At 42.0% G+C, this 144,179-nt stretch overlaps 3 protein-coding genes and 1 long non-coding RNA gene across 11 annotated transcripts in view; 3 read left to right on the forward strand and 1 right to left on the reverse strand.

Moving 5' to 3' along the window:
* The first annotated feature begins 1,530 nt into the window (after window positions 1-1,530).
* On the forward strand, window positions 1,531-87,455 carry PTPN5 (protein tyrosine phosphatase non-receptor type 5). 7 transcript variants are annotated; one of them, XM_049820927.1, is made up of 16 exons: window positions 1,531-1,762; window positions 4,844-4,990; window positions 5,975-6,135; window positions 25,079-25,190; window positions 49,390-49,571; window positions 50,510-50,629; window positions 52,441-52,524; window positions 57,618-57,856; window positions 60,794-60,983; window positions 64,031-64,115; window positions 68,654-68,733; window positions 69,234-69,371; window positions 72,635-72,745; window positions 77,601-77,761; window positions 81,547-81,660; window positions 85,418-87,455. In XM_049820927.1, exons 4-16 carry the CDS (start codon window positions 25,181-25,183, stop codon window positions 85,509-85,511), a joined length of 1,608 nt encoding a protein of 535 aa, XP_049676884.1. In that variant the 5' UTR covers window positions 1,531-1,762; window positions 4,844-4,990; window positions 5,975-6,135; window positions 25,079-25,180; the 3' UTR covers window positions 85,512-87,455. The 7 variants fall into 7 exon arrangements, with proteins under 7 accessions (XP_049676884.1, XP_049676883.1, XP_049676887.1 ...); XM_049820926.1 differs by lacking the exon at window positions 1,531-1,762 and adding an exon at window positions 1,814-3,066; XM_049820930.1 differs by lacking the exon at window positions 1,531-1,762 and adding an exon at window positions 1,814-3,066 and having other exon boundaries at window positions 49,405-49,571.
* Window positions 87,456-100,275: 12,820 nt separating this feature from the next.
* IGSF22 (immunoglobulin superfamily member 22) lies at window positions 100,276-110,729 on the forward strand. Its single transcript, XM_049820799.1, is given in 14 exon segments — window positions 100,276-100,395; window positions 102,171-102,359; window positions 102,989-103,130; window positions 104,367-104,550; window positions 104,552-104,661; window positions 104,878-104,944; window positions 104,946-105,027; window positions 105,029-105,202; window positions 106,173-106,344; window positions 107,449-107,539; window positions 107,541-107,560; window positions 109,256-109,454; window positions 109,456-109,541; window positions 110,031-110,729. Coding segments are annotated over 14 exon segments (1,746 nt in total). The 3' UTR covers window positions 110,141-110,729.
* A 10,278-nt stretch (window positions 110,730-121,007) lies between these two features.
* TMEM86A (transmembrane protein 86A) overlaps window positions 121,008-144,179 on the reverse strand; it is a 29,797-nt gene continuing 6,625 nt past the window's right edge. The window contains exons 2-3 of the mRNA XM_049820026.1: window positions 131,987-132,251; window positions 121,008-127,961 (exon numbers count right to left, since the gene is read on the reverse strand). Coding sequence (XP_049675983.1) covers window positions 127,534-127,961; window positions 131,987-132,251 — 693 coding nt within the window. The 3' untranslated portion in view covers window positions 121,008-127,533. The remainder of the gene's footprint in view (window positions 127,962-131,986; window positions 132,252-144,179) is intronic.
* Window positions 133,224-138,568, forward strand: LOC126046951 (uncharacterized). Of its 2 annotated transcripts, none has more exons than XR_007508486.1 (3): window positions 133,224-134,025; window positions 134,512-134,702; window positions 135,294-138,568. It is a non-coding gene; the product is annotated as an uncharacterized LOC126046951 (long non-coding RNA). The 2 variants fall into 2 exon arrangements; XR_007508487.1 differs by having other exon boundaries at window positions 135,319-138,568.

The raw sequence follows: 144,179 nt of genomic DNA on the forward strand, positions 1-144,179 counted from the left end.
AGAAACCAAGTGGCTTAAAGAAACCTTTGCGATCCTTTCCTCCCTCCAATTACTTCCGGACAAGAGTCCTAGTTCAGGTATTAGGTGCTGGCTTTTTATCAGTATGAAATCGGTTGCCATTGGTGGAGCAAAGTAGGTTTATAAAAGATGAGGAATCAGCCACGCTGCCTACATATAAGACCACGGTCATGGCTCTGGTTTGAAAAGGCACCAACCTTTCACATTCTGCCCCAAGTTTTTTTACCCAAACATGAGCTGACGAGAGGCACGCTCTTCATCCACTTCAGCACAAAGTCAACCACGCTAGCTAAAGCATTTGCACTGAACCTCAGGGACCCATGTGCTCTAGCCACCTTTCAGATGCGACTAGGGAGTGTGGGGGCTGAATGGCAGGAACAAGCCCCTGAGGCGGAGTAGCTGCGTCTTAAAATGGCCTCTCGGCCCCCTCTGGGAAGAGAGACTGGGGGAGACCGTTGGCAGCCAGCGGCCGCCAGCTCCCAGAAGAGGCTGGGGGCACGGACGCCCCGCCGTAGAGCTGCCCACGGCACGCCTTCCTACCCACCTGGGCCTACCGGCGGAGCCGCGCCGCCCCCCGGCTCCTCACTGCGACAGCGGCGGCTCCGGCTCTCCCGGGGGCTGGGGCCGGCTTCTCTCCGCTCGCTGCCTGGCTGTTTCATTCATGCTTTCTCCTTCGCCATCTCCCTCTCCGACTGAGGGGAAACGGGAGCGCGCGTGGGCGGCCGCTGGAAGGCTCCCTGTCAGTCAAGCGGCCGAGCTGAAAAGAAGGCGAGCGAGGGAGAAGGATGGAGAACAGCTTTCCCGGGGGAGGGGGCGGCTGTTGTCGCTGCCAGCCTCGCAGCCCTTCCCGGGGGCATCTGCAGAGACGGGGTGGGGGGAAGGCGGGAGCAGTTTTGCACCACAGACCTTCCCGCCTCAGGGGGGAAGCGGCTGGGGAGGGGAGGGGGGGGGCGGCTCCTCTCCTGCCCGCTCATCACCTGTCCCCCGCTACACACACGGACACACACACACACACACACTCAGCGGCGACGGCGGGAGCTCGGCGGCCGCTCTGTCTGGCGAGACCGCCGAGCCAAGGGGTCCGTGCCTCCGGCGGAGGGGAGGCAGGGCGCTGTGGCGGTCTGCGTCTACGTGTCTGCCGGGGGCTGCGGGGGCGGCGCGGCTGGTGGAGGGGGACTGCCTGCCTCTGCCGCTCGCCGGAGGGCGAGCCCGGTGTGTGTCAGTGGCGGGGGCGGGGTATGTGGGGCGGCGGGTCCCCCCTCAGGTCTCCCCGGGGCTGGGGAACTTCCCGGGGCTGAGAGGCGCTTTGTAGTCCCGACACCAACCGCACCACGGGGGGTGGGGGGGGGGCGAGGGGGGTTTGAGGAGAGACGCGGGGCAAGTTGTAACGGTTTTAACAGTCGTAACGGTTTCGGGCGGGGGAATGATGGGACCGGCCGGCGCGCGCGCCCCGCAGCGGGCTGAGGCGAGCAGGGCGCTCGGTAGCGGGAGGGGGGGGGGGGGGGGCGCGGGCGGCTGCCGGCGGACGGGAGCGGGGGCGCCGGTGCAGTGCGCAGCCGGGCTGGGGGCTCGGCAGCGGCGGGGAGGTGCGGCGTGCGAAGGCCCGCTGCCCCTCGCCGCGCCGCGGCGGGCGGCTCTGCCTTTGTGCTCCCTCCGCACCTGAGCGCCAGGCTGGGAGGGACGGCGCAGGTGGGGGCGGGCGCGGTAGGCAGCGGCGGCGGATCCGCGGAGCCAGGGAGGGGAGGTAAGGCTACGCCGTGCTGCGGCGGCCGCTCCCGGGGCTGCGGGTGGCGGCTGCACGCCGGGGGCTGCGCCTTGGGCCGGCGGCGGGGGCGGCGGGTAGGGCAGGTCCCTTGCTTGGCTTTTCCTGCAGGCGCTTCCTATCTCGTCCTGCTGCACAGAGATGCAGCAGCCCGGTGCCCCGGGGAAGGACGGTGCTCGGAGGTGGGCAAGCCGCGTCAGCCCGGCCGATGCGCGTAGGGCCTGCCGGGCGAGGGGCTGGGGAGGCGGCGCGGGGGGAGCAGCCGGCGGTGCGTGCGAGCTCCCGCCGTCTCTACGCAGCCGGCCGTGAAGCAGCGAGGAGCGCTGAGGGCGGCCGGCAGCCCGTCTCCTCCGGCTCCGCTGGCACCGCCGAGGTGCCCGCTGCCCACCGCCAGCCGGTGGCAGGGCCCGGGGCGTGGTGGCGGCGTGCAGAAGGTTGGGTCCTCGCAAAACGAATTTTCCCTGTTTTCCCCAGCCGAAGAACACGCCGAGATAGGCGAAGCAGACGCTGGTGGATGCGCTCAGCGGATCTCGGTTGGGAAGGATGTGGGGGAAGCTGCTTTCAAACCGCTGGTCGGTAGTTAACTACTGGCTGCAGTTAAAATTTTAGCAGCAGCAACAGCTTTGCGATGCTTTCCGGGAATACTGCTGCCTTTGAGCTGATGTGACAGGCAGCCCGTGGTGCGCTGCCACTTTCTACTAGATGGCAGTGCTGAGAGCAGGATAGTTGGCGTTGTAGGTAATAAAGTGTTAGGAAGCTGGAGACTTATGTGCAGCTGGATTTTGGTGGAGTTACCGGTGGAACAGAAGAGGCTTCACAATGTGCCCTGTGAGCTTCTTGGCAATCCAGAGGATTTTTTCAAACTCTGCATATGGTTATCTTGTTATCCAATTGTGTTTCACTGAGACTGTGATTCTTACATTATATTTGGAAAGGAAAAACAAATTTAGTAGGTTAAGCCTTGGTATTGCAGCGTTATTTACAAAGTTTCTGAGGTTTGGATCCAGCTCCACTGGCTGCACCTGATAGGCAAAGATTTACAGCTGAGCATCAGATTCTGTGCTTGTGTTAGAGCAATAAATTACTTATTCAAAAGAAGTGTGGCTGCTTTACCCTCTTTATTTCATGAGTGTTGTATGTGCTGAGAAAGCAATTTTTTGGTTTGATCACAGTGTTTTGTTAGGCAGTTTGAGATAGCTCTTTTGCTGTATAAATTACAGTTATCAGATCAAGTTCAAATCTTGGATGGACCCAGAGCTCACTTTGATTTCAGCAGAAGTTGTGTGGTGCGTGAAAGAATTTTACTGTGTGGAATATCTGAAGTAAAAAATTTACTCTCTGCTTGCCCTACACTTGTTTTCCAATTTGTTCCTTCGGAGTAGCAGAATGTAGTGCTTTTGCCAATGTTTTCATTGATATATTTGAATTAGCATTGTGTATCTGAAGCCAAGGATTGTTCAGGGGCTGAATATGTGCCCATTGAGAGAGAGGAAATTTAGCCTGTTGACTTGAATGTGAATAAAATGGAACTCTTATTTGACATTTGCATAAAATGAGTCCCAGTGTTTTCAGTAGGTATGTGCAGGAAGGTAGCACATCATGTTCACTTGTTTAATTCATTTTGTTATAACTGAATAGGCACTATTCTTTCTAGTATTTTGTTGTTGGTTTGGGGGGGTTACTTCTCATTTAGCATTATCATTGTGGTTTAAGGGCTAAGCTTTAAAATGTTTGTCACTACACTGCAGAGAGAGTTGCCAACTGGATGTCATGCATATAAAACTAGAACAAGAGCCTTTAAATAGCAAGACAATCAATTTAGTAACAATTTAGTATGATAAACGGTAGAATACACAACAAGAATGCAAACCTGAATGGTTATAGCATGCATCTTTTTATATTAATATTGATAAGGTACAAAGCAGAAAAGCAAATAAGCACATTCAGCTTTTAAGTACCTAAACTGGTTTGAAATGGAATTGCTGTTTTCTGTTACACAGTTTATGTCTTAAAAGGGGGGGTAGAAAAGTTATTTATGAGCATTTATTTTGTTTTCTGGATCTCAAAATTCCATTACGTAGCAGGATGCTTTCCAGTATCTGCTTTCTCAGTATCTGGAAATGTGGATGTTGTTGCAGCAGGAGGAATTACACTGATTTGCAGCACAGGAGGGAGGAAAAAAAAAAAATGTGTTCTGACTTTCTGCCTCGAATGATCAGCCATTTAGCTCTGGTTTGGGCTTGTCAACAGAAGAGATGAGATAGGGAAGTTAAGTTTGTTCAACAAAGGGAGTAAAATTAATGTACAAATTAGGAAATTTCTGTTTCTAGAATAAAATGAGTAAATTTGGCTAATGGACTACATTAGAGAATTCCACTTCCTGGGCTTTACCTCACAATTGTCCACAAACAAACCCTTGCCAAAAGTCAGGGAGTTTTCCTAAGTTTTGTTGGTTGTTAGTTGCTTAACCAGATCACTCTGTCCTGTGGGATGTTGAGTCAAAAGGCAGAAGAGGTTCTGGAGACTAGAGCCCTGTAGGCTTTTGTAGAAGAGGCTTTCCAAATTGTAGCTTTTTAAAAGGTGCACGACAGAATCCCATGTTTATTAAAATCACTGAGAATTTTGCTATCACAGTTCTCTTTCAGTTTGCTTCATATTCTAAGTAAACCACGGCAAAGTGTGACTGATGGGACCCAAGATTCAACCTATGCTAGGGCATGGGTTCTTGATTTAAGCTGATGCTTTAAAGAGTTTATTTTTAGTTTTCAGATATAAAGTGTTTCTACTTTAGAGGATATTTGAGACTCCCTGCAAACAAAACATGCAAGTGAAAGTTAAGAACTGAAGAGCTGATCTGTACTAAAACATCTTTAGCAGAATAAGGCCACAAGAGATGCAGATGTGTATAGATGTGTATGCTATATGTGTGTGTGCTACCGCAGAGTGAGCAAGCCATGATATTCAAGAAGGGCAAGGGTTTTGAATTTCTCTGGAAGGTGACAGGATATTTTTTTATCTCACTATGGAGCTCAGGCACAGTAATCCTTTATTGGCTCTTTTCAGACTCCTCCCTTAATGGTACAGAACCAACTTGACCTGTGATTTTGAGCAACATTTTAAAGAGCTAGTATGGTTATAATTTGCATGTTAGAAGTCAGATTCAAGCTCCTGCGTTGTAAGACTCCTGATTTGTGACCAGCTAGAATTACAGTAAGTGGTTCTCTATGTTCTTGGTTTGTGTCTTTTTTCATCTCAGTCCTTCCTTGCTTGGTGATCTGCTTGCTGCATGTAACTTGACTGCTAACCTGTTTGGGGCAGGAGCAGCCTTTCATAACTTGTTTCAATGGTGCTCAAATCCTGTTCACAGCTCTAAGAGACTGGTATAGTAGAAAGTAACAGTCTGACCCTGGTTTAAGGTCAAGAGTAGCTGCCCAAAATATTTAGTATTTTTAAGAGGTGGACCTCTAGCATAAACCCCACCCTGTTTCTTGTTTTCTTTGTGATTCCATATAATAACTAGTTTCATTCTGTGTTTTACTACTGTGCTTATGGGTGTAGCAGCTAGCTAGTGCAACCTGCTGCATTTTTATAGCAATGCTGACCTGTGGACACAACGGCATGTGTTATCGGGAGCTCTTGGTTTTGACACAAACTCACCCTTCAGGTGTAAACAACTCAAGTTACAGGTAGATTCTGATCTCCCTCATCTATCATCAGATAAACACCTTCAGACTAGCCTTGTCAATCACTGCAGTATAATAAAGTCATTTCGACCATCTTTTCTGAAAGAATTGAATATATGATGCTGGGTTCAAGTAGCAATGTGTGCTATAGAGAGTGACAACTGCATGTAATGTCTTTTATGTGCATGAATTTTAGGATGATACCTATCTTCATAACCCTGTGTGTGCAAGCTTAGTACTTCTGATGTACCAGAGGTTCAGACAGGTTTTGAAAGCTTCAATGAAAAGTTACTTGTAGCTGCAGTGTGCAGAGCCTACTTGCTAGTTTTGCCTGCTGTCACACACACAGCTAACCTGTCACTATCCAAACTGATGTCTGTGTGCGTACACCACTTCATCAAACTGCATAAGCTATGACACAGCAAGTCTTAATTACACTGCTTTTTTTAAATCATTCAAATGTTGTAATTCATATATCACTAGAATTGTTCTACTGCTCGTTTGTCCACAGATCGTGTTTCATTAAAAGTGCTGGTGAGTACCCAGGACTCTGAAGACAGCAGTTTTGTGCAAGATAAGAATGTTCCTTAAAGAAGCTGATGGAGGATAGAGCTCCAGAGTTCCTGGCAGACACTGACAGCATAAGATGGCACCGTAGTCTAGTCTGAAATTGTAAGTCTTAAGGAGAACTGGATGTCCTTGACTTTACAAGAAGTTATTGCTCTGAAGAAAATTAAATAGTAGCCTAGAGTCTGCTTTCAGGACCTGTATAGATGTGTTTGTTTCTGTTCAGTTACACTAATATGGCTATGGAGCAACTAGGTTTTCTCTACATGTGAGTGTGAATTGAATGCTTCTACATTAGGAGGAAGTAATTTTATTTACCCTGGTGAACCTGAGATCTGCACCCATCATTTCTGAACTACTTTGTTTCTAGAACTGCTAGGAAATAGAGGAAGTGGATGGTGTAAGCTTTCCAGCATGACTGAAACTACTGGTTCCAAAGGACTCTCCATTTTGAAAGCTGTGTGTTCCAAAGATGTTAGTTCATTAGCAGAACGCTATTTGAAACCTGCAGTTGACAAGGGTCATGAAATCATTGATGTCATGAAATATGCAAAATGTTTCATATGAATGATGTCCATAGCCTTGCAAAGTCTTTTTTCATCACTGAGGCTTTTTGCAGTTTAGAGTCCTGTTAGTAGGGAACAGGTTACAAGTCTGTAAAAAGGGCTCTGCAGGGGGCTAGGACATTAACACTGTGTATTATGCCTTGAAATACCTTACACAGTTGGAACTCCAATATTAAATACAAAAATAACACTATACTTGGCAGATATAAGATTGATAACTGCTCCAATATTAGTGGATGTTTTAGTGGACAAATCCAGTGGACTTGCTCCAATATTAGTGGATGTTTTAGTGGACAAATCCAGTGGACTTAGATTTTTCCATTTCAAAAAGTTGAAGACTCTTATCTCCAGCTATTACACAGTTCTTGTAAGAAACACTAAAAGCAGAAAGCAATCTTTCAAAGTATCTTTCTGTTTGTAAGTATGCAGTGATCAAATCCTGTCTTTCATTCCTATGTGACCCTGAGAGATGCCGTAGATGGATGTATTTCATTGGGAAATGGAGTGCTAATTTACACATGGAAACTTGCTAACATTAGTCTGCCAAGCTTATTTTCTACATGTGCACACCTCTTACAGAATTAGACTGTGAACATGGGAATGTGTATACCTAAATATTCAGGATGGCTATTCTAGTAGGTAGCCATGTGTAGACAGACTCTTAGATGTAAATTACTGTTGCAGAAGTTGGTGAAATCGCATCTAAACCTGAAAGAGAATAAAGCAACAAAAGGAGCCCAATAACAATGCAAGTTGAAGTGTAACAAAAGCACAAAGATCTTCAAAGTACATGTGCTTTGGTAAAGATAAGTATTTTCATCTGTAAACACGATATGAGAAGTAAAAGTTAAATGTCCTCTTAGATATCCACTCCTTTGTTCTGTATCTGTATGGTGAACATAATACTTTCTGTTTAGAAGAATACTTTCTATTTAGAGTTGTAGCTGTTTATTCAGGTAATGATGGATCGTGTATTACTAGTGCAGCAGAGAAGTGACTTTGCTTCTTGAAATGCATGTTTACTGAAATCACAGTTATACCTAGAAATCACAATCTCCCTAGATCCTGTGAGTTCTTTACTCAAATGCAAGGGGTACAGGTAAAGATAACTTGCATTATGTGTCATTAAGAATTAGATGTTGAAAAATGGTCTAAGAATACCACTGGTCTGTAAACTTAAGTCAGTAAAGTATAAAATTGTTTGAAATAAGTGGCAAAGGAGCAGGCATGGGACAGTGAGGGCTGCTGATGCATGCAAAGCAGCAAACACTATGCTTGAAGGAAATTATCCTTTCAGAAAAAAAGTTGTAAATTAATTGGAGGAATTTTGGTAAAAATCAGTAAGTATTTTAGATTTTCTTTGTAATACATGAGTTGTAAGTTATGTTTTTCATGTCAAGTTCCTAAGTATTTGACAGTGTAGTATTTGCACTGTGGGACCATATCAGCCTATGAAATCATTGCAAATGAGAGTCAAAAGAAGTATTCCAACAAATTCAGTGTTGGCCTGTGAGTTAAAACATACTCTAAAATATTGTGATTGAAGTTGAATTTAAATTGAAAATCTTTTGGAAAAGAATATTTTTATTGAGGAGATATAATTTGGAATGTTGTGATTACCTTCAGTCATGTCATCTATACTTCCTTTTGGGTCTCTCTCTCTCTCTTTCAACCTGCCTATATTGTTTCTGACATTCTTAGAAGCAGAAACTTGAAACTTTCACATCCTTAAAGATTCAATCAAAGCTTACAGGACCATTTGTATTTACTAATATTAATTTTGTGCATAACTTCTTTTACTATCGAAACTACAGCATTCTATTGTTACTGTTTAATGTATAGTTTAATTCTCTGCTGATTTCACCTCTTAGCAGAGGCAGCTTAGATGAATTTAGATGATGCATTCATTTGGATGAATGCATACCTCACTTCCAAAATGAAGTTGTATCTCATTTTTTCCCCTAATTCCACACCCTAGAAAGTAGCAATCCTTGTGGTTTCTACCCTGAGACACAAACATTTCCCTTTTCCTTGCTTATAGTTGCTACTCCCCTTCAGTGGGAGAGCATACTCTGTAACACCAGTGGTATCATAAGCCGCTAATGGTATCTTAGCGTTTGTTAGGAAATACAAATGCTGGCATTTTGTAAAGACACAGAGAGCTTTTTCAGATATCATTGAATAACCAAAACTATTGAAAAAAGCTCAGAATTTTGCATGGTGAGGGTATTTGTTCTGAACTGTGTCTCTCAGGTGCTATAAATAATAAACTATTTTCATAATAGATGACTTGCAGTCTGTAAAAGCAGGTCATTCCAATTACTACCTTCTTTGTCTTCCTGCTGCTTCAATGGCAGGAGATTTTTAGCAACTAACAGCATTGCAGACTTTTTTTTAGATGGAGGTGAATACTTTATGAAGGTGAGGTAAGGGGAAGGCTCCATTGGACTATAACAAGCTTTGGATCCTTTTGGAAGGCAGGATTCAAAAAGCTGAGGTGGGCTAAACCAACAGTAATTAGCTTCTTTGCTTTTTTCTTTTTTTTTCTTTTTTTCTTTTTTTTTTTTTTTTTTTTTTTTGGCAGACAGATATTTACCTCATTTCAGTCTTAAAGAAGGGTTGGTTTTTGTGGCCCCATTCCTGCCTCCCACGAGCTTGGCAGGACCACAGCTTTACTTCACATGTGTAGAATGACAGTTGTAAGTGAATGGTAAGGAGACGGGGAGAGGAGGAGTTGAGAAAAGCATGGGGGAGCAGAACAATTTATTGAACCTGCTCACTGATCCCAGCTGGTCTTTGAAAATTGGGTTGTCACAAGCAGTCTGTGGGTTGTAGGTTTACAGTTGTCATGTGCAGCTGTGGTGACAACATACCAACACCAGGAGCTTTTTCACACAGCCACTCTGGAGACCTATTCTTACAATTCTGCTATTGAGTAGCTACCTACTCAAAAGGCAGGCAGCTGGATCTCCCTGGATGCGTTCCATGTGTTTCTCAATCACTAATGAAATTTTGCATCTCCTAGCGGTGCCTTGGACTTGACCAAAATTTGGGCTATGTAAAATACAGGCATATACTCCCATAAGATAATGAGGCAGGCAGACTATTGCAGGCCTGCTAATGGCAGTGAGAATCCTTATGGGCTTGAGGTTTCATTTTTCTCCACTCTTGCAAGATTTAGGTCATCCTCTTTAGGTCAGGACACTTAGAAGCAAGCTAGGCATCTCGATTTAGCTTCTGTAAGAGAGTACTTGTTTTGCCAGAGATGTTATTTGAAGTATTCCCTTGGATATATGATACCACTTTGGAATTTACTGTCAGTTGACTGAATTACTCTTGCCTCTTGGTTTGGGGGGGGGTTTGTTTGTTTGTTTTTAATAAAGGTAAATAAAATATGCTTAATATTTTTTTCCTAGCATCATCCAGAGATTCTGCAAGAGGGAATCCATTTTATTCATCACACTATACTTTTTTCTGATGGTTCTGCAGAGCTGTTTTTACTTTTAGGAGCAGAGACTTGCTGCTTCCTTCTTGTATCTTGACTTATTGAGTATGGCTAAATTTGTTTATTTTCTTTTCCATAACATCTTCCATTTGGTACTCCAACAGCATCTGTTCCCTCATTTTCAGTCTCTGTGTGTATTACCAGCCTGGGGCTTGGCTGTAGCTGTCTCCTTTAGGAGCAGAGCCTCCCTTGCCAGTACAGATCATTGCCACTATTCCATTACACTGACCAAAGCATTTGCTCCTTAAGTTTGCGAATAGTAAGCCAGAGAGGTGGAATAATTTAAGTAGTTAGCTTGTTTCGGTCCTCTTCTAAACAAGAACATCAGAGCCTGCAAACATTCATAAGATGAAACATTGGCACAGGCATGATCATTTCTGTGAAACTGCAGATGTGACTACTTTGTTGTGAAACTGCTGGGAGCTTCGTGAATTATTGTAACAAATCCTGTGACTAAAAAGCATGTAATGGCTATTTTTTTCTGCTGGTAATTGCTTCTGCACTTCAGAGCCCGTTTAGAACGGCCACGTAATTAAAATGGTGAACATTCATTTTTTAAATTAGAGGGGGACTTCTCACATACTTACATGATGCCTGACTTGCACTGACATACAGAAGGAATTGGGAGCACAAATGCTGTGTGTATTTTAGCCCATTATTTATTGTCTTAATCCATGTTTTCAGACCCTTACGTGCTCTGTTCTTTGTGGTAAATTACCGCAAGCATGTGTAACATTCTCCGTGCTATGTACATTTTATAACATCTCTAGTTTCTTAATTATGTATTTTTTGCCTGAAGTAGACACTGCCATTTGTTCTTCACTTTTATCCATTTTGAACTTTAAGCATCACGTACAACAGTGTATCTTCTGAATTTTTTAGGAAAAAACATTGTACTTTCGAATTACCTATGCACTCTCTGGCATTGTAAGCCCTCAAACTCCTGATGGGAAAAACTGTAGATCTTGCTACTGAATATGGTTTTGGCCATTTGCTGCAGTTCTGCATGTTGCCAGTGGGCAGCAGATCACAAATGGGCATTCAGTGCTCTAAAGTTCTGTAGTGATGCTAGATAATGAGAGAACCAGCAATCAAGCAACAGTATGTTTTATCTGCAGTGTATTCTGTCCAGCTCAGAACATCAGTTTTCAGTCTGTTATCCCTGAGTGGATTAGATTACACTATATGAGCTTGCATTAGATTAAATTGAGAACTATTGCTTTGTGTTGGTCCTGGGCATGACTTCAATGTTACATAAAAATATTTTTAACCCAAAAAATTGTGCCAGTGATAAGATATTCAGGCATGGTGCTGGTTCCTATGTTTGGACAGAGGAGACCATTACCTGTGTACCCAGGATTTAGAAAAAGATTATCTTGTGCTTGGCAAGCTTGCTTAAAAGTCAGGTCCTGCTAACACTGTCTGTGGCTTTACTGGGTTCTGTCACAGTCTGCTGGAATTTATCTCGTGGCCTGGGATTTGTAAAGCTGTGCCTATGAGATTGCTGATTACATGGGGAAGAGAAGGCAGTCCAAAGCTAGCTGGAATAGTGTCTGCTGTCATTTGGGAATTTGCTTGATAAAAGCATCCCACTTACTCCCTTAGTTATTGATATGAACAGAAGTAGAAGTTGAGAGCATATCTCTAAGCTGATTTACTGTCCTTGAAACCGGATGTTTATTCCAATTTGGAATACAAAGTTTCCTATCTGTATCTAAAAGCTTTTCTTCCTTCCTTTTTTCAGCCCATACCAATCTCTGCTGCTCTGTGCATGGCTCTCATCCTTTCCATCTGTGTCTGTCACCTCTCCAGCCCAAGTGTCATCTCCTCTAGCTATGTATTTTTCTCTCTCTTGCTAAGAGCTGAGTAACCACCTGCCTCAAAGGCTCCCAACCAAGGAAGTGCAAACTGCCCTCTTTGTCCACTACATCCTCTCAGATTAGCAGCTTCTGTTTGATGTTGTCCAAGTATGAAAGAAACAGCTTTTCCCCAGAAGATATAGAGTCCCTTGTTTCTAAGGGACTTTATCATGGATTGAAATGAGCTGATGGCCACTACTACAGGATACGTAAAGGAATCATTTGCTTCTGAGTTTTGTTCCTCTTTTGCAACTGACATTTTGCTATGTACATCATGCTCTCTGATTCTGAGAACTCAGCAGGTATTTGGAAATATCATCTTGAAACCAGTATTGGTCCTGGAAAATGCCACATTAATCCATCTAGCCATTTCTAGGCCATTTCCTGAAATACTGAACTTAAGCACTGCATCTACCTGCTTGTGACTGCCAACTTTCATCTTTAGTTGCTGCATGATTTTAGGAGCTGATGCTTCATAAGTTACCAGAGGTAGAGATGAGCAGAAATCTGAGATCCTGCTAACATGTCAGGCTAGATAAAGCTTTGCTTGCTAGTTACTGTGATTTACATGATAGTGGTCATTTGTCCTAGAGAAGCTTTTTTTTTTTTCCTGTTGTTCAATAACTGGTCTCAGACCTTAGATCAGTGTAAATTTTAAAGCTCCTCTACTGTGCTAATCTCTTATTACATCATTTTGGAGCTGTTAATTGATGATAATTCTGAATACTTAACCTATTTTGTTTGAGGATTTCTAAACCTTTTTCTGGCAGGCTCTTTCTCAGTGACACTGATGTGGGGAGTGTTTTGGGGGAAGCAAAGGGATTGAAACGCAAAAGAAGCTGTTTCACTTCTGTGTCTTTTGTGTGCAGTGATGTAATGAAAAGCAAAGTCTGGAAAGGGTGAGAGTGTGATGGTTCCTATCCTCCTCTGCACCCGCCAGGCATTCACATTTGAAGAAAATGATACAGAAGCAGAGTCCCATCTGCTGATGTTTCCCTTTGCGTGAGATAATCCCGTAAAGGAGGGGCCTTACATAAATGACTTTGCTGACCTGAGTTTCTGTGTATATGCCATATCATATCTGTGGGTGTGTTGTTAACTGCTGCACAGAAAAGGAAAAGCGAGAAATCAAGTCAGTGCTAGAGCTGGAGAAACCAAGCACCCCCTTTAGCTGTATGCAGATCATTATTTCTAAGCAAGGTTTAATATCTTCACAAAACTTGGACCAAAATAACTTCAGAAGTTACCCCAAAATGAAGCTTAATTTCTCTTCATGTTGAACTTGATGGCAGAAATCCCTGATGATGGAGGGAACAAGATCAGACTACATGGTGATGACTTGCAGGTTGTGAAATTTCAAGGCCTGTCCACACAAGCATAGGTATTTTTTCTGTCTGAAAGTATCCTGATACTCTTCTGGGGGGCAAAAGCTACTATTCTGTTTTGACTTGAAGTGGTGTCTAGGCAGAGGAAAACGGTATTGGCAGCAGCTCTTTTGCTTTGAGCATTATGTCTGTATACTCCCTAGAGAACTCATTAATTTTTAAGGCTGTGGCAGCAATAGGCTAAATGGATACAGTATGATACACTGATGGTTTGAGGTGCTGCATTCATCCTTTTGGGATAACCAGGTCTGGTCCCTTCAGTGATGTGTGGTCTGCTCCCTTCAGTGATCTGTGACACCCCAAGATCAATGGGGCAATTTAACCTGAGAAGGCAGCTATTTAGCAAACAGGAAGATGCCATTTGGTACAATGGTGGAAACAAGAAAACTGTTCTCTTTCTAGAGCATTGTCTGCTTTCTGATCAGATCCTTGTTAAGATCGACTTACAATCCTAATAAACTCAGCCTGTTTGTAGAAAGGGACGAATTATGCAAGAAGGTCAGGCTTGCCATGGTTTATGCTGGGGAGACAGCAATGTGTGAAAGGCAAGGTTCTGAGTTACAGTACAATTTCTAATCGGTAATTGCTAGTCAGGATGAGTGTCTCAATTGTTGTCTTACAGGGTCTTAATGTTGTAAATAGATAAGCTTTTCAAACTTGGGTACGTTGAGGGTGGTCATATTTCATGTGCGTGTATATATGGCCCTCATGTAGCTTGTAGTGTCCAAATAATTAAGTAAATTTAAGGCAATACTGCCTTAATGTGGGAAGTCTTATATCAGACAGGATAGAGAGCTCCTGAGTCCTGACCTAGGACTTGAGTTGTTATACCCAGCTTCCTCTCTAAGAAAAGTCATAGCAGACTGCCACTGCCTTTTGAAGTACAGCCCTGGACTCTAGAAGAAACATACTGGTTTCTCCATGGGTAGGTGCTCCAAAGGGGTAGTAATGAATGCTGAGCCAGCAAAGCCCAAGCAGGGGAGGCTGTGGTATGGCCCTGGGGCCCCGATACCATTTTGCTGTCACCTGAACACACAGCCACAATGCATGGGGCAGGATAAAAGGAGGATCCTCCCATGACCCACTGCCAGTTGGCTGGGGTTCACAAGTAGGGCAGACCTGGCAGCAGCCAAGGCCTGAGGCACTCTGAAGGCTGTTCTTGGGCACATGTGCACCTCTGAAGGTAACAGAAATATTGAAGGATACAGAGTGGGGTATCCCAGGACATTTAGATGCACTGGTGCCTGGACCTCAGGACAGCGAAGGATGGAAGTGGTCAGCAGATGGGCCTCCTTTTAGTACTGAAACCACTTACTGGCTTTACTTTGACCTTACCATCCTTACTTTTAACATTACTGGCCTTACTTTAGTACTGAGACCACTTAGTGCAGACTTGGATGGTCATGAAGTGCCTCTGTCTGCTCTGTCCACTTTCTTAACACTGTCCAGTGCTGCTTCTCCTCCCCACTACTGCAATCCATTCCCAGGAATTAGAAGTCAGAGGCATGCACTCCACTCCAGCTGATGGGGTTGGAAGCTGTAGGAGCTCCAGATTTGATATTACATATTTTCTAATTAAAGAAACAATGCCAAGATACTGTGAAATACACCACATATAAACATCAAGGGGAGAGTAATGCTCCATCTAAAGCAAAGTATACTCTGTGCATAAAGTTCTTGTATATACACTGTATATTTCATCATGTTTGGAAGTTTACAGTGCTTATCTTCCTGACCCTGGACTGTAGACATCATCAGCCCTGTGATGGAAGCAGGATCAAGCTCTTTAAACCAAGAATAATAGAGCAAGTACAGATGGACTGTGATCCAGACCCCAGAAACAGCTACATGCTTTAATGCCCATTGATAAAAATGAGTACTTGGACACTGTTAATCCCTTGTTCTTTGGGGGGGATGCTAACCACCCATAATGTCCCACTGAGATTAGAGTCAAGGGCATTTACCACTTCCAGGATTTGGCCTTAAATGCCTACCAAAACATTCTCTGCTTTTGGAGCTTGAAATGGTTCCAGGCTTTTTTTCTTTCTTTCTTTTTTTCCTCTTTTTTTCCCCTTTGTATTTCCCAATTAAAACATGAAATCCAATCTACCCTGATACTAAGACTTTCTACCCACCTCCCTCCCAGAGTCTGTCTTCCTGGACTGGAACCCTGTATATCATGTTTCAGTAAGTTTCAGGATTGCTTTGCTCACATATAATTAGGGATTTATAATGTAAATGCTGACACAACCTTAACTAGCCCATTGCAAATGTGACACTATTCATTAAGGACTCTCTAGGGTGCAGTATGCTCCTTGGTGGATTAGCTTCCTGGAAATTTAATGGCAATTTGCAAATTGGCATCAAATTTTGTTTTTAGTCTATCTCTTGCTACTATACAAAGCAATTTTGATTCTGATAATGTGAGAGATTCTGTTTTACTTTGTTTTACTTTCATGCTGTACTTTTAGGCAAGGGGATGAGTCAGCTGGGGAGATCCCAGAGAAACGGTACAAAGACAAATATTGCTTTGTGTCCAGTTAGTCTTCTAGAAATTAAGCAGGATATTCCTGCCCAGCCCTCAGTAACCAGTTGAATTCCTCTGTCACCTGTTGGTGAAGATCAGTTAAGTTCAGAAAAGGCACCTGAGATTTGTGGGTAATTCTAACTTTATTTCTGCCCAGTAATTTTACGGAGGTTGAGATAAGCATTATAGGGTGCTGTGGGATTTACTTGGTACATCTGGACACTAGATTATTTTTGCTTCATCTCAGAAAAATGTTGAATTGTTTTTATTTGTGGGATGCTACAATATTCTGTACTACTTACAGGTTATCCATATAACATCACTGTGCAGTAATTTCAATAACTTTCTAAACAACTTCATGTACAGACATACTCATTCTGGAGTGGCTATTCTTAAAATACTCAACCTACTATACTGTGATATAACTTGTATCTGTAGACAAGTTCACAAAAGTTTAATATGGGGAGGTTTAATTATAAGAATGAAACTGGCCTATGGAGAAGAAATTCTTTTGTGTAGAATTGCTTAGCTAAAATGTCATCTTTATAAAAGATAAGCATTTATTTAGCTGTTATATACTACCTTTCAAAGTGTACCACCCTAAAAATTACTGGTTTGTTTTCAAGTTGTTCATTGCCAAATACTTTCCGGCTACTTCATTTAAATAGTTAAGTGAGAACTAATGTTTCTTGTAAAAACCTGGCTGTTTATCTTTTTTTTTTTTTTTTTTTTTTTTAAAGTAAGTAAATGAATTACTGGGTCCTTTAAAATGCTTCACTCTAAAATGACTGTCCCTTTTCAAGCAATATTATAGATTAAAAATATGCACCTCCCCAGTCTAGCATTAACCATGAAAATAGCTTAATATTTTGAAATTTTAGAATACTACCGAAGACAAAAGCTTATTTAGTGATGACTCTTCTGTGTATTCTACTGTGGGTTGACTGACTTGTGGATATACTTGACTTATGCTGTTTGAACTCTACAAATGCTGGGAACCCATGAAAATTTTGGCTACCTTTACTCATGCCATATGCTTTGCTAGTATGATGCTTGCTCATAAGCTGATCAGGCTGTTTTGATGGAGTCTCAGTGCTGAGAGAACATGAATCCACACTAGTATTTAATGACAAAACAGTCTTCAGAGTGATATTGTACATGAGAGCAGGAAAAAAAAATTCCAAAATGAAATACAGCTCTGAAACATCCTTATGAATGCACGAAGACTGTGCTCTGAGCTTGCTGGATCATTTTGAGTAACCCTATCAACGCCACTTATGGCAGGAAACAAAGGAATAGCAAGCAGATTCTGGGTTCCTTCAGACAGCCAGTTCCTGCAAAGGACAAAAACAGGTGAGACAGTTAGGATCTGCAGTGCGAACATAATTGTCAGTGGAATGGGGGTAGGACTGTGTCCAATTCTTTCAAAGTTAGGCTGGTATGGGGAGATTTATAGTTTGCTTAAAAAAATCCCCATGTGAATGAGTTTGAGGCAAGTTCTTAAGGTGAACTTAAACCACCTAGCAAAAGTGGCTCTAAGTATCTCTCCATAATGTTTCCACAAACCATTTGACAAGCTCTCTGGACGTACATTGAATTTAGAATTACAGCACTTGTATTTGTATGTTGCCTGTGATCTGTTTCTGCTCTTTGTTACTTATGACTTGTACTCTGGCTCACCCAGAAGAATACAAACGTTTTCTTACTTCAATCAACTTAGAATTTCATAAGCAGTGCTGCACTACTTGGATTGAGATTCATGTGGCTGGAAAGGGGCATTATATCATTTTAAATCCAGTGGTTAGCTTAAAGGGGTAAAGAAAGGGAGAAGTTACGGCTGTGCAGAAATGGGGATGCAGAGCTGAGTAGAGTTGGTAGAAGGGCCAAGGGCTGTGTGGCAGGACAATAACTCCTTTTTCATAACAGATTTCTTGGACGCAGCTGCAGTGGATATCACATGGGGCAGTGCTAATGGCCAGAAGGTGTTTACCCCCTCTTTACCCTCTTAGAAAGATGACCTTGAAATACTCTATGTGGATTTTGGTAGGACTGTGATACTGGACTCAAAACTGTACTCTCTGTGGATCCGATATTCTTAATATGCGTAATACGCAGAAGAATGTAGTAATTTTGATGCTTGCTGTTGTGCTTCATGAAATCAAGGGAGAGGGAATTATCCTTACTGCCTGAAGACTGAGAGCTGAGGAGGATATTGTGACCACTTGTAGTGGCTGGCTCTGTAGCAGGGTTTTTGTCTGTTATGTGGGAGGCTTAGGTTTCATCAGAGCGGAGAATTTAATTTCCCCATTTCACTGAGGTTGGATTTTTACAGTAAAGTAACTCTGTGTACCTTGCAGAATCTGCAGGAGAGCAGAGCTGATTTGTATTGAGACAGATCTCCCACACGGCTGTGAAAACAAGTGCACAAATTCAGAGTTGCTGGGTGTAAATCTGAAGTAACTGTCATGGAGATTGATGTTCTCTCTAGGAGTTAATCTAGATTTACATCAGGGTAGCTGTGACCAGAATCTGTCAGGATTCATCTTTGCTAGACTTCAGTAGCTCACTAAATTAATTGCTAATTAACTTGAGATGGTTGATTATTGTGGATGCTTCCCACATATTTCTTCTGTCTTACCATCATAGAATTTAAAGACAGAGCTCCACTAGATCAGATCTTACCAATTCTGAACTCCTGCTTGTCAAAAGCTGTTCCCTTCAGATGCTAACACACTGAGCACAGTCAGCAGACATTACACCAAAACACTGCAGTCCTCAGGAATCCAAACTTGTGTGCATCTGGGGCAAAACCAGCAGAGACTTAGCAGCCCATGTTGCTGAAGGCACTTAAAATATGGAAGAAGTCCTACAAGGCAGTTGCAGGCTGCCCTTGAAGGCTGGCCTGGCCAGTTTCCATAGTGGAGTGGGGCAGCATGAGACTTCCCCTTGACATAAATACAGTAGTCAGTGTTAAGTGGGTTCACCACTGAGATATCTAAGAAACAGGTTGAGCTACTTCCCCTCAAAGCACTTCTTCCTTTGTGTGTCAGAAAGCAACTGAATTGGTGCTTTGTTAATGCTATACAAAGCAGGTTGTAGCATGAAGTATCTCATGGCAAAATACTAATTTGCAGCATCCAGGGCCATTGGGAGGGGAAATGGCCAGAGTCACTCCTTCAAGATCTGGCAACATTGAGGCACCTGAAAATTCTGCATCCCTCCCTTCCTCTTCGGATTTCATCGTCAACAATGCACTAAAAAGGCACACCTTTCTTGTATGTGTTTTGTATAGTTTAAATGAAACTGGGATGCCAGAAGGGTGCGATCTGTGTGATCCTGCTGTAGTCTGGGCAAGGAGGTCTTATGACAGCCTTACTTGAAAACTAAATTCAGGTTCTGCTCCAGTTTCCTCCAGAATGAAGGCAGAGAAGGACAGTTAAAAGCAAGCCAGCTGAGAACCTCTAGTGCCCTTGAAGATAGTAAAAGGATCTGTGTTGGGCTTGAAAACAAAACTAAATTAAGCTTCTATTCAACAAAAAGTCCTTATTCTTAAAATAAACTTTTTGTTAGGTCCCACCAAAAAACATGTCTAAGCAGCATGAATCTAAAAGTTGCCCTTGTCTTTACAGATGTGCTTAACAACCTTCCAGTGCTTGGGCTTCACTTTGAACTGGTCTGTCTCCTAACAGCTTGTAGTTTGAATTGGGAAGGCCTGGTCATACTGACTGATGAACATGCAATGAAGATGTAGGAATACAATAAACCAGTGATCATCTTTCTTGCCTGCATAAGAAAGTAGAGGCATTGTGCCAAGCAAATATGCGCATTAGATGACTAACAGAGCTCCCACACTGCCAGTGTAGGCAGGGAATATGCAATGTAGCCACATATGTGTCTCAGAACCATACTCAGTGCTTTTTATTCTTAATGTTTGGTTTTGTTTTTAAATAGGAGTTCAGATCCTTGAGCAGGATGTTTATCTCTATGCACAGAAAACAATATTGGTCATAGTTTTTAATATACGATCAAGTTTTTAAAACTACCAGCTGATATATCTATTGCGAATGACATCAGAATTTCAAGTAATTGCTATAAATGTTCACTAGGATAGCTGTGCAGATTGTATGTAATTATCTGAGTTCACCTTTCTTTTTAATGGCTGAAAAAACCCTTTTGTTTTTTCCAGTGGGAATGTTGATGGAAGGTTTTGTATTTAACTACCCCGATTGAGGTTTGGTCTCTCTTTCTTTGATAAAATTGGTGTGAGGTTCTTACAAAAATTAGCATGCTGTAACAAAGGACTTGAATTCCATTCAATAGTTGCTTAGCCATAGTTTTAAAATATACATGCAAATACTACTGAGCTGAGCACCCAGGGAAGTTCTGTAAATCCCTGTAAGCAAAGCGCAGTTCAAATTTGTATTTAATCTAGCAGTGAGCTTCCACTGAAGATGGTCCCCTTTTCACTCCTCCAATGATGACTAATCCACCCCCCAAATTAATTAGTTTTCCATCAGTTCTGCAACCTGAAGCAGCAGCCTTGTTGCTGCATAGATAGATAAGGTAGATGGATATGATGCAATAGAGGAGAGTGAATAGGATGAAACAAACCCCTGTCTTTCTGCAGCAGTGTAAGATTAGATCATCCTAAATGCAACATGAGGCTAACCTTAAATGTTGGTTGTTTGGATGGTAGTCTCATATAAATTCCCCAAGAAATACTAAGGGCCCACTGAACTAAGAACTCTGCAAACACAGAATGGGAGACAGTCTCTTGAGCTGAATCTTAAAAAATGGAGACACTGGAAACCAAAGACAGAATCCCAAACTGCCAAGTTACAGATCTGTGGCCTGACAACCAGATGATCAAGTATTCAATGAACAGACCTCAGTTGTTCCCATAGCTAAAATTTTTCCATGTTTATCATGCTTTTCACTGGCTTATCTCATAAGCATACAGTAGTTCAGAAAGCAGGCTTCCAGAGTACAGGTAGAGAAAGGCAGAAGTCTTTAGACTCTTTCCAGGACTCTCTCATTGACAGTGTCAGAATCTGTTAGTATCCTTTTAGCACTGAATAACTTTCTATGTGATGACAAACTATTTTCTAGGAGTTCAAGAAGCAATGAAGCTGTATTTCCCTTACAGAACTATTTAGTAGCCTGTGTAATATGAATTGGTCTCTATTTCCTCTATTTTAAACGCTTGTTTCTTTCTTGATCTCTGTGAAAGTTGGCATCTAGATCCATCATCCCGGTTACTTTTTTTTTTTTAACCAGCAAAAAATGCTATTATGTGGAGTAGCGGTTACAAGGGGTTGTGTGGAATGACTGGGGTGAGAGTTCACAGATAGTCTGCATTATATAAACTGTTCTTTCCACTCAGCTGGTTAATTAAACTTGGTTTTCAGATCCCAAGACAGAAGTCACTTATGTGCACACTTTATTTTAATAACATGTTTCTTTTCCTCTGCCCCAGGAGATTTGGCCCTGTCTTCAGGTTTGTTTGTTCTTAAGATGGAGAAAAGGGATACAAGGACAAAAGGAGAGTGTGTGGCTCTGTGTAGTCCCTTTTTGGGCAAATACTCTTGTCCGATGTGGGGTTGTAGGTGGAGTGAGGGAACATTTTACAACACAGCATCGCTATAGATTGCCTGAATGATGTGTTCTTTGGAATAGATTCTATGTCCTTCCCAGAACAGGGAAAAAGTGAACAGCAGCAATAAACCATTTTATTCTTTTGTGTTCCGCCCTCTGGATTTGTGTTACTGTTCCTTGGTGAACTGTTCTGTTCTTGCACATTAACCTGCTTTGCTGCTCTGTCAATGCCAGGGTATATATCCAGATAATTGTGTGCACAATTTTTGCTTGTGTCTGGGCAAACTATGCCAGTGTTTTCAGCAAAAATTAACCTGGTAGCTTAAAAACATGGGGTTTTGCTCATACAGAGCACAAGATAAAGTCACTCTTGCTTCTGTGAAGCAGTCTGAATGTGCTGCTGAGTACTTGTTACCAGAAGTTTTGCAATTGCTTATCAGTCCTCTGTGACACATCCTCTAGAGGTTTCACACAGAGCAAAATGAAGTGCTGAAATCTTCTCTTAGGTTGGAGCCCAATCTTGCTGGCACTTATGCACATGAGTAAGTGTTCCGGTGACTAGTTTTAGCTGCTCATGTCAGTATAACAAAGGACACACAAGAATTATAAAAGCAAGGTTATGCAGTTGTATTGTCTTTATTGTTTAAGGTTACTGGCTTTCTGTAAAACCACTCTGCCATCAAGGTTTTCCTCACAGTCACGGGCACAGGGCAGCATATTTCATCTACATCATTGTAAAGTAGGTGTAAAATGCTACCAAATCTGAATATTGTTTTCACATCAGTTTTGCAATGATAATAACAGCAAGATGTAAGGTAATTGAAAATAAGGCTGTATGCATTTTTCAGAGGCAGGAGTGATTCCTAACTGTCCTTGCTTTAGTGGTGTTTTCCTCTGATCATTCACATACTGTTGGAGAGACAGGAAGATGGGTCATGTTAGGCAATAGATGGGCTTATTTCTTTCAACAGTTTAAAACTACACTTGTCCCCCTAAATTACATGGTGGGGTAAAGAGGAAGCAGAGGAGGAATGCTTGAATTTAGAGGCAGTGTAGGGAAAGGGATTAAGTGTAGCGTCTGGCAAGGCACCTCTACTGAAGGCAGACTACAACAGTTGCATAAAGCTTAAGAAGAGGTAACTCTTTCTTTGTAGAAGCTATGAGGACCTAGAAAGACAAGGCTTGTGCCTACAGCTTCAGCATTAATTCTTATTCATTTGGCCTCTCTGGAAATGTTATGATATCAAGTTCCTTGCACAGCAGTGTGTGTAAAGACAACACTTTTATACCAACATTTGAATATTACGGTGGACTGCAGGCACTAAGGAAGATTGAAGAACAGCATCTGCGGCTACTGTCATTGCAAACAGCTCTGTGTTAAAAACTAAGATGTGGGATCAAGTTACCTTGTATCAGGTGAACCACAGTAACTATGTATACATATTCTTAGTCTGCTTTTGTAAAAGCACTAGGCACTTCTTGCTTGAATTTTGGCAATCTTGTTTTCTGTTTGCATTGGACTGAGCATACAGAGTCAGTTACACTTCCACTTAACAGAAGTATTAACTTTATATACTGGGGCAACCTGTTCAGGTACTGGAGCCCTTTGTGTCAAGACAAGGTAGCATAAGGAGAGCTTTATAGAAAGGCATAGCATCTTTTGTTAGACCACTTGATGTAGTTTGAGGGTATAATTTGGCCTTCAGTAGTGAGTCAGGAGGCACCAATTCTTTTTTTCCAGTGGCAATCACTTATAAAATCCAGTTACTTCTTGGTTCTGCCCCTTATGGACATGCTGCAGGAGTGGAATGAGTGCATTGTGAAGCCTGTTTCTCAGGAGCTGTTGCACGGAGCTGGCAATTATGTCATCAACAGAAGTTTCAGGGGAGCAATGAGGATGCTGATGGTGGACTCGGAACTATCCACGCCGTCTTTCATGGTGCTTGTTAGTTGTTTTGAATGGCACCTGCTCTGTAAAAGAAGTTGACTCCCCTTGGGACTTGCCTGCTAGACATCTTTTCTGTGTTTGAGCTTTGACTTAAGAAGACACATCAGAAAACAAACAATAAAAACATCTAGCTGAAAATAATTAGTTGTCATCTTTTCCTGCAAGGGAGGGAGAGGTGTTTTTAAGTGGCTGTAAAAGTATAAATACCATCTTTATGCTTTATGCCTGACTTTTCTGGTTTTAAGAATAACTTTTGGATTATGCTTTGACACACACTGTGTACACAGACAGTACTTCTTATTCTTGGACCTGTATAGTTCCTCCATGCTATGTTTGTATTACAAGTGAAAGACAGCGTGTATCCAGACCTTTACAGGAAGTTTCCTCCCTTGATTTAGTAGTCCCTTGTCCTAGGTAGCAGAGGATTGCTTAATGCAAAGACGTGCTATGTTGGTTGAGGTGATATTTTGAGGAGTGCCTCACACATGACTCTGCTGACTTGCTTTTACCTGGATGCAGTCTTGTTCTATCCTGGTGTCTTCTAAGACTGTGATTTGCTTTTAAATATGTTTTTCTTTAATGTGCAGATGTGCTTATCTATATGCAGTGGTCACCTCATGTCCCAGAGGTGACATCTGGATATCTAGGTGGTCTTTGATCTACTAGCCTGTTCAAAACTGGAAAGACCAGTTTCTAATGAAATGAATTCTCTGTGATTTCAACCAGTACCTCTGTAGGAGAGGGCACTTTCAGGATTTAGCCCTTTATACTCTTGTTCTTAAGGAGACTTCTTGACTGGGTTTGTAATACAGAGTGTGTTGGCATCAGTAGAAAGAGTTGTATTTGTTTCTGTGAGCTTTGGATGAGACTGTGAATGAACCGGCCTGATGTTCACAGTGCGAGGTGCTTTAGAAGTAGATGACAAATCATACAAGCCTCGGAGGCAGAGCACTTTATAATCTGGACAAAAAAATACAGCTCAGGTCCCTCCCTTAGCAGAATTTGGAAAGAATGAAAAAGTCCTTGCAGTTTGTTAGAGGTGAATTTCTTTCTACATGCCTGCATAACCCTCTTTGCCCATGTTTTTGCTATGCTTCAAGTGACATGCTGGCCACAGTCTCTGAGGCTATGATGTGACTGTATGTTTCCAGATTATGTATTCAGTTAGCCCCACTGTGTGGTAAGTATGACACATTCAACAGTCCTATACAAATAAGTAATAAGGATTTCTGTTTTGTACTCACAGACCTGAAATTTTAATGAAATTTTAATGAAATTGGCCATTATGATTTTGGCTGAAGGCTTTTTCCATATGGAGCAGATGGCTACTAAGGGAGCTTAACTTATAGATCACCCCCTTTTCCTTAAATACTGAAAGACTTTATGGCACATACCCTTTGGATACCTGGAAGGCTTCAGGAACATCCCAATTCCTGTATGCAGGCAATAAGCAAAAGCAAGTCAATCAAAAACAACACAGGAATATACTTCATCTTCTTTCCATGCTTCACCCCACAGATAGAGGCTTGATACTTCCTTTATGGATGAACATCACATCATGGTCTTTTAGAATTTCTTTTCAAGAAAAATTACGTGTAAAAGCCCTGAATGATTCTTGGACATCTGATAGTGTTAAAGGTTAGATTTTTCACTTATTTTTTAGGATTCTAGTGCATAAAGGACATAAATTATAATCCCAGAGGACCATCTGTCCTGGAGCAGACATTGGAACTGAGATACTATGTGACTGAAAGGACTTGAGTCCATGTCAGATGGTAAGTAAGACAAGGAAGATAATGAAGATACATCATACTGTCACTTCACATGAAAAATACAGTCATACCCTCTTTTAGAACTTGTCCTAATCTTCTTGGAGAATGAAAGGAACAAGGAACAAAAGGGAAAAAAAAAGAAAGGAAAATTCATTGCAGATTGTAAATGTTTTGTAAAGCCCAGGAAGCATGGAAGGTACTTTTTGCTAGATCTTTTTGTAGTGCAGTGTATTTTTTAATCAGGCTGTGGTTCTCCCATTGTGCAGAGAGTCCATTCTACCTCCATTACCTACTTGATGTCTATGAAGTTTAACTAGGATTTCTAAGGAAGCCTAAAGGATTGAGACTTCGTCTCCTAAAAACTCCTTAGAAAGTCCTTTTAAATCCAGTCCATAGCTGTCTCAAACATGTTTTTTATTTAATTGTGGTAAGCAGTAAGTAAATTAGCTTTGTTTAATCATCAAGGCAGTGGGTGTTTTCAAGTCATTCTGCACATGGTTTTAAGCATATTCTGTCTCTTACCAGAAAATGTTTCCTATCTGCCCAGTGAGGGCTCTTGGAGCTACTGGACTTTGGACTTGTAATCATGTATCTGGTGTAGATAAATATTTTTTTCTTTTTATTGGTTAGGTGATCTGTTTACCTTCTGGTTACAGCCTAAATATGCCTTAATGCTGCACTGGACCAGCCTTTCATACCATCTTGCAGGTATAGATATCTTGCAGACTATTGCAGTCTGTGGCTGTTTTTACAGTACAGAAGCCAGTTCAGCTGATGTGGGTGTGCCTTTGGAATCAACTCCAGACTGTGAAGGAGGCCCCGCTTATGGAAAGAGAATGCTGAAAGCCTTTATTAGGGAGTGTTTGGAGGGCAAAAACATGTTCTGTATGTGAACTAGTTGTAAGGTGAATGGGTTCATTCTACATGCTGTGTGCTTCACTTCTGAAAAGCCATTTATGAGCTGTGACCTTTTATTACTTATATAAGAATCCTGAGAAACTTCAGGTAACCTACAGATACTTCTCCTGGGTGTTCACTTTCTCTTTACAGCTTAGATATAAGTGGTCAGCTTTGGCCAGCTCATAGTCAATGCTTGCCACTCATTTGATGGCAGAAAGGATGCACTTTCCTTTCTGTAAGCTCAGAGAGTTATGCTAGTGTTCTTTACAGCCTTTGTGTTATTGTCTTGTCCAGATCCTCTGAGGCCAGTGTTAAACCTAGGCCATAAAACATCAGTATTATTTACTTTGAGGTGGCATGTAGGTGTGCTGAATAATTGGAAGCCTTATTATGTTAGGATGTGTACAAACATGCAGTAAATGGCAAACATGAGCTTTTTGCCTCAGAGAACTTACTCTTGATAGTATAGTGTAAGTAAAAACGTTATCATATGTTACCTGATCTTTATAGTCATAGACTATATTAATTGCAAAGCAAGATGTAAATGCAATTCTGCTGGTTATACAAAACAGTGAATTCAGGGATCACTTTGCAGAGTTTACCAAATTTATCCCTGCACTGAAATTTGTAGTAAAATGTAGTTAAAAGTATGGAGTTAAACCATGAGTGAATTTGATCCATCCACTGACATAGAAACCACATACATCCTGGTTTTAGCTGGGTATTCCAAAAAAACCCAAAACCAAACAAAAAAACCAAACAAACAACTATATGTGCTATAAATAGAGTATATGATTCTTACAGATACTGAGTATATTCAGAGGCCTTTCACATTTCACCTCCTATTTCCTGTCCACCAATATGGCTGCTTTGGGGGGAAATGTGTGGATGGTTCTGGTAGAGTAATGCGCTTTTTTGCCCCTTTCCCCCCCCCCCCCCTCCTGGTTTATATGGGACTTCATTTCTTCCCCTTGTGTTTTCACATAGGCTTTGACACTGTCCTAAGAGAAGCGTTCCCCTCTTTATTCGCTTTTTCTCATCTCCATTGAATTCTGCTTGGCCAAAATATCATGTGTTCATGCACATAGCCTGCAGGTTGTTCGTCAAAAAGATCTGTAATTCAGCGGTGCTACTGGCTTACCCTTTATACGTGGGCAATACAAAGGGAAGTTTTTCAAACAGTTTTGTTTTTAATGCAGAATAAGGCGTGGGTAGTTCTGCCTTGCAGGAAAGCTTAGCCTGGGAAAACCTGATGTGGGAGGGGAGAAAGAAAAGATCGACAATCATTTATCATGTGACATCAAAGTGGAATAGTTCCAGCAAAAAAAACTTGTGTTAAAGCTTTCCAGCTGCATGTGAGCTGAAGGTCATGCACTTTCCTTTGTGTTAACATAATGGTGTCAGCATGGAAGCATTAGTAAAGTACGGTGGAAGAAAGTCTGTTTGTATAGGCTGCCTCTGGCAGGCGTGCTTGCTGGAAAGGTAGCCTGAGAAAGGCCTCAGTCTAAGGTGGCTGAACAGACTGGTTTTGGCACAAGAGGCAAAGACAGTTAGAAAGTATCAATGATACTAATTTGAGTGAAGGCTCAGGAAATGGTTTATAAAATGCAAATCCATGTCTTTAAAGTTGGCAGAAGATGCTCCAATAAATGTTTGAATCATAAGTCGTTGTACAGGCATTGTCGTAGGACTGTAGAATGGCCCTTGTTTCAAATTTGGCTAAGAAAAGGGTATCATTCTGTTCAGCTGTCACAAACACACTAATAAACTTCAGTATTGCAGAAAATGCTACATAGAACGTGGTCGAAGGTTTCCAGGGTTTTAGTGGCTAAGTTGAGCAATCAATATAATACAAACAAAGAAAATACTGTCATTTTCATTACAGGGCATGTGAGCTAATGAGAAACTTCTAATGCATTGCTTGGTTAGGGTAGGTTGGAGGGCAAATGTTAAATCAGTGTTAACTTTCAAATTCTGAAAAAGGCCTTGGGAAACCGTTAGGATGTATTTGTGCCAGCCAATGAGAAGGGATGGTGAAACCATAAAATGATGGCCTAGATTGAAAAATTTTAAGTAACCAGAAAGCTGTTTATTTCACAGAACTGCCTCGAGTTAGATTTTGCGTGTGCTCACATCCAGCATAGCACATGCAGCAAAAAGTGTGCAGAGTGGAATAAAACTGGATGGTGTTTCTGGAGGCTTGAAAAGTTTTGCTGTAGCTTTATGACGTAGCCATGAGCTCCTGTGGTGCAGGTGGAAAACAGGATACAGATAAAAGAGGTCACATGAGTCTGTGGGGATGAGCAAAACTAATGTGCTATTTTTGAAGGAGTGTGCACTTGGTTTGAAAGTTTGAAGTCTTTCAGTTAAATCTTTGTTAAAGCAAGTTTCTTCTGCAGTGTGTACAGAAAACACTGCAGAAAATTAAACTGATGAAAATCTCAGTCCATCTCTGAACAGCATCTAAGAATCAGAGATAGGATGAAAATGAGGTGGTTTGCAGTGCCAACGTGCACTGCATCTCCAGGGACTGTGATTTCACCAAAGAGTTAAATTAAAAATCAGTCTATTCTTTTTGACAAGTATCTATTTGGTAAATTATCATGTGCCAGTTTTAATTCTATGGTCCTTATTGCTTTAGTACAGTTTCTTTCAGGTTTAATATAAGACAGTTTGCCTTCAAGGAACTTTAAGACAGGTATTGGCTATCTGCAATGCATGAGAGAGTAATTGTTATATTTTATGGGCCAGATTTAATCCTGGTTTCATTTGATGGTGTTGCACAAATAATCCTGATGACTTTGGAGAGATTCTTACAAAAAGAAGAGCAAAGAAGTGAATAAGGAAGCCTTAGTCTGACTCTGTGTGGTTTATATGGCTTCTGTTTGAGAAATAAAATATAGCAATATACTCAGTGGAAAGAACACACTTCTCTGGGAATGTACTGGAAAGAAGAAATTGTTTTCTTAATGGTTTGGCAAACACAAGTTGAGAGACCGTTCATTTAACATTGAGCTTTCATTACATGGACATTCCATGATTTCACTGTAGTATTTATAAACAGTAGTCCGCATTTCTAATGAATGCTTGATTCAGAAAGAGATTTGTGCTTATGAAATGTTTGTATAGTAACATGAGTAGAGTTTGGCTAACCATATGCTTGCATGTGGAATGCAAATAGAACCATGAAAAAAGCCACTCTGACTTTGGCATGAAAATTCCCACCCATTTTCCTGTAAGGTTGTTTTTCTTCTTGTTCCATTACAAATCATGAAGAAGTGGCATTCACAGCACACTAGGTAAAAGTGGTGAAAATGTCAATTGCAACAACGAGAATCAAAAGAAATGTAACCATGGTTGGGAAGTTTAACATTTACCAATGGATGAAATATGTGGGTTACATGTATTTACCATGTGTTATATGCTGTATGGGTAACGGGTAAATACAGGAAAATTTTTGTCTTTGTTAAGATCTTAAGGAAAAGCAATGACTTGGAAGGTAATGTGTGGAAGACATGTTGTATGGTATACCTTTATGAAGGGCTGGACAAGTTCTTAGGCATTTTTTATAATTCTTCTTGTACTTAATCCTTTCTCAAGCTGGACAGGTGGCAAGTAAGTTGACTTGATGCTCTTGCTTCTCCTTCTACCCTGTGCATAAAATGGTTTTCTTGCCTTATACTAAGTAAGGGGTATAAGTCTGGTAAAATGGCATTTGTAACTTACAGAGATTTGAACCTACTGTCGCTGTCCCCTGATGTATGCTTATTCCTTTGCCAGCTCCATTAGCCCAGCATAGCTGTCACAGTATCAAGGATATCTTTTTCTTTAATACCAAAGATAATACTCTGTTATTCAGATTGGGATTTTATGAGGCATTTAAGGAAACTGATCATTTGTTTTCTTCTGAAGTTCCAGTGCAAGTTGGAATCCTTGGGTCACCTTTCAGGCATCCTGCATGAAAACACAACAGAATCCATTTGCTGATACATCCCTGGGTCTCTCTTTCACTAAGTGACTTTCTATGTCACCATGGAGAGATTGCCATTCATCATGTCACTATAACTAGAAAACCATGAAGCTGTGTGGTCTCTGGCGATGCTGACAGTTTGGTATTGGTGGACTATGCATTTTCAAATTGTAAACTGCTACAAAGGTTTATCTTGAACTTTAAAAGACCTAGTAGGCCACGTCAGCTGAATTAGAGCATACAGGTTTCTGCAGTCAGCAGTTTGTGGTGGTGTGTTGTGGTGTGTGTTGTCATCTTCAGCCTAGCAGCCCAAGTAAAAGATAGGCACAGGCTGATCTAGCACAGTGTTTGGTGCAAAGCTCTAGCTTGTGATTTGGGTTTCCACAGCAAGGTATTCTAACCACTATGCTGCTTCTTCCCCGGCAGCTGTGAGTTTTATCTTAGTTTCCACAAGGATGTACATCTGTTTTCCTCCAGGTGCATTCCACCCTGCCTCTTTCTTTCCCAGATAAACACTGCATTTCCAGTTGCAGTGACAGAATAGTTTGGGGGTTTTTTCCAAATTGATGAGATTAAGTTGCCTCTTGTTCACTTGATAATGCTGTACTGTGCTTGCAATGAAAAAATAATCAAATGAAGTGGAATGCACCTGAGTTTGGGCTCACATTCATTTTCAGTTGACCACACCAATTATTTGGTTTTGTTTCAGTCTTTGGACCTTAATACAAGAATGTCACTTGAAAAGTTTAAAGATTTGTCAAGAATCATGAGCATATCTTGATAGGACATTGAGACATACTTAATATGGTATGACCCAGGAGTGCCAGCAGAAGTAGGCAGCTGTATTTCAAAGGTGGATCACAGAGTTTGTTTTTTTAAAACAGTTTCTGGCAGTTCCTAGGAAGATTTGGATCCGAAGTCCAAGGTAAAAGTACATTCTACTGTGTCTCCGTTACTACACAAGCAGCAAAATAGTATCTCTGGGCTGTCACTTTCCTCCAAGGATTATTCAGGACTGTTCTGTCAGTCCTTCTTTCACCGTTCGTATTAGGACAGTCTTCCCCTCCTGTGCTCTTACCTCTCCCTGTATGTAGCGCCCACTTTTTAAGCTTGATCTTAAACACTAGGGACTGTCACAGAAGACAAGTCTGACCATGTGCTTTATCTGTGTTAGAGTGAGATCAGCATGGTATCATCTTTCTGTCTTTTTTCCTGGTTTCTGATGAAGGAAACATGGGCATATGGACCTGAGGAGAGCAACAGAAAACTCCAGTTACAACCCTGCTCCAGATGATCGTAGAGGGGGGAAGAATCATGGTTGTACTTTGTTCCTGCTGTGCAGTTAGATGTAGGAGCCTATGTACATGCAGCATGACAAAAAACAGGTGGGGCATGGTGGGATATTCCCTGAGATGGCATTTCTTGGCTTGGCATGTCTACCTGTGAGGCCACATTCCACCCCTATAAGAGTGGACAGAACTGAGGTTATATTTGGCCCTGGCTAGTGCTGTAATACTTCCCCACATGGGACTTTCTTGGGTTTTGTGCAGGTGCAAATATCATAAACATCGCTGCAGTTTAAGACCTGTGATGCTGGGCTGTCTTCAGACTGCCCAGTTTGTAGTATTTTATGTTCTTACAACTGCACCTGTGTTTTCCTAATTGAGAGTGGCAAATAGACATGCATTTGTGTGTTGTATTTGCAGACACACAATTAAAGGAAGCAAAAATATAAGGTAAGCAGCAGTTTGAAAAGAATGCCAGTGTCAGTTTCAAAAGCAACTATGCAGTATTGTCTCCTTGTCTTTCAGTGTGAAATGGACTCCATATTTTTAAGCTGCTTTTGAAAATGTAACTTAGACCCATCTTTTGAAAAGCAGTTAAAGTTGCTTCAGCAGAACTAGGGTCCAATCTGACTGGATTGGGGATTTTGAAAATTTCCCTAGACCTTTTGAAAATCTGGCTTTTTAATGCCCTAAATTATTTAGGGAGGGGGTACCCACCATCATGTTTCTGACTAGAAAAATGAATCAAAATCAATGTCTGATTTCTGCATTTGCCTTTGAAAATTTCCATGAAGAGCTCACAGTGGCAACTGGGGAATGACAGAAAAGTTTAACTAGATTTTTTTCCTGCTTCAGAGTTTAGAGCAAGGTATTCCAGAGGAGAGGGAGGGAGGACTCTCTACCCTAACTCTGAGGTTACTTAATCCCCAGGAGGAAGGAAGTTTTCAGTGTACTGCACTTCTTGCATATGCTGCCTTGTTTGGTTTGAGCTACTGCCAGGTGCTGTTTTTAGTCTCCACTGAGTCCTTCTGCCAGGCTTTCACACTCAGCCTCCTCCTCCTCCTCCTCCTGTGGGCTTCTCTTCTATGGCATTGTATTTATTTTCCTTCTTTCGTCTCTTCTCTCATCAGATATTTTCCATTATTCTCAAACATACTCACACCTTCTTTTGTGACTTTTGTCCTCTTCATTTTATCTTCTCCTTTCTCTGCTTGTTGCTGCTAGTCTGTTGTCTAGCTTAACTTTCATCTTTCATGTTACCTGATGAGAGTGGTTTTGTAGGACCTCATTTAATGTTATAGAACAGACATTTTAGAGGTCAGAAATACCAAAGGGCCTCTTTCAGGGATGTGGGATCCAAAACGCTGCAGTATTTTGAATTGGGCACATTGTTAAGTACCAAATCTTATGCATGCCTTATGGTCACTGTTTGGGTTGGTGGACTGATTGATTAATGGACAAACTAATCACATAACTATATGCTAAAATAAGCTGAAAATCAGCCTGGTGAAAATGCAAGTACTTTTTGAGAACAGAACCTTGCTGACATGTCTGCAACAGTCTTATAAACTGTTATTTTAGCTGAAGCAAACCACCCTTTGGAAGTCTAATGTCTGTTGTCACAGTATTTCAAACCTCTACTGCTTTTGGAAACCATGCTTTCTAGACCTCTGCCTTACCAGTTTGCAGATTGAGGTTTTGTGCTTTCTGTATGCCTGCTGGTGACATCTCTGTCACCATGGGAGAATGCAAGAAACCTCAATGAGAAAAGTATTTTAATAAGGATAGCATTAAGAAGAGAGTGGGAGGGGAATACCATCCCCAAGAATTAGAGGTTTTAATGATGGAATGTTTTCTTCATTGTATCACAGTTCTCTCTCAGAAAAGAAGTCTTGGGAACCTGAGTCTTGCTTTATCTTCATGCATCTTCTTATCTCTTTCCACCTACTCATGATCTCTGATCTTTGTTAATCTGTATTTGCTCTGCATGTTCACAGGGAAAAGTTCTTAAAGGAAAGGGGAAGGACTGCAAGGACTGAGAATTTAGCAAAGCTGATGGAGAGCAGGCATTGAGTCATGCTGAACTGTCCAAAAGCAGTGAGGAGCAGTCTCCCAACCCTGCTGCCTGAGAAGGGCTGTGAAAGCAGAGATAATCATGGCATGGTCTTACCTGGTTGTTAGATTTCTAGCTGCAGAGTGTTGCACTAGGAAATCCAGTTGAATGCAACCTGGGAGTTCCCCATGGCCCTTTCACCACAAAATGTGCCTTCCAATTGAGATCTGGCTATGTTGCAAAAAAAAAAGACACGTATTCAAGCATGTTATTGAAGGAAAGAACAAGAAAAGGAGAGTCTTGTCTTGGTGAACCTTCCTTAGGAGCATTCAGAGTGGAACTGAGGAGCTTAAGCTCTCAGATTTAGTGGAGAAAGGAGAGATTCTGGTAGTCCATAAGAAGAGCTTTGGGGAGAACAGAAGAGGAGTTGAGTAAATATTGACAGGTTTGACTTTTTTGGGGTGCATTTTAGCAACATCTGTCAAGCTTCCTTTAAAAATACCCAGCCAGCTGTGGCTTAACTGTAGATATTTTCCATACTTACTTCCCAGCATAAGGAATTGGCATTTTAATTTCACAAACAAATCTACCAGCTTTTTAGATTGTCGTAGTTTAACCCCAGCCAGCAACTAAGCACCATGCAGCTGCTCACTGACTTCCCCCTCACTCAGTGGGATGGGGGAGAAAATCAGGAAAAGAAGTAAAACTGATAGGTTGAGGTAAAAACGGTTTAATAGAACAGAAAAGAAGAAACTAATAATGATAACACTAAAAAAATGACAACAGTAATAATAAAAGGATTGGAATATACAAGTGATGCACAGTGCAATTGCTCACCACCTGCCAATTGAGGCCCAGTTAGTCCCTGAGCAGTGATCCCTCCAGTTTATATACTGGGCATGGAATACCCTGTTGGCCACTTTGGGTCAGCTGTCCTGACTGTGTCCCCTCCCAGCTTCTTGTGCCCCTCCAGCCTTCCTGCTGGCTGGGCATGAGAAGCTGAAAAATCCTTGACTTTAGACTAAACATTACTTAGCAACAACTGAAAACATCAGTGTTATCGACATTCTTCTCATACCTAGCTCAAAAACATAGCACTATACCAGCTACTAGGAAGACAATTAGCTCTATCCCAGCTGAAACCAGGACAAGATTCATCTACCTGCTTACAGAAATGGAAACCCAGTAGATTGAATTTGTTGTCATGTGCTTTGCCATCATGGCTTTCTGGTGGTTATCTAAGCTTTACATAGTCTATTCTGTTCAGGTTTTGTGCTGTACTGTTTCCATATAATTTCATCCCTGAAGTTGTGCCCACCACTACGATACGTGTTAGCACTGGGTTGTTAGACTGTTCTCACCATGGGTTCTGAATGCCTCTTCACTGTAGTCTGTTTGGCTTCTTGTGTGCTGTACCCCATGCTGTGGTAGCAAGCTGCCTGGATATTACTATATTGTGGTTCTTTGCACCTATTGAAGAGCATGAATGCTTATCAGGTGTCCTTAATAACATGAACCTGGCATTGCTTTATTTTCAACTCAGCTGTTTAGCTAAAAGAGTGTGTTATTTAAAAGAAAAAAGCAATTTCACCTGAAAGTAAATGGCCAAATGGAATTTTATTTAGTCTCCACAATAGAGGCCATTTGCTGTTGATGATTGCCATCATGGCATGCTTTAAGTGAGAACAAACATACTACCCCCCTCCAATACACACAGGCCTTTTTTCCTAACAGATTTATTCATTAAGCATATGTTCAAAGACTACAGCTATTACCACTTCTAAATAGAACCATTTTTTCATTGCTTTTCATAGATACAATGCTACAGTGTTATGAAAAACCCATTAACGTTCTGACTTAATTAACTAACATATTCTATTAAAACTCCATTCTGCTCCAGCAGTTGTTTGACAATAGGCAGATAAATACTGTATGTTGGAGACCGACCTTCAAATGACAGTCCGAAGTTGCTGCTTTGCAAAGTCTTTAGCAGTTTGAATGCCTTTGTCTTCCCTATATGTATATTAAAAAGGTCTCTTATTTCTGAGCCCAGAAATAGGAGGGGAGGTGGTTAGGCCGCAAGGCTTGGTCCTAGCTTCTTTGCACAGGCAACGTTCCTGCTGAAATAGGTAAAAGTTTCATCTGACCAATTTTGCAGGCTTTCAGGGAGAGGGATGGCATTCCTGAAAGACACTAAATGCTTTCCATTTTCTATGCCTTCTGTGGGAGACAGAGATAAATACAGAAAGCTTTTTCAGAATAGGTCATATTTCTTTTGTCATATTCATGCAGGGGCTCTCAAAATGGCGCTTTTTAGCACCCTGTGTGCTCACCGGTACTGGCAGGTTCTGAATGTCCTTTGCCCGGATACTGAAGAGTCTGTGCTATTTTCCATAGGGAAAAATGCTTGTGCAACAGCTCTTAGGTGAAGCCTCATTTGTTCTTGAGGTTTTTCTGCATGCTACTGAAGTGCTATTCCTATTGCATGCACGTATGGATTTGGTGATGCTATGTCTTTTCAGTTGGTAAGAACCATTTCAAGATCTGTAGAGATTAAAGGATGGACTATAATGTTATAATTATCCCCCAAAAGTAGGACTTGATATTTCCTTGATTCATCTTTTGTCTTTTGTGTCTCTGCTCATCATATCTGAAATAGATCACAGTGCTTCAACCTGGGCCATGCATAAAATGTAGCTCTTTCTTGTCCATTCTGTTTATGATCTTCCCAGCATAATTAATGCTATCTTCAGGAAAAAGGACCAAGAGAGTGTGTTGCACATAGTTGTCAGTGGGAGTTGAGGCGTGCAAGGAAAAAAAAATATCTTCGGGTAGAATCTGGCCCCTGTGGAGGAAGACAGAGGTGGGGTGGGTTTGAAAGCGCTGCATTGGTCCTTAGAAACAAAGACTGAGATTTACAGTACTACTCAGTGCCGGCTTAACTTCTTCATATTGAAGTCAAGTGTATACCTCAGTGTGGGAAGATACTTGGTATGAGGTGTTTGGCATCTCCTGTTAATGCAGATGAAGTGTTCTGGATGGCATAGCAGCAATATAGCTGTGTGGATGAAAACTTGCTTCCCATTGACACATACTGTCACCCACACTTCATAAGGAACATGCTATGGAAGTCAATTGACTACCCATATTTCAAAATATATTAAATAAACAGCAGTGTTTCAACATGGAGACAGCACAGTGGAGCAACTAGGAGTCCATAAGGATTTGTTTGGTGCCTTTGTGGTGATCTGAATTATAAATGTTATGAAATCAGGGGCTCCTGACAGGGAAGAAATGCTTTAATCAAGGCCTGAGAAAACAATGTTTTTGAATAGCCCCAATCTGTGTTGCATAGGTGAGGTGGTAAAATAACTTGCTGTCTTTTCATCCTCAGAATAGGAGGTACTGTGAGACCTTTTGTACCTGTAGTAATGGGATGTTTTAAGTGTACCTCCTTGGCAGCCATGCCTCCCACAAATGCAGCATACCTGCCACCTGCTTCCATGTAACATCAGATTGTATTCAAGTCCTCTCCAGTATGGTCTCGGTCTAAGGTATCAAAGAGCATTTCTGCACTGTTTGCCGAAGTACAGAAAGAAAATCCCTAGGCTAGCTGATACCAAGCTGTCGCTGGAGCTAGAAGTAGAAATGCTATGCTGATGCAGGATCCAAAATGATGTCTCCACAGAACTTTGCTTACCACCTTGCAGACCTGGTGATCAATGTCAGCTCTTGCTAAGGTAACTCAGCATGAGGCTGTGTGGTGTGAGGTGCAGTCACCTTAGATCAAGCAGAGCCTTGGGATGCATGTGTTCATGGGAGGTTTGTTTCTTTAGATTGTTTTGTAGAGTGAAGCTCATGATTGCAGGCAAGTGGTGCAAAATCCTCCCAGAATAATTGCAAAGCTCATCATCTGTGTGTGCTCTTTTTCGTCTCTCCTTCTCTGACACAGATCTGTAACAACTTGTACATGTCTGCTTATCTATCTAGACAAAACATTGCTCTGTGTGTGTTCCTTCACTGGGAAAAGGATGAGAAGGCAAGCTGTTGTATTTTTTTAGTTGTCTTCTTAAGGCTGTGTATCCATGTTGATGAGCGCAGTATAGGAATCCATATAGGCTAGACACAAGTAGGCAAAGTGGACTGTTACCTTCTGTGTGCACTGTTCACTTTTTGTGCTGCTATGTGGTTAGCTAGGGGGAAGGAAAGATTAGGGAGACCATTATACCTACCACATTTTAATCTAAGCATCCCCCTAACATGAAGGGACTGCAGTTACAGAGGTAGCAGAGCACTGAACTGGAAGCAATGATATTTAATTGTGCAGGCTTTGCATTGGGCCTATAATGGAGTAGCCCTGGATGGAAATAGCAGTCCAGTACAGAGAAAAAATGGAGTGTGGACATCCTGTTTCTACATGTCCACAACTTTATCTAGACAGGTGCTTATTCTGGAGCCTAAGTTACAGTATCTGTATGATACCCTTTCTTTCTAAGGAAGCCAAGCTGTGCAAGCATAGCCTTTTTAAATGCATGAAAGAAAGTGAAATGCTTATACTTGGGATAGTACCCTTGAGGCATGTATCAGGTTTGTGGCTGAAGATGATTGTTGAGATTGGTCTTGATATAATTTACTTTGCTCAGGAAAGAGAATGTCTTTGAAATAAATGTTGAATGTGATAGTGGCTTTCCTAAATGTTTTTCCTGAAGGCTCCAGGGCATAAGATTTTAGTCAGTAACGCAGGCTATCCCCCAAATGAATGACATCAAAATGTTCACATTTGAACCTGGCAGGAAGCCAGCATATCACCCATCTGCTTCAAGGTGCAAGCCCTCTCATTCACTGGAGCAGAAAGCAGATTTAATACCTACAGGACACCAGGCTAGTAAGTCACTGAAGAGAAATTAGAAACACACAATGGTATTAGCATTAGAACTGTAGAAGTTACTCATTTATGAGAAGAAATATGGGTTTTTTTCAAGCAATACAAGTGTGCTAGCACCAATTCAGGTGATAGTAGTATGAATAGTAAATACCTTCAAAAGTGCATGAAACCGGACTGTGTTTGTTTCTTTTAATTGTCAGATTCACTCTTGTATCTCAGAGGCCGTTTGGCTGGTTTCAAATTATTGCTGCTATTTTTTGATTATGCATTCAGACACATTTAAGTATATCCTGTAGTTAAAGGCTAAAGGCACAAAAATTATAATTTGGGTTTTGGAGGAGAGAGTTGGTTATTCGGTTTCAGAAAGAGAATTCAACCCAGTATATCTCAATCTGCATTGTTGTTGTGCTATTGACAGTTCTCCCTGGCTATGTTGTCTGTGCAAGGCTGATTCGTGAGCAGTCAAAGCCATAGCTCTTTAACTGTGGAATTACAGAGCTGCTTTGTGGGTTTCCATTTTCAGGTTTAAAGGGAGTTTGCAGGCTGGGAATAATTTAGGACAAACAATTCCACTGAAAGTCAACTTGCAGTCTGTTTACAAAAGCTCAAGGCACCTCCAAAACTATCACCAGGCACTTGAAAACTTTCACTGAAGAAAACAGCATAACAAAGAAATGTATTTTTTATTAAAAAAAAAATGCATCTAGTTGTTAAGTGGTGATCAGATGGACCTTCGGTAAGGGGTTTAATAGGAAAGGAGGAAAGAGCCTTATGCAAAAAACAAAAGAAGCTTTGAATAGAGCCCTGATTGAAAGATGGCAAATGCTAATTATATGTGGGTGTGATAGAAGTTAATATTCACTGTCTCTGCCCGCCAAGGGTCTACATTCACTTAAGAGCTGTAATTTGACACCATATTTAATATTTTAGTTGTTTTGAAGCAAACACTGCTCTAGGGGCCCTAGCTGCCATGAGAAATAGCATATCCTTTAACTTGACATGTTTCACAGGAGAAAAGGAAAAAGGATGGTGCTTAACAATGCATCTTGTGTTACAGACCTGTAAGCATTAGTAGAGACATTAAGAATAAACCTCTTGTGTATTTCATTTAGTAGTGGGATGATGACTTATATGTGGACAAGGGCATAACTAATCTTGCATTGCAAATTAAGAGCAACTCCTCCATTATTAGTAGAGACACAGCAGTTTGTGACAAGTAATGGAGAAGAAGTGGACCCCAGCAGGTGGTACAGTAGCTCTCATATACTTCCCATATGGTTGCTTTATCAGACAGTCCCTTACTGCTTCTGATGGCTCCTAGCGGTTCATATTTGCTGAACCTGTCTTCCTAGAGCAAGAGAGCCTGATGATTTTGTTTTCTTCCCCCTCCCATGTAAGTGAGGCTTACACCTGATTTAGAGTGGTGTCAGCCAAGGGTATTGTAAGCTGCTTTTCCTTTGTAACTCTGTTTCATATCAATTATGGACTAGAGATTTGGTGAGATGATCAAATACGTTACTTTCTCTCATACTAGATGGGCTAGGTATATTAAGCAGCCAATAGCACTGTGTAGGAATCCAGGTCTGGGAGGAGTGCTATCTTGAGCATCTGGTTTCTTCCAAGAAAGAAGAGTTTGATGGCAGCTCAAATAAGGTCTCCCAGTCTCACCCTTCAGTGAAACAAAGTCTCTGGTGGCAGACTGCATCCTTCCCTGTTCAGGACTGACTTCATAGACCAGAGCCTTGTCTTTTAAAATTGTGTTTTGCAAATTCTTTTTATTATTTCAAACAAAAAAACTGTATGGAGGCAAGGAAATTTGAGAAGGTTTTGAGTTTTGCTTTTCTCTTTCCCATTTATTTTCCCCTGCAGTTATTTTTTTCATGAACTATTTCTTGAGCAACATGATGATGAGCCACTCTAGCGGTAGGGAGTGGAAGTTGATATAGAAAGGCATGTTAATGCGATGTCATTAAACTCTTCTGAGGCTGGATTTTGTCTTTGCACTTTAGGCCTGGAGAACACAAGCACATTTTCAAGCAAACAGGCTTGCACCAAAAGAATTACTGAGAAGCAAGGCTGAACACTAACTAAGAACGGACTCTTTCTCACAGGCAAAAACAGGCTTACTTTTGTAATTGCGAATTCTGCTTAAGAAAATAAAATCCTTATTTAGTTCCTAACAAGCCCTCAGTTTTTCTGCTGAATACTAACAGTAGCAGTAGGTTAAAAATTACTCTGAAAATTAACCATGGTTGTCCTGGTTTAGTCTGAAAGTCAGTTTCAGAAATGCTTTCAGATAGTTGATTTAATAAGCTAGGAAGCTTCTGAGCATTTTCTTTTTTCATGACCTATAAACTGTACTGTCCAGAAATCTAATTACAGAAAAAATTACTACCTTGATAATTTAATTAAATGTATGTTTCTGTATGTACAGCCCAACCTAAGAGCAATCTGGACCCTCTGTAACCATAATAGATATGTATTCCACCACTGATAGTGGAGTCCCTTTTCTACATAAGAATTTAATAGGTAGCAGGAGATGTTGGCTCCTGTTGTGCTTGGGTTTTATGGAAGCTGCAGGAAAATGGCTAAGATTTTCCCTTCATCTTCTGGAATGATGGAAGTTGGGGCTGGTGGACATTTCCGCTGCAGGAACTCAGCTGAAGATGCCCTTAGGAACTGGAATCTATCCAGATGGTATTGGCACTTACCATTGTGGCACTTCCCAGTGACAGCTGGTCAATTACTACACAGTACCTGTTGGACTGTTGAAAAAAATCACAGCAGCTTGAAAGCTATTCTAAATGACAGACGAGGGAAAACCTCAAGGCCTGGTCTGAAGCCTGAAATTTGCAGAATGTATCAGCAAGCACATAACATCAGTGACTGATGGGAAATCAGATGAGGTTTGCAACTTGTTTGCTGGCCAGTCTCCTCTTGTTGAAGAAGAGGGGAGTCAGTTTGTCTTGCAGGCTTGATATTTCTCTTCTTCATCCCTCGCTAGCAGCTTGCAGGCTTGCTTTTTTCTATGTGACCCTACAGTATCATAATAATGGTCCTGGGTGAACATGAACATTTTTTCTGACTTCACCTTTTTCTCTCCTCCCACCCATCCCAGATGAAGTGGCAGGTGGACTGAGTGGGAGCAGTGTGAAAATGAATGCAGAGAAAATGTGTGACTCAGCAGTTCAGCAGGGAGCTGTTGAGTGGAAAGGCAACTATTCTTCTCACACACTGGCATCAGGTTCCTGTTCCCTCAGAGATGAAACAGGCCGTTTATGGATGGAGCTGTGCAGCCCACCAGCAGGGAGAAGGGGCTGCATATTCTTTCCTGCAGAACTAATTTCAAGTAGAGGGGAAAGTTTCTTCTCCAAGTTTGTTAAAAATTTTTCCAGTGAAAGGGGAGAAGCATTGGACTAGAAATATGTAGGCCTCAGTTCACTGCCTGGCTTGCTCACAGATTTTCTGCATGACTTTCCTCCTTGCTTTCCTTTTCTCCTGATTGTCTTTCCGTTTTGGTAATCAGAGTTTGGCTTAAGTAGCAGCCAGAGTGTACCAGCTGAGCTTGAAAGGTGCAAGTTTCCAGTGCTTTTCCTGGCTAGTAGAGGACACCCATTTCCCTCTCTGCACTGTTGTTTCAGAACTCCACAGAGAACGTTTGCCTTTCTCAGAATGAGGCTGCTGACTTTAAGCATGCTAGCTGCCACTCATGGACAAGCAAGTGCCAAGGAAAATTGGTGATACTTGTGGGTTGTCCTCTGTTACACAAGGGTAAATGAACCTTTTTCCTCACTCAGTATTAAGGAGGGGCCATTGCAGTGTCTTTCTGACATCTATAATGATGCAAAAAGTTGTATTTTATTATCGGTTTCTGTGGTTTTCTTTCAGAAGGGAGGACTGAAGCAGATTTTTCTCTATAGACTAAGCAACAGCAGGTAGACATTTTATATCAGTGGTCATACTTACTATAAAAGTTTTAAAGCTATAGTGTGCCTTGTTGTCACCAAATTTTCCAGACTTGTGTTCCAGAGTTTGATCTTTTCAGATGAACTTTTTCCCTTTTGGCTGATGTAGATAACGTGCAAAAAACCCAACACGCCCCTTCCCCCACACCTCCACCCACTCACCCACACCCCTCCAAGAAAAAAGAAAAAAAAAATGCATGGGGTGATGTTCTCTCGAATCTTGAGAGACCCTGAAACAGTGCCACTTGAGAGCTCTTGAGCAGCTGAATTCTTCTTGATGGGCATATCAACCCAGGAGTCGGAGTGAATTAAATACCAATATTCTAGGCTACTTCCAGTGTGATCATTTTATCAGAAAGATCCAGCTTTCCCAGGTAGAATCCCTGAATGTTATAATTTTCAGTTGTTTCTCACACAGCTATGAATACCTGTAGTTTGGCTCAGCTAATTCTTATGGTCCAGGGTAGATACACTTAGTGCAAACTGAAAGCATTAGAAATTGTAAGCTGAATTTCATCTCAGAATAAGTAACATCAGAGACTGACAACCAGGTTACCGGTATGTAGACTGGTGAAGAGTTTTCCATTCCTCTGTAATGTGTCAGAGATGATAGTTAGAGGTACTTGAACCTTTTACTTGGATTCAGGGTATGTCAGGCTTATTTCTTCTTTGAGCTCTGTTACAGAGAGGAGAATGAAGTCTGCAGTTGCAGTTTGCAGACCTACAAAGGACCACTGGATGAATCTAAATGGTTTCCAGTTAGATACCGAAGTGATTTTAGAATTGCTTTGGTGCCTTGCAGTGCTTAGTGGTGAACTTTGTGGGTTATGTAGATCTGTCTGGGTTGTTGCTAGTGTTTGAATTAAGCTGTCTGGTATCTTCTGAAGTAGCACTGTATGTGGTTATGCGTTACAAACACAGTATCTACCAATCACAAGTTCTTGGCAGCTAAAACTTGGACTTTTTCCAGAGTGGAATTGGAAGTATTGAGACAATTACATTGTTGTAAATCCCTTCTATCTCCAGTCAGGCAGCTGCAGGGTGCATTTGGGAATCTTTTTCTTTGCAGCTCTTAATCTGGATACTTCTAGGGGCTAGATGCTCTCCTCCCAATCAGAGTGTCATTCAGCCATTTGGAAAAGATAAATGTATTGAACTCTTGTAAACAGAGCAGGTCAGGGATCAAGTAGAGTAGAAGTAGTCAGTACCATATCATGATAGGAAAGGTAAAAAAAAAATAAAAATTAATAATGGAGGAGCCAGGGAGAAAGAGATACATTCTTAGGATTACAGCAAGTGTTGGAAATAGCATTCCCAGCTTTCAACACAGCTCATTAGATCTTGAGTGTAATTTTTAACATAACTTGTCAAATGAGTTAGTTAAGAGTGCACAGAGCATCAAGGAAAAACAGACTTTTCCTAGGTGGTGAATTGTATCCATCTGTAAACAGTAATGATGCAGCTTCTGTCATTATGTTTAGCTCCTTAATATCTGAGATAGGCTGGTTATAAAGAAGTTCAGTAAGTTTCTGAGTTGTAGAATAGTGACCCACCAGTTGGTTTCCTGTGGAGAGAGGAATGTAAGTACACAAGTTGTTTGTCATGCAAGTATGAAGGGTCCCCTTCCTCTTACCCACTTCCTCCCATACCACTGCAGTGCAAAAGAAAGATTGACTTTTGGTCCAAAAGCTAATTATTGTTTCCATCCTTCTTATAGTGCAGTGGAAAGCAAAAAATAGAATGTCTTCTCAGCCAATACCTTTCTCCTAAAGCTCCGTTCTTTGATTAGATGAGCTGTCTTTTTACCCTCCAGCACAAGCTACTTCTCGTTCATGTGTGCTCTGAGGCAGCTCATTCACTTGCCAGCATTTGGACTTGCCTGCAATCAATGTGTCTTCTGACCTGTAGATTTAACAAGGTCTTGACGAGATGAGTGCAGTACAATGCCAGGGCTATGTCCTGCTTATGCAGTTTAGGTGCATGTGAAAAACAGCAATTGATTTGCAGACCCATATCAGTAGTATGCATTCATCTGCTGTTCCCTAATTGATAGCAGGTCTCCCTAGCAGTTAAATGGAAATCAGGGACAGTGACTGCAGTAGGCAGTTGCATTTTGATATCTGAAGAGGCTGTACGTGGATTTAGGACTGTGGTATGAAGTGTTGGTAATCTTGATGGATGTGAAGTATTGCTGGCATATTCATACTTTGCAATGCTTCCACACTGTGGTCCCTTCCTGTAGAGTAAATTCTTGCCATGCATAGCCGTCATGAAGGTATGGACAGGTTTAGAGGGATATGGATCTCCGCACATGTAAAACAAATATGGCACAATGCAGCTGAGCTGCTGTGATGTGTTGGCTGCTGCAGCTTGAGAGTTGGCAGAACAGGTGAGGCCTGTTTTTCCCTCCTGTCTTGTGTGTCTGGCAGGTAGTTCCACAGAGCTTGGGCATTCCACCACAAATGAAGAAGCTGCCACCATTAACAAAATTTGTATTTCCCAGCGGAAAGGCAGTACTGCCCAGTCCTCCAAAAGTGTAATTCCCACAGGCATGGTGTGTTGGATGTAAGTAAAAGTCTAGTAACTGTATGAGCACTATATTTTCATAGCTGAGGTACATTTTATTTCTATTATAAAAATTCTTTTGGTAAGGAACAAGTCTTTTTTAATCTCAAGAATACACTGTTAAATTAAGTCTGCCAACAGAGCTCTGTCAATTCCTTGAGCATTAGCACCCATGCATAAGAGAGGACACAAGTTCCTTTTAAAGTGCTGCCGTGGTTTAACCGAAACCAGGACAAGTGCTAACTTCATTAGGAAATACAGCCAGGATATGTGGTTCTGGGCGGTTGTTTTTTGTTTTGTTTTGTTTTTCTCTGAATGCTCTTAAGTATGAATCAATTGAGTTACAGAGCTGCTGATGCCTCGCCCACAGCAACATTCAATTGGACCATGGCATGTTTGTTACTGTAAGGCATTGTTGACTTACTTATCATTACTACAGTGCCTTTAAATGTTCCAGTTAAGTCTAGTATTCTAAGCACATGTTTTTCTGAGAGTGTATATAGGTATTGTTTCATTCTTCTGCCTTTTGTGTACCCACATATGAAGTCAGAAGAAGAAAGAGATGGAGGCACAGGGATTTTAAAAAGGGCATTGTCTGAGTTACAGAAGCCAGCTGATACCTTGTGAGTGGATAAAGATGTTTCCCTGAATAGGTTATTCCATAGCAAAGTGTAGTGCCATTTATTTTTGGCAGCTTGTACTGGTGGCTATGTTTCAGGAAAGAATACAGGATGAATGGATCACTGGCTTGATCCAGAAAGCTCCTTTCTTTGAACAGCAAGGATGAGGTTAAGTTTATGGTGCTGTTTTGTAATTTCAAGTTGCTTTAACAACCCATATGGCTGCTACAGATGTCAGAGACCTTTTAATTCTTCTGTCAAAGGTTTTTTTTTTCTAGCAAGCTTAGTCCTGCGTCAAAGCAGAAGTACTTGTGGAACTTGAATCCCAATCTCCATGATGCAGGAGAGGAGTGATATCAGGAGGATATCACATGGATGTTAGATTTCATTGTCAGTCAAATCACTAGCAGAACAGAAGCTTAATTCACTCCTCCACAATGTAGTCATCCTTGTAAGCTGTCTGAAGATCTTCACACTGACCTTGACACAAGAAAACTCTACTGATGTCTCACTCATTTATTACCTAATCTGTGCACTGAAAGAATCCACGGCCCATTAGGGCAAATAATACAGGAATATAGGATTGCAAGATGAAGTGTGAATGGTAATTGAAGTATTGTGTAAAGCTGACATAGTTAAATCAATACAGAACCGTAGGTGAGCATTGTTATGTTTGTTAAAATTTAATATTTTGTGATTTGGAGTAGCAAATTTTTGAGTGGACTTTAATCCAAGGCACTTTCTTTGTATACCCAAGATATGAATCTTAATCTATAAATTTATATGTATGAATTCAAACAGTTCTCCATTATTTTAGTCCTTGCCTCTGTTGTCTTTTACTGTATTAGTGAAAATACTTGCTGATAACAGTATCAATTCAGCAGAGCTGGAGTCCTGGGCTCCTAGGTCCATAGACCAGATCTCTATCTTATGCAGTGAAAGCAATTGGAAGCAGAAGTAGTCTATTGTCCTTCATATAGGGCAGTCATAAGAAGGAGAATGTGGCTCCTACAATTGTACAGCTGTTGCTAGACAACACTGGAATACCAGGAATTGGGCTTCTGGGCTGTGGAGAGGCATAGATCCCCATGGTTACAGATACGGAGTGGTCCCCTAACTTTGACGTCTTTGTTCCAGAAGGTTTGTGGTTAAGTGGCCTTCACATCATCATATTAGAGTCAGGGTTCTCTTTCCAACCTAGACAGAAGTGACCTTGTAAAATCTCAGGCTGTTACAGATACGAAACAAAGAAATTCTGTTTACCTGCTGCATAAGGCTGGCGAATGAGCTTTTGGTCAGTTTAAAAAAAAAAAGTCTGAAATATGAAGTATCATGACTTACAAAAAATAGTTGAAAACTGAGCTTGAAATCTGCATTCCCTGGCTCCTTGTTCTGGTTATCTTCCCAAAGATGTTTTAGTTCTGCTCTGTGTGTATTTTATCTTGAGTTTTGGGGAGGAGTATCCAAGAAAGGAAGTCATTAGTATTTGGAAAAAACAGGAAATGGTTTCATTAGCCATTCCTAGGGACAGAGGTGTGTTATTTAATGCAGATAGAGGAAAAGCAGAACTTAAAACATGCTTAATGAAAACAGAATGTTAGAGACTTTACGAGGAAGCTGTAATCAACTATAAACAAACAGATATTTTTCAAGGTTTGTATTTCAGCCACAGGTGCGTGTCTTTTTGCATGGATGGCAAAAATAATTTCTGACATCAAGATTCTGTCCCTGCGAAATTTCAAATTCCTGTTGCAAAACACAGAGCATAAACATCCCACAAGAATAGCAGGAAAAAATTGGCAATCATTAACAAGGGCTTTCCCCTCAATTCTTGTCCAAATGCAGTGAGACATGGAACAGTTTGGAAGCTTGAAAATTTTCAAATTTAACTGTTAAGTTTTAGCACGTGATATGTGATAGAATATTAAAGCAGAGGTCAGCATTGAAAGTATTTAAGCAGCCTTAACTGTGATTGCTTAATGTGGCTGCTCAGTTGTCCTCCTGGAGTACAGATTCCAGCTCTATGTAGCAGGGTATCAGAAGTCAGGTGTTAAGCATATGGTCAGTGTCCCTGGACAACCAAGACTGCATCTGGGCTTTCTGTGTTTCTTGTGGGGGGTTTATCATGGACTTACTGGCTGGAGCCTGAGGGCAGAGAGATAGAGCTCCCATGATCTCTTGTGCTATATTCCAGAAACTGTCTACTTTTCTTTGAAAAGTGCTATTTTCAAGCAGTTGTCTTCTAGCATTAAAGACATATAGATGAAAGTGAAGGAAGTTTTACCACTGTGAGAAATACAGGCTGGAATTGTTGACACTTCTGATTTTACCTCTTTAGTTGTCTATTTTTCCACGTTTTCTTGGCCTGTATTTAATATGAAATTTTGATAGTGTTTATGCAAATTACTGTACTGAGTCCTTCCTGGCAAATAGTTAATTTTAGCATATACCTATGGTATGACATACATGGGTATATGTCTATCTAGATGCACATTCTTTATGCTTCCTGAGAAATACCTGTGTAAACACAATGAAAATGGCTACATATAACCAGTTATACCCAGTATCCCCTGCTCAAGCCACTGCCAATCACAAACTGAGTGGAGATACTTTGAAAATGAGAAACTGGTAACCTGAGCTACTGGGGCAGAACCTGGTAGTAGCTTCCATATGCTCCTCCTTGTGTCTCTGGGTCTCTCCAGTCATTATACAATGATGACCCTGTTGTTGCTGGGCGTCTGTGGGAATGGAGAACTTGGTAGAGGAAGGCATCAGAATTTCCCAAACACTTTGTTCTCTTGTGCGGGGATGGATGTCATAAGATCTGTTTCAGTGAGGGGAGGCAGAACAATCACAGAGTGGGAATAAACATCTTGTGTTCCTGTCCGCTCTCACATTTTTGGATTTTAGAAATTGGAATGGGATATTTTCATGAATCCTTACTGTACCAATGGCCAGACCCTCAGCTGGTACATGGATCCAATGTTTTATTTGCCTAATTAGAGCTGTGGCTAGTTTATGGTTGCTTATCTGACTTAGAGTTACTGTTGTGAGACATTTAGAGAAATGTCTGAGAGGAACGTTTTGTAGAAACCTGACCTCAACAAACCATGGAAGGGCCAATGATGTGGATTTTCCCTCGTGCACAGGTGGCTGGCTTAGGCTTAAGGCTAAAGTGTTGTGCACAGGGCAGCCTTGGGACTTTCCTCATGTAGAAAGATGTAAATCAGTAGTACTTATATCAAATGGGTCTGATCTTTGACTCCTTTTAGCTTGTAAATTAATTTATATCTACACAGACTGTGTTCAAAATACTATTACTGAGGGACTAGCCACTCCAGTGCATATTTCCACTGAATGGAATAGCATTACATTAAATAGCTCTTGAGTATGAATTCATCCAAGAAGTAGGTTATTAGAATAAAGTCTATTTTATTAGTGCCTTAGGACACTCAGCCAAAACCCAGAGCCCTTGAGCACTATTCAGGCATGTAACATGAAACAGTCTCTATCCCAGAAAGTTATAATCAAATTAGACAAAGCAGACAAATAAGGGGAAATAGAGAAATTGAGGCAGGGAGGGACAAAATGGGTTCTCTGCCACCATGTAGCTGGGAACTGTGGAGCTAGGAAATAGCACAGATGGTTCCTTTTAAAAAGTGAAAACGAAAAGGTGCAGCGATGTAAATGAGAATTTATTAACAACAAAGCCCAGAATCTGCACCTCCGGAAAGAAAGGGAAAATAATTTATCCGCCCACACTTACTTTTTTCTTATGAAGGCAGGTGAATACAGCTGCACTAATAGAGTGTGACGCTCACAATCCTGAGCCGTGCTTAACTGATGCAGAACTGAGAGGTAACCATCGTCTCTAGGAAAACAATAGCCCTTGCAGCCTCCGCGGTGGCTGCAGGGTTACATCCTATTCATTCCCTGCACGTGTCATTTTCATGTGAAGGTCTTTCCAATCCAGCTGTTATGGAGTCAATGGATGAAGCTGAAGGACAACAAGGACAGCTGAACAGGAAGGAGCAGTCCCTGAAAACCTCCCAGAAAACAGTGCTGCTTGGTTGGGCTGCCTGGTGGAATGGATTAATGCCTGGAGACAGCATGTATCTGTTTGTCCTCTCACAGATACTGGTAAGGCAGCTTGACATCACTTTGAAATGCTGGGACCCTTCTTTTAAGCTTTGTTGGCTTGGGAGGTTTCCTTCTCGTTCATTGTAGATGTAGCAGTGGACATAGCTGCAGTCCTCTCATTTCTGCAGCCACCTCTCACAGCCTTGCTTTGCAAACAGCCCCTGCCTTTTGATGTCCCAGACCCTCATCCTATTCCCTGCCCCTCTGCAAATGCCTCCTTTGCCAAATGACCCATCTCCCAACAAAACCGTTTTCTGTAGCTGATATGTATGGGGCTAAATAACCGTCTTGTTAAAAGGTAGAGTGGGAGGTGTATCCTTTAAAGTTGCAATGTGCCTTTCATGTTTGGGAATGAGGGTATACCTCTGTGTGAGGGTGTTTAAATATAGCAACATTGCTTTTGTAGTTTTATGATAACTGTGGTGCATGCAGCAGCCTTAAGTGGTTCAAATGAAATATTTCAACATGTGTATGTTTGTGTGTGTATCTGTTTATAGGGATGCTTATGTGAACATGGCTGTTTGTGAGAGCTTTGCATAGTATGGGCTAGGCCTTAATAGTCTTTTAATAACATACAAAGTTCATTGAATTACCAGTTTTAATCTAAAAGTAATAATGCTGAAAGTTCAGAAGTCAGAGGAATCTGTTGCTTTTTTGATGTACAGGCTGCCATGGGCAGTCCTTTTGCTAGTGTAGATCGGAGTAAGCTTGCTTAACTCAGTGATATGTATCTAGTTAATGGTAGCTAAGCATTTAGCCTTCAGTCTTTTTATTCTTGTTAAGGTACAGCCTAGAAAATACCTGACTTCTTAAAGCAAAAATGGTGATCAACATGAAATCAGTGAGAACTAAATTAGTTAATTATGCAGTCTTGAAATGAAAATGAATGTTTGTCTAATGAGAGATGCTCATTATGTATTTTATGATTGATTGCACAGCTTCTCTGCATGATGCTGTGGTACAGCACTTATGGGACCATCCCAGCAGCTCAGAATGCCTTTGACCTGCTGTCTTACTTGCTTACCCCATTTAAACAGTTTTTGTCAGATCAATGGGAGGTAAGTCCCTGTACTCCTCTCTGATTATATAGTTGATGTCAGTAGCCTTGGGTGGTACTTCTAATATCTGTTCTGATTAAAAGTATAATACACGTGTACTTCATATAATATAGTGACTGCTGCATTGTGTGTGTGTCCTGAAACGGTGAAAAGAGTTTTCTGAAAATAGTTCTGTATTTTATCTTCAAGACACAGCGCTCAATTTTTGGCTATCATATTAGATAAGCACAGCAGATTTTCCATAATGTGCAAATGATTGCAAATGAAACAAAACAATAAGAAATCAGCCCACTAAGGTTTAGTTCACAGTAAAGGGAGACCTGGAACTTAATTTATTAGGGTGGATAGAAGCTTAAATTCTGGAAGAATGGATCAACCCACATAAAGGGGCAAAATCACAAGATAGTCACAAAATTCTGGTTTTTGTTGAGTGTTTAGAGCATATCCATGTGCAGTAAAAGTATTTCAGGTGTACTAGGTGTACAGATTCAATTATATTTAAAAAGCTACCCCAGTAAAATTACTTAGCTTCTCACCATGAATAATGGCACATATACCAGTATGATTCATCTGATAAATTACTAAGGTAATTATACACAGTGCAGATTTCTCTAGTGTGGACAGAACCTTAATTAAATGTTAAGCAGCTACTTTCAAAAATCAAGTGAAATATATTTGCTATCAGAATGCTTAGATTCATCGTACATGATCTTTGTAGCAGAGGCTATGCAGTACAAATAGGAAATCTGACTCAGTGCCTCTTGTGGTTGAAGTACAGTGGAGACTGTTTTCTGTATTGTTTTAACAGTATTTATGAGCTGCTCTTTTGTTTATTTGAAAGAAGCACTTTTTCTTTGCCCTTTCTCAATTGGATTTATTATGTACAATCAGAGCTCTTCATAGAGTATAGCCTGTATCTTATTTACAGTGGGTCAATCATTAACAAATTGTTCCTTACAGAAAATCCCTGATTTATAGGATTTTGACTTAAAGTAAGTGTTCAGTGTGGAACGAACGGATTCCTAGAATGCACCACAAGAACACTCCAAGTACGACCCTGTGCAGATGTTCATGCATATCTGAGGACTGTTTATTACAGCACTATTTACTGTGCAAATTTAGACTTGAAAACAGTAAAGGCAAAGAAGTCTTCTGACATTAAAATAAGCAAATGTAAGCTCTTAACTCTGACTTTCTTTTTAGCTGTACTAATGGGTCAGAAACAGAGTAAAACTCCTTGCTCTCTGAAGCCTATTAGAATTTAATTTTGCACCTACTACTGAGAACAGGCTGAACTCTAAACTACTTAAATATGACTAAGACATCGGAGGGAATTTCACTGCCAGTGCTGTGAATGAACCTGATGGTATTTCACAGAATATGTAGAAAAGTCCTCTGTGGTTGGGTTTTATGTAAGGATCATAAACTGCCCTTTGCCGCAGTATAAAATTACACTGACTGTGGCAATGAAACATTGGTCCAGGCTGCAAAATTGAATCATGGATCTAGATCTCAATTTTGGCAATGCATGAGGGTAGGAAGCAGATTTCCTGTTTGCCTTCACAGTGAAATCTGGTTTTTAGACCTTCTGAGATGCTGGGGCTTAGAGGTGGTTTCAATTTCAGTATTCTCCAAAGCCTGGCATTTTTTCTGTTGGTAGTGGTGGCTTTTCCACAGACAAAAGTATGGTATGACTAAATCTGCATGGGAAATCCAAGAATGAATACACAGTTTGCCAAGAACAGGCATGCAGATGCTATACTGTGCCCCTGAATACTTTATGAATCATTGTCAATTCTGTTGTTTCACAGGACCTGAATAGAATCGGGACCATTGTGGTATTGTACATCCTGCTGTCTTTAGCTTCTCTAGGACTGTTATTTGTAGGATCTCTGGTAAGTTATGATACTGTGCAAACTATATCCATGCCCTTTTTCAGCGAGTTTTTGTAAGATGTCCAATTTACCCAAAGTTGTTGATGTTATGCCCAAGTTGATTGTAAAGCAACATCTTTGGGGCTATTTCTATATAATTATCTGCTTGCTTTACATAGAGGAATCATGACTACATTTACCCTTGCTCAATTTCTTGATGAATTGGGGATTACACTGATGGGTTTTATTCTTGCCATCCACAGATGGGCAAACTATTTTCACTTAAATAGAAGGGATGTGGTCCAATAATGGGACCATCTAATATTGCTGCCTTATGAATTGGCTGCAGAGGATCCAGTGATTTAAGTGGCAGAAAGAGCTGTTCCAGAGCACCAGTGCACTTGTGAATGTAATGCCCTTGTAGATGTAGGCCAAGGCCCCAGTTGCAGAACAAGATTAGTGGCATGACTAAAATTGATCTAGTTAGCTGTCAGCTGTTAGGGAGCAGGAGGAGTGTATTGTGTTTCTCCCTTGATTGTATAACTGGCACAAAGTTGTGTGGTAGATGGGAAAGCTATGGAGAATTCTTTCTTTTTAGGGAGCTCTAATTGAACATGGCTTTTCATACCCCTGTATACTGTTCTGCTAAAGTGGGAATGCAGTTACTGAATATGAAGGTGGAACATCACCTCCTGTCCTTACAGCAGTGCGCATTCAGGTAGCTCGGGATGCTGAAGCTGTACTGTGTACGTGCCGTTTGAGTGATGTGCAGTATAATGAAGTACATCATAGAATCACAGGACTGTTGGTGGGAAGGGACCTCTGGAGATTGCTAGTCTAACATCCTGCTTGAAGCAGGGCTGTTGCCAACAGTCGATAAGGTCAGCAATGCGTTTTTCTACACAGGTTTTGAAAACCTCCAGGGAAGGAGATGTATCATCTCTCTGGGTACCTATGCCATGACTGCATGTCGCTCTTGGGAAGAATTTTTTCCTAATGTCTGATCTAAATTTCCCAAAGCTGAGTGTCCAAGTTGAATTTCTGCAGCTTGTGGCCATTGTCCTTTATGATACCAGCTGCCACTACCAAGAAGAGCCTGGCTGCATTGTCTCTGGAGCTGCCCTTCCAAGTAGTTGCAGGCTGCTGTTAGATCACCCCAGCCTCCTCTTTGCCAGGCTGAACAAGCCCAATTCCCTCCACCTTTTTCAAAGGTCACGTGCTCCAGACCCCTGACCTCCTCTGTAGCCCTCTACTGGCCCTACTCCATTTTGTCCGTATCTGTCTTAAACTGGAGGGCCTAGAATTGGACACAGTATTCAAGGTGCAGCTGCATCAGTGCCAAGGAGAGGGGAATACCTCCTTTGATTTGCTGGCCACACTCCCTGGTGGAAAGTTTGTCATATTACATACCATGGTTAAGTTCACTCAGAGGCAGCACAGTGGCAAAATCTTCTGTTTAATGTGTCAGGTGAATGAACTTTTTAAAACCATTCACAAGGTGAAGTAATTAGTGTTAATGCCTCCATTATTGGGACCATTGATGTAGGCAAGGAAGTTAGCTGGATTTATACAATTTTCTGCTTTTTCAATGCTGCTGTTCCTCATCCAGATGAATTTTGTCCTCAAAAAATAAAATTCTAGTGTTTTTGTAATTGCAAATATTAAAGAACAAAAATGAGACATCTGAGAATTGTGATGAACTGTGTCAATTCCAGGTAATTTTGCAGCAAAATATTCTGAGCTGGAAATTGGAATAGCAGGGATTTGATTTTTCTGCATATCCAACCTATTTTTTGGTGGATGGAAATATTTTATTGCTGACCTATTCCTAGCACAGAAAGTAACTTTAAATGAAAGCTCTCTGTGCCCAAAAATTCTGATCTCAGTTTGAACTGCTTTGCATATGTGGTAACTCTTTGCAAGTGAACACTTAGATCAGCGTAGATGAGAGCAGACTTGGCCCGTTTTTAAGTGTTCGTTAAAACTTTTGTACAGAAAACAGTTTTATAACAGTTTCCACGTAGTCAAGCTTGCTCTGTTTTGTATTCCTGTGGTCTGTGCTAACAGTCTTCTAGCTAGAGTGGAGGCACGAATGTCACTGTTACAGCGTGGTCTCTGAACAAGTTGCAGAGCACCAGAATATAAGAAACTTCCTATGAGTTCAGACTAATGGTCCATCTTGCCCAGTGTGTTCTCGCTAACAGTGGCATTAGGAAGGAGAGGCTGTTTAGAGAGAGCGTATGAGCCTTGTCCCTTCCTACCTACCTGTTACCTTACTCTTTGATATCTCAGGTCATGCTGCTTTGCAATTTGAAAACATCTGCTTCCACCAGTATTTAGGGAATAAGGTATAAAATAGTCATTAGCAGAACATTGAAAATAATGTAGTGATGGAGCTAAGGAGGGTTTCTAGAATCCCAGCCTGGTGGAAAACAAACAGTTGCATGAAGACAGTTTTCTTTATTTTCCCTCTGTCTCAGCCGAGTGGTCTCTCTCTCTTTCTCCTCCCCTCTTTGTTTATTTGTGTGTGTTTTAAATTGGTTTTAAGCAATGTGCTGCTTAGAAGGGAACTTGAAGGGGTCTTTTACATTGAGGAGTGCCTTTATGATGAAATCTTTCTTTCCCAAATGTACCCTTCTCTCTTTATAGATGGACCTGATACATCAGTCCCACACTTAAGTATATTCTAGATGGCATACCAGTGAAAAGCAGCTTATGCATTTTTTTTTATTCAGCAGCTCTGATAACTTACAGTAATGCTTTAGTAGTTCCCTGGGGAAGGGAGAAAATGTGCCTGTTTATACAGGTACTTTGTTGCTTTAATGTAGAGCAATAACTGTCGGGCCATATAACAAGGCTAAGAAGTGGTGGTTAAGTGGATTCTCAGAAGTGATACCAAGAGAACAGAGGCCCTGTCTGGTCTGTGCACATGCTAAAGTCCAGCTCATTCCCATATCAGGGAATTTGTGACTCTAATATATGTACAGCAAATTTTTCAGGAGAGTAGACCTTAGCTAACATTTGAAGCACTTTTCTGAGAATAGCCAGGTACCAGGATGTGTTCGGAGGTTAGCAATCACAGTGATAATGAAAGGCTGGATAGAGTGCTTGAGGCTTGTATTAGTGATGCTGTCTGTTTTCTGTCCCATATAATGGCGTGTTAAGACCCTGGCAACTGCAGAGAACCACCATTGAGCTGTTTAGTCCTCCTGAACAGTTTTCAGAGCTGACTATTTTTCCATTATTTAGTTTAACCCCATCGCTTTTATGTGTAACTTAATTTCTTCCAGTGTCTTGGGCAGCTCTTATTTACCACACACTTCTTTCAACCCAAAGAAAAGCTGCTTTGTTTCTAGGGTGAACTTTTTGTTCCTTTGGATTTACAGTTTGTTAAATCACCAGTAAAATCAGTCCTGTGTCACCACACCAGCTCTAGAATCTGTAACATATAATTGGTACCTGACCTTACACTTGTCCCTCAGCAGTTGATTTTTGGTAACAGCAGCGCTCTCCAGCAGTACGAAGTTGTTGAGCAGATACTTTACACTCTGAACTGCTCAGCTATTACAGTCTTGCAGTATGTGAAAGAGCCATGGCTAGTACTGGGGGACTGCCAAGCTCTAGAAGTCATCCTGGGGAATGAAAATAGAATCAGATCTTCAAGCTTCTTGCTTGTCATCCAACAGGCCAAGCATGTAGGACAGACTCAGTTCAGACTTGGCCCAAAATTTGTGTAAAATAAAGATCCAGTAATCATGTTCCTATGTTTGCTTTTGTAATTACTGTGTACTGTGATTAACTGAAGAAAACAAACAAACGAAAAAACATTTTATTTGAAGTAACTGTCAAATGAATACTGCTGCTTTGTGACAGTCTCACATTTGCTAAAGCTGACTATGAACAGAAATTAAAACTTGCTTCACTTCCTTTCATTCTTTAGGTTCAGAGAAATGAGAGTACATGAAGACACACAGGCACAAGACAATTGTTGTTTAAAATCCTATACAAGCTAATATGCTTTAGTAGCCTAGGAAGAGAAATTTGACCTTCTTTCATGGCACATTTTCTAAATTCAACTGCCCGTTTAAATGCCATATAAGAAAAGGATGAAAGAGGCTTTACTTTGGAAAATATGAGCCCTTATTCTTAGTCTCAAAAGGATGTATGACAGTACAATATAATTTGTATAACATTTAGCCTGAATGATACTGCTCCTAGTTCAATGCTAAAGGGATGAAGTTGGCCTAAGGTTCCAGATCCTAGAATTCAAAAGTGGGCTTGAAATTTTTAGCTGAGGCCTGTGTGGAGGATTAAATAGTCTACTGATACAATCTCCAAATCATCTAGTGTGCCACAGCATCCATGCAAACCAATATGATACAGTAATTTTTTAGATTCATGCCATTTCAAACCTTTCATTAATTTATATTATAAACTTTAATATTACATTTATGTCCTAGAACTTCACAAGATTTATTATTTAATGTATATACCATATTTAAATCAGATAATTAGATTACAAAACAGTCTTTGCCACTGGCCAAAAACTGATATGGGCATTCTGAGTCTCAAAACAGGTACATCAGAATCAAGGCATCTTTAAAAAATGATTGGTTTATACATGAATTTGTGGTACAGTGCCAGATTTTCAAAGATGTGCAGTTCAGGAAAACTGTATTTACTTTAACCCAGCTATATCTAAATTTTAAATGGAAAACCATAAGGAGAGGTACCACTTGTAGAATAATACAGTAGGTTTTTATTTTGTAAACAAACCTAGGAAGTGTAAGAAACTGAACAAAAGGACAGTGATATCATGTTGGCTTGCATGTGATGGTCACAAGCACATTCCGCTTCCACTGTATCCCTGAGTTAAGCCTGGCCAGCTCTGTGGAAACCTCTGTGGCTGAAAGCAGGTTTGAATGGGTAGATGTGAATCCTTGTAACATGCACCACAAAGCTACTTCTGCATGGAATATTCCTGTCCTCTTCAGTACTCTCCAATTCTAATATGTTATAGCAAACTGGGATGCTGCCCTAAAGACCCATCCTCTAGGCTGTATGGAAGGGCTGGCAACAAGCAGAAAGCTTTTTTAAATGTTTGTTTCCTCCAGTTTTGGCATCTACTCAGAGCTCGTCCAGACCCCCCCTTTCCACTACAAGAGGACAGACGCCAATCTGTGAGCCGGCAGCCTTCATTCACGTACTCAGAGTGGACAGAGGATAAAAATGAGGATGACTTCCTAGATTTGGATCCTGTACCGGAGACTCCGGTCTTTGACTGCGTAATGGACATTAAAGCGGAGACAGATCCAGCTACTCTAACGGTTAAATCCGTGGGCTTGCAAGAAAGGTAGGGTAGATGTGACTAATAGGGGAAAGTCTGGTCCCAGATTTTGTGGATTTAGGAGTTCTGTGCCTAGTAGGAAGCTTTATTGCCTTCGTGAATGTCACTTTAAAATGTGCTTTTAAAGCCAAGCATCTGCTTTATTTCCTGTCTTGTTTTCAGTCCAGTCATAAATATAAACTTATTAGCCAAAAAAGACAGTTTCTAGACAGCTGTCAACAAGTGTTATTCAAAAGCATCATTTCTTTCCTTCAAAATATCCATTTGTGTTTGATCAGTCTCTTGCCATTCCCCGAGATGGCAACCGCACAGCATGAAATGCTTCCACAGGACTGTGGAAGCTTTTACCTCTGAAAGAGGTGTATCTTGTTAATTTTTTCTGTCACTCATGCTAGAGGATTAGTCCTTTCTTCAAAAGCAAACCATAGGACAAGTGGTAATTGCAGTAACTCTCATATAAATAGGTTTGTCCAAAAGTAAATTAATTCCTTTGAAATTAACCCAGTAATGAACCTTTGGGGTGAGCCAGTGTTCACTGCTTGAACTGTCAGGACAACAGAGCTTCTCGGAGAGATTCACAGTGGAGAAAAGACAGTTTTATGACAAAACGAAGATATTTTTCTGTTTTGTATTCTTTCATATGTCTTGGTGAAATAGAACAAGGATCTTGGTGATAAAAATCCTGTGAAGAAATTCTGCAAAGGTGATGATGTTAGGAATAAGAATGAGGTTACTGAAGGGCCATACATAGCAAAGTATCACTTTTCTTTATTTCTAGGTTTTCAAGCTTAATTGGAGTGCTAACCGTAGTTAATTCTCATATCCAAAAATTAAAACAAAGGGCAGAACTTAGATTTCAAAAACTGTGATGCTGAGTTTCCAAAGCTCCACATGACACAGTAAAAGAGAATGTTACAGAAGAGGCTTTTAATTTGCACTCTCTGAGCTTAGAATGTTTTTTCTCACTTTATTCTTGGTTACAGCATTTGTCCTAAAATGTCCTACCTTTTACTGTTATATTCTACTTTAAATATGAGATTGCAGTAACCTCTGAGGTTTGTCGCTGAGCCTGCTGCTACCAGTGAGTTTTGCCATTGTTTCTTGTTATGGGCAAGACTGGGCTTGAAATGCATCAGTCATTTGTGCTTTTCACTATCCCTGATTCCATTCCATTTATCTCATTTTAAAAATTTCTTCTCAGGTGACTGCTAGCCTGCAGGAAATTTATTCACTGTTTCAAGAGAATTGGAGAATATCAGTTGGGAAATATCAGTTATTTCAAGTAATGAATTACATTTAAAAAAATGTCAAAGAAGTATAGATGAGAAAAAGAAAGCAATTGCTTGAAGTTCTCACACTAGGTAGAACATGTACACTCAAGATGTGAAATAAACTTTTCAACATACATGTGTGCTTCAGAATCCAGACATTTCAGGCTTGAGCTGTGCTCTTGACAGATTTAATTTACATCAAGCATTGGTCACCTTTCCTTTGTTTGGTGTTGTGTTGAATTATCTACCTATCCCTCTTTTGCATCCATTCTTCTCTCTCTCTTACTTCCCTCGCATTCTTTAACCACCTACACCATTAGAAGGGTAGTCACTAGCTAAATTCAAACAGCGCTGAATGTTACTCTTAAGAAGAAACACTCTCATTTCCTCATGCTGAAGACTATTAATATCTTTATGTATGTAGCCTCTTCTACCTTAAAAGAACCAAAAGCATTCGTTATCATGTAGCTGTTTCTGGGGAGGAATGTAGTAACTATTTAACAGCACACAGGAGGATAGGGTGAAAATCTTTTGAAAGGTGTCACTAAAGATTCAGTGTCTACCACTAGTGGTCATGTTTCATCCAAAACCGTTTCCCCAGGAGGCTGGCTGTACATTCTTCTGGAAAAACTCCTGAATCCAGAAAAGGGCTGTGATCCAAGTAACAACTTCTACTGTCTTCCTTGTGAGCTGGTCAAGCCTGCATGTTTACATGGCTTTTCAACAGCTCCTGCAAACACCTCCTAACTAGATTTTGCCAGTTGAGAGTCATCAAAAATAGGTTTACTGTGTGGATGCATAGAACATTACATCTAGTAATCATCATATCGTGTGATTTTATTATTATGTTAAAGATACTTAAATATACATTCACTGATGGCACTTGAATCTTACTTTTGTCTGTGATGTGCAAGATTGACAGAAGCTCAAAAATGCTTTAAAACTGCATTCGATAAACAATGCAGGCATATTGACTTTTTCCAGTTTTTTGTGTGGCTAACTTACAGTAAAGTCACTAAAGATTCTATATTCGACAGCATCTCTTGTTTTTAATGTAACTGTTAAAATATTGGGACATTCATTTTACCCTTTTCATGATTTACTGTTATGGAAAGAAAAGTTTTTCAGACAGAAAAATTATTTGCTGTAATGGTTGGCTTCTCGTGTCTTTTTTACTGTTGAACTGATAATGTTTATCCCAAGATCTTACCCCACTGATGTTGTCTGTGCTACTAATAAATGGTTATTCAGTAGGATCTGGCCTGACGAAAACTAAGACCGAGGTTTTCACCAATGGTATCTAAAATGTCAGTCCATATTTAGGCATCCAAAAATACAGTGTGATTTACACAAGTATGAAAACTTTGCCTGCTCAGCACCTTTGACAAGTGAATTGCTTCTATTTAGGTGACAAATCATACAGTTACCCCACTACAGACAACACTTTGAAAGTGTTTGCCTTCATATTCCAGTGCACAAATCATCTTCCGATCTTGTCCACACAAGAAGCATCAGCCATTTTTCACAGTTAGTGGCCCAAATGTACACAGCAGAACCAGCTGGGTGCTTTTCTAAAGTCACTGTTTATCTGTCATTTGGACCGTGTTCATTGCTGACAATGATGGGTCAGTCTGTTGTGTTGTAAGCAAACTGTGATTGCTCTGTTTTGCAGAAGAGGTTCAAATGTTTCACTCACACTGGATATGTGTACCCCAGGCTGTTCTGAGCAAGGTTTTGGCTATGTCATGTCACCACGGGAACAGTCAGCCCGAGAATACCTCCAGACAGCATCAAACATCCTTACTGAAGAGGAACTGCACAAGAAAGCACTGGATCCTTTCATACTCCAGGCAGAGTTCTTTGTGAGTATCTTACCCCTCTCTTCTAGAAGCATCAGAAAAAATGAGATGTTGACTCTCTTCTATGAACCTTGCTACTATTTTCTGCAAGTCTAAAATTAGTACGTACAAACTCCACTTCCATCCATGAAGCATTTAATGCAATTCCCAAATTCATCATCCCTTGGAATGACAACATCTGAAAGGTTTCAGTGATGTTGTCACTTAAAAACTAGAGATTTTGTTCTGGTAACAAAAAAAAAAGCTTTGTTTTCACAAGTGGGTTTTTTTTCTGTCAGCTGGCTACTTTTTAACAAATCAAATTTTTTCACTAGACAACAGAAGAAAAGCCAAGTTTGCTATAGGCATAACTTCTTGAAATATGTCTGGAGTTGCCCTAGGGATTAAATTAGTCCAAGTGGATGCTCTTTGCTGTTTAATGCTTGGTGTGGAGCTACTTTCCAAGCCTGAATGTTCGCCAGTTAATCAAAGCACAGCATGGCTATGTTACTCAGCAGGAGCCATAGAAAGTGTGTCTTACTGGGGTTTTTTTCTGCACAAAAATTATTTACTAGTTGTAAGGTGCTCTGTCAGTTGCTTTTAGGATTCTGAAGTATGTTTCCTTGGATCACTGTGTCCACTGTTACTTTGGGAGAAAGAATTCTTTGCCTCATTTTGAGAGAAAAAATACACATATACAGATGAAGCAACCAGTTGAAAATTGGATTTCTAAGTAGTTTAGGATAAAGGCCAGATACATTTCAGTGTAGTGAGTACACCAGCTTTTTAGATCTTTGCATTTTGTGATTCTCTTCCTTAATTGCTTGAGTGTCCATGTGATAGGCATTGTCATGTTTATTGTACCTGGCAAAAAAAATATGCAAAATGCTGCAGTGGCTATGAGTATTATGTCTACTAGGCAGGGTTGTAAATTCCTGCACAAGATGGGAGGTAACCAGGGCACAGTCTTTGCATGCACATGGTCAAGGGCTACAGAAGTTAATGGTGCCAAGACAAATATTTTCTTACACATGGAATCGCAGCAGAGCCGGAGGAAGATGATGTTTTGCAACATAAAAGCTCTTTCAGCCTGTCCTCTTTATGACCTTTAAGGGCCTGAAAGGGCAGGAGTAACACTCTGATTATCACTTGCTGTTTTCCCTCCTTGTGCAATTTCAGGGTTTTTTTCACTTTACAAGCACAGGGGGAGATAGATAGTCTGGACTTCTGTTTCAAAACAGACCACCAGATATCTGTGGTCCTTAATTCACTTAGTGCTGTACAAGTTGAAGAAAAGCAGCTTTTGTGTAGGCAAGCCCTGATTCTTTTAAAGTAAAGCATCTGTTGCTGTTCTAGGGAGGAAATGTTCGCTTAGTGAGTGTCTGAATTGACTGCTGAACAAGTCCACATACAGTTTCATCAGTCACTGAGGGGCACTGTAGTTTTCAAGCAAAGAAAATAATGTTAGAAGTAGGAAAAATTATGCTTCATTTCTCTGAGAAATTTTGAATTAGTTTTCCTGGTGTTCAGAAAATCATTCAACAGCCAAAGTATCCCAACTGAAAAAGCATAGCTAAAAATGCTGTGTAATCAAAATGTCATTTCTGTAATTAAAAATTGTAAACTAGTTTTTTGGCGGGGTTTATGAAACACTTATCACCAGCTAGCTCTGTGTCATGTATTTCCAGTCTGTCTAACATACTTGGTTTGCAAACTCCAGATCCCCGATGAAGCAAGCAGCTGTGTTTCATTTTGGAAGAAAAGTCAGAGGGGATGTCACTTGCAGGGCTAGGTCCTGAAATTTTTACAAGATTTAGAGTTTTTACTCGGGTGGAATTCCTGTTGATTTCACCAAGAATTTGCTTGAGCAATGAATGACTAAGTCCCAAAAGCAGACCATGGATCTTGGCTCAGGAAGAATTTTGGGTGACTAAATACCAAGTAGCAATTGAGGAAAACATGAAGGTTTCATTCCCATGCAGTTCCCCAAATTGATAGGAAGCTACTTCAGCAAAATGTTTTTATCATTAATTGCCTCTTTTTAAGCCCAACAGTACACTCAGTGCTGTGTAAGAGACAGAATGCAGATAGTCAGTCTTCTAAAGCTCCATAAATTAAAATAGTCCATAGCTCTGCTCATCTTAATTTCTTCCCAGAGTGAGGCATGTCTTACTTAACCCTGACTCCTGCTACCAGCATGTCTAGTACTGGCCTCTCAAATCTAGTGTTAAGCAGCTGGGATGACCAGCTCTGCTCCCAAGCTCCCGTGAGACCTTTTTCTGCTGAGCCTGGTTAACACATCCTATCTCACTGTATGCCTGCTGACTTCAGTTGGTGGAAGGTTCCTGTTTGTTCTTGCCTGGCGTTTTCCACTTACTTGCAGGAGATGAGTAGTGGGGAATAAGAAGCCCCTCCATCTTTGTGTGTTCTTTGCGTCAGCAGTGTAGAGAGCAGGTAACCCCTGAACACCTGCTTGCTGTCCTTGCCCACAGAGCTTTAAAGTGTGACGAGCAAAACGAATGATGCTCCCCCAGCTCCATAGAGTCAGGTCAGTACACTAACTTAGGTCAGTACACTAACTTGTCATACCATGTCGTAATTTGTTGCTGGTGAGAGTCACTAGCAAATTATTTCTTTCCACCCTCAGAGAGGAAGAAGAAGTGTGAGTCAGAAAGGATGGTGTCTGAGGTCCATCGCTTTTGGAGCAGAGTATCTTACGTACCACCTTTTGCTTAGTTCTGTGCCTACACTTGCAGTTCAGCTCTAATAATATTAGGAGCTAACATAACGCTGTTGCGCATATTACTCAATGAATTAGTCACTATGAGCTTTTTTATATTAAGGATTTCAGAAAAGAAAGCCAGTGACAGTAAAAGGAAACATCAATCATATTTTGGTGGTAAATTGCAAGAAGTACTGTACCATATGTCTCAGTTGACTTCATCACTTTGCCTCCCTCACAGGCAGGACATAATGGGCTTGGGTGTTTTATTCCACTTCTGAATCTAATAACATTACCTGCTGTGTTCTGGTTTTTGTTTTTTTGTTTGGCTTTGTTTTTTTTTTAACAGGAAATTCCAATGAACTTCGTTGATCCAAAGGAATACGATATTCCAGGCTTAGTGCGTAAGAATCGCTACAAAACAATTCTCCCAAGTAAGTTTCTGCTTTTTAAGTCGCTGAGGCAGGGTGGTTTATTCCACATGCTGAAGGGCTTTGCACCTTCCAGAATGCATGAAGTGTGCTGTCACTACAATGTATTGTCCAAAGGCCATATTTATGAAGCAGCAATATGGCATAAATCAAATTTCAGAAGAGGTACAGAGCATGAAGAAGCTAAGATTCACTGAACATCAGCAGCACTTCGGTTTTTAAGTCATTAGAATTGTATCATTTGGTGCTGCTTAAAAATTCCACCCAAAAACTTGGTGTGTTTATTCAGATGTTACTTACTGGTTTCTTTCATTAAACTCCTTTTGAAGGACTAAATTCTAGCAATGTTATTTTCCTGACCAATGTTTTTCTCGGAATCATGCCTCAAATGCAAACTGAGAATATTGGGAGCTGGCCTGATGGCATTAAAACGATCCAGAAAATGAAAATCTTTTTCTTTTCTATTACACTATTTTCATTTTTAGCCAGGAGTAGGAGTTTTGAGAAATATTCTGGTACAAATTTTTAAACGTGTCATCATTTTCCCCTCTGTCATATTTAAGGTTACTTTTAAAAGTGATAGTTAGAAGTCATGCTTCTTTTTTTCTGTTAAGCCATTGTTGGAAGATGCCACCACTAGCCACGGTAGCTCTATTTGCAAAGCCCAAAAGGTTCAGTATCAGGTTAGCAAAGATAAGTGCAGAGAAGTCAAAAATGTCCTCAGCTATACCTATCATTTTGGTCAATGAATCTGGATTGGAAATGCCTCCAGAAGAGGTTGGGTTTTTTTTAATCTAGACTTAGAACTCCAGCAGCTGTAGCCAATGATTCAATGTGCACAACCCTTCTGATAACTTTGTGCTCCACCTTAGACCAGAAGTTTACACTTCTGCCACATTTCAGTATTGCTGTGCTAATGACTATGGTGGATCATTCAAGTATTAATTCACTGGTTTTGCTGGAAAAAGAAGATTGCAAAAGTGGCTAGTGATTTCAGATGCCTAAACTGCTAGATTTCAAAGTGATCTATGTATTCTGAATTTGGTATCTAATGTGTACTTTGAGAACTGGATCCATTTTAAATATCTCATATCAGATGTTTAAACTGAAACATCAGAATTGCTGCCATTTTGAACACCTTGTTCCAGAGTTATAAACAGATGCCAGTTGGGCCACTACCATGTATTTTTAAGAATGATCATTCAGTGGGTTAATTATTTGCTGCAAACTTCATCTTGGCCATATGGATATCTGCTAGCAGCCCTTGTTTTCACTTTGACCTCTCTAGATAAGATAACTAGTTGCTAACCCTGCCATGCGTCCAGGGGTTAACAAGCTTATTCCAAGCTCATTATGATCTGGATATTTTTTCTGAATGAATTCCAAAACTAGTAACCTCTATGCAACTTTGTCCCTGGCTGTGACCAAAGGATGGCTTGATATCGCTGAGGAAAGCAGAGGGCTGACTGTTCACTTTTCTCCAACTACCTCCGTTTCAAAGAGCTTGGTGCTAGCAATAGAGAGGCTAGCAAGGAGAGCTAAAAAGCCCCTTTATGCTTCAAAGCCAAGGATCCCAGTAAACTATGGATGCACAAAGTAGGAGAGGGAACTGGAGGCAAGATGAGGGAGAGTCCAGTGCTTTTCAGGCTTCGACCATCCACTGACTTTTGTTTCTGAGCTGACCAAATGTAGCCTATGCTGCCTTGAGTATCTACTTAGCATTACTTCAAGTTCTAGCTGCATAAAGTAGTAATGGCAGGAACTGCTGAACAAGCCGCAGTACAGCAGACTCAGACAGCTGATTATCATAGGGAACAGCAAATGCTTGGTTACCAAACTAGTCAAACCCAAAATCTGAAGTTAAAAAGTAACTAAAATTCCCTTACCAGCTGTATCACCAGAAGCAATCTAGGCAGTTATCATTAAAAGGTAAGCAGTCACTTAACATAATGATCAGTTACTTGCAACCCCAGAATTGATTCTAGTAAGTGAGAGACATGATAATAGTCTCTAATTCATCTCATTTATATTTCTTTTGTAGTAAATTCTTTTTGCAGATTCCCCGATTTTGCTGTTGGCAGTTAAATGGCTTAGAAAGTGGCTTTTTGATGGCAGAAGGGTGGTTTTGGGAAAACACCAAGCAAAGGAGGTTGATTTGGGTATTTCATAACTATGAATTTGTTTGTCTGCAGACAGTCCTCTTCCGGGGTTGACTCCTATGGCATTTCCTGGAAATTATAACTTTTCTCTAAGATGTTTTAGAGGCACTTTTTGAATATATAGAAAAGAATGTTCTTGTTACAGAATTCCAGAGGTGGCAAGAACTTATTGGAGCATGTTGTGTATCAATTTCATTTAATCCTTTTCTCAAGAGTAATGTCTAGACAGACTTTTTAAATTTCTATATAGCTGTATTGCTTTTCATCATTTTAAGTTACGCAAAACATTTCAGTTAAGTTTAGCGAGTTCCTCTAAAATGTCAGGCATAGTATCAACACAAAATGGCCATCAAAGAGACTGTGGAAAAAATAGCTGACATATCATTTGGTTTCTTAGAGATACAGACTAGTACTGCTTTTTTGGAGGTGTAGTGTCGTCTTGATCCTGGCCTGTGCGCTGGTTTTGTCCTGGGAGAAATGTTTTCATTAAGAGTAGGATTTGGTTTTGCTTAAATGCCTCTCTATTGAAAATTTGAAATTCATACTGCAAACTCTTATATTAAAGTCTTATTATGATTTTTTTCTTTAAAGATGAATTATTCCTGTTTATATATTTCTAAGAGATGCGATTCAGCTTCAGCTACGCTTCTGCAAAACAGTGCATGTTCTTGTATCAACAATGCATTAATAGGCTTCTCTTATATGAAATAAGGTAGAAACTGTTCACTAATGTACGTTAAGAAATGTAAATACATCAACAGAAAAAATCACTAGCCAAGTATTATAGTATAAAGTAAAAGCATATTCTGAATAATGTTTTAGTATTTGTGTATACAGCAATAAAAAAGCCCATAGTGAAAAGTAACTCATATTCTACTGCAGTTGAAGAATACTAAAAGAAACCTGTGCTTAAACATCTGTGGCACTTGTTGATAGAATTCTTCACATCCATTTTATTTCTCCCTGAAGACACACCATGAGATGGACAACATAGTATTATTACTATTAGTAGTAGTGAAAAATCATGTAATCGCTACTCAAACTTCAGCAGGCTCCATGGATGAGTGCATAAAACAGGCAAAGGGACTTCATGCAAAGTGTCTAACTACCTAGTCCAGTGACATTTGAATAAATGTCTGGCAACCACTGTCACCTTTTTAATGGTGTAATATGTTTCAGGCTACCAGAATTACTGATTAAAAAGCAGATTTTATCTCTCATCTCTCCATCTCCCCAGCACTAGAGAAGTGAGCAAAGTTGAGCAGGAGGGATCTATTAGAGAGGATCTCGCTGGTTTCAGTACTTCTGTGCTATAAAAGAATATCTTTGTTAATATCTTTGCTTTGCAGCTTGTGATTATATTATCACATAAATAACATGAATCCATTCTGAGGACAGCATTTAATGCTGAGTCTGTATTTGTAGTTCTGTAGAAATTACAGTGTGCTTAATTGTGCTTTACCCAATATCATGCTATTTTTGCATATTTTTCATTTTTTTTCTCGTTTCTAAGCAGCCTGGATTTTTTTATGAAGAAGTTATCTGTGGTTTGTTTTTAATATTCTCCCGGTGATAAACACTATTGCTGTTTGTTGAGGCCTCTGTCAGGAGGATGTTTCTTGTCAATGGTAACAAACTGTGTAGTACTGGTGAAAGTGGATGAACGTGGACCTGTGGCAGCTCGCATTAAAATCAGTGGAATAGCTCCCATTGACTTCAGTGGGAATTGGACTGAACTTCTCAGGGAATGATGTTTTCATTTGTTGTCTTATTAAAACAAGAATAATGCTTCGTAAACAGCCCCAATGAGTGAGACTCAAGTACTGAAGAGATTTATGCAAAGTACAAGAGACTGTTAATATTCTTAATTTCTCTTTAACCATTATATTTGTTAAAAGCACATATTGGAGTTTAGTTCACTGCAAGATGAAATAGGAAAAGAGTTATTGTCATCTGGCTTGCCTGTCTGCAAGAAATGTGTGTTTACAGTTTGGGAGAAAAGCTGTTTGCTGGCATTTCACAAACAATATTCTAATGTCTTACAAGCCATAATGAGTCTATTGACCTAACAAATTGAGAATTAGTTTCCTGGAGCAGAAAACTGCTTTTCCAGAGTCACTCTGGGACACTGACTCTGCAACAAGAACAATTAAGCAGGCTTCGGAGAGTGGGTAAAACTATCAGAAGCAGCCAAATTACCCCAACCATCCTTTCCCTTCTTTTATGGTAACGCTTTAACATGGGAGCTCTCCTAGGCCACTCAGATCTGTTGTGATGGCCATGAATGCATGTAAATGTCTCGCTGTACAAGATAACCTTGTGTCTTTCTTTCTCTCCTCTGAGCAACTGATAAGCTATTACTTATCTCTTCACACCTTTCAGATCCTCACAGCAGAGTGTGCCTTACCTCAGCTGATCAGGACGACCCCCTCAGCTCTTACATCAATGCTAACTACATCAGGGTAAGAGCTTAATAATCCAATGAGTCTGCCTAGCCTCTATCAGCCACTGTTAACGTAAACAGAATTGCAACGTCCACTGGCTTTTAAAGGCATCCTAGCTGAACTGATTGCTCTTCTCTCCTGCTTACATTATCTGAAAACCAAATCTCAAAGTGCAGCTGTACAGGTTCAGATCAGACAAAAACAGACATCTGCACTTCTTGATACAAATTGCTTGTCAGCTGGCCTGACTAAGACACCAGATAATAAGCCTGAATAAGGCTCTTGACCTAGCCAGAGTCACCTCAAGGCTGTTGGACACTCATTGATGGAATTATGTGAGTCCATATTGTGCCTTTGTTCCATGTACACATGTGCAGGAGAGAGGCGGGGGGGAGGGGCAAGAACTGATGCCATTGAGTCACCGTTTCAGCCAGTGGTAGCTCTCTTGTTTTAATGACTGAACCTTCAAGGTTGTGGTGGACATCCCTGTTAAAATTGATCTCTTGTTTTGTTGGCAGGGCTATGGAGGAGAGGAAAAGGTATATATTGCTACTCAGGGACCGATAGTTAATACTGTCAGTGATTTCTGGAGAATGGTGTGGCAGGAGCATTCTCCCATCATTGTCATGATTACCAATATAGAAGAGATGAATGAGGTAATGGTGTTACATATAGTCTGTGTTTTTATCTGTGCTCTAGCAGATATTTTCGGCATAGATGCTAAGCCAGCGAACAGAAGTTAGTTTAGTGGCCTGAGCAATCAGAGCCAGCATTAAATTCTTCAGGCTCAGAGAAGATATGGGCTTCTCTTTCAGTTCAGTTTACTCTAAGTCTGGTTTTGCTGTCTGACTTAGCCTACTGCTGGTTTTGCCATTTTTCTTCTCCCAGCTGACCTGAAGCTTCTCCAAACCCAGCTCTATTTGCAGACACTCTTTCAAGTTCTCTCTAAAGGAATCAAAAACAATAGTACCCCATAACTACTAAGGTTGAATATCTTTAATCAACAGTGTTGGTGCTGCTTTATCTTGCATTTATTATGATTCAGTGTCTATATCGACATTTCATTGACACTGTCCTTGACTTGTAAAAGATGCTAGTTACAATAATCAACAGCTAGAGGTGACCTGGATATGGAGGACCTTTTCCTGAATGCATCTAGGGAATGCTTTTGAAATACTGAAATTAAGATGCTGAACTTTTTCTATTCACGACCTACTTCTAGAAATTAAACTGTCATGGTGTTTCTGCTAATTGACCTACCATGATTTTTGTTTGCAGTTTAAAATACTGCTGTCCTTCAGCTGTTAATTACTTACCTGCTGAACTATTTGCCCCGTGGCAGAGTTGCAAGAACCACGTGCCTGGGCTTCAGTTCACAGACAGGTAGCTGAGCTTATGTCTGCCTTTATTGGCAGTGTAAGATGTGACAAAATGGTCTGGGCATGTGTTGGGCTCTGCATCCCCCCTCACCACTGGCAGCAAGGTGTAGTGGAGAGATCCAAATGGTGTTTCTTAAACTGCAGCAGCAGTATTTGTCAAAGCCTGTCTCTGAGAACTCATTAGTAATTTAGGTGAGAGAGATTCCTTTGGAGAAGAGGCTTTAGACACTTAGAGGCCCAAAAATATGGGCATACCTCTGTCATACACACAGAGTTATAGTGGCTTAACTGCTAGCTGGAAGCTTAGTGCCCATAATTATGCGTGTGCACAAACCTTTAGTTTCCCCAGTTGTGAAGTAAATAAATTTAACCTTGAACTTTAGTGAAAAAAGACGTGAACAAGACAGACACGGAATTATCATGCTTGCAAGTTAAAAATGGTCAGTTATTACAGCTAACTGATTGGACACATTGTCAAGCCATTGCTGATGCAAAATACAGTATGTTGCTGATCTAAATGTTTTGTTTGCACTAACATTTTAAACTGACATCTGCCTCTATCTGAGAGGCAGCACTGAAGTAATAATTCGCTTGTTGATCAGAGTTGCCAGTTTATGGCAAATAAGATGTTAAAATGTCATGACATAATGTACTTATCTGGTGATAAGTTCTTCCACTATAGTTTTCATAGCAAGATTGTATGACAGGAATGTAAAATACCCTTTACACCTGTATTTCCTCTTATCCATACTGACCAAGTATTTTGCCCATCATATCAGTCTTGGGAAGCAGTGCACTGCAGTGCTGATGCACTATGTAACTGGAGCTTGCTACAGCCTACATGTCATAACACAGCTGCTGAGTCTTTTCTGATACCTTTTGTGTCAAAAATTAAACGGTGTCAGGAATCTCAGCCATAAATATAGGGTAAGTCCTTTCATGTAAATGTCTTCTATATTCACTCCCTTTCTTCCATTACACCTATATTAATGTATGAATAACAGGACTCAGAAGTACATAGATTCAAAACCTTTGTTCGGCAATGATGCTCATAACAGAGGCTTTGTGTTCCTTCTCAGTGCAATGACTTTGCTAATGTATTAAAAGCTCTGTATCTCAGCCCTCTGTTACATCTAATCTGAACTGACAGACAGCCCACGGAAATGAGTGGGCAGTCTTACTCCACTCCTTTAAGCAGAGCAACGTCTGTGCTATTGATAGCTGCTTGCGCTCTTGACAATTTTTACAATGGATTCTGCAGTTTAAGAGTAGAGGAAGGAAAAATGCAATCTGCGTAAATAATTTTACAGAGACGCAGTGGGCCATGCTCCCAGTGGGTTATTAACTGATGCACTATGCAGATGGAACAACACTAATTCTCTCACACAAAAATTTTGACTCAGTAACTTTGCAAGATACTTTTCTGTTGTAAGCCTTTCTCCCAGAGTGGAATTATTTTTGATGGGGGAGAGCAAAATGATTTAACTTCCTTCAGGATTGTGTACAGCTATGTAAAAGAGGAGCTTACAAGCAGCATCTTTAACTGGGTTTGTCCAACAGCAGATTCTTACCCTCCTGTGATAACAAGATTGCTTCTTCCATTATTACAAGGTAGCCTTTTTCTCAGCCCCTGCCTTGTTCATGTCATTCCTTGTCCATCATCTATGCACCATGTTGAAGTGCCTGCCTCTTCCTTTGCATATTGATTAGTTTAAAGAGAAACTACATACAAAAAAACACAGTCTTTTTCAGTCCTCCTTCCAGGATAGGAGTGCTTACAAATTCTCACTTACTCATCTCTAGTGTTTCAGTACCACAATGTAGATTTGCAAATGGACTATAGTTTCTGCTTCTCTAATTGTCAGTTTGTACTAGCTGCGTCTCTGACTTTTTTTGGCAAAATCAAATATAGTAGTCTAATAGCTCTCACAGCTATTGCTTCCTTTTAGTTCCTTAGCTTTGAAAGATTCTTAGTGTCCATTTAAAGTGGATTTTGGCACATAATCTAATTCCCAAAACATCCCCAGTCATGTTCTTTTGTACAAAAAGCTATGCAAATTATCATCTTATATTCAGAGAGCGTTGACCCTTTATAAAAATTAGAAAAGATGTATTTTGTGTTTCCATATCAGTGTATACACACCACAGAAATATTGTAACTAGTGTATATTATACTAATCGTTATTATCTTGAGAAAAGGATTAATCTAAAAACAGAAGCACATTGCCACTGGCCTTTCTAATGAATTTTCAAAATGCGCATCAGTTGCATGAAGAAGATAAATAAGGATGTGTGTATTTAAAAGCATTGGTTAGTCATTACTTGATTTATGCATTTCTAATCATGCAATCAGGCTATTATGAATGCAGAAAAAAATCACCTGAAATGTGGTCCCTGTTTAGAAAGTGAAAACTTGTACTTATTATAGAAACAAAGTTTATTCATATTCATCTGTGCATGTGCTATATCCGGTTTCAGAGGAGTGAAAATGAACCTCCCTTGATATCTGCTTAACTAGATTTATTTTATATTGCACACAGAAATGCACAGAATATTGGCCAGAGGAACAGGTCACCTACGAAGGAATAGAAATCACAGTTAACCAAGTCATACAAGCAGACGATTACCGTTTAAGGCTCATCACTCTAAAGGTAAATCATTCCAATGTACTTACAGTAGTTTAGCTGTCTAAACCGTTAAATGGAGATGTTCATGGAGACTTCTGGAGAAATGCACAATGTACTGCACAATGTACTGCTGTACAAAGAACACTTTTCATTACTGAAGTCATTATAGCTTTGCCCAGTTCACCAACATACAAAGACTACAGTAAAATAAGCAGCCAGAGATTTAGACTGCATGTGTACAATCTGAAAGCTACCAGGACAATTGTAGTAGTGCAGGGTTCACTCAAGCAGAAGAAACCAGTGACTCATTCTGTGCCTGTGTCCTCTGTCTTCACTGGTCATTTAAAGTGATCTGTTAGTTCATGGATAGCTTCTTACCAGCCTTTGCAAGTCATACTACAGACAGCACTTGTGGAATAACCCACTAAACTCTGTGATGATGTTCTGTAGAATTCAAAGGCTTGTTTATTCTTTGGGCCATGGGCCCAAAGGGTTACTGATTACTAACAGGGAACTTTTACCTACATGATGTTTTACGTAGTTTGTAGTATGGGGAGGCCTCTAGGAAATACTTAGATTGTGCTTCTTTGTCTTTTTATGGTCATTATTAGGACGCTGTCAGACTGCTGGCTACCCACCAGCTGTTTATGCCTGAGATGACTTGTGCTACTAACAAGAACTGGGGGAGCTGAGAACTGAGCAAAAGGCATTTTAATTTTGCTTACCTGTTTTCAGTTTCTCTCAGCAGTGAAACTACTGGTCTGCTTGGCATTTGCCAGTTACGTTCATCATGGCTGAATCCCTTTTAATAGGTACCATGCTAATTGATAATTTGAGCAATTTGGCTGACTTGGCTTTGAAGATGCTTTAAGGGCTTATTCCACTCCAAGACACTCAAACTGTTGATGACCTTTAAAAACATTTTCACCACAGCATTCTCCATGTTTACATTTCTAAACATTAGTATCTTTCCAACTAACTGTATATGTAGTTTTTGATACCAGTAACCATTCTATCTTCTTGTGGATAGAGAGCTTAAACACAGGTTTAATTTTTTAAGTACTTACCAGAGTCCTACTTTACAACTGTTTTCATTGCTAGGTTCTAGAATCTCAAGCTACACATTTTAATAAGAACAGTCTATTTACATAAACTTCATACATCTTTCATCTACCAGATCTGCCCCTGACCTTAGTATAACACCACAATTTCTTTCCAATCTGAAAAAACTGTCCTTTTATCCAACCAGTTTCAAGTCTCTTCAGCCATATGCTAATAGGCAGAAAGCCAGCATATGAAATCCCATGTCTGGATTGGGAGTGTGCAAAGTCTGTCACTCATGTGTTTGGCAAAGGCAGCAAGGAGAAAATCACACTCCCTGACAAGTGGGAAGTAAAGAATATTTACAAGTATGTTGCAGACTTGCAGAGGTCTTAAATACAACTTATTCCAAACAGTACAGTGCAGCAGCAAGAATAATACATAGGTTAATTCTGCTGGAATGCTGGTATCTAACAGAACCAGTCACTTCTTAGTTACAGTGACAAAAAAAATTTTCTCAATAAATACTACACTGGCTGTCAGAAGAGTTTTTCATACTTGTTTTAAATCATTAAGTAGAGCATTTTAATATTAGTGAATATTGCATTTTTTTCAGCTTGAAATTAACTTCAGAGATTTATGTTGAAATGTTCTTTCTTTTTTTTCCCCTCTTCTCCCCCCCAACAAAACAAACAAACAAACAAAAAATCAAAACAAACAAAACACCTGCAAACCACTTTCCCTCTACATTTATGGAAGGAAATTTGAGTCTATACCTGGAGAGGGATCATTCAAATTCTTCTCAGGAAGGTAAAGAGCCAGTTCCATTTTCAGGTGCAAATTGCAAGGGAGTGGCTTTTAATGTTGATATTGCAGTAGCATATCCAAAAACCAATCTCACTTTAACAGGTGTTGCACAAAACAAAGAAACAGTCCTGAAAAGCTTATATACAACAATTCAAGCATAATAAGCCATACTCCATCTCACAAGTACCTTTCATGCTAATACTTAGCCCTGCAGAATGTTTTCTTCTAACAGCAACCTCTCAGTGTTTTCCCAAATTCTCTTGTCCTTGCTCAGTTATTCCTTAGGTCAAGCTCTCCATGTTCGACAAAGAGCTTCAGAATTAAGAGCCAGATACGAATATATCTTGTCAGTATTTATAACTGTGGATCCCACAGGGGAAAAAAAAAAAAAGACAACAGCAAGTAAACTGAAAGCCAGGTCATTTGTCAGGACTGGTGTATCCGGTACATTCAGACACTAACAGAAAGAAAAAAAGAACGGCTAGCATAGCAGAGTACAGCAGAGTCATAAGTAAAGAAGTATAGATGCCACACATTTTTTCCCAATCATAGCCAAGAAAGACAAGTGCTTTCCTACTGCAAATGATACAAAAGCCTTTACTGGGTATACACATTTCTAAGGATGTAGTTCCTTCCCTACTCAAATGACTTGATCATTTTGATTCTTTTCTTTAAGCTCATCCCAGTTTGTTTTTCAGTTAAACAATGTTATTTTTTCAGTACTAGTGGGGCAGTGTCTCTTTCCCCCATCCCCAAACATCAGGAGGTGAACTGCTGAGTGCTAGAGCTGAAATAAAGATTCCATTTGTTAAGTTACCATTGCCTAGAGCTGTACATTTGTCATTTAATAGCAATAGTGGAGTAGCAGCTCCAGACAATACATATATTAAATGACTTGGTAGTGAAAACTAAAGAAGCTGTGAATTGACTCCAGCAGGAGTGGTCAGAAATATATGATACCACCACCAGCAATATATGTTTACAGCATGTGTTACAGAATGGACTGTCATACGTCTCTCGGAATAGGGGACATGATTTGGCAAGCTTTAGGAATTGAAAAAATGCTCAGGTAATAGGGCAAGGCTTGTTTTCCTTTCTCAAAGGAACCTACCAGTGTCTCGCCACTGATTCGCGATCTCAGCCTCAGCTACAGCATACATGATGGTAGACTTCAAACTATCAGTTAAATCCTGCTTCCTCCTAGGTGTTCCCAAGTCTTCTCAGTCTCAAAGAAGCACCAATAGAGAATACTTTGTCAAAGTCAAAGCAGAAGTGTACAGAACCACAGAAGTCAGGGTTCTCTAAGCAGAAGCGTAAAACTGTTAACAGCATAGGCAAAACTAAAGACATCCAGAGTTCATCATTAGAACTTTGGCTGTTTTCTGTTTCTGTCAAATGAGTGACTTTATGTAGTGATTCATGTTTTTCTTCAGATGACTTTTATCTTTTACTTTTCTCTTAAGTATTATCGATAACATTTTTATTTTAATTTTTCACAACCCACTTAAGAATCCAGTGTTCATAACTTCTGTGGCTCACACGTAGTTACACAAAAGCAACTGTGTATGTCCATGTTTCAGACCAGTGCTGATCGGATTTACTGTAGTGAGCTCAAGTACCATTCATGACAACCAGTTATGCTATCTTAACCAGAATATCTTCTCACTAGGGTAAATAACCTAAGGCCAGGCTCGATGCTACAATAGTAAGACTCCCTGTTCCTAAACTGAGGTAGACATACCCTTAAGGTTCCTATGACTGTGCTTCAATGAGCGCTTTAAACCCCGTATAAGCTGGAACAGCAACTCAATCAAGCCCAGCCTCCCTTTGTCCAGCTATCTTGTTCCTACCCTTGTGCCATCTCCCACATGCCCACACAAGTGTTTATGTGACTGTGTGGTAAGCCAAAGGGGGAAACTGATCAATCCATCTGAAAATTAATCCAGCATGAGAAAGAAAAAAGAATTAACTAGATCACTTCCCCATTCTAGTTCACTGTGAAGCTATGCAAAAGCTTTGTCAACCAAAGAGGAAAGTGGCACAACCACAGAGCACTTTTAACATCCAGAGACTGACAGTTATAGGGACTTAGGTGTATAGATGATGACAGAAACTGCTTCCAGATTTTTTGTGCCTGGTTCTTTAAAAAGAGAGAGATTTGTTCTTTTTTTCCCACCCCTCTTAAACTCAGACAGCCATGTGTTTAAGGGAAGGTTGTGGAAGCTAACACTTCTGCTCCTGGACCTTTTGAAGACATTTGCTTAGACCTGTGCCAGCTGGCTTATGTAATGGCTGAAAGGGTAAGGCCCGTTCCCTGAGCTCCATGTTACTATTTGGTACCTTTAGAAATCAGGCAGAAGGATGTCACTTTGAACACACAAAATCAGAAGCACACAGTGCTACTTGGCACTCAGAAAAGGTAACAGCATATTTGCTATATTCACAGCCATACTGAGACAGAGAGAATTGGAATTTGTGTCTCAAAAAGCCCTGGACTGCAGCTAGATACAATTCCCACCTTCCTTAGTGTCTCTGAATGTCTCAGTGTCTAAGAGAAGAGTAGAATTGACAGGAAACTGATATGAATCTGTCTGTCAGAGGAGATAGAAAAATGAGCTCCTATCTCTCTCCCTCATCTATCTATCTGAGACAGAGATACCGCTCCTGGCTCTCTGTCTGTCAAATACATTATGAAAGCAATTATGTCACAAGCACAGCTCTGGCTTTGCTGAATGAATCTGTCAGGAGGGAACAGACTGCTTGGAGTGTTTTGCACATAGCTCTTGGCACTAAAAGAGCAGAATACTGGGGGGGGAAGGAATGTTGAGGTTTTTTAAGGCAGTTTACTGAAGTGCAGACATGATATTTGAAATCCAGATTTCTGTGTTGTGTGGCTTGCCATTTGGATCTCCTGTTCCATTTAGCTTTGATTTACTCATCTCATTCTTAAATGGAATACCAGGTTTCAATATCAATTTACAACCAAAAATTCTTTTAAAACGTTGTGGTGTTTGTCTTAACTGGATTGCAGAAAGGAGAAGAAGTCAGAAACCTGAAACATTACTGGTACACGTCTTGGCCAGACCAGAAGACACCAGATCAAGCCCCTCCTCTGTTACAGCTAGTACTGGAAGTGGAAGAGGCCATGCAGAGTGCAGAAGAGAAGAATGCCCCAGTGATTGTTCACTGCAGGTAAATAAATGTTGTATCTGACTTCTGAGGCTTCTTCACATACAGTGGCATAGTGCAGATACTGTCATATTGGCCATCAGTCAGATGTGGGAGATCTTGCCCAACTGCTTCTGAAATATGCTTGGAGCTTCTAAAATTTAATGACAATAATTTTTTATTACCAAGTGTTACGTTCGGATACAGACTGACCTGAACACAGAAGATGGTGGTGGCTCAGTTACTTGTAAGAATAGTCTCGTTTCATTTGCCTTATCAGTAATATATGCCTTTAATGATCTTAGTAGGGCCAGGTTACCAAAGATTTACATACTGTGAGTGAAATTCAGTAGGAAGACACATGCAAGCAGAAAAATGAGAACATTCAAGTTTAAGCCTCAAAACCCCCTGTTTTATAAATCCATTCTTTGATTTTAAAAAATCCCCATTAGGCCAATGACAATAATTTAGGTATAATACATAAAATAAATGAAACAGTGGCAAAGGTGATTGCAGCAAGTACTAATCAACAGATAGGAAATGTATGCAATTGATAGTAAAACTGAATCATCTGTGAAAAGCCCCTGGCAAAGATGAAAACTTCTTATATGGAAGAAGCAAAACCTTTATAGTGGTTTGTAGCCTGATGAAAAAATTGTAATTATCAATCGGAGAGCAGAAAAAAATAGATGAAGATAGATACTTCTGTCTTCAGAAAGAAGTAGGATGATGTATTTACCACTTGTAGACATGATGAAGTACGTTCTTATGCACCATTAACTCGGGGGTGTGTTAAGCAACAACTACTAACCATTATTAAATCAGCTATACTGGATGATTATCACCCAAGAGTCTTTAAGAAAATTGGCCCACAGGCTCTAAACCATTAAAGTTTAGTATAGCTGAATTCTAGTTCTTGGAAAATTCAAGAAGTTCCAGAGGTCTAAAAGCAAGTCCTGTTTTGCCAGTATTTAGAAAGGTTAAATGTGATTACTTGAAAACTACAAGTTCTCAAAACAGTTATTCCAGGGAAATAGCGGAAAGCCTGATAAGTGACGCAGTAATCTTGCCAGGGTAATCTTCCATAATTTTAATAAAATACACTTTGCCAAATTGATCTTTGGGATTTTTGTAAGGAATTTTACTTAGTTTTGCATAACATTTTCTAGGAAGTGGCAGATGGTTGCTATCCAAAAGCTGTAGTAAATGGGGTATTATCATGCAATGGGAATGTTTTTTAAGAGACTCTTGGCATGAATGGTTGGTAGCCCGGTGTCATCAAAGATCCACCTATAAGCTAATATGGAGTAATCTCTAGTAAAATGTTCGTATGATACCACATGTCCAGTTTTTCTGCCTGTGTTTTAAAACAGATTTTGACAAATTGGGGAGAGTTCAGAGAAAAATAAGAAATGGGTTGTAAGAAGGTCCCCTTTGTCCTTGGAAATCTGTGACTCTCTAAGAGCTCCTTGAAGTATTATGGTATTTGCTGCAGGTAAAGATTCTGGTCACCATGTCACTCTTGCTTTGCATACTTGTTTTGTCCTCTTGTATGGTGTCATCCTCATGACACGGTAATAATCTGGGGGGAAATGGGACATTTTTAATTGAAAAAACTACTAAGAGACATGGTGATAGGATTATACAGTATTTTCTGTGGTAACCGTGGGCCAGAGCCCTTTCAGATTATTCTCAGTTGCAGTCACTTTACCTGAAGAAGGAATTTAATATGTTGCCTCTATTTGAGAATGGTATATACAGCAAGCCGTTAGCCGAAGCCTGTGTTACACTGAGTACTGTAACTCCTTTGACCTTTGTGGGAGATCCTCAGTAGAACATCATCACTGTGGTTTTGGCCTTCAGTGATGTAAAATAATGCACCTTTAAGAAAAAATAGATACAAAATGCTCTTCTTAAAAGCAGCTTCATGTTAAAGGCAAGCTAGCACTCCTGTTAAGGTGCTGTGGATAATGTGCCACTCTTGAGACTCCTGTCCTGGGGCAAGTGCTGTCTCAGTGTTGTTTGCTTTATCTAAAAATGGGTGTTGTTCCCTCCCTTTGCAAAACACTCTGAGGTTTATGGATAGGAAACAGTACACAAGAGCTGTGTACAGCGGCCTGTTTGGTTATGGCATCAACTGGAAGATGAAGGGCCTTTTTTTTTTTTTTTTTTTTTTTTGTTTTTTGATTTTTTTTGTTTTTTTGATTTTTTTATTTTTTCATTTTTTGTTTTTTGATTTTTTTTTTTTTTTTTTATTTTTTTTTTGTTTTTTCCTTCTCTTTCCTTCCTTCTCTTTCCTTCCTTCTCTTTCCTTCCTTCTCTTTCCTTCCTTCTCTTTCCTTCCTTCTCTTTCCTTCCTTCTCTTTCCTTCCTTCTCTTTCCTTCCTTCTCTTTCCTTCCTTCTCTTTCCTTCCTTCTCTTTCCTTCCTTCTCTTTCCTTCCTTCTCCTTCCTTCCTTCTCCTTCCTTCCTTCTCCTTCCTTCCTTCTCCTTCCTTCCTTCTCCTTCCTTCCTTCTCCTTCCTTCCTTCTCCTTCCTTCCTTCTCCTTCCTTCCTTCTCTTTCCTTCCTTCTCCTTCCTTCCTTCTCCTTTTTTCTTTTTTTTTCTTTTAAACCATTGATGCACATCCATATGCAGCAAAGAGTCCTCTGAAACCCTGAAATATTTGAAGTCTCAATGAAAAAACTAGATATAATAAAGAGAAGAGAAGTCAGGACATGAGGTACAAAGAGCTTCAGGGACAAAAATTTTAAGTCGGGTAGGTACCTCCATCAGAATTATTTGAAGACTGAGATGAGTTCTTAGTGAGTAAGACCATCCCCCAAACTTCCATTGTTTTGCCTTGATCATTCTCTAATAGAAGTTAAAACAATTCCAGTGTAGCTATTTCCTCAACAAGTATAAACTCAGAGTGAAAAAACCTGCCTATATAGTCAAAGAAACAGCATTAGGACTTTTTGAGCAGCAGATAACTGCAAACTCCATTGTTACTTATACATTTGTTGCCAGTGTTTTTGTATTACAACTTAAGCACAAATTAAATGGAAGCAGGATTTCTTGCAGTTGTGTCAAGTAATTATTCCTGAGTATGCTCACGTAATTATTTAACATATAAGAAGGGCTGTCAGCTTTTGCTATTGTTTTTTTATTAGGTGATAAGAATTCACAGCTTTGATAGCACTGTGCCTTTGAGAATAAGATCAGTTCTGGTCATTAAGCAAGGACTGAATTGGATACAAAGGAAAGACAAAGAAATCTCTTTAATAGTAAATTTGTCGTATCCTGCACTAATTCAGAGAATTACTAGATCAGCAAATGGCATCACACTTACCATGCTGCTGTTAGCTCTAATTATTTAAGCAAGAGGGGTTTTTTATTGTACCTGTGAATGAAAATAGCTTTCAAAGAAGCTATTAGGATTGAGAACCTCAAAGCAAAGGTTGCCTTGAAAGCAAGGGTTGCCCTCAAACCAAGCCTAACTAAGAAATACTGTTTAACTGCTTATTTTCAGTCATTCAGTGGCAGGTTCAATGGGGTCAGGTGGTGGTACCTAATAGTCCATTTTTAGCACTGTATGTGCGATGTTCACCCTTTTGCTGTGAGTGGCTCACACTTAATTGTGTTGTCCCATTGAAGTTAGTATTTTTTCCTAGTTATGGCTTTATATTCACAAGCACTCACCTGGCAACGGTTGGAGGGAGGAAAGGGATAATGGGGTTTGATTGCTGGTTTAATGGCGCTCATTTAACAAGAAAGTTCCAAAGCCATTCTGACATCTCCACTGCCTCTCTCTGCTTTTCCCTCCCTTAGTGCAGGCATCGGGAGGACTGGCTGCTTTATCGCAACTAGTGTCTGCTGTAAACAGCTGAAGAACGAGGGCATAGTTGACATATTGCGAACAGCCTGCCAGTTACGGTTAGACAGGTAAGAAAGCCTGTTTCCTTTCCAGAAAAAATAAATAAAAAAAGGTAATCTTTCCCTTTATTTAAGGAGAAACAAATGGGAAGAGGGAGGAACACAGGCAAATGGAGGCTAATAGAGAACGTTCCTTGAAGGAAGTTGTCATGTTCTAAGCAGTTCTGACTTGTAACCTTTGCCTATTTTATGAGCAGTAAACCTTAATGAACGGCCCTAGAACTGAGCTAGATTCACAGCTGGCATCAAAATCTGCATAGATGCACAGCTCCATGCAGCAAGGGATGATATTTCACCAGCTGAGGAGTTGGCCCCATGTTCATACAGAAGCAAAGGCTCAAAGGTCTGCTGTATTTAAGTTCAGGGCCACAGATCAGCATTTTGCTCCCAGGAGGAGTAAAGAAAACTTGCCTTGCATACGTGGCGCTCTCAGCACTGTTGGGAGGGCATGGCTGCTTGGGACATTGTGGAGAGATGGAGAGTATGCACAGTATGGAGTGTTTGCAGACATATGAAAGGAGCTGTGAAAATCTCCAGAAATTCAATGGTTTCCAGTTAAACATTTCTTAATGCACCACCTTGAGTTTGATTATGAAGTAAACAGACTTGAATTTTATACCAGAGATGTTATTTTTCCTCTCCCACCGGTTTCAAGTGCCATCAAAACATGTCTCAGTGCTCTCACTAATGATAATGATAAATGTAGTCGGGGGAAGAGATGTCACGAAAAACATATGAAAGATTTTTCTGAGGAAAAAAAAGAACCTCAACCCCACGCCGAACTTCATTTCAGAGGAAAAATTATGCTCAATGGGAGGCAGAAAATGAAATGCTTGCTGCCCTGCTGAGGCTCTGATAGACAGGGACCTGTAGGAGCTTGGGGGTTTGGCTATTTCAGTGGTTTTCAGACCAGACAAGGAAAGGCTTTTTGAGAAAAAGGAAACCAGAATATGAATAGTGAGTGCTGATTATCCATGGCCGAGTGAAATATCTGGCTGGATCTGAAATATCTGGTCTCTGTAACTAATGTTACACAGGAAAATAGCCATACAAATGAAGGTTGAAGACGCCTGCTTACAAATGTGCGTGATACAGAAGGCCAATTAAAAATACTAGCTTTGCAGGGAGATGGGAACTGGCAGTCATTTGCAGAGGCTCAGGAATGGAGATCACACTTAAAGGGATGCCATGGAGGCAAAGGAGGAGTACAGGGACATCCATAGCTGCCATGTACCTCTTAGGAGTGGGATGGGATAGGAAAAAGCCGTTTAAATGTCATGGGATAAAATACTTCAAGATGGAAAGCAGTCAAATCACCATCCTTGCTACAGAAGAGCATGCATCGTTTCTTCAAGGACTGAAAAACAGGCATTGTAGTCTCTTGGAAGTCATGCTGCCGTCCGCTCTCATTTTCACTAAACCCTCACAAAAGCTCTGGGTGACTTCAAAAGCAGTATGAGAGGATAAGACAGTGTCTAAGCAGCTATAGGAAGGAAGACCATCTCCGTCTTCTCCTGTCTGGTGGTTACTGGCTAGAGAAAATAGGGTGGGTGGGAAGGAGGCAACAGGGACTTAGGGAAAGAGGGTTGGATGCAGGCCAGAACAGACATGTAAAGGAATGCACCTCACTGCTTCACAGCAGTGGAGGTGTTGGCGTTAGCCCTGAGAACCACCTTTGAGGTTGCTGTGGGGGTGCAGGGAACAACTGTTTTTTTCCCTTCATTCCCTCACAGAGATCCCTTGGAAAAATTCTGTGCACTGGGCTTTGCACCAGTGGCCAACAGTTGGTCCTAAAATAAGCTAGTATGACTAAGGAGAGGAAGTGATCATTCATGCAACCTTCCCACAGTGCTGAGAGATGTTTGCTGTCCTTTCCCACAATGCAACTCAGATTTGAAAGGTTTCTATGGCAAACGGGTGAAAACGTAATTTCTCTATTCTGTGTCAAAGCCTGGACAGCAAGAACATGTCATGGTATGCATGTGTGTGGGAAGGGGAGGAAGCCACCACATAGCAGGGAACCAGATAAAAAGGAAAATTATTTCCTGTGGTCTGAAACTTGATGGCCACCCTCGTGCTTCTGTTGCTACAACTTCAGGGTACAAACTCACTGTTAATGGAATTTTGTGGGAGTAATTGCCAGATAAGTCTAATGTTCTTTGTGTACCATGGACTGACGTAAATATATTTCAATATTGTGTGCAGCCCAGGAGGACTCAGAAACAGATCAGCTGTGAGCTTGTATTAAGTAGAGCAGGTAGGGGGGGGGAGATGCATAGCTAGGAAATAGTCTCTTTAGAAACACAGTGTGTGCTTCCCACCTTTGCTTATTGATGAGAGCATGGGTCCCTGCCCTTCCTTGCTCATTGTTAAGTGTTATTTCAAGCAGCCACTTAACAAAATAGCCGCAAGAGTTTGAAGGAGGTTGTTGTCTTGCCCACTCATCTACCCCTTACTGGTATGGTTACTGTGTGACCCACATGTCTTAAGCTGGACCCCATAGAAGAGGGCAGTCCCCAAGGAGGGTGCAGCAGTCTGCTATCCATTTGGCTCAGAGGAAGCAACTTTCCATTAATTTACTCTGGTTAAGGTTTTCAAGGGAATGCACCACATATGCTCTTCCTCAGACTCACACAGTCTGGTTGGCTCTGGCCACCCGTGGGTTCCCATGTTCCTCAAGCCCACTTGTCGTTTCAGCCTCCTTTTGGCACTGCGTTCCCGGGATCTGTGCACCAGCACCAATGCTGGCACAATTCTGCATACACCTTCTGTGAATTTGAGCCATGGGTTTAATTATTTTCATAATGGATTATCAAGAGATTGTATCACTGTTGATGAGGTACTCTTAGCAGAATTTTAAATGTTAGTAAAATCTGCTTGAAATGGACAACTTCGTTCTTGTTCTCTTTCTTCATTTCTGTCTCCCACTGTAGTACTCATGTTGTTTAAGATGCTACTTGCAGTGATAACACAGGCTAATGATACATGGAAAAGCAAACTGTTTCTGCTCCTGCTTGCATTTCCTTTCAGGTTTGCAGTTTTAAAGAAAACAGTAAAAGCTGAAATAAAAGCTAAACCAAAACAGATTTCTGTGGTGGGAGTCTTTTACTGATCAAGGTGTGCATGGCAGTCAATTCAGTTACAAATCTGAGTTGTCTTTTGTTAAAGTTCAGTCATCTGTTCTAAAATGCTGCTGGCCATCCCCCGGTTCCCTGGTGAACTTGCCAAAAGTGCAGTGTGGGATGGTACAGAGACATTTTCCAGAATGGAAAAGTTGTGTGCTACATCAGTTGTCTGGGCTGGCCCTCTGTAGTCCTGAATCCAGTCTGTAGCGCAGCTGTGAAGTCTTGGAGAAGCTGTTTCTCCCTTTATTCCCCCTGCTCCAATCTATCTGTCTAGAGCTGTGGGGCGGGGATTGCTTTTCATGGTGTTAGAAAGTACCAGAGTATAGGTGCTCTGGTAATACGAATGTAATTGATGATGGTGTTGCCTTACTGGATGAGGGTCTCTGCCAAGAAAAATGAAGGTAAATCCCATTTCTGTTCTGACTACCTTCTGTTCCTTGGTTAGCAGAGACTTTCAAAATGGAGCTCGAGGTCAGACTATGAGCTGGTTGCAATCAATGGGCACTTTTTACTCATTTCAGGAAGCTTTGGAATAGACCTTTCGTGTGTAACACAATCTTCATGTTAGCTGTGCCATTTCCTCATATGTTGGCATGTAATAAGGCTGCTGTTTCCCTCCCCTTTTTTTCTTTCCTTTTCAGGGGAGGAATGATCCAGACTTGTGAACAGTATCAATTTGTCCATCATGTCATGAGCTTGTACGGAAAACAGCTTTCTAGAGCAGCAGAAGAATAAGTGTTCATGATAATTCCTAAAGGCTAAACCAAGAGAACTTTTGACTGCATTCAGATATATTTCAGATCTGATAAGAGACACATGGTAACCTGGCTGTCTTAGCCGGAAGGAAAGATATATTATTTTACTTTGATATTGCTTTTATGCTCTTGTTTGCATTGACATTTAAGAGCTGAGGTATGCCTTGTCTTAAACATACGTGACAGGACATAATCTTCACCAAAAAAGGCTTATTTATACTGTAAATAAGAATAGTAGCTTCATTTGTTACAAAAGCAAGAAAAAAAATCAGAAAAAAATCCGTCTTCAGTTTGCTATTTTTAAAAAATCATTGCTAATATATCCAAATACAGTGTAAAACTTTTTGAATTGTCATGCTAAAATGTGCCGTATGTTGACAAAGCTTGAAAGTAACTTTTTGCCTCTTTCTGATTGTTTTTACATATAAAATTACCGAATACTGTGTATATCGTAAACCTTCTGAGCCTCTGCATTGAAAGATTTAAGTAGATTCACATTGAAATTATGTTTCACACATCATGTTTGCTTGGTTTTGTTTTGTTTTTTCTAAAGCAGTCCACCACCAGTGTTATCAGAACTAAGGGGAAAAAAATATTTCAATGATGTGGGTAAAATTCTTGCCTCTTGTTCTCACCAGCAATGTACTCCAGTATCATGACAGCTGGGTGAATCTGACATGAATAGTAGAAGTTAATCTGAACATAAATTCTTCACGCTTTACCTTTTCTTTTTCAGTATTTTGGCATCTCAGCCTGCAACCAGATTTGATTTTTGCAAATAGTTTCTCTTTTGACATAGACCACAATCCAAACACAATTTCCCCTGAAATTTGAGGTTTGAGATCAGGTGAGGAATTTTGTGAGTTGGATTCATCTTTATTAAATATGTAATAATAAAATCACTTGTTTTCTATGAATTTAAACTTGTTTCAAAGCTTTGACAGTGACCAGGTGCCCAGTGCTCATTAAAATTAACACAAATCCTGTAGACAACTTTAAAAAAAAAAATCAGTCTGAACGTGTTGACTGCTTTTTGATAAATTTGCCCTCCAACCAAATTTAGACAGTCATTAGTCCATTCTAATTACTAGTCCAGGCAGCAGTCTTTCCTTTTCAATAATACAGACTGCTGCCCATGCTTTTCTTATTAGATCTCAATCAGGCTGGGAAGACTGTAGTTTATGTTTAATGCTTAAAGGTAAGCATGTGTTTAAGTGCTTTATTGAGCAGAGAAAAATGGAGGTACACATGACCCTTAACGTGAAAGATGAGTGTTTTGTGAATAGAAGCTGTAATGATCTACTGAAAATATTCTTGCTTCTCTTTATTTGTAACAATAACCAAAACCTACTGCTTTTATTAGTGCAGGAGATTCTGAGAATTTACTGCACTTCCTAATGAGGAGAAGGTAAAGCAGCTCTCAGAACAATAAGGGCTGATCCTGCTCCCACTGAGGTTTTGCCATTGACGTCAGTAGGTGTGGGGTAAGGCCTGAAATGTTATGCCTACAACTTCATCACTGTGGGGAAAGTTTCCCAATATTTCAGTACACATCCTTTGTGTTTATTCTGTATCCATGAGCCTGTAAAAATCCTGTCAGCAGGGTTTGCATGAATGTGTGGCAAAATGTGTTATCTTTAAACCACTTGATTTTATTGCTGTATTTAAAATATTTCCTTCAGTGAGAAGCTAGCAGGAAGAACTGGCATTCTTTTTAAAAATACTGGTGGTAGTCATTAAATAGAGCAATAAACTTAAGCTTTTGAGCGTAACATGACTGTTAGTTTTATGTAAACCTTGCTAGCTATATTCTCCCCACTGCTACTGATTCTTTCAAACTGGTAACACTATTCCGTTTAAGCACACCTTAGAAATAACAAAAGCACCACTGACGTTCTGAACAACTTTGTAAGTGGAACTCCCTATAAATGTTTTCAGCTGTTCAGTGCCCTTCAGTGTCAAAACTGACAAAGTGAATAAAATTACTTGTTCTGTCATCAGCTTCCTGTGCATCTGCTAAAGAATATTTGTTCATGATTGATTGGAGTCTGCATAAAGGAGCGAAGTTCAATGTATAAGTTGCCTCCTGTACAAGGAGACTTTCTGGAGCAGAATTGCTTTATGGCAAACAATGTATAAAGGGCTCCATGATAGTGCCTTGGAGAACCTTGTACAGATCTTCAGCATGTATTAGTTGGCAGTGCTTCACTGACTTGAGTAGAAGTGAACAATTTATACTGATGAAGGAAGTCTAGCCTGCTGTCCACTCCCATTCTACATATGTGGAATGTCCTGAGAGAATGGCTGTTGATAAAATCAGGCTGCTTTGCATCAGTTCACTAGTACAAAGCAAATGTCAGCCTACTTGCAGTCTGGTTACAAGGGCTGCACTGCTGCCATCTCACATCAGGCAAGAGCATGCCACTTGGTCAAGACCAAAATATTCAAATGAATCTTGAAGTGTTATTTTAACAGATTTGGAGCTAATCCTCCTATTTACTCTTTGGCCTTAGCATAATTAACACATTTCTTTCTATCTCTTTCTTTCTCTCCCTCTCTTTTTTAAATAGAATTTGAGGTGTGAAGGGCCCTATATCAGCTGTTCTCATCTCTTCTGACAGCAGCGGTAGTCTGAAGAAGTGCTTAGGATTAGCAGAAGGGAGCTCTGGCTGTGCAGAAGCACTTGAGATGAGTGGGGCTGCTGCTTCTTTAATCAGTAGGTTTGAAACAGAGCTGACAATAGGAAATAAGCTACACTATGTGTCTTACTAGACTTCTCTTTTTACTGGGCACTCTTTCTTTATTAAAAGAAAATTCCTAGCACACTTCATCCACTCTCTCCAGCTCACTGCCCAGGCCTCTTTGTACCAGAGACTACAGCATTAATACCTACAACACAGTTGTTTCCCAGAGGACTGAATTCCTCTCTCCAGGTAGGTTAGCATATAACAATCTTGAGATGATTTTATTTAGAACCAACTGTGATGTCTTCTGTTTCATAAGCATTTTCACACTTCATGAACAAGCTAGAGCCTAGCTCAATGCCTCGTTTGTTCACTCGTCATTTGGTCATTGGCCATCGCACTTAAGCAGTGTTACTCTGTTTATGTTTCTGTCATGGTAACGGACTAATGACACACTCTGTCCCTTTGTAGGTACTCTGAGATCAGCAGATACACAGTTATGTAAAAACAAAAACTAAGATTGCACTTGAGAGTAAAGAACTGTCCCCAGGTAAAGCACATGCCTGACTCTCTGAAGGATCAAGATAAAGATGATTTGGTCAAATTATTCTGAAACGTCAACTACCTAGCAGTCACGTACAGTAGAGTGTCATGTTTACTTACCAGACTTCCAAAAGTAGCTAACAATTCTGGATGTTTCTTCTACAGTTGGTCTACTTTGGCAAATCTTATCCTTAACCTGTGAATTTGCAGTTGCAGAAGGGCTTGAGACCAAAGAGATCACTAAACAGGACCTCGGTTCCTGTCAACTTCCCTGCTGTCTCTGCAGTGGAGGAACCGTGCAACTTGCACACAGGTGGTCTTAGAAAGTGCATGTCTGTTGATTGGTGAGTTGCCATGTTTTAGAAGTGGACCTGCATTATTATTTTTGATGTGTTCTTTCCCTGGAAGCTGTTTTAAACAAAGGGAAATGATAAATTTGCAATTTGTTAATCATAACTGTCTGTCTATTTTTGACATGAAATGTGCTTTATACATTTGCTAGGGAGAAAAAACAAAACACTTTTTCTGAGATACATTGGGGATAACCTTGTTTCTTCTGCCAAGGCTGTAAATGTATATTTGCTGATGTCTGCGAGAGTGACTATCAACTTAGGATAATGTAGGGCAGCTCAGGAGTCTTGCAAGAAAAAAAATTGCTCCATTCCAAAGCACAGAAGAAATAGGTGAATGAAAGCAGCATTTGCAGCTTTGTGTGTAAGGGACAGGCAGTGAAAGAACTGCATGCTCCAGACAACATTGATTTCTAATGTCTCAAAGCGAATTTCACATATTCACAAAGAGGTGAATCCCTATTACACACAAGGAAAGAGAAGAGTCCACTATACTCTGAGTGCTAATACAGATCAGGCTCCAGCACCTGAGTACAACAGATGCCACATTCTCATGGCATGGTGTGAAAGTCACAGAAGGGGGTATGATTAACTTCGGTGCAGAAGACCTGCCTAAGCTTGTGTGCCATGTAATCCTCAGCAGGGCAGCAGTGTCAGGTTTATTCAGTTGATAGCAAAGCTGAATACAGAGAAAGGCTAAATTATTTACTCAGAATTAAAAGCCATGTTGGCACTAGAGCTGGCAATATTGCTCAGAGCATCTAAGAAGATAAAGCTTGAGCAGTCTGGCAAAGGACTCGGGTATTGCAGCTGCTGGCCCTCTCTCTCCACTGGACCATGCTACTCAACTTATGTGTTCCCTCTTGCTTCTTTATCTCTTATCGGCATGTTGCTTCTTAGGCTTAAAACAGTTAAGTCACTGTATCGCACTAATTTTAATCCAATATGTTGATAGGTAGTATTTTCCAAGGATCATCTCTTCCCTTGGAGAAAGCCTGTCTTGCTAGACACTTTTCAGAGGGCTCAGCCTCTTCTGCCTACCTTTTGATCTCAATACAGCTCAGAATTTTGGGGACAGAGAAGTCTGCAGTACTGTGCATCTTGCTAAGAGCATTTTTCCTTTGGGAAACAGTAGTCTTTGCCTGAGTCAGACTTTTCTTATGTCTGACCTTAACTCCCCTGGTCCCGGTAGTAGCTGCAAGGTGTCTGCTTTTGTCTGAAAAGGTAAAGGCAACACTTCTCCCCAGGGATCAGAGGGAAAAAATCCTGCATAGATCCTTTTGCACTTTCTCCTTTACATGCTTAGCTTGTTTGCCTCTGAAGTGGACAAGGAAGACTGTCAGGAATTAAGGCAAAACTAATAAGGCACAACAGAACAACAGAAATCTTCTCTTGTAAATTAGCTAGCTTTGACTCTTTGTCTCAGAAGAAGGAAAACCAGATGTGATTGGTTTTACTACATCTACTGTCATCTTCTTGGTCTTTAGGCTGTTGTGAGGAATATGGAGGGCAAACACTCAAGCATCACAAAGGTCAGGGTAATGAAGAGATCATTCAGAGTCATTCCTCCCCTTTTTGAGGCTGATTTTTTGACCCCTTTTTGAGGTCTGGCAGTGTGGCCAGATTTAATGATCCAAACTGAAAGGTCTGTTCATTCATATGCATTGGTTTTCCCCCACAGACATGTGTGTTCATATGTGTGCATACGCACATGCCCACTCACTGTGCCATAGTAGCTCATGTAAGAACAGAAGCATGAGGGAGGATTCACGAGCACTGAAATGAACATGGAAAGGGACTGCCTGGTTTTTGAGTCAGTTTGGGTAGGTGGGAGGAATTGAATTGGGTTGGCAGTGTTTTGTTTTTGTTGGGGAAAACGTGACTTCCAACCCAGATACCAGGTTTCTCTGTATCTAAGTTGGGCTCTTGTTCCTGAATTAGAATATTGAAGAGGTAAGTGAAGGTTGGTTACTTAATAGATTTATTAGACAAACAATAAATAATATCTTATCCACTTTACAGCATGACCAATCCCATTTCCACACGCTTCTGATTTGATAAATGCATCTGTGCTAATAAGAACACTAACTTCTAGAGAAGGGAGCACAGAGCTCTCTCTTGCTGGAAGCCTTTAGCCTGTGAACTACAGCATGTGTTTATTTTGGCTGTCTGTATATGGTATTTTTTGCTAACTGGAAAAGTTGACAATGTTTCGGCCTCTGCACAATTTTTTCTTTAATTTTGTTAAATTTTTTAGCTTCCTCTTTCTTTCCTAGGCTAGCAGAAATCATCTTAAAATCATCAGGAAAGGTGGTATGTTTCTGGGGGGTGGGGGGGGTGCTAATGCTTTTTCCAGAGTTTACCCCTAGAATTACTCCTGTCAGCCTCTGGAAGTTGGTTAGATTTTGATGTTCTTTGGTTTCCTAAGTTCCTGTGTTTTGCAAAGCATAACCCAGGTGCCTCCTGCACTAGAATCCCTTTACATTTTAATTTAACATAAATACAGAACAGATAAGAGCAGTCTGTTCCAAACAGAAATCAGATGTGGTCAGTTAAGAGAAGCAGTTTATTGCCACTAGTTTAGCCTTCATTGCAAGCAGGATACGTAGTTTGTGTCCTTCAGAATGGATAGACCTATATACATGTAAAACAGCCTCTTGTACCAGCACTCTTTCACTGCTGCTGTTAATGCTAGTAAAGTAAAAGAGAGCTACATACACAGGCTGAGATCTGTAATTCATTCTCTTCTTGAGAATTACCTTACTCAGGAATGAAGTCCTTATCCATATGAAGAAGGGTGACAGAATCTCAGACTTACTAAGAAGTAGAAGAGAACTGATTAAAGAATGACCTCTGTAATCTAAAGTTGTGAAGTGATTTTCTAAAGAGCCTCGTCCCTGTTTGAGTAACTGAATGAACTGGCTAGACTTGGAAATGGTGGAAGCTACTGCTAGTATAACTTGAAAATAAAGCCAAACCTGGCCATTTCACTGAGGTGTGAAAGGAGCACTGGGGACTGCCTTAAGCATCAAAGCAGGATTTGAATGTTTAACTGTTTGAAACCTGGCCCCACACATTTTAACATGAAAAACAAGACTGGTAAATTGTTTAATAGTCTGCTTTTGATCCAAGTTTTGAAATAGTGTCACAATCAATCATAAGAAAACCTGGGACTGGGGGGGAATGTTTATTTTTAAATGAAAAGGTATCTTTTGGCCTACAGAAGGTTTACTCCTTTTAGCCTCATACGTGAAGTTTCATTATCCTGTTACTCCAAGAATGAGAAACTGCTGAAGCCACTGTAAAAGATGTAACAACATAGCCCTCAGGAGGCCAGTATGTATTTAAATTTTGAACTACTCAAAGCCATATTTGTCCATTGTAAAGAGACCCACCCAGGCATCTTCCTAGGAATGCAACAATCTACAGGACTTCATGTCGGCTGAGGGACACAGAAGGGTCAGTAATGGTCTTGAAAGCTCCTGTCTTTTAGTAGGAATGATCAGGACCTTAGCAGCTGGGAAAAAAAAAAAGGTAAAATATACATAAACTTATATTTTCAACAATGTCCTAATACTCTGTATTCTGTGGCTGTGGGCAGGCAGGGTAGCAGTTGGCTGTGTGAGATCGATAGCTTTAGTTTCATATCTGCTTTGCTTTTCCTAGCCTTCCCTTTCCAAGAAAGGAACCTTGTGAAGTACCACTCTGAAGTATAACTGCTTGAGGCACTTAAAACTAGGAGTAAAAGAGCTGTGAAAAGTACAGTTTAGGGAAGACTCAGTTACCTACAAAAGAATTAGTCAAACTTGTCCAACTCTGTCTTCTGTAACTGAAATTAAAATTACCATTCACTTGCACCAAGTCTTTGTGTGTACTTCAGTGGTACTGACAAGTCTTTTCTTGAGATCTTGTTTGCCTTGTAAGTGTGCGCTGATTCTGTTAATAGCAGCCACAGTAAATATAGTGTGATAGCCACACTATATGTGATGAGTGAAGTTAATCTTTCTGCAGAGTACCCGTGGGTTGATTCATGATGTATCTGTGTTCCTAAGCATCAAGGGTTGTCTGCATTATCATTTTGTTTTTTTTCTTGCCCACAATCAAGGTATGGGCAAGTTGAGTCATGGTGATGGGCAGTAACAGACAATGTCACATCCTTCAAGTGCAACCTTCTGGGCTCTGGAAGTCAGTTCCAGTCTCACCAAGAAACAGGAAATCTTGTAATCTGACAAGGCTTCCAAAAGCTCATCGCTTACCATTAAGGGTAATTTTTCTAACACAGTGCTTGCTCTTCCAACTGAAGGATAACAAAAGGTAGTAGCCCAGCAGTTTAGAAAAAATCTTTTTCTTACCAGCCATTTCTGCTCCTTAGCTGGCACAAGCTACTGGATCTTAACCAATAGCATTTCCATGTTCAGAAAATATGTGGGCAAGGATGAAAATTTTAATCAGGCAAAAGAAATATAGGTAAAGGGAACTCCATTTTTAAGGTGAAAGGAGGAACTGTTAAAATGGTGGGTTGGCTTTTAAACCGTGTCACTGTGAACTTTGTAGGATCTGAAAATCCAAATAAATCTGCAGGTATGCAGAGAGTTGTGCAGTGGAGCAGGTGAGTAAAGCAGCATGGTGTATGTCTTCTACTACTTGGTAGTACTGGTGTGGATTTGCCCCATAATGACTGAGAGCAAAATAGGCTCTTTTGTAGGGCTTTGGGGATTATAGAGTAACATCTCGTCTCTTCCTAACCAGCCCTAATCATTGCTGTCACCAACACTAACGACCATTGGTACGCAAGAGTGAAAGGGTGAGAACAGAACAGTGAGAGAGGGTGGTAAGGGAGGGGAACACCTTTGGGCAGACCGGGCAAAAGCAACAGTGATCTCTTTCTCTTGGCTTCTTGCTTTGTAGGAAAGACTTTAAAAATTGTGCCTCTGTGAGAAAATTTCTGAGCAGAAGAGGAAAGACATAACAGAACCTAGAGATGCATGATATCCCTGTGTAATTTTAGAGGGTATATGGAGATACATAGTCTAGGATAGAGACTCTTCACTTGTCTTCTGTACATAAAGAGTCAGAGAACATTCATCTCTCGTACAGGCAGGCTGGAGACAAAGGCCAGCTCAGCAAGGAGACCAGGGTATATATATTCTGATAAGAAAAAGAATCTCCTTAGGAGGATGCCCAAAACAGAGCACTTTTGGCATAGCTATAATTTCTGCTGGCAACAAAGCAAAGTCTCAAGGTCATATGATCTTAACATTGTCTTCCCCATGGACTATATCATCTAGGTTGCAGTGCATAATTATAGCTTTAACATTTGTGCCCCCAAATCTTGGAAAGGCTTATGTTTTGGGTTGATCTTCTTCTGCTCCAAGATCTTTCAGCAGCACACAATTGTGTCAGAGACTACCGTTCCTTACTGTATCTGTCTTGCCAAGGAACACTTTTTAAAACTAGGGAGCTGCGATTTCTACATAACTAGTACTTATTCCTCAAGGACTAGAATTGAATAGTCCCTTTTCTCCAAACTGCCTTCCATACTGGGACTAGTCTTGGCATAGCTATAGGAAGCAGAGGCCTCACTGGAAACAGGCTATATGGTGACAGAGTTTTTTGCTGTAGTATGATCACATGGCCTCCCTAGGTGATGCGCACCAAGCTGACAAAAGGTGGGCTGCATCTGTGCAGTGGGATTTGTCTTCTGCCGAGGGGAAAGTGAGTATTTTTGTTCTTCTCAGAGGCCAGTACATGGTCTACCTGCTATTGCAAGACTACAGGTATTGCCTGAGCATCAGCCATTGCCTTTGATTAGAAACATTTTGTCTTGGTTTGATTATCTTGGTTTAAAGCAACCTCCTTACTGTCTCAGTACTACAGTGAGGACAATGACGCAGTTCGCAGCCACATCCATTGAGACCAGGGTGTGCACAGGCCCTTGTAACATTCACATATCCCACAGTACGTTACAGACTTAGGAGAGCTGGGGAGGTCCTTGATTAAGGAAAAGTGCAATGAAATAGTCCAAATGAATAACCTGGAATAATCCAAGCTGGTAGTAGAGTTTCTATTGATCTTCCTGGTGTAAAATGGAGACCTTTTGCTATTAACCACAGAAAAATAGCTCAGTTCCGGTGTGGTGTTCGCATGGAGCTGTTAGAAATGAGTATTCAGCACAAGCTCCTTACTGGTCAGTTTGGCTGGGGGAAAAAAAAAAAAAAGTTTTACCTGAACTGAAGAACTAGTTCTTATAAAAACATGCTAAATGGCTTCATTCTGGTAGAAAAATGCAGCTTTTTGGAGCCTCCTAAAATGAACAGTTTAAAGGAGAAGGATTTCTCTTAAACTATGGGCATTTGCCTAGACATAGGGCATGAGCAGCACTCAGGAGCTTAGTACAGCTTGTGCAGAACACAGTAAGTCCTCATGGGCCTTTTGATACATCCAGTTTTGATACCTTTCTTGAAGACTTCTAACATCAAAGCACCTTGCAGCACCCTTGTGCAGCAAGGCAGGCCAGTTTTCCCATTGTGTAGATGACAAGACAAGTACAGAGAGAGCAAATTACTTGCCCAAAATCCTACAGAAAGACTGGAGAGAAGCAAGGAATTGATCAGCAGTCTCCTGTGGACAGCTAGTACTCTTCCTGCTGCACAAACCTTTCTCTCCCAAGAGTTTTAACTGACTGGGGCAATTCTTTGTGTAACTTTACATTTCAGGCCTTCTTGTTGCATCCACCCTTTCCTACTCCCAGTACATAAATCCTTCAAACAGTACCTCTCTGTTCTGCTTGATTAACATATTTTTTTCCCCAACTGAAGAAGCTGTTTCTAGGAACACTTCTGCCTTATTGGAGTCTTTTAGCATGGTGACATGCTCCTTTGAGATCCTTGCTGAAGAAAGCTTTCCTGAAACTGTGGAAAAACATTGTCCACTGACAACATCCGAGGGTGAGTAACAACAATTTCTGGTGAAAGACAGTTCTTTACCTAGTACATGCCAACAACTGACTGCATTTTCAGGTGCTTTTAGGTATATTCACCCACCTCATGCAAGGAAATATGGTCCATCATCTTCTACAAACCACTTTTGTTTACCACTGAAGAGTGGTAAACAAAACCAGGTGCAAACTGCAGTTACCTATATACATCCTCACTGTTTTTAGAGATTTGTCATGGATCAGTCAAAATGGGGGGAAAGCTGCTGTTCATTTTAGCTGCTGGAAACTTGTCCTTATTGATATAAATACAGCAGTTCTTGTTTATGCAAAACTCATGATCGAATGATTTGGCTGGGGCTGGAAGAATGTGACCTTTAATGCATAAGTAAATAAGCCTCTCCATCATGTATAATCTCTCCCATATAACAGATCTGTGACTGTCTAAAGTGACAGGAAGATCATGTGAGTCTTCATTGTATATCACAAAAAATCACAAATCATTCCTGTCAGTGTGTAGAGCACTGCTGATGAACAGATTTCATTCCCAGAGTGGTATCTGTGATGGGTGTAAAGTTGTAATAAGTACAATAAATAAAATAAAGCAAGGTTAATGTAATCTCCTCTAAAAACCAGACAGAAAAAGAAACCATGCATTTAAAATAAACTCAAAGAGAGAAAGTAGGTAACAGGCCCCTGTTCCATTTCATTCATTCATTCATTAATTCCAATGTTTCTTCTTGAATTTTAGGAGACAAAGTAATATTCTGAGTTCAAGTAAACCAAGGCCGAATGTAACATGAAAAAGAGAGAGTGGGTACCAATAGAAGAAGGATCCAGAATGTTTTTGACAGTATTTTTAAGAAGTATATGCTAAAGTAACACACCTTTTTTTCTTGCCATTAGCTCATTATTTTTTCATTCCCACAATAAAAACTGTAAAAAAGAAAAATTTAAGCACTATAGTATTCCTCAGCAGCAATAAAAATGTCCCCATTTGCAGTTGGCCTACTGCAATAGTGCTACTTTCAGATACTGCTGTGTGTTTATAGGGCAGTATTTCTGATCAACATCAAAAGAGCATCAGGGCAGGAACCATTATTTTTGTTACTTAGTTTCGTATTTAGCATAGTGAGGCCCTAATTCCTCTTGTGTGTCATTCAGGCAAAACCAATGCTAAATCTTAATAATTCATGGTATTATTCAGGACACATTCCAGTTCAGCCCTGTTTAATTTGTGATGTCCCACGGCTGCCCTTTTGTTCTTTTCCTTGCTTCCCTTGCTCTGTCCCTTTCTCTCCTCTTACCTTAATTCTTAGTCCATTCTAATTCACCTCTTCTTTCAGGCAGTCCTTTGTTTACAAGTCTGCCAGCCAGGGCAGGTCAAACTCTTTTTCTTTTCCTATAGTACTCCAGAGTCTGAAGTCCAACAGCTTTCATTTACTGTCCTCTGATCACTGTATTGCTTATGCAGTTCAGGGGTGATACTCACTTCTAGTGCAGAGCACCGGAACAAAAGGATGTCTCTGAGAAGAAATGTGGCTTCATTTTGCTGCCTTAGGCCAAGAATGGACCTGATCCAAAATACATCACCGTCAATGGGAAGACTTCTGTCTATTTCTGGGGCTTTGGGAAGGCTGTGAGGGATCTTTAGGAAGGAGGGAGCATTGGATTTGGCTTCAGAATTTCTGCCTTCAGAGATCCTGAGTTTTCAACAGGTCAGTTCTGTTAGTGTTTTGAAAAATACTGATTTAAACCCAAATAAAAAGAGGAATTCACTAATATGTTTGCCATATCTGCTCCCCACCACCTGAACCAATGTGGAGCTTTTGCTTATTGCTTTCTCTGTGTTTTTCTTTCTTTCCAATCTGAGTGCTTCTCCTGAGATGATGCAGATAACTACTAGTGTGTAGTGTCCAACACCCACACTGATGCCATCTACACGGTATCCTTGATGATGAGTAAAGGTAAGTTCTAGAGGTCTGGCTTGACTAGTGACTAGACCAGTTACTAACAACTAAGCTTGGAAGAATTTTGAAGTTAGACAAAATGAAGAGTCTTTACAGGGTAGATTTGCTGCAAGTAGAGTGGGGTGAAACAGGATGAAAGAATCGACCCCCTGCTGACTTTAAACTGAGCACTGTGTGTTTTGCCCTCTATCTCCATGTGTTTCCAAAGGTGAAAGCACTGTGCTTATTACAGGGAAGAGCCTTTGTGTTCCCTGTATTCCCTGAGAAAAAACGATATGAAGCACATGGGTATGAAATATATGCTGTGCATCACCACTGTGAATGGGGAAGACCTAGGCACCTACAGTCCTCTTGCGGCTGACAAGAAACCTGTTACGCTGAGAGTGATAGGTAATCTTTGTTCTCAGATACATAAGGTTCAGTGTACAATATCGACATCTGGAGACAAACATATGAGGGTCAAAATTGGTGGGCCAAACTGTGACCTACTTTCTTTTCTTATAGGTCTTTGCAACATTCATGATTCATTGGTCTTTTTAGGCTCAAACAGAAATCTAACATTGTACAAGTCATAAACCAACCCACAATTACCAGAGCACCCATGTGAAAACACCTTTCATGAGATAGCAGATTGCAATTTGAAGCCTAGTTATTACACATAATGAACCAAATTCTCCATTGACATCGGTGTGGCAGGGGTGTGAGTCTGAATTTGGACCAGTTTTAGTGGAAAAGATGGGAATGATAAAATGCACCTTGGCACTGTCCTTTTTGTGGAAGTGAACGTTGCTCAAACAATGTTACAGGACTTGGGAGTGAGTGGATGGGCCTGGGCATAATGAGAACTATCTTCTTTCATCTGCATATGCTTCCTACAACCAGCCAAATGTGTGCCTGATGTTTGAAAGAAAACCAACCACATTATATACATCAAACTTGCCTTAAATCAATGCTAAGTAAAAGTGATGCTGTTCACCTGCCTTATCTTTTATTGCAGTAGGACCATCTCTTAAGCTTTGCCATAAGTACCATTTTTTAAGTATAATACTTATCTTTTTGACAAAGCCCTTAGCAGGGCTTGGACATAGGCTCTTTGGTAGTGTGGTAGATTTAGATTACCTTACTTAAGCCCAAATAGTGATCCTGTGCCAGGAACTGCAGCACTCTTGACACATAATGCAGGAAGATGTCAGTCCTCCTTCAGCTTGCCAGATGGTTCCAGGTGTGCTTGTAGATGTCATCTGCAGTTGCCTGAAACCATTTACTTTACAATGACCTACAGTAAAGGAGAGGGGGAAAAAAAAGTAGAGCAAAGACAGAAGAGCTGAACAGAAAAGCAGTGTGTCTGTTGGTAATCAGCTTTGTAGGATTACGCACAACTTTTACTGAATATTATGAACTATATTTAGCTTAATTTCCACTGAAGTTGAAGAAATGAATTGATCTTTCTGCTACCACTCAAGAAAGAAATCAAAATTACTTCACTGACATCTTGCTATTTAGTGTAGGAAATCAGAGATCAGAAACTGAAAATAACAGAATGAATGTTTGTCTTTCTGGTATTTTAACAGGTGGGGCCCTAACTCCTGACAGAACTGAAACCACTGAAAGTGACTGAAAGACAGACAGCAGTGTTTGAAATCCCTCTGCCAAAGAAAGTGCAAAACTTCACCTAGAAGTTCAATGGGAAAGAGTTGAAGTGGGACGATAAGTATGGAATTGTCACATCTGATGATGGATTGGCCCAGACTGTGAACAGTAAGGATGTTCAGTCCAGTGACTTTAAAGAACTCGGTATTGGGACTGGAGATCTAGTGCAGAACACTCCACTCTTCATTTATCATAAGTAATGCAAAGTAAGCATCTGGGCAGCAGGTGGATCAAATGCAAGATAGGTTTTGAGCTGCAAAATCCATAAAGCTACAACATAAAACCCCAGACCTTGGGCTGAGAAAACTGGGAGCTGCAGTCTCATAAAGCTAGTCTGTGGAGGAGCAAGCAGAGGAGCCAAGACGTCCTTTCCACACTGGAAGTAAAGTTCCAAGCCTGGAATCTCTCCTGCACAGGAGCCCATGTTATATCCTGCAAAGGCAAAGCCACTTGTTTTGATTCATAAGGAGCTTGTTAGTATGTGCCATTTTTTCTTGCCAACCCCTTCCCCTTTCCCAGGGGTTCCAATTCAGCAATTCACACCCAAGTGAAAAAGAAGGGACAAGCCTGCCTGGAGTTTGTGCTGGCTTTTGAAGATGTCACCCTGAGGGCAATGAAGAATGGACGAGTGATTGAGACGTCTCTGAAGTACACCACGAAGCATGAAGGCAAGAAAGCAGAGCTTATCATTAATGCTGCTGAACTGAGTGACTCAGGAGATTGCACAGCAATGGTAGGCTACACAAGACAGTGACCCTAATGAGCAGTACAGCAGTGCCAGCGTAACTGTGGAAGGTAAGTTTGAATGGCTCAAGAGAGGAAGAGGAGGAGGAATAGTAGTCTTTACACTGTTTTTCTATAAACTCTGCAAAGAAGCAGTGCTACTTTGCTATAACAGCTTAGGAAACTGATGTGAAATAACACTGCTCTGCAGTCTATTTATTGTTTAACATGGAATAAGCCATTAGTCTGTGCCCCTTCTTGGTAGCATGAAGATAATAATTAAGGACTTCCCTTTGCTGTATAAAGCCGTAGAAGCATAAAGCATTAAATCTTCCATTGCACGTCACCTAAACCAGCGTAGTAAAGTGTACTGGTTTTTATTTTAATCAGGGTTGTCCTAATGAATTCTTGTCCTGATTCTTTAAGGCCACCCACGGGACGTTTGACTGCAGTCTGCTGAGGGCCAGCAGCACAACATGAGGCTGGTAAATATTTAATATCCCATTTGTTTGGGGAATTAATTTTGCAGTAGCATTATTGATGCTGTAAACTATTGATGCTTAATTCTATGATCTTTAGAGAAAGACACAAGGCTGTTAAGAGTGGGAAGAAAAGTTGGAAAGCTTAGCTTTGTGCTCTCAACATAGCCTGGAGAAGAATTTCAAAGTTAGGGTGTAGATTTTAGTGGCTGTTAGTATTTGAGATGACTTCTGTTAGATGTGGACCAGCTTTGAGCTATGGCCAGGTGCCTTCCATGAAAAGTGCAGCATTTTAAGATGATTTTAAAATGAACTGCATGGAAGGAGGGTAAAATGATACTAGTGTATCCTTCACAGGTTCAGGAACAACTGAATATTCAGTTGGTAGGAAGGTATGAAGGAAACTTCAGGGCCAAAAGAAGCTCAGCTGTGAGATCAGGCAGATTTTCTCACATGGAAGATTGATCTGCCCTGGTGCCCACCCCTGACAGATGTCTCTGTGTGGCTGGTCTCTTCCTAATAGTCCTGCGTTTTCTGTGTCAGATGATGCCCTGCAAACCCTGTCCTGGTATACAGACTTGGGTGGAAGTCACTCTGTTAGTTGCATTTTGGCCATGTATTTCTCATTTTGTTTTCCCAAAACAGGCCAGAAGGGAGCAGTTTCCCAATGTTATCCCCAGCGCTGGGCTAGCCAGCTGTGCAGCTTGGCAAGGATTCTGTGGCCAGGGTTGAGTGTGGCTGGTGGTGGGCAGGGAAGCCCTGGCTCCTGGAGAGTGGACACCAGGCCTGGTGTGTGAGTGTCCTCCGTGGGCCATGGCCAGGGTGGCCTGAAGGGACAGTGTGGGACAGGGGCTTTCTCTAACCGCTGCCCTGGGACAGAAACCACTTCTGTGGCACAGGTAACCTGGAGAGCTGTGGCTGAGTTGCCTCTGACCCCTGTGCACACTAGATTTGCAGTTTGGTGCCTCAGTTATAGAAGCGTCTTTCCCCACGTGGAGTTCAGGTTGAGATACAAATATTATGTAAGCAGTAGAGGAAGTGTTTGGCTCGTTTGACAGCTCCTCTGGACCAGCTAAGGGTCTGCAGCAGTGCCAAGAGGCTGTTTTCTGCTTCAGCTTTGGGGTTCTTAAACTGCATTCCCTCCAGTGAACATGCATAAAGAAGGGGAAAAACTACTTAGGAACAGCCTTTCTCCATCCCCCTTTTTTCCCAGGATGTCCAATTTACTAAACTACTTTTATCCTGAGGGTCTGTCCATTTTGTTAGGAGATTTCCCTGCCGTTAAATACCTCCTTGGTGTTTGAAGAGCTCAGCTGACAGTCATTCTGCACAGTTTTTCTGTTCATGTACTTCCACTGGGATTTCTTCCAGAGACATTTGCAACCATGAAGAGTACGTGTGTGATGTTCACACTCTAATCAGGGATCCTGCTGAGCTCTTTGTTGTCCTGAATAATGCAAAGGTGGAAGGAATATGGCTCAAGTATGGCAAATAGGTAAAATGCCCATGGTATCGTCAGTGTAATGAAAGGCTGCAAAACCCTAGTGGGAAGCTTTATCCAAATAGCTGCTGCAGGACATGTCTTGGTGTTAATAAAGGGCTTCTGACTAAGGACAAACAGATGGACAGATCACATAAGAAAAGATCTAATCTTTTCCAGTCTACTACAGCCTCAGTCTTACTAAGTTTTGGCTTTGGATCTTGGCTTTTTAAAAATTTTCCTCCCCAGTCTCCTGTAAAGATGCTTTCACATTTGCTAACCCATTTTCTCAGCCTGTAGACTTGCTTTCTTTCCCACAAGGTTGGCTTCTCACCACCCACCCTTCTCCGTCTCCCAGTCTCTAATTTTCAGAGTAATCAGTAAATGTACCCTTCGCATGCTAATACACACCCTTCGTTACATGCCATGTGGCTCATCTAGGCAGATGCGCAGAATCACTCTGTCCATGTAACACTGAATTCGTTTTGTCCATAGATCACAGAGCATTTTACCAGAGTAGGAGCTAGAAATCCTGACCGCACAGTTATCTTAGAGCAGGAAACTCAGATCAGAGTATTCAGGACAGAGTTGGAGATGGTGTTTGTTGCAATGTGGGTTGTTTCCTGCCTCAGTCTTCTTGTCAGATTATGGACATGAGAAGGATCTGGATAGTGAAGCAGGGAGCCATCCACAAACTCATCACTGACAGAATGGGAGAGGAGCGTGAAGGGAGGTAGATGTTCAGAGCCAAGGGGGCAGAGAGCGGAGCAACAGTTGCCACTGGAGGTAGCCACACCATCTCCTTACTGCTCTTTACCAGGCGTACACAAACACTTGCAGAATCAGTGCTTCACCAGGTCTCCTTACCTGGGCCTGTACCATTTTACAGGCTTATCTATGTGCATGAGCAAAACCTCTTCTTTCTGCTTCTTTGTTCCCCAAGGAGTGAAAATTGAACAGTCGTACTGGTCGATTTTAAGTGACTAAGCATAGGTTTCTGTGTTTATAAATCAGTGATCAAGAATTTGGGCCTGAGCCTTTACTTCAAACATTGTTGTCATCAGCAACAAGAAAAACACCTTTTTTCTGAAATTATATATAGAAATATATAAATATGTGTATTACTCAGCCCTTGGCAGCCAGATGGCGCCAGGTGGACTTTCAGACTCCTCTGCAGCCTGGAAATCAGCCTCTTGCTGCCTGCTGAACCAAAGCAAGGCGCATAGGGATACGTACTGCTGCCCAGGCAGTGGGACAAAGGCAGCAGTGAGGATGCTGTGTCTGCAACGCTGAATATTTATCATACCTGTGCTGCGGTAAAAACCCATCCACAGCAAAGCTTTGGTATAGGGAGGATTGATTTTCCTGCATTAAAAAATATTTTTTAATGCCTTTTTATGACTTTCAGCAGAAGATTGTAATTGCTAAACATACCCGTTGTGTGACAAAAATAAAAGGAAAAACACCAAATATGTTTAGGAACCTGATTATTCTTCATTATTTTGTGCAGGACATCTTTATCATTTTCCTGTATTACTCTGTAATAAATCAGGGAGCATCTTCTGTACAAGCAGTACCTAACTTTAATTCTACTGTCTTTATCATGATCATAGATATATATCCCAGTGTGACCTTAGGGAAGAACAGCACAAAGGGCTTCTTCTTGTGCCTTGCAAAACTGAGAAACTGCATGGAATCACATCTCCAGGACCTACGGAAGTGAGGAGATTTGGGTCTTGCTATTTCCCAGAGGTCCCTCTTTTTCTGCTGAGCTGAACAACTAAAGGAGGACAGCCAGCTCCCTGTACAAGAAACATAACTAAATTAACTGAATCAAAACACACTGAAGATTTTGAGTGTCCCCAAAGATGTTCACAAAATACAGAATTCTTACAATAAAAACATGAAGGAGTATATGAAGGGCCCAGCTTTGGACCACCTTTTCTGGGAACTCGCAGACACAGGAAAGATGTCAAGCTATATTTGCAGCTGCAGCTTTCAAATATCTTCTGTTCTTTCTAGATTCTCCTGTTATTGAAGAATCTGTCCTCGAGATTTTTGCTGCAAAGAGCATTACTGTGAAGACTAAGCATACGGCAAGCATCAAGGTGCCTTTCAAGGCAAAACCAATGCCCAAAGTCACATGGTTCAAAGATGATATTGAAGTGGCGAAGGAAGAGAAAGTAGTGATGGAGAAAGCCAGTGACTGCGTTACTCACAATCAAAACCTGTGTGAGAGAAGACAGTGGAGCCATTATGCTGAATCTGAAAAGTCACTGTGGCTCGGCTTTTGACAATCCTTACCTCAACTTTGTTGGTAGGTCCTAAATCAATCATTTTATACCAGGACAATCACTGGTAGATATGTTTGGTTACAGACACTGTAATTCAGACTTTCTCTTTAAAACTCTTGCAGTGGGGCAGACTCCGAGTTATCAGTTCAAGTCAGTTTAGTTTTGCTGTAATCTACACTGACTTACACCATGAGAGGATACAACCCTCTAAATATAGCCCTCCATGTCAGTCTGGTGAGCTGCTTACACTGCAAACAAACCAAAACCCCCACAGGGGAAAGCAGAGTTCCTGCAACACATGGGGAAAATGTAAAATGAGATGGAAAGCACCCAAAGGCAATGTAGGAAAGCAGGTGACTCACTTCGTCATAGAGAGGAGAGTGGCTGGAGAAAAAATTGTGGGTCAAAGTAGGGGTGGTGGAGAGCAATTACACCACATTTGCTATCGAGAAGGTGGAGGAAGGGAAAGCCTACTGATTCAGAATACGTGCCATCAACTCTGAGGGCCTCATCAAGCCCCTGGAAACAGAAGAAATTTTTGCTGGAGAACCTATTAGCCAGCTGGTTTTAATGTGGTTTCACAGTCCCTCTTCCCATCGGTTCTGTCCTCTTCCTCCTTGCCATTCCCCAAAAGAACACTGTCCCCTGTGCTTCAGGGGACAAATTCCAAGGACGGAGCTTAGAAGCTGTTTTGTGCTTAGGCCGATAACCAGGATCAGACAAATACCCAGGTCCTTTCACTGCAAGTGTTTGTGGACTCAGAAACCCTTTGACATGGACTGGCCATGCGAGAGGACTGACTGACACACTGTTCTAGTGTCAGTTATGTAAGCTTAGTGGGATACGGCAGAAATGAAACATGGCGTTCTCTGGAAAATATCAAGGGGAAGGAGAGAAGATAATTTAAAAGGGAATGCTTAAAAACATTTTGGTTTGTGGGCAAAAAAGAAAATATGTCAGCCAAAAACTAACTTAGATAGAAAACACTGCTGAACTGTCTTCTGGGAGTTATAGTTTGGGTACCTCATGTTCCTGGGTTTCCATTATGGACTGGGACCCCCAATGAAAGGGGATTTGCAGCCCCCTTTCCCCAAGACCAGAGTGTATCACAGAAGATACAGTGCAAATAGCAAGTCTGGCCTATTGAAACATTTCAGAAAGAAAATTACTAGCTTGAAGTAATATATATCATTTTTCATCTAAAACTTTGCATTTTTGTCCAGACTTCCTATGGCTTAGGGAAGGCATTTATGAGCCACTCTGTAATTCATCGCAGAAAGTGCTCATTTTTGGAATAAGTGCAAAAAATTGAAATGTTTCAACATTTGAAATGTCGAAGGGCAGTAGATGGCAAAGAAAGCATTAGAAAAAGATTGTGGCCATGAATAAACCTAAACATACAAGTTACCTTCCTTCACTTCTTGCCATACATACCTACATACGTATTTATACGCAAACACATAACACATACACGCAATTTGGAGTCAATGAATTCTGACTGTACTGTACTAATTTGATTTTCCTCTGTGTACAGCCTCTGAGACAGATGTGTCAGCCTCAAGTTGTAGATGTCAGGAAAGAAGCTGTCACCATCACCTGGAACTCCCCAGCCCAGGATGGATGCTCCGCAGTACAAGGTTAAGTCATAGAAAAAAGGAAGAAGGGCAGCAGTCTTTGTGTCCCAGTCATCAAGGAGCCAGTCCAAGGTCAGACCAAGATTATAATCTGTTTTATGTAGGCAGAAGGAAAGTTAGATAAGCTTTGAATGCAAAGCAGAATATTGATTAATCAAGGAAAATTTTGTCATCTAACGAGATACACATTTTGACATATGCTGTTCAAAGTGAGATTTTCAGCCCTCAAATAGAAATGGCTTGATACGCACAAGCAATAATGAGAGGGCAGAACATTCAGCACCTCTGAAAGTCACACCTAATGGATTTGGGTGCCTAGTTTCAAGGATCTATGTTTTACATTTATCCCTACCTAAATTTGACTGGTTTTCCCTGACTTGGACCAGAACTGAATTAAACAAGTGACTGATTTTGTTGTATCCATCAGATAGCAACCATATGATCCATGCTTAGCACAGCTTGTATAACACATGGGAGTGTTCCTATCAGCAGCAGCATCTGACTAACGAGACTTTTGCTTTTCCTTGTCTGTTAATATTTTGGTTCTTTCTTGGATTCTTTCCTCTGTCTCATTCAAAATGTTGGACTTTCATATTAATTAAGTTACAATCAATCACACTATCCAAAAATATCCTCCTTCAGGCACCAACATTACTAATGGTAAATAATGGAAACACTTTTTAAAGCAAATTATTCAATTCTTGAGGGGTTTTTTCAAAATTGAATGGAGGTTTAACCTTGCTTGAAAGCTAGATTATGGAAGGCTTGGCCACTCACTATTGAGTTCATTACATCATGAGAAATCCCACTGAAGTCAGTGGAGCAAGACATGAAGATATTTTTTCCCAGCATGTATGATTATACTAAGCTATAGACCATGATCTAGTGGAAAGAAAATTACGCATTTTTTCCTCTTATTATATGCATCAAAATTCCATCTCCTCCTAGGGAGAGATATGAAAATGGAGAAGACCCCTGGAGAAGTAAATGTTAGACCTAGTTAAGGGGCTCCTTGAACCCCAAAAATTTGTATTGTTCTCCAGCAGTCTGTGAGCTGAAATTTCTTCTTGGCTTATCTCAGTCCAAAAGCAATTAAAAAAAAAAAATTAGTGACCACGTAGGAACAATTTTATGGGTGATTAGAGAGTCGTGTAACTGCAGCTGGCATGTCTCTAGGTACCAGATTCAAAGTGGATGGTTTTCTGAAGGATACAGAATGAGTTCCGTGTGATACGGGCCCTGGATTTCTCATCATGCCCTCAACGTCTCATTGCAAAGGATCCCATCAGTATGCTTCTTCCACTGTTTAATGTCTAGGTTTCCTAAACACGTATGCAATGACCAGATCTATGCATTTATGACTGAAGTCTGAGGGAATGTGGCAGTTCCAGCCTGGCTCAATGTAATGGACTGCATTGTGTTTACAGCTTAACTAAAGATTAAGGAAGGTCTTAATACTGTTGGCTATAACTGTAATTATATTATAAGTGCCTAAAAGTGTGATACTATTTATTCACTTTAAATGTGCAATTATTAAGATAAGGACACAGTAAAAGATTCCCACCTGGGGGGAATTGAATATATGCAAACAGCAGAGATCAACATGATAAAGGTGCTCTGAGGTGTAGATACCTTTAGTACTTAATATTCATATATAGGTTGCCAAAGGCCCTAATGTATGACAAAGAAAATAATTTCTCATACATGTTATTATGCTCCTTCCATCAGTCCCCCATCAACCTTATAAAAGAAGAGAAAGCTCTTGCAGAATTCATGGAAGTTGCTTACATTCTTTTTTTTTTAATACTGGATTTTTAGTTGTAAAGAATCTGTGCCTAATTCTGGACTGACCAAAATCACAGACAAACTCGAAAGGATTACAGTAGCCTCAGAAATGCTGAAATTGGCAGATTTTATTTTGTGCCAGTCATAGAAAATTCTTACTCTATATGACCATATAACTAAAGCATTTTAAAAACAAAAGGCTGTCAGAGGCCATCAATAAATAGCTTAAACTATTGATGGAATCTTGTAATAGATACATGAGTGGACCTTAGTAGCTGCACATAATTTAGGAAAAAAACCTGGCCAAGTGTGGAAACCAGTATAGCTGAAAAATGAGACAGAATTCTGTGTAGTAGATGAGAGACTTGAGGTTAAATAGTTACTCTGATGGGAAAGCATTCAGGTTCCTTTACATCAGAAGATGACACAAAACAAATTTAAAGCCCGAAGCTATGATTCTTCTCCTGTTTGAAGATTTGCATTATTTCACATTAGGCCTAGGAGAATCTGTACTGTCCATATGCACCATATTCCTTATGACCCTGTGTGCTCATATGAGTGTTCTGTATAAAAGCCAATAGCATCAAGTTTGTCATGGCATGCTGCACTGGTTGACTTTTTTGGTTTGGGGCAGAGGGGGAGGATCATTGCATTTTAGCTGAGACTTTCAGAGCAGAATGTGGATTTGGATACACAACTCCCTATTCATTTGATTAAAAACATACAAATATTTTTTAATATTCCATCTTTTGCTCTTCTTACAAATTATGAAGATCTAACTAGACTGCTGCAAGATGGACTAAAGTGCAAAAAGCAAGATCTGTATTTTCAAAAATTATTATTAATTAGGGGTACTGTAATCTTTGGCAAATAAATTTCAAGAACATTAACAGGATCTTGCAACCAGTAAGCAAATTCACTAATCCAAGCAGTCCAGATAGCACCTTCAGATGGTTCCCTGTCAAGTGTTGTGAGGATTTTTCTTAAATGGCCAACCTTGGAACAGGGTCTACATGTATGTGACAACTTAGGAACCGCATTGTTTTGTTGGACAGAATTGGCACTGTGTTTATTAAGACTCCTTTTACCCTAAAACCTTGCAGTTTTGGCATCTTGAAATGGGAACAGGTCTGTATTCACATATGCAAGCATATGCCTGCAGGTACAGTAGTGTGTCACAGCTCTCCTGCTGTCACAGAGCCTCCAGGACTGCTGAAGGTGGTGGATTTTTCCAATTCCAACATTTCCTTAGCCTGGCAGGAGCCAGACCAGGAAGATGTGCTGTCAGGATACATACTACAGATGTGAGCTGAGGACACCAAGAAATGGACAAAATGCACCAAGATCCCTTTCTGTAGTACCACTTACACTGTGGGAGGCTTGCAGGAGAGACAAATGCTACTTCTGAACCCGAGGTGTGAAGGAAGCTGGTATGGGAGAAGCAGTGGAGTTACAGGAAGGAATTCTAACAATGCCACCTGAAGGTAAGACTTGCAGTATCCATCCAGCTGGAACTCCCATCTATCAGCTGTTACTTTCTTTTGTTTTTAACATATACCACATTTTGTGAAGGGTTATCAAATTCATCTTGCACAAAAGAACATTTAGCATCACAGCTCTGCTTCTTTTTGCTGAGTTTTCAGAGGTGCTGAGAGGGAGATGGAGAGCAGCACGAGCTGTGCAGTCCCTGAGCCAAATTAAAATCATTTTCTTGCTCATCCTTCTTGCTGAGCTGTCCCCTGAATGAGTATGTCAGGTATAATGGCAGTTGTTTCTTCTGCCGTCTGACCTATCATATCACATCTCATGTGATTACAGAGGTCACTGTTGGAAGATTCTCTTATTCCTGTCATGGATGCTATAGTCTGCATATGGGTTAGGAGGATAGGTACTACAGCAAGTAAACCATCATGTTTGAAATGCCCATTTGTTGTAAATGCAGTGGTACTGAGACAGGTTTATAATTCTTTCAGGCACTCGGTTTGAATGGGATGAACAGTCAGATGCCAGCATGCTGCAGTTGAAATATTATCAGAGGTCATGCTTCAAAGACACTAATTATGTCTTGAGAATGAAGGTATGAACCTGCCATGAAATCCCTAGATAGCTTACTATTTGAGGTAGCAAAGTATTTAAATCTTTATTGTTTAGGACTTACGATTGCTTAATTATTAATTAGGAAATTCAGACTTTTTATGTCTAAGATACTCCCAGGTAACAAAGCATGGTGCTGACTGCCCTCAGTAGCAGTAATGCCAACAAGAAAAGATGCATGATTCGTGAGTCATGGTATACAATGCTGATTCTTATAGAGTTTCAGAAGGACATTCAGGCTTGACTGAGGAAGTCTCAGAAGGCAACATCCAGGTGACCAATACAAAAAATGGTTGTTTCTCTTCTCAGTTTCCGCTTTGGAAGTACACAATCCATCCGTGCAGCACGGCTTTGTTACCACATCTCCAAATAGAGAAACATCAAAAAACCCCAGAGAGACTGCAGGCTCCAGACAAACTTCTCTGGTGTGGAATGGCAATATGCAGTACTATACTGAAGAGTATGAGAAGTCCTATAAAAACCAGACATTATACAAAATTGCTTGTGGCAGAAGGCAGACAGTAAAATCATCTAATGAGGCATTAAAGCTGCCTCTTCTTTTTCTTTGTTCTCATTCACTTTTTCATGAACTATTTGTAAATGTTCCTGTTCCGCCTGCCTCACCTGAAATTGTCCTGAATAGGTGCTCCTCACTAAGCTGTTTATTGCTGAGGCATTAATGTTTCTCTTCTGGTGGTACAGGTAGTAGGAAAAGAGCTGGCAACATTGCAACCCTTACACTAACTGCCTTCTGCTGAAACAGTTTGAACGTTTCTTCTTCCAGTCTCCAGGCCTGACTCAACAGACTGAAGAATGGCTTTACTTTTCTGTGCAATCTCTCACTCTTAATTTTTTAATTTCTCGCTCTTTTTCTTTTATCCCTCACATAGGTTTGATCTGACTGTGAGGCTGAAGAGCCACACGGTGGTTTGTGCTGGGACAGCACCATGAGTTCATACATCTCTGTGAGATTCTGTATTGTGTCCTGTTAGAGGAGAAATCCTGCAATTAGAGTGTTCTTGGGCATCTGATGAAATACAGCTGCAGGGCTATGGAGGCTGTAGTTGTCCTTTGGCCTTTATCACAAGCTGTCACTTCAGTTTAAAAGAAGTTGACTGTTGGAGAAAATTCATGCAGTGCTTTAGGTTCATGAAGTCCTGCATAACTGCTCACTATTTTTATGGTTAGTCTTTTTATAAGCCTCCCTGTGGTGGTAAGGGTAGAGGGACTTCTGTGCACGCAAGTTTGTCAGCTGCACAATCCAGCCCTCTGCAGCTGAAGCCACAGTGTTCAGCAAACCATAAAACATTGGGGAAGCTCTCCGATTCATCACGAGAAGCAGAATTTTTCAAGCGTGCAACTACAGTTCATGCTAACTGAACTGAAATCATTCTTGATTAAACTGCGAGTGACCTAGGGGAGTGATCAGGTTGTAAAGACAACGCTTGAGGTCCCAACACTGTCCTTTCTGAATATTACACTTTCTATTAACATGGATGTTGAGCTCATTACTGTAGAAGCTAAGGGCAATTTCTGTGCTTTTTTTTAAACCTAGGCTACTGCACGAGCTGAAGCTCTACAGTGCCTTGCAGAGTCAGCCCCAGTGTGAGAACATATCTCTTAGTGTAAATTGTATGAGTTTATCTGTATCACACCAGCTGTTGTCCCTCAGCTTTCAAGATGAGCAAACTAATGAACTGTAGCATAAAGTTTATGTGGCACCTCCCAAGCCAAGCCAGCTCTAGGCGCTTTGCTGGGGACAAAGCCTGCCATTGCCTTTACAGCTTGAAGAAATCTCCAGGATTGTTGTCCTTGAAATATTTTTCTATCAGGCTGATCATGTACAAGTGGCTGCTGTAGACACAGATATCCCTTCTGTGCTCAAAGATGTGGTTTGTTTCTGTTGCCACCCAAGTCAGGAAGCAGAACTTTATAGTTGCATGTTTGTCTTGGCCAGGGCTCCCCACCACCACCAGTGGTGTGGCAAAAGGAAGGCATATCAACAAGAGAGAGGGCATTCCCAGTCCTTATCCACAGCATCAAGCGATTTGTTTCTGTACCAGATCATCCTCAAGAATAGTTACAGAGAAGCCCTTTACGACATTCAAACGTAAGTTGCAGGTACAGTATAGAGCAAACTTGAGCATCCCAGCCACCTCTGGGTATTGACAGGAGGTATTCATCTACTGACAGAAATGTCACACAATTTCTGCATCAGTGCTAGAGTTGGGAAGGTTGGGGTTTTTTTCTTGAAAAAAACAAACGATCCAAATCATACACACCTCTTACCCAAAAAATGCCACAGGAGTGATCCAAAACGTTGTGTTTACACTCAAGAGGAGAAAGACTCCCTGGTCAGAAAAGATTTTCCTACCTCTTGTCACTGTGTTTCCCAAGTCCCGCCTTCACGCTAGCTCAGAGCCAGAGCCAGTTTAGCTGAGCCAAGCAGGGAAGCAGCACGGTTCAGAGCTGAGGGGTAAGGAAGGTACTGCTGGGGCTTTGCTCACTGTGTCCAGTGTGGAGGGAAAGGGTGAAGCCATTATTGCTCCAAACATCCCCAGATGCTGCCTTGTTTTTCATGCCATTATTTGATTGGGCAAATCCCCATAACAGCACTAACACAACTGTCTGTCCCCTCAGCGGTCTCATGACACTATTTCCATCGCAAGTGGGTCTATGACAGCCAAGTGGAGGCAGGCTGGCTTGCTTCTTAGACTCCTATTACTATAATGATCTGCTGGGGTTTAGGGATCTTTGCAGTGTATTTTGTACTTGTCATCTCTTCAGAGTGCTTTTTAAAACTAACAGCCTTATTTTTTCATCAGAAGGCAATTACACACACAGGGCAAATTGGTCCTGAAGTTGCTCAGGGTAGAAGAAATCAAGGAAAGAAGTACTTTCCTAGACACACAGGGACTTTAGAAGGGAGGAGCTGAAGTGAAAAAATTTTGCCCCAGAAAAGGACAGAGGAAGGGTCCCAAACAGAAGAAACCAATACTTAAATGTGCTCATTAATTCTTAGGTTTCCCTTGACCACCCACTAATCTGCAGCTGTTTGAAGAAGTCCTAAACATTGTCACCCTAAATTGTAGCTCAGATGTAGAAGATGACTAGCAGACTGATTATGGTGTCCTGAAATGTGATGTCAGTACCACCACATGGTTCACAGCTGCAGAGAAGCTCTACAGCACTAAGTACACTGTCATAGGCCTGCTCCCAGGGAGGAAATACTTCTTCTGAGGCAGTGCCTGCAGTGACACTGGGGACACGGACTCTCTGGATTCATAGGAGCAGTGGTACTTCTCCAAAGACAGAGGTAAGCGTAAAAATTCATTACAGTACTGGAGGAAGATGGGTGCTCTTGTACACAAGACTGCAGACTAAGCTCAGCCTCCCTCTGTGGCCTTGGGTATATCCACTAACCTATTCTGCACCTCAGGTCCCCACCTGGGGAATAGACACAAAAATACCTTCTGTCCTATCCGATCCATTTTTTGGCAATCTCTTCAGGACCGGGCTTCCTTTTACTATATGTATGTGTAGCACATTACACAGCAGTTCATAGAGATCCTGTTTATATTAAAATTCAAGACAGTAGGGGCCATCCATGTGCAGGGAGGGTGATATTATCATGTGTTGACATAACAGAAGATTGGCATTACAAGTCATTTGTCTTCTAGCATATTTCCAGTCTGATTGGGATTTGTTTCCTAAATGAAAAGCAAAAAAAATCTGTCACATGTAGGGGACTGTGTGACAGTCTTCCAGTTACGTGGCTGTAGGCGTGTTCTTGTATGGAGGTATTCTAGGCCTGCAGAGTCTGAAATAACTTCAGTAAATTCTGTGTACGTAGGTGAGTATAAGAGAGTATTAAATGGAGGAAAGCAAGGTTGGTTGTGCCTTGCAGTGCATTCCCTTGAACGTTCCCTTGATAACAGCCTGTCTGTCTTCAGGGAGGACAGCAGGACACAAGCAGATGTGAACTAATTTCTTATTCTTCATTATAAATGGCAAGTCACAAGGTTTATTTGCACACACCTGAAAGACAGTAGAAAAACTCTGAAGGATAAGGAGGAGATAAGCTGTTTTCTGAGAATGAAGTATCACAAGTGAATTTTGCCATACAGTGCTACATTTAGGATCCAGGGGATTTACCTGATGGGACCCCATGCCAATGAAAAAGGAGATAATAAAGACTTCAAGAAATGTGTTTAAATAGAGGCTGAAAATGGAAGATTTGCAGTGGACACTGGAAATTAAATTGCACTTGCAGTTCCCCTTGATTCCACCAGAGCATTCTGTAGGCTATTAATGCCTCAGAGCAACACCAGCAGGGCAATATCCTTTCCTTTACAAGATCACCTGCTTTGGTTTATAATTGAGTGTAATTTAATCATGCATTTCTAAAGTGCCTTGGGAGCCAAATATCCAAAAGCATTTTAAAATTTAATGGCATTAGTGAGAGAAGGCATCAATGTATCCCCATGGAGCAAAAACCTGACACCTTATTTACAGACCAAAAACCAAAGAAATTAATTGCTTGCTTACAGTTGCATAGCAGATTAATAGGAAAATGAGATTTCTGATTCCTTCCTCTCTTGCTTTTTAGTTTGTATTTGGTTATATGTTGAGATAGGTATGCTGATCAGATGCTGAGAGTAATGCGATATATTGTTCATTCTTCCTCGTCCCTGAGTTTTCCCTGGTGGGAAAGAAGCCCCAGGTCATGAAATACCATACCCAAGCTCTTTGGATTTGTACTCATGCAGAAGACTCTCTGTGTTAACGGTGCTGGCTCTGTGTTTGCATGTGCAACAGACAGTGCAGTGTGAAGCAGCCCATAGTGACTCTGTCCTCAGCAGAGTGTTTTGACTTCAAGATGAGTATCCCAGGAAGGACTGTGCTTCCCATTTCATCACCCCACTGAAGAACAACAGCATGAGTCATGGCAACAACTGTGCCATGAGCTGTGCTTTCATCAGAAACCCCCACCCAACAGTGACCCTGTACAATGGCAATATTGCATCACATCCAAGTCTAAGTTGTGGTTCAACTCAACAAGTAGCATCTGTCTGGTGACAGCACCTGCAAGGTGATTGCCTGTGGTAAGTCAGATTTGCAGCCACTGTGATTTGTGGGGGTGATTCCCTCCAGGTTGAGTAGCCATAGATTTCATGTCTAAGTATAGTTTACAACCTGCAATTTTCCAGGGCAAGTGCCCTTACAGGGACTGGCACTGTGGATCACACTTCTCTGGGCCAGTTTGGCTCTCATCCTTGTTCACAGAGGAAGAGATTGCTCAGTCTGTAGGTACTGCAGCTGGAGCTGCAAGGGCCACATCATAAGAACTTACCTTCGTATCAAAAAAACAGCCTAACTCTGACTTTGAAGTCTTCCTCTGAAGTCACAGAGATTTGTCTTCAGTTGCTTGAAAGCAGTATTGGGTCCCTTAAAATGGCATATTTTGGCTAGCAATTCTCATGAATTCCCTGGATGGCTCAAAAGCCAATATGGCCATTTCTCAGTCCTTAAGCAGGTTTGCCATGCACCTGTGGCATACTTAGCACCTCCAAGCAGTCAACTGATGCATTCTGACAACAGCTTTGTGCTTTTTTTGCAGATACCACAGACACTGCACTGGGTAAATCTGTTCTCTTCCTTCATGAAATGGCAGGATTTTGCCAACATCATATGAAAGCTAGTAAAAATTTCCAAGACAAAAAAAGGAAGAAAATCAAACATTTCCTATCCCCTTCTCCCTTCCCTGTTTTTTTCCATGCTGGAAGCTCCCACCCAGTGAAGCTTTAAATCAGGTTGTAACACGCAGCTTGGTTCCAGCTGCCTCAAATTGGTCTTGTAAGACTGAACGCTTCCAGGTGTATGGGGTGAGGTTTCAGTAACAGTAACCCACAATCCACACATCACCCATGTCACCATGTTTCCCCATGTCACCATGCCCAAACTTAAGAGCTTGGTCTTACAATATGGATAGCATGCCTTGAAACAGCTGTGTCGTGTGATTTTCATCAGCCCCTGGAAAGCTCACCTCACTTGTGATTGATGAACAAGGGAGCCTTCAAGGTTAAACATTTGAGAGCAAGAATTCTCCATCCTTTTGTCTGTCAAGACACTGAAGTATGTTTCCTCCGTTCTCCCTTTCCTCAGGACATGTTAGTGTTCTCTTAAAGGGAACAAGAGACAGACACTGCCAGGCACAGCTTGAAATGAAACTGATACAGCACCAATAATAAGGGACTATATTTGGAAAGATCTTTTAAGGTTATTTTTATCTGTGATCATTGCTTCTGGACAGCTGGCTGACAACTGCTGAGCCCCCCCCAGGGTTCGGTTCTCTCTGCTAACGTGGAAGTAGCTCACTGCGGGTCAGTGAAGGGAAAGGATGTGCACGCTGGGTTTCTGGCTCTGATTTTCAAGCAAACTCATCTGTCTTTGCATGCAGGATACATGCAACACTTCCTCAGTGTAGCCAGCCACTGCTCGCCTAAAAGGCTGAAAGCAATTCTTTACCATTTTTTAAGACTTGCTGGTGTTACTGGGTCTCCCACTTCCCATGCTGCCTGATACACTCCTCCCTGAAGCCAGTTTCAAGCCACAGCTGGAGGACAGTTTCCTAGTCCCTAAAATCAGTGGGAGCTTTCCCTGGCCTGGCATCACTGCCAGCCAGGCTGACGTTAGAGGAACCCTGGCAGCACTGCTCACCTAGTTTTGGGGAGGGCAGGCAGCCCTGAGGGGCACGAGAACAGCTTGCTATCCCCTCGGAGATCTGATTGCTGGGTAGGACTTACCTCTGCCTTCCCACACAGAGCTTGTTGAGGTGAGGACTGTTACAATAGGAACGCACCTCTTCAAAGGTATTCAAAGCAGCCTTACAAGCAATACTGTGTGGGTGAGGTGCTTACTTATATTCAGACTCCTTAATGGGCGCCTATTCCTGAGGCTCCTCCTTACCTTGACCTGGGCAGTCTCTTGGGAGGGTCTCTGCTGCTAGGGCTGTTTGCAGCTGAGTGAGGTGGGGAAGCAGGAGTCAGAATAAGAGACTGTAAAGCTGACTTCAGGAGATAAGGAATTCACTTCAAATTGAGCTGAACTGCAGGTTTATTTTGGATTGCAGGAACTATATTCTTGCTGATTTTGGTTCTGGAAGAGGGGTAGTTACTGCCTGGGGTCGGGTGCTGTAGGCTGGAGGACATCATACCTCGTGTGAAAGCACTCTTTGTTAGGCTGAGAGCTACTTCAGACCAGGACTTGGAAGAATTTCTTTAGGGACTTTTTTAGATACTTTCAATGGTCCTTACCTGGTGACAGGCTGTTGAAAGGGAAGGGAGTAAGGAGTGATCTAAGGGATGGCAAATCTGCTGATTCAAATAGCTGTGCAGGAGTCTCAATTGCTGATTTCTATGCTGATTCCATGGGAGCTAAACCTCTTTCTCAAATATCTGTCTCCACTCCTCTTAATGTATTGTGATGGGTTGACCCTGGCTGGATGCCAGGTGCCCACCAAAGTCGCCCTATCACTCCCCTCCTCAGCTGGACAGGGGAGAGAAAATACAACAAAAGGCTCGTGGGTCGAGATAAGGGCAGGGAGAGATCACTCACCAATTACCGTCATGGGCAAAACAGACTTGACTTGGGGACATTAGTTTAAATTGTTACCAATCAAATCAGAGTAGGGTAATGAGAAACAAAAACTAAACGTTAAAACACCTTTCCCCCCACCCCTCCCTCCTTCCCAGGCTCAAGTCCACTCCCAAATTTTCTACCTCCTCCCTGCCAGCAGCATGGGGGAACGGGGAATGGGGGTTGCGGTCAGTTCATCACATGTTTCAGCCACTCCTTCCTCCTCAGGGGCAGGACTCCTCACCCTCTTCCCCTGCTCCAGTATGGGGTCCCTTCCACGGGAGACAGTCCTCCATGAACTTCTCCAATGTGAGTTCTTCCCATGGGCTGCTGTGCTTCACAGACTGCTCCAGCGTGGGTCCCCTGTGGGGTCATAAGTCCTGCCAGCAAACCTGCTCCAGTGTGGGCTCCTCTCTCCACAGGGCCACAGGTCCTGCCAGGAGCCTGCTCCTGCTTGGGCTTCCCATGGGGTCACAGCCTCCTTCGGGCACCCACCTGCTCCAGCATGGGATCCTCCCCGGGCTGCAGGTGGATATCTGCTCCACTGTGGACCTCCCTGGGCTGCAGGGGGACAGCCTGCCTCACCAGGGTCTTCACCACGGGCTGCAGGGGAATCTCCTCTCCAGCGCCTGGAGCACCTCCTCCCCCTCCTTCTTCACTGACCTTGCAAGGGTGCCTGCAGGGTTGTTTCTCTCACATGTTCTCACTCCTCTCTCCAGCTGCAGTTTCTGTTCCACAGCAACTTTTTCCCTGTCTTAAATATGTTATCCCAGAGGTGGTGCCACTGTCGCTGATGGGCTCAGCCTTGGCCAACGGCATGTCCGTCTTGGAGCCGGCTGGCATTGGCTCTATCAGACATAGGGGAAGGTTCTAGCAGCTTCTCACAGGAGCCACCCCTGTAGCCCCCCTGCTACCAAAACCTTGCCATGCAAACCCAATACATGTATGCTCTTCTGTCTCTCTTCTTTAAGGAAGGACACTTACATTCTTCTGCTTAGCCATGTTTTCAGTTTTAGCCTTTTTCTTAATATTTGCAAAACCAAATAGAGCATTGCTCCACCTCTATGACACAGAGCAGCATCTTTCCTGCTGTTGTAGCTCAGAAGGGGTGAATATCATTTTCCTTAGGCTGGGAGGTGGCAGGTTGCAGAGAACACAAAGCCTGTTAGACCCGAAGCGAATTACTCGGAACAGTGAAGGGGAACTGAACAAGGGGAAATAAGAATGAAAATGAGAACTCCCTAAATTTGAACTGTTCACTTCCTATGAAAACTGTGACCAGACAACTTTTTCCTTTATACAGTGGAAAGCTTTATAAAGCTTTTTAGCCAGAACTTTGTGAGACTTGCACTCAAAACATAGGGTTCGTTGCAGTAATTATGGCACTTACTCCTTTTTGTTTGTTTGTTTGTTCCTTAAGAAAAAGATGATAAAAGCCTCCTGGATGCAGTGACAGAAAGTTTGCAGAAGTCAAAACACAAGACGTAATTAGTGGAACTAGCTCTGCCTGGTCCAGCATGCAGAACAGCATTGCTGTGGCTGTGTAGTTTGTCTGTCTTTCTGTGGCTCAAAATGCAACTGCCCTTGGCTTCTGTAATGGTCAGTTAAACCAGGTGGTAGAATGGGGCTTCTGCTCAGCAGGGACGCTTCTGATGTTTCTGTCTTCCCTCCCTCTAAGTGGTTTTGGACAGCAGTGTGCATGTTAAAGGTGATGTTTCTAATACCATCTGCTAATGTATCTTAATGGTAGTAAAAGAAACCCAAGATTGCAGTTCTCTCTTCTATGTATCAGTTTGCTTCTGTACTGGTCAATGACAATCCTGCTTCTGAGTTCAAAAGGAGACTTGGGTTCTGTCTCCATGTCCCCAGTTAGCCCAGCAGGACCTCCGTGATGATCTAGGCTTCATTATGTCAGATTGTATATAAACATAGAGTCAGCCATAAATCTGAACTACTTAAATCCTTGCAATACCAAGAAAGTAAATACAGTCTGCAGCTTTGCAAATGAGGGAGTCACTTTGTGAAAGAGCTGGCCATAGAAGGTAAGATCCAGAAGGGTCCAGGAACTTCACTGCTGGTGGCCAAGACTAGATAAGGAATCACAGAATATCTTGAACCATTAAAGGATCGACAGATTGACAGATAGATAAATATGCATACATATACATTGCTGCTGGTTCTTTTAATTTAGAGTGAATTCTTCCAGGAGCCAGTTGTGGAATAAAAGCATAGCAGTGGCCAGCCACAGACATACACTCAGTCTAAGAATATTTTGCCACCTTTGTTCCATCTGGAGCTAGGAAAGTGTGAGGAAACAGGATGCTCCTCCCAGCAGGCCACTAAGTTTTTGAAAGGAATTGTAAAAAAACAAATTAAAGAAAGAGGAAAGAAGCATCCGCTTTTGCCTGCCATTAACTCCTTCAGGCTGCTTTGAAAAGAATTTGGTAGTATTTCTGCCTGGTACTGATTCATTCTCACATCGGGAACCACTCCACTTCAGAAGGGGAGTATGAAGGAGTCTCTGTTAAGCCTGTGAGCACTCTGTGTTTCTATGCTATAAATCCTTGAAACCTGTTCCACTGGTGACAGATGGCCTGGTTCAGGATTAATGAAACCAAATATCTGTGCCACTATATGAAACAACAGAAGAAACTGGCATCAGATCCCCAACCAGAGAAAAATGTCCATACTACCCTGACTTTTTCCTCCTGGAAATTTTGCTGGGGCAGGGGGAAGAGAGACTTGGCCATTTGTCTGAGATTTCTGGGCAGCAAGCAGCCTTCCCAGAGCAATCCTTTGCAGCAAGCTGCCTTCTCCCTGGAAGTGTGGACAAATGGCCATTGTATGTGGGACTGGCTGTAGCACCAAGGGGCAAGCATGCTTCAGGGTTCTGCATCCCAGGGCACCCAGAATGTGTTGTAATGTAAGCCAGGTGCCACCGTCATGGTGATGCCTGGTTGCTTTGTGTTGGATGTGCTCTGTGGGGTTCACATGGCTGTGTTCCAGGGCTCCCCAGACAGGAGTACTGTAGCCGGCTGTGACTGTCAGTCAGCTTCAGTGGGGCGCTGAGTAGCTCCAGAGCAGAGCCACACGATTGATGGGCAGAACAGTGGCACATAACTGCCTGCCACAGAGGTTCAGTTGGCTACATACTCCATGCTGAAACCGTCACAGAAACAGAAAATGCGCAAGGAGACATTGTATCTGCACAGTAAAAATACCCAGTAAATTAATATATTTAATTGCTGTTATACACAGAAGAAATGAGGAAAAAAAATACATTCCGAACAAAGAATTAAAATAGTAAAATCAGCATAAAAATATGTTAAGAAAACATCCCAGATCAAGTGGCTGTACTGCATGTGGTGACCTTTACAATCACAGTAAAGGAAGTAAGTGCTAGAGACTTTCAGACATGGCAAAATGCTTGACTCCCTGGGGGAGAGCAGCTGCTTCAGTTACATCTTTCAGTGCACTCTGCCTGGAATGCGTGGGAGAGGGGCTGGAGCGAGAGGCTCGCATGGGTACAAGACATGGCTATTAGTGTTCAGGACAGACCAGCCAGTCTGCAGTCTCAGCCAAGCAGAACTACTGCTTACCCACTGGCATTTGCTTTTTCCTTCCTTCTTTGTTGTTTTTGTTTTGTTTTCTAGTTTTTGGAGTTTTATATAACAAAGCATCAGGTTCTGCTGGCCTGACCCTGCCAGCACCATAGGCTTGGAGCAAGCCCCCCCAGGTGAATTAGGAGCCAGGCTTGGTCCAGCAGAAGCCTGCACAAGCAAGGTCTAGATACGTGTGTTTGATTTTAGATACTGATTCAGCACCGTTGCCCAATGGGCTGGCTTTGGTTTGCTTTTTATCTATCAGGAAAAAGTTTCTTGTATTTCCTGATGCTCTCTCTGTCTTTTGACTGATCCAAATTGGCCCAGTTGTGCTCCCACTGCAGTCTCGGTGCCTCAGCCCCTGCATCCCTCTTATACGAGACTGCCCTTATTGTGCTTCAGCCTCACTGTTGAGCCATCACACCACTCCAGTAGCTCATCCTACAGCAGCATAGTGTCACCACAGAAACAATACAAGCCACAGAAGTTTTGGCATTCCTGCCAACTGGCCACCTTTTTTCATTTGTAGTCTAGCTAGAGTTGTATATTTTTATTCTTTACAATAAGAGCAAAAATAAAATAACATTAAGAAAATCTCCAAACTAAGAAAACTAAAACCCATCAAACATTTTAAAGAAACCATAAAAATTTGCATTGTGATTGCTTCTGAGTTCATATTAAGATAAGATTTTACTGCAGCTGCTTCAAAATTATGGTCCATTTCACACGTACACAGCTCACGTTCCTTGGTGTGTAATTCTTCACCTTCATTTGTATTTGTACAGCAGCTAGTGCTACCAGAACTAAGTAGTTTCTAGCTGTGGTCCAGATTTGAAATCAGTGAACAGTGGCATTTTCATACTGGTTGAGAACATGATGATGGTTTAGAGCTGTATTTCTAGTTCAACTTTCATTCTGGGCCCTAGGACTGGTGGTACAAGCACTTTCTTTGCTACAGAACCTGCTATTTCTTTGACTCAGGTGAAAAGGAAGTAATTCAAGAAAGATGTGCCGACCTTATTGATTCCATCAAGGCCTTCCCTCTCTGCTGATTTTTAAAGCCAGTAAAACTTACAATCACTGAAATTAAACATCCCTTTGCAAGTTGTCCCATGAAACATAGCTGACCTTCTGCAGAATGAACACTGAACATAATGACTTCATTTTCTGTTCCAGTCTTTTCAACAGCCATAGCTGACTGTGAGAGCACTGTGCTTTGGCTGGATTAGATTTATTCTAGCTCACAGTCAGGGATAAGACCAGACTGCAAAATTTGGATGCAAGGTTCATGTCTAAGAATTTGGTTGAGGCTTTTAGAAGAACTAAAAACCATTTGCAAAACTGAAATCAGAGTTCAGACTTTTAAGCTAAACCGTCCTCAGAGTTCAAGTGCAGCTGAGCCCATCCTGTTAACCAGTATGAATAAATATTTCACATTTGCTTTCCATCTGATGCAAACTGAAAAGGCAGTCACACATTCCACGCTTTAAGAGAAGTCCTGCAGATCCCCAAAAGCATTTTTAACACTAAGGTAGGATAATACTTGGGCCTTATATAGCACTTTACATCTTCAAAGCGCTGTATGAGCATTAATCCTCACAGCATCCTTGTGAGGTAGGTAAGCGCTAATATCCCCATTTTAGAAATGGGGTGAGGACCTAGTCCCCTACTGCTGTAACTTGGCATAGCACTGGCCCTTATACACTTGTACTATTTTACACCAGATGAGGACCTGGCCCCAGAAAATTTAAGTGACTTACCCAAGGCCACAAAAGGAGCAAGCATGGATAAAAGGCAGGAGAAGTATCCAGGAGGACTTCTGTCATGGGAAGTCAGCAACTTACTATCCTCTTCTAAGAACACAGTTATGATGCCTCTGCTTAAATGAGCCCCTGTCAGTATCCAGAAATCAAGCAGAGGAGGCACCTGCCACTGAGCTTTACAGTTGCTGCTTGCTTTGATCTGCTTTGTCCAGAACAGCTCCCAAAATTACAATGATAGCAAGCTGAAAACATACAGGTGTTAGTGTCAAACTACAGGACTGGAAAACTTTGAAGAGCCACTAAAAGTTCTGCAGTTTGTCCTGGGAATTTTATATACTTGTGTAAAAATATGTCAATTGCCTACACTGATTACAATATGAAACCTTCAGCAATCTACTTAAAAGCCATGTTTCAGTAATTCTTAAACCAATCAGTCTCACACTTGCCTTAGTATGGAGGAGTAAGCAGCCATGTATTAAGCACAAATACAATTTTCTTGGTAGAGTAGGAGTAAAGCTGTTAAAATCCTCTGGCTTTGTTCTTCTCAACCCTCCATTTCTACACCAGCTTCACCCTGCTGACATCAGTGTGACTGGCACAGCCCAGAAGGATTACTAGCATTTAAAGACCAGTTGCAATTAGCATTGCTTCTTTGACTTCACTGGGAATTCTGTGTGAGGAGGGTCTATCTACAGAAAGAGATACAAGGCTGAAATAAATGTGCTACATCTTTTATATGTCCAAAGAAGGAGCCAAAGAATCTCCAAGAGGGTGGTAACTACAGAAGGGAAAGAGAGCAAAAGTAATTGGACCATGTGTGTAACTTCAAGTGACCATAGATGGGAATCACAGAGGGGTGTTTGAATACAGCAATGTGAAAAGAAAACCTCTGTACTTAGCAAGCAAGGAAGCTGATACTGCTGGGGCCAGGCACACTACACTGCTGGGGAGCTTGATTCCATCTGTAATGTCCCTGGGCCAAAGACTGGGTGCTTCTCAAAGACTGTACCCCTGAAAAGGAGAAGAATGGATCAAACCTTGCAGTTTTACAGTGCAGAGACAACAGGAAGGTCCACAAAGGCAGTGCCACAGACAGTCATGTCATTCCCACTTCTTGTATGCTCCCTTTCAAAGTGAAGATTGCCCTCACTGGGGTTGAGGGAACAGTTTTAATCCCAAGAAAAGGTATTTAACGGACCGTCAGCAACTCCTTAGTCTTTCTCAGGGTTTATGAAACCCAAAATTGTGTCAAATCAGTGTCTACAGCAGGAAAGAGCCTCCAGGAAAATGGTCTCATTCAAGTAATATGGATTAAAAGGAGGAATGCAGAGCAGGAGAGAGATTTTGAAGATTGAGAGCCTTCACTGGCGAACCTCCAAGCCAGCCAGGACTGTCCCTGACTTTGTATGCTGAGGGCTCTGCCTCATGTTCCTGGGAACGCTGAAGCCATTGCAGCACTGGTACAGAGCCAGTGTGGCTGGCCAGGATGCGTCCCAGCCAGCCCGCTCCAGGCGAGGGGACAGTGAGGCAACAACAGCCCACTTGGACTGCACATGTTTCTGCTGTCCCAGCTAGAGCCACCAAGAGACCTCTGCCACCAGAAACTGCACCTCTGATGGCCAGTGGAGAGGACAGGGCAAGCCTCCTAATAACACTCCAAAGATCCTTTTCTGCAAGTATCCAGTGGCTGATGGTGGAGCAGGATAACAAAGCAAGCCAAGATGAAAAAGCACGCAGAAAAGCAACTTGGCCATCTTCAGGAAATTGAAGACTACTCATTTCTAGAGGGGAAGAAAGAGATAATCAAAATTCTAACTTTTAAAAAAAGCTTACTTCATCACACATGCATTTCCCTCAAAGCAAAGGGAAGCTCAGGGTGCAGGGGGCTCCTCTGAAGAACTGACAGCTAAGGACTGAGTACACTGTACTGACCCATGGCAAGAAGCTGTAAATCAGACTGAAGTGTGCTGTTTGCTCACATGCTGGGGCGGGGGGGGGGAGCGGTTCATCCCAAATGCTTAGATTTCCTCTTAGCTGGGTCAATCTGTTGCAGGAAGAGATTTGCAAACAGTCAAGCTGAGTAACAGCAGGTGACATCTGCAGAGAGCTACACTGCAGGGTTCAAGCTGTGGCCAGGAGATAAGCAATGCTGATGAATGAAGATGTTTTATGGCTCTAAATCCCCTTAGCAATTTACTCCAGGCAGGCCCCGGTGCGCCAGTGAATGAATACTGACAATATCACACAACAGCATTAAAGGGAAAAGATTACACGGGGCTGTGCTATTTACAATGCTTTCCCTCTCAATAATGCAGCTGACCTTTCTGATCTCTGTCTGAAAAGCAGCAGATGACTCCACGGGGTCAGGATGGTTAACCTAGATTTTTGTAATACTGCCTGCATTTGTCCTAACGCAGAAGTCATGGGAAGGCAATGCCTATTCCCCAGCCAGTCCCACCACGCGAGGCTGGGGAGGAGCAGGAGACCCACTTAGCACCTCTCAACACCAAGGGAAAAGCTAGCAGGGTTGGTAGGGTTTCCTCAGCTGCCCCCTGACCCTGCCACACTCCTCGCAAAAAGGAATTCCTGCTCTGCCGACTGTGCCAGGGACTCGGTGCCAGGCTTTCGCCTGGAATGGTCTGGGCACGCTACGTATGGAGACTGTGGTGACTTTCAGCCCAAGAGGGCTGCCCCTCCGGCTCCCTCTGCCCATGTTAGCGGGTACAAGGGGTTGTTGGGGCGTGCATGGATTCGAGTCGTGCAGTCTGCTCTGGTTGTCCCTGTTTGGCTGCAGGCTTGAAGAGGTGCAGGAACCCTCAGTTAGCTTCCTTTGCACACCTGAGTACACTTGTGTCTTAAAACAAGCCATTGGGGGAGCATCTCAGCCCGTGGCAGCGACCCTAGGACGGACAGAAGGATAAAGCACATTCAAGATAGTTTCAAACAGAAACAGAGCTTGCTGTTAGTTATGCCAAATAAGAGGAAAAAAATACACGTATGATCAGAAATGAACTTGGATTAAAAATCAGGGCAACCTCTTCCTATATCTTTTTAAAAGAGTCTGAGAAGTAATCTTGTTTCAGCAGATGGGCAGACAAACCAACCAAAGAATTTAGATCAGCATTAAACAGGCTTTCCCAGCCCTGATGCCACATTCTGACTGCATCTATGTGAGTTCGAGAAGGAAGCGGCAGGCACTTTGAACACACAGGACAGTGTTTTTCAGGAAGCTCTGCTGAAAAGGGGCTTTCCAAAAACAAGTGTTGCAAAGTTGATTGTTTACCACCAGCTGGCAAAACACAACAACAATCTACATCTAAATTCAGGGCCTTGACCACAGGAAATGCTCACATGAAGATCTGAGAGAGATACTGCAAGCAGCAGTACCGTAAAGCTTAATGAGTATATGGAATATTCTTTGTTAGGATGCTGGGAAAGAAAGGCATAAAGGTTAGGTTTCTGCCTGCCATACTAAGGACAATTAGGGCATACATTAGTAAGACACATGCTCAAAGTCCTGCTGTAAAAATCAAAAGTTCTTCATGTGCCCATTACATCTCAACTGTCACTGGAGACACTGTGTAACTGTGCACGCATGGCAGGGGAGAACGCACCGGCCTGGCTACCTAGATGTCCCTGAAATCCCACCAAACTCCTAGTTCTGCCACACACGGCAATGCTGACTTGCACCTACAGACCTGTCCTGGAGCAGTGATCGGCCATGATCAAAGCACGCAGCACTGCATGTCAGCACACCTCTTGCTCTGTGCTCTCTGCTTGGTGTTTTGCTTTCGTTCTGGTTCTGCTGGGGGCTGCCCCTCATGCTGCCATTTACTGCAAAGCTCAGGCCTCATCTGGATATGCTGTTTTTACTCTACCTCCAGGCTTCCTTTCAGCAGAGGCAATAGCTCCAGTTTGCATACTGAGTTTGTAATGCATAAAAAGAGACAAATGTTGGTTAAATTCATTTTTACCTATGACTTTAGCAGAGATCTGTGCCTGTCTGCCTACTATTGAAAGCAAGTCTTCTAGCACAGTGCATGGCCAAACCTCCTTCCCATCAGCCCTCCTCTTCCCAGACATTCAGCATGAGTTTCGAGACTAACAAGTAAAATGCAGTAGTACAGCACTTCCAAGGAGGAAAAGTTGAATGAGTAGCTACTGCAGGGACAGTCTAAGCTTTCTGATGTGGACTCCACACTGAAGTAAGCTGTATTCAGAGAAAGCCATTGAAAAAAAAAGCCCCAAAGGTAATGCTTCAAAGAAGCAAAATCAACATCACCAATGTGCTTAGAGAAATGGAGATCTCTCTCAGGGGTGAATGCAGCTACAGCACCTGAGATATAACCCACGTTGTTCACAGACTATTGGCACTCCACCTAGCTCCTCTTTCTGAAGTCCTCTTCATCTCTGCTCTCTACAGCTGACAGTGCAATAAGCATTTGGGCTGCGTAGTAAGTAGCCATGATGATGAAGCGCGAGTAGGGCACAGGAAAGCAGAACTTGTTAAGTGCAATGGTCAGATCCGACACCATGAACAGCATCGCACCGATGCAGGCCGAGAGCTTGGTCCATGTCCAGAGGTCGTTGCACAGTTGCATGCCGGCGACCGCTCGCCAGCCCATGAAGCCAATCAAGGCAATGTAGACAGCTACCAGGTAGGTGAATGGGCCTGAGAGGTAGGAGTACAGGAAGGCATAACAGGAACTGGAAACAAGGCCCATCAACAAGCCGGCTTTGAGGTCCAAAGGCTTCATGCCGAAGGCTGAAGAGTACAGGATGTGTGTGATGGCAAACATCAGCAGACCTGGAAAGAGGCATTGACATAGCAAATGTGACCTTTCATCAGTGACTGGCAGTTGGTAGCAGAAGAAAACATGTGGCTATATTGGGTTTTAAATATACTGCAACAGGCACGGGCTTAGATGTCCTCGCAGTGTTACAACCCTTAACGCTCTCAGTGGGAACCATACTGACCACCTGGGACCATTTTAATATAAAAATCTGTGCACAGGAGATCAGCCTTAGCACCAAGCTCTCGCCTTAAGAAAAAGCCCCAGCGCATCTACAACAGCAGCCAAGTACAACTCTGTTGTGATGCAAGCCTTGTTGCTGAGAGGCCAGGTGAACTAAGCTGCTGCGGAAGGAACAAAACTTGGTTTTCAGGTGGTTCCTCCCCTGCTTTGGATGGAAGAGTAGGGGCAAGGCAGACCAAAGATCATCCCCTCTAACTATCCAAAGTGTTTTGCCCATAGGTGATGTGTGGAACAGGAAAGCTGGAATCACAGCAGCGTAGGAACAAAACGTGAGAAAAGATACCAATCCCTCCGAACCCAGACACAAAGCCTGACCATATTTAGCCACAAACCCAAAGGCACTCGGACTACCTCTGGCTTCTACTCCATCTCTGCCCATAGCTAGCAGAACCTAAGCTGGAAAGAAGCAGCTGGCATATTTCATGGACTGCACCAATGTGATCTGCCAACAATTTCATGGCTATTTACAAGATTCAGATGAACCTTAGCTGGAATCAATCAGTGAAAATAAAATGCCAGCTTCCCTTTGAAGTGCAACACCCTTGAGAAATGCCAGATGTGGGTGTTGGAAGGTACTGCCCGTATGTTATTAACTTGCCACTAATCCATTTGACAAAAAATGTCACGTGTTGGTACAGCTGATGACTACTAGCTGTCATGTCAACTGTAGATAATGGGCCCCAAACTGAGTCCAGCTCCTCTGGTTCCCAGACCAACACATGATGCAGCTGCAGGCTGTCCCACTTTATCCTGGGTTATCAGAGTAGCTGAAGTTGTCATGCAGCTCTAAAGCATGAAATGGAGAAAAGGATCTAGGAAGCTGAGTCCTCCAGCAGGACACTTGTCTGCATTTAAAGCATGATGCTGTGTAGAGGGCAGTCACTAAAACCTGCTGCTGGCAGACAATTCTTCATCCTAATACTCTTGTGTGGAGGCAGCTCTAAGAAGGGTAAGTGCTTTTGGGGAGGACCAGATCAGACATCCACTGACAGATGAGCCGTGGTGGGATGAGAGGGGAACCTGCAGGAGGGAGGGGCCTGGTAGGGATCTGGTCCACAAGGTGAGGCTAGAGATAATGGACAGCGTGAAGGGGAAAGAATTGCAAAGGAGGGCAATGAGAAGTTGATGTTTCACAGAGCTGTTATACATCATGGGCACAGCACTGAGGAAATGGAGGAGGGATTTAGGACAAGAGCTGTTTATAGTGTTTTAGTGCAGGAAAGGTTAGAGCCCTGGGGGTGGTAAGGAGAAGAAGGTTACTTCACCCTAGCAGTGAGAAGTGGTTTTTCCTTCAATAGCATTATATGGAGAGTTCTGGGATGGGCAACTAAAGAATATGTTGCCCTTCATGCAGGCAGCTGTCAATGAGGAGGAGGAGGAGAAGAAGGAGAAAGAGGAGGACGAGCAGGAGGAGGAGGAGGAGGAGGAGGAGAGGTCAGGATGTGGCAGCCAAGCAGAAGCCCAGAAAGGCAGGAGGAGTTTTGTGATATGTGGTGAAGCTGGTCACAAACAACTGAGTCAGCTCCCAGGTTTGCTCATTCAACACCCACAAATCAAGCCAGGAACTGTGGAGACCTGTGACGGCTGCACAGGAAGGGGGTTGCATTTCTCTTGCATTTCTAAGCCTTTGGCTTGGCCCTCCCAACCACATCAGGCAGACCAGCCCTTCTACTCTCTGTCCACTTCCTTCCCCCTCCCTGCCTCTGGAGTTTCCCCCTCAAGCTGGCAATAAGTCCTTTTTGTTAGTCCCTGTCTTCTTCACAGAATGCATAAATTGTTTCTAAGTGCCTGCTATCAAAGGAGGTAGATGTTAACACTGTAAAGTATCTTCTACGTGCAGTAAGACACCAGTCGGAAAATAGTGTGTTATTAGTGGACTGAAACAGCAAAAACGAAAAAAAGTCAAGTGTGCCAGGAGTAGGTTCCCAGGCTCTCACTTCCCTATAAAGTAATGAACAAATGTCCTTTTATAAACTCATTGTCTCAAAAGCTATTCAAATCAGTCCAATTCCCAACCCTTTTTTCAGCCTGAAAGCCATAGAAATTGAACAGAAAGTGTATTTTTATCTAATATTTCCTCTTATTCCCCTGAAATTTCAAATTCCCACAAACGATGATGTCAAAAGTTTGAATATTGTCGGTTGTCAACAACAGCAGCCTGCTGAGTTTTAAACAGGAGAAAATATGTTTTGCAGGAGAGGTGAAGGATGAAGTGGGGTGGTGCACTTTATCTGCTAACAGCTGAAACGCTAACAGCTGAAACGCAAATGTTAACACTTCACTGTGGAAGATGGTAGCTCAGATGAGCACAGACTGAAGCAGGCAGGAGACGGCCAGGATGAAGGCTGAGATTTTCAAAATGCTCCAAGAGAGCTTTTCTTCTCCTTAAGAAGAAAAGTGTGTCTAAAACCACAAAGCAGCACTTCTCAATTGTGACGCTAGGGTCAAAAATCCAACTTATTTGCAGATCAAAACACATTAACCAGATACTGAATCGCTGTGACTGGTTGACCTTCCTCTAGCGCTAAATTGGAGAGGGGACTCGGAGATATCCCAGCTACATGAGAAAGGAGAAGCTTAGCACAGTTCAAGTACAAAAATGGTCATGGTGAGAATCAGGCCTTGAATGTTTTCCAAGCCACAGCTCAAGGAGCAACTCCAGGAGGCAAATGAGAAGCACAAGCAGTTGGGCTGAGGCGACCTGCGCCGAGCCGAGTACCCCCGCTAGGACAAGGCCCATTGGTGGGAATGCCAACACTCAGCACAGAGAGGATGGCACCCCAAGAGAAGGCTGGATGGAGGTCCTCAGCAACATGGCCAAGGTTCAGCCAGATAGATCCAATCCCCAGGGCTTAATATAAACCCTACCAAAATCTGTAAAAATTTTTACATGAACTTTTAATGAGATCGACATAAGCCCTTGGGAAGCGGGATTAAAAACAGATTCAGAGCATTTGGCCTCTCATATCTGGCATTTCACACACTTCCCTCTCATAAAGAAAGAGCTTGTGGGAATCTCGGAATAAAACTAAATACTGACCTCCTGAGAGGGGGTTAAAAATAAGCCTTTGACTTTCAGAGCTGACAACAGCACAAGTCAGCAAAGTTCCCTCATCTCGTCACATTTTCCAGTGGGACAGTCACAGGCCATTGTGGTAGGGTTTGCCCTTGATTCCCCATCATTTACATGCCTTGCAAAACAGACAAGTCTTGTACAACAGGCTACATGATTCATACTGATGAGACTGCAGGTAGGACAAGATTTCTGATGCTTTGATTTCTAGCATCCACTTAAACACTTCCCGCCGACTTGTCTATCAAAACATAAGGGTCCTCTCCACCTGTTCTCCACTGAGGACCTTTGCACCATGTGTCCTATTTCTGATCCTTGTACAGAAGGGCTGACAGATCTCCCTGCAGAGAGACAGGAGGTAGATACTTTCCATAGCTTCATGGGAACTGTCAAGTGCCATGAGCATTTCCTTCTCTTCCCCAGGGATTCTGCCCATGCCACCTTCCCAGCGCCAGCCAGCTGAGATGCTGCGAGCACGTGCCAGGAAACCAAACCTGCCCCAATTACCTCTCTGACCTCAAGAGAAGCTCAAGAGAAAGACTCATCCATGGTGTGACTCCTCTAACCACGATGGATTTTAGTCAAGGGATGAGTACTTCCCACTGCCCGGGGCTTAAGCTGGGGTGGGAATAAAGAAAACATTTGGCCCAGCAACTCATTATTAAGTAAAGAGGGTAACTGCTGGACACTGCGGCATCCCTTTAGGACTGACACCGCACTCACCATGAATGAAGTAGCCCTGCTCCTGCCAGATGAGAAAGGCGTCTCCCACTGCCGAGAATATGAGTCCTGCTAGGATGCGGCTGGCACTCCGGTGTGACACTAAGAAGTTAATTCCATGAGCCAGAAGGAAAACCCACAGGCAGAAGATGGGCAGACATTTGATGAGGGCACTGAACCAGGAGGGGCTGGAAGTTGGCAGCCAGAGGACAAAATAGACACAAGTGGCTTTAAAGAAGGGCACCAGTTTGGGGCCTTCACTCTTCACCTAGAAGAAACAAACATTAAAAAAAGATAAATTAATAGGATCATCAGAAGCATCAGTGGAATAAACTGCATAACAGAACTGTCTCCTTCCTTTTGAAAGCTGCTCTTTCATGTATACTGTCAGCTAGCAGCACTTCTACCCTGAGAAAGGCTGGTTGAACTTGACCATGATCCTCAGCCTAGACCTTTGTGACCCTCTCTGCTGGAAACGCTTCTTGGCTGGCAGGGTGGGGTTTGGGTGGTGGAGATGGAGGAAGTTTTAGATACTTTTTTTCCTCTTTATTTGTTCTACAGAAAACATTTAGGCCATCAGTCAAACTTCTCTGGTGATCCTGGCCACCTATCTTGTGTTTAGACTAACCCCTTTTATACACCTCCTTTCCTGTAGCTTCAAAAACACAGCACTCCCCCAGCAGCAAACAAGACAGTACAAATCGTCCCCCCCATTTTCGTGAATCCTCTTGCTTAGCCAGTTGCAGATCACCCTGAGGATACAACCTCTCTTCTAACCCATTGCCTCACCTGCCCTGTAGCCTCATGCCTGGAGCTTGCTGTTGGCATCACCACGTGACTTCAAAACCCATCACATCAACCTCCCAGGTGGGGATGTCACTTCTTCAGCTGACTAACGTCAATATCAATCACATGTTGCTTTGTTCTAGCATTACACTAATAATATACTAACCATATTGCAGGAAATGTTTTTACTCAGGGCTCTACTGTGTAAATCGAGACACAAAAATGCAGTGTGAGCAGTAGGCTACTCATAACAAAGCCATGGCAGAGGCAGGGCACAGAGCTACAGACTCCACAAGCTGGGTCTGCTCTCAACATACACTTAGCTGAGACCACTCTAGACAGTGATAAGGTACATACTGTGTTCACCTGCCCTCCCATGATACTTCTGCATTTTAGTGCAGGTAGAGAAAACCCCGCATGAGAAACAAAGCTATGATTTTATTTTCTCCTGGAATACAGCAGAGGGCCAAAACAAGGAGCAAAGGAAGAGACTATGATTGCCTCACGTGCCTGCCTGAGCTATGTCCTCGGGTCTTATAGGAGGCCTGTTTCCTCCTGCAGCTAAGGGATTGCAACCTCCAGAGCTCCCCTGCAAGCAGGGGTTCACTCTCAATCTTCTCAAGCAAGATTTATTTGCTTAGTATCATGACTTCCCACTACTTGTGGCCAAAGCACACAGAGGCCTCATGCACTGGAGGGGAACACAGGGGAAAATTTAGAGGCGTCGGAGCTGGGTTCACACTGCAAAGTCCATCAAAATCTGAACATCCATGTGTGACATTCTGGGGTTGCTTATCTCACGCAAGGAGCCCGTGCTCCAAAAACCTGCAAAAGAAACATTGGTCGCCTTTTCCAAATCGCTTGGCCCTATTTCTGCTTCCTGCATCATGAGACATTGCCATAACACAAAACCAGCATCCGTCTTCCTTTGATGCAATGTGCTTTGGTGCAGATACCTAGAATGGCTGAAGACTGCACAGCAAGTATCTCCATGCTTACGGTGCTCAGTTAATAAAGCCTGAACTCATGAAAATTCAGAAGCTTTTACAGACACAAGCAAAGGGAGTCAGGCGAAGCTGGAAGACGGAGGCGGAGGCAGTGGAGGACATCTTCACATGCAGTATCTAAAAAGGGAATGAAATCTCTGAAGCAGCAAGACCATAAATAAAGGGCATCTCAAGAAGACAGTACTTTCAAAATTGTTCTCGCATCAGACGGAAATTTCCCCAGCATATCAGCAGTTTCTTAGCAGTAAGGTATTTCATTATTCCTGTATACATTATTCATAGGCTCTTGCCAACACAATTTTTAAACACTCCATTAAACAACCAGGCTACACGATTCACTCACAAAAGGACATCAGCAAGCCGTTAACTTTCTTGTATTACATGGGGATCCTGTCGTGAGTCCTCTACTTAGGTTGTCTAAATTAATCACCATTTACCACTTCTTGTCTACATTCCTTGGGAGACTTCTGGCAGCAAATAACAAATGAACTTGAAATAAAAGTCATAAAAGCCCAAGTAGTCTCACAGCACTAGGGGTGCCTGGGAACTATCAAGTATTGTAGGGGGAAGAGTAGAGCCAAGCTTCCCCCTCCTTCAGATCCAGCATCTTGCCCTTCTGAAGTGACGCATCAGGCTCAGGCTATCCAAAGCCAGTGCCTGGCTCCAGCTTTGCCTCCTCCCCTTCTGACTCTTTTTGTATTAAAAATGTGGTTGATCACATTCATCCTCTCACAGTTGCAGGCAACAGATGACAGCACTTCTGGCAGGGTTTCCTCCTCTCCCCCACCAGTTGTGGAGGATCCTCACCACACCGTAATGAGCCCAAGATCTTCAGCACGAAAAACTAACAACCTCCAGAGCTACAAAGTGCGAAAGCATTTTCAGCATCAGCAGTGCTCCAGGCCTCTGTAACAGTCTCAGCTAAGGTAGGTAGTTTTGTACCTCTGAAGACAAAAGTTTATGCTGAAAGATGTATGTCAAGTTCAGCCTTGTTTGCAATACATCACAGAGGCACTGTTAGAAGCATACAGGAGAGTATTTGGGTTAATAAACACCGGAAGTTTTATTTAATACCTCATATTAAAAGAAAAACACCTGCTAGGAGCAGTTACCATTACAATCACAGCTTGCCCTCCCCTGTGTGCGTGCATGATGAAACAGGTTTTAATTACACTTGTCATTTTCCCCGGGAACCTTGCCTTACTAAATGTAAGATATGCACTTGTGCAGAAATATTATGTTTGCTTGGTAACCTTAAAATTACCATTTCTTACTATTGGAATGTGAATTTTCCAAGCCCAGCCAGCATTATTTTAAAATAATGGTTTGTAGTATTTCTATCCTAATAACAATTAAGGAATTTTTCAGGCATAAGGGCTCAGATTCCATTCTCTGTTACTGACCCATAACCCTGGAATTTACTTATGGAGTCCTTGTATAAGAATAACCTCGTATATCTAGAAGGGCTACAGGCTTCTCATCATTAACATTTTATTCCTTCACGCTTTTTCTACAAGTATACTTCAAATGAGTTCTTTCCAGACATGCCCTTGCCCATCACTGAATGCTACAGCTCAGCAGAGCCCCTGTGCTGGCTCCGATCAAAATGAGTGCCTCTTGAGGACAGCGCTGGCTGAGACAGGTACCTGCGCAGCTGAGGGCTGGGCAGCACATCCTGCTGGGATGGTGGGGCACTGGAATACTTGGGAGAAGTCTCACCAGACTCAGAGGGTGAGGCTGGGGCGTTTCCTTCTGTTTGGGCGTGTGGCTGAGGCTTGGGAAGAGGTGATGGGGTAACTTGCCACCTGGAGGACAAGTCAAGGCTGGTATTGGGAAACTGTGTACCAGCATGAGCGGAGGCTGTGGCTCGAGGAAAGCCAAGCACATAATCCATGACTGGACTTGCCTGCACCTCAGGGAAGGGAACATTATTTCTTGGCTGCATGGATAAATTGCATCAAACCACCCATCTCCTTTGCACCTGTATCTCAGAGATGGAATGTGAGATGGGGCCATGCTGTAGGGTTGGAAAATGAAGCACTTGAAGCGGGTGACAAGGTCCTTTTTGCTAATGTATGCAATTTTCATGGCTTTAAGCTGCGTTTTGCCATTTTGCTACAAATTCTATTGCATTTTTCTTCCCACTTCTTCCACTGCTAATTTACTCTGTGCTGAAACGCAGTACAGAAAACATCTTGAATACAATGACAAGGCAGTATTTCCAATTTTTTAATTTCTAAACTGAGCATAATTTAAGGCATTTTCTCAACTGCTATGACTACTGAGGTACTTAGAGTCTTTAAAAATTAGTTTAAATTGCTGTAAAGCCACTGTCTCTGTATTTGTGGAACTGCAGTGAATGTGCCATTTATTAAATTACCTGTGTCCAACCAAATCCAATTAAACCCTCCAAGACTTTTGCACACTAGGAGGAAGTTGTGCCCCGGCTCTCACGAAGATATTTTGGACCAGATGATCTCCAGAGGCCCCTTCCAACCTCAACCATTCTGTGATTCTCTGATCTTCAAACAGAACATGGTATTGGCACATGCAGCTCTCTGGAGGCTCAGGGCTTGGATATCCACCTCCCTGCTAGGGATTTAAAGGTCTACAGTATCTCTTCTTGTTTTGTCTGTTCTCATTCTGTTCCAGTTTGAAATATTGCTCATTTCCTTGTTGCTGTTGTTCAACAGTGACAGATGACGCTATCACACGAGTATTCCAACCATGGTGTGATTTGGTATTGGTGTTGGACATCTTGAGAGGTTAGGCTAGCCAATGAAGAAAGAGTTACAGAAGAAGTGGCAGACCTAAAGAAGTAACTCTGGGTAATAAGGACGGACAAAAAGTTCCCACTGTGCAAAATACATACAAGATGTAGCACACAAAGATGACCAAAAGCTTCACACAACAGCTCCTAAGCTATATCTGCAAATCAGTTGCAGGTGACTCACCGAGAGCCCAGGGGTCCCTGTGGAATGATCTCTTCTTGCACCTCCCTGCTATGCAGCACTGGGAGATGCTCATGATTCACATCCATATAAACCAATAGTCACTGCGGGGTATGACCTGGGGAACATCTATGCTGCTCCTCAGCACCCCAGACAGGCTGTGCTGACTGCTGCAGGCACATAAACAAACTAAAAAATGTAGAGCTAGCTCCGTTACCCCAGAATAAGCTGCATCCACAGAAGCACAGCTACATTGTAAGCCAGTGCCCTGATTTTCTTTAATATTTTTGAGTCAGTTGTCTGTAAGTACATCGCAATTGGGATGAAGAAAATCCAGCCGTCACAGGGAGAGAGACATCTTGAACCTGAGGTATAGAAGAACATCAGAAGCTTGTTGCTTTGAAATGCTAAAGTTGGACAAAGTTCACTGATCCTAAGCCTTGCACTGGTCCCAGGAAATAACATGGAGTATCAAATAATGCTTTTCTCTCCACAAGTCCCCTAAATCAGCCTGCACAGAAAATGAGTATACAGCCTCTTCCAGACACCAGCTGTGTGCCAACCTGCTGTGGGGATATGGCTTATGCCCATTGAGCTGTAAAATGCTGCTTTCCAGGAAAAGTGTTTTAAAAATAATACCCCAGCTATTCCGCTGAGCAACACTTGAGCACGACTGTGCACACAGGCCAAAAAAAGCCAGGCCGCTGTCCTCCACCCATCCCTCCCAGCAGCCTTGGCTGGCCAAGTACCATTTTGTGTATCCACGGCTGAGCTGTTTCTCCTTGCTTTTGGCATCCTGCATAGTGGATCCTGCCTTGGTTCTGCCCTGCTGTGACAACAGCTCTTACCCCCAGTTGTGTGCCGATAAATATTTATGTGGCTCTGTTGCCATGTGTTATGCTGCCACTGCAAGCCCATGGCTCGTGTTTCTCATTCCCCAGAATATGTGGCTCTTTGCAAGGCACTGGCAATTCTCTGTGCAGTCTGAGACACAGAAGGAAATCTGCTTCAGCCTGGGGATGGACCACAATTAGGACAAAGTATATGTATGTGCAAGAGGCTCTCATCTACAGAGCAACGGGGAACCAACACAATTCCCTATCAGGCTAACCCTACAGAAGACTCATCTTTGTGCTTAACCAAAATGGGTAGGTCATAAGGTAAAGCCAGCGTGTGGACAGATCCTAGCCAGAGGCAGCTGATATTCCCCAGATTTCAATGACACATCAGCTTTTGCTTAAAACGAGGAGGAACACAGTAGTGCTCGGGAATTCCTGGCCGTGAACCCACATGAGCTGACTGCAAAGCCACCATCCTCCTGGGCTTACTTGCACATTCCCACCTTTGCTCAGATGGTGCAACATCAAGCCTTCTGAATGTGTACACACTGAAACTGATATAAAAGAGGGAATTTTTAGGCAGGGGGGTAGATGTGTGTGTAATAGGGAGGATTCAGCTGTTCAGTACCCAGATTCACCATTTACATCTTCCGTATCCCAGGTGGATGCAGGGGCCTTCGCAATGACCAGACTTGGTGTGGGCCCTCGCTTGGCCACAGAGCAAAGACCCCAGCAGCCACTCTGGATGCTCAGCTCTGCATCCCTCCTAGGTGGCTTGCAGAGGTGAGAGAAGAGGAGACGGATGAGATGTAAAGGGGCCAGCCAGCCAGCGCTTTTCACTCCACAGAGTTGCTGAAATATTAGGGCTGGCTGGGACAACCCTAACCAGTACACTGTAGTGAGCAAAGTGCTTCACCTCCAACCCTGCTCTCCTGCAGGAGCAAACATGCTCCTGGGGAAGAACCATTTGCCTCTTGTGAAGGAAGGCACTAGCTCGTACATGTTCCAACTTCTTCCTGAATAAAATTCTGAAAAAAGTGCTTGTTTATGGATGGTGGTGAAGTTATTGAACCAGCCAATCAACCTGCCTGAAATACTGTGTTGGTGAAACATATCTGTGCAATTGATAAGAGGGTTTATGTTTGTGTTGGAGGCGCCATGGGCCAGGCATCCAAGGCAGATGGTTCCTGAACAGGCTCCATATGCTGCAGGAAATTCAGAGTGATAGATAAACCCTCTTCCCCTCAAGTGGAGACAAGATCGTAGAGACTCCATCTAAAATGGACTTGTAAAATAGCTAATAAATCACCCAGAAGATGGTACGTGATTTGCCTTTGGGAGAAAGTGTGTGCTGATAACCCTCTGTCTCCCTCATGCTTCTGCCATGCAATGAGTTTTGCCAGGCCTTGCAGTGCTTTATTGCAGCTACTGGCACTCCCCAGCACAACTCAGGGCCTCCATTTCTCCGACAAGGGTAATGCAGTGAAACTCATCTCATGTTTGGCTGTCCAGCCAGACCTGTTCACAAGTGGCCAAAAAATCATGGTTTTGTCTGACAAGAGAGCCTCCATTGTTCAGCACAAGCCAGAATAACAGGGCTCAGCCTGAATGCTTCCCACCTGCAAAAGGACCATCCTCCCAGCTCAGCCAGCTGTGGCTGGAGCAGTGGGTCCAAGGCAGCTATTCCACCCCCAGAGTCTGTTTGGCTCCTCCTCCAAAATAGGACTAGGTTTTGGCTTCTCTCATCCCCCCCTCTACTCCAGCAGCCTGGGTACTCTCTTCCTCCCCCCAGTTAAGCAAAGTAAGCTCCAGCCACACTTCCCAGCTTTGCTCCGCGACAGACTGACACAGAGTTGAGAGCTACAAATACCTGGCTTCTTTTTTAAGACCAAGCTACGGCTATTTGCCAGAAAAATACAATTAAAAATTTGGCACGGGCCCTCACAGTCCTTGGGTGGTGAACTCAGATATATTGCTGCACAAGTTCTTGGCATCAGAAAAATCGCCCTTTGGTGGAGGCACAGGGAGCAGGCAGTGGGTGAGGGTTAATCAAACTGGCATCTAACAAGGGCCCCTGTGCAGGGCCGGGCTGCTCCACACACAGCTGCACTCGGAAACGAGAACTGCACCAAAAGATTCATTTCCAAGCCAAAATCCTGCCTGACTTGCAGTCACATCAACATTCAACTTAATCTCCAGATTAAACAGGGGGGGGGGTGTGTGTGAAAACCTATCAGCATCGAGGTTAAAATCTTCCAGATGAGCATCTTCCCCCGCAGATGCAGAAAGAAGAAAAGAAATTTGGAGTGGCAGATTCCCCGCAGCCACCTGGCAGCAGGCCACATGCCGCCTGGCAGCAGGGCGACGTTTGCCTGCGGCACCAGCCTCTCCCCGGGGAAACCACCACTCGAGTCCCTGGGCACGGCGGGGGCACGGCACGGCCACCCAGCTGAGCAGCGGTTGGGAGGCGTCGAGAACGGGACATTTTGTACTGAGCCAGCTGGGGAGCACGTGAGCAAGGCTCATCGTGTCATAGGAGCGCCAGCGATGCGAGATTGCAGACGCGGCTGTTGCAAAGGTCTCTTTCCCGATGCTTGCTCTCCAAGTGTGATTTCTCCACCACCACAGACTGCTGTCCGTCTCTAGCCATAGGCACTGCTCAAGAGAAGTCTGTGCTACCCAATGTTTTACATTAGCCGTGCTGTGACGTAGCACCAAAACCCCCTATCGTCTGTTGTATGGGAGTAAATTTCCGAAGGGGATTTTCTAGGATAGGTTTTAGGAGAAAACTGCACTCAACACACAATGTATGAAGAATATTTAAATAAATGGCTCGAGAAGGTAAAAGAGACAGGCATTAGACAAGCTTCATGCCCTCCTCCAGAGGACAGCAAAATAGCAACAACCATGAATCCTTCTGCAGTAGTCAGGGAGGGAGACGAGCAGTAATAGAGTTCCCTTCTGCCCCTTCCCAAGATAAGGCAGGAGTAGCCAAACTGCCACTCACGTAGAAACACCAAAGCCCGTGTTACCAAAGCTGCAATACGAATACAACAGCAGTCCTGTCTTGTCTTCAGTTTTTTCATGAAGAAATTAAAAACCACTGGGTGCTGAGAGTCACACTGACCATGCTCACAGAGCTGCTGACAAGGCCAGTTTGGCTCAGCAGCCAACGTGACCCGGGAGCTCTTGGACATTGCAGCTCTCTGTTGCTATACCCACGAGTTAAAAAAATGCATCTGCAAGCACCTGGGACATAAAATAGTGGGGGGAAAGCCACAAATAGGAAACTGGACTCTTGCCTTCAACAGAGTCCTGCAGGAGGCCTTAGAAATGTGAGCCTAAAGTAGAAGCAGGTAGTTCTGGAGCCATGGAAATAATCCCCACCGCACCGCATCAGGGCACTGCCTGTGCCACGTGTTGCATCAGAAGCCCACTCCTGCTCCTTGCCTTTTTAAACGTGACATTGCCCAAAGCTATCTTAAGACACTGGACCATGGTGTTCCCTGCAGCAATTAAGGAAGTTACAGCATCCATAAAGTTATCTCCTGTACTGAATAGAAGAAATTGGGTTTGCTCAGCTAACTCTGGTCAACAAGCTGTGCAACAGCATGTCCGGGACCTGCCTCCACGATGCAGGACCTATTGTTATCAGCAAGAAGCCCTGATACCAGGCAAAGTGAGATACTGCTACAGCAGCCAATACTTTAGAAAGTCACTTGGGTATCTGCCCTTGGCTTTCTAGGACCTCAGAGAAGCCTTCAAGATGGCAAAGTCTTTCTTTAGCAGATGTTAACTCATAAAAATCAAATGACAGAGAAACACATTTCACCCTGAACTGAAGACTCTGCTTGGATATGGATTGTTTTGCTAGGGCTTGTGTTTGGGTTGGGTTTGGTTTTTTTCCATTACCAAGCATCATCTGTCCTGTCTACCGGACTGGCACAAGACCACAAGCGGGGCTATTTTAAAAACCTTTTTTTAACCTGCGGTAGTAATGATTGACGCTATACCTGTAGCGATCCTATAGCTGTCAGCAGTTTTGGAGATTGCCTTCCGAGTGCGGTCGGCAATGTACCGTTGCCAATGACCAACAATGTTAAACCAGTCAAGAATTCAAATGTCTCTGCAGGGCCGAAGGAGCTGTCACAGATGAACACTTTCAGGGTAGTCTGTTGGCTCTCAGAAATGAAAGCAAAAAACCAGCATTTGCCTGCCAGCATCTTATCTCAGAGCAAAGATTGCTTTTCCCTCCTGGGATTCCAGATCTTCCTTTTCGTGTAGCAGAAAGCAAGCCTCTCCGAACATTTCCTCTGCTGTAACACTCACAAAAGAACCCCTTGCGGCTGTTTAAAAACCTGAACCACAATGGGTCTGTCTTTTCATTTTGCTCATCAGAGCTGCAGCGCTGCCAACACAAGGGCACGCACCCTTCCTCGGTGAGCCACGTCAGGTGGGGCTGCGTCCCGTCCCAGAGGATGCTGTGAAGCCACAGGAAACTTCAAGAGCCAGCCAGCCAGCACCCTGAAATTTGCAGTCAGTGGCTGTCCCAGGCAATTCTTCTCAGGATGCGAAGGGGCAGTTATTTGGCTTGTCACACTAAAATCCAGATAAAAAATTTCTACTGCTTATGGAAGTCTCCGCAACTCATCCTGGGGATGGTTTCCAGGCTATAAGCACATGTTCTCAGGAGACTTGTCATTATTTATATCACACTCTTCTGTGAAAGAGAATGCAGATTTCTGTTACCCAAGAAAAAGTAGTGTTAGGTTTTATGTTGCTCTAAGCATTACCTTGGAAGGGCTGGGTAAGCCCAATGTGCTGGCCGTGGGGCACAGGCCCATGGCAGAAAGCGGCACCCCTTGCAAGGTCCTTTGCTGCAGACAAGTGCCACACACTGACATCTGCCCCACAAGCTGTGTGGCAAGACTGGGGCCTCTCTCCAGGCTCTCCGAGATGGGCGCAGACCCAAAATAAAATGCCCCAGGGAGAACCGTCAGTTCTTTCCTTGTCAGCACCAAGGGCAGGCTGAGCCTCCAGGTAATAGCAGTGAAGGGTCTGCACGCAGAGTGTTCTGTCCCCAGGGCTGAAATCCACCTTTTGCCTTCACTTTCCCATCTCCAGTGTTATTTGCACCCCACAACCCACCGTGACATTTATGTACTTGTTGGAGGGCCCCAGCCACCCCGTTGTTTGGCTGCAGCAGGGGGGATGCATGGAAGAATGGGCGCTCAGAGGAAACAGGGCACTTGGCAAAGCTCTACCCTGCCACATGCTGCTTTGCCGTTTGGGATTGGTATGTGGGAGGGAAGGGAGGCCCTTCCATCTGGAAGCAACTTCTTCAGCAGAGATGACCCCATTTTTCCTACAATCTATGGGGAATAATGCAGGTCTAAATGAAGGGCATTGCAGGCATTGGTGCTGTCACAGCCCGTTATGGTAACAGCCCTTTACAGTAACAGTTTTAGGGCTGTTAGTGTAGCAGAAAAGGCAGGTGGCACATGACAGGCTGTACCAGCCCTACCAGCCATTCTCAAAGACGTGCCGAGGGTAAAACCACCTCTGGCACCCAAAAGGCACTTTTACAGCTCACCTTTCTGCTCACACAACAGATTCGTGCACACCTGGCAGGTGAGGTCTTTGCAAAAGCAACGGGAAGGCAGAACTCAGAGAGGAGGGGAGGGTGGCTGGCAGTGGCTGGGAAAGCCAGCAGCTCTATGCGAGAGACTTTTGCTGTACGAATCCTTGCAAGGGGCTGCAATAAGATCAGCAAAATCTGGCAAAAGCAAGCAGGGCTGTGCTGGGAAACCCAGGAGGGACAGGTCAGCTTGTCTTGTGCCTAATGGAAAGCTGAATGAAAAGCTCTACCTGTGTAGCATGTCCTGCAGGCTGAAAGCTTGTGACACAGTGATGTTAAAGAAAATTAGAAGGGAAAATAGCAAAGTACCTCAATGAAGATGTGTATTTAGAGAGGTGCCACTCTGGTACCTTATAGAAAAGCAGCAGCTCTCCTCATGTTATCATGGGACCAATATGATTTAAGAGACAGGGGGATGTAAGGTCAAAGTATGACAGTGGAGTCACAGATTTTATTTCCAATATCTATTCTTGTGCCAAGATGTTGTGACCTGGGCAAGTCAGTATCAGACACAAATGACATGAAGATAAATTAGACTTTCCCAGTCAATCTCAACAGATGTGGAGTGGGCAGGTGCAAACACTAACCTGCGCAAACACTAACCCATGCACTCCCAGGATTCACGCAAATATATCAAGGGTTTCACTTGCAAAACCCCTGCTGTAATCGGGCTGTATATACAAACACGGACCACGCTCACAAACAAGCGTGTAGCTGCTTGCCAGTGTTATGCCCTTTATATTGAGGGTGCAAGTCCACAGACGCATGGGACGTTAGCCAAGTGGAAACTTCGCAAATGTCAATTAAATGATAAAAATGTCATCACACTCCTTTTACATCAGGGTTGCAGGGAAAAGCCATGCAACTTGCTTAGTTTCTCTTGCAATGGAGCACAAGTCAGCACTGCTATCCAAGCACCCTGGCTGGCTCCGATTTATGCCATAGCAAAACCAAAAGACGCAAGCAAATAGGGAT

This window comes from Accipiter gentilis, chromosome 17 (assembly GCF_929443795.1).
Source record: "Accipiter gentilis chromosome 17, bAccGen1.1, whole genome shotgun sequence".
Lineage (NCBI taxonomy): Eukaryota > Metazoa > Chordata > Aves > Accipitriformes > Accipitridae > Astur > Astur gentilis.

Bases quoted from the DNA above. Each gene is read 5' to 3' on its own strand.
- PTPN5 (XM_049820927.1), top strand. The intron at 60,984-64,030 runs GTGAGTATCTTA...TTTTTTTAACAG, and splicing joins TACTCCAGGCAGAGTTCTTT to GAAATTCCAATGAACTTCGT. The intron at 64,116-68,653 runs GTAAGTTTCTGC...CACACCTTTCAG, and splicing joins CTACAAAACAATTCTCCCAA to ATCCTCACAGCAGAGTGTGC.